At 51.5% G+C, this 102,004-nt stretch overlaps 20 protein-coding genes across 20 annotated transcripts; 8 read left to right on the top strand and 12 right to left on the bottom strand.

Annotated features, from left to right (window-relative positions):
* Positions 1-16,868: 16,868 nt before the first annotated feature.
* On the top strand, positions 16,869-18,694 carry CkaCkLH20_04142 (NADPH oxidase; the record flags this gene model as incomplete). The annotated part of the gene is made up of 4 exons (XM_038886861.1): positions 16,869-16,981; positions 17,033-17,287; positions 17,336-18,564; positions 18,618-18,694. 4 exons carry the CDS (start codon positions 16,869-16,871, stop codon positions 18,692-18,694), a joined length of 1,674 nt encoding a protein of 557 aa, XP_038748111.1.
* Positions 18,695-26,175: 7,481 nt separating this feature from the next.
* CkaCkLH20_04141 (ank-repeat protein mbp1) lies at positions 26,176-28,503 on the bottom strand (the record flags this gene model as incomplete). The annotated part of the gene is made up of 1 exon (XM_038886860.1): positions 26,176-28,503. One exon carries the CDS (start codon positions 28,501-28,503, stop codon positions 26,176-26,178), a length of 2,328 nt encoding a protein of 775 aa, XP_038748110.1.
* Positions 28,504-35,465: 6,962 nt separating this feature from the next.
* On the top strand, positions 35,466-37,338 carry CkaCkLH20_04140 (multicopper oxidase; the record flags this gene model as incomplete). The annotated part of the gene is made up of 4 exons (XM_038886859.1): positions 35,466-35,602; positions 35,655-35,880; positions 35,937-36,056; positions 36,106-37,338. The coding sequence occupies 4 exons, from the start codon at positions 35,466-35,468 to the stop codon at positions 37,336-37,338; spliced, it is 1,716 nt and encodes a 571-aa protein (XP_038748109.1).
* A 506-nt stretch (positions 37,339-37,844) lies between these two features.
* Positions 37,845-38,792, bottom strand: CkaCkLH20_04139 (monosaccharide-p-dolichol utilization; the record flags this gene model as incomplete). The annotated part of the gene is made up of 2 exons (XM_038886858.1): positions 37,845-38,105; positions 38,196-38,792. 2 exons carry the CDS (start codon positions 38,790-38,792, stop codon positions 37,845-37,847), a joined length of 858 nt encoding a protein of 285 aa, XP_038748108.1.
* Positions 38,793-39,280: 488 nt separating this feature from the next.
* CkaCkLH20_04138 (uncharacterized protein) lies at positions 39,281-40,512 on the bottom strand (the record flags this gene model as incomplete). Its single annotated transcript, XM_038886857.1, has 3 exons — positions 39,281-39,538; positions 39,593-40,376; positions 40,436-40,512. The coding sequence occupies 3 exons, from the start codon at positions 40,510-40,512 to the stop codon at positions 39,281-39,283; spliced, it is 1,119 nt and encodes a 372-aa protein (XP_038748107.1).
* Positions 40,513-41,118: 606 nt separating this feature from the next.
* CkaCkLH20_04137 (guanine nucleotide exchange factor synembryn) lies at positions 41,119-42,738 on the bottom strand (the record flags this gene model as incomplete). Its single annotated transcript, XM_038886856.1, has 5 exons — positions 41,119-41,224; positions 41,274-42,388; positions 42,438-42,514; positions 42,566-42,640; positions 42,696-42,738. The coding sequence occupies 5 exons, from the start codon at positions 42,736-42,738 to the stop codon at positions 41,119-41,121; spliced, it is 1,416 nt and encodes a 471-aa protein (XP_038748106.1).
* A 1,324-nt stretch (positions 42,739-44,062) lies between these two features.
* CkaCkLH20_04136 (uncharacterized protein) lies at positions 44,063-49,346 on the top strand (the record flags this gene model as incomplete). The annotated part of the gene is made up of 2 exons (XM_038886855.1): positions 44,063-47,119; positions 47,169-49,346. The coding sequence occupies 2 exons, from the start codon at positions 44,063-44,065 to the stop codon at positions 49,344-49,346; spliced, it is 5,235 nt and encodes a 1,744-aa protein (XP_038748105.1).
* A 775-nt stretch (positions 49,347-50,121) lies between these two features.
* On the bottom strand, positions 50,122-51,130 carry CkaCkLH20_04135 (uncharacterized protein; the record flags this gene model as incomplete). Its single annotated transcript, XM_038886854.1, has 2 exons — positions 50,122-50,499; positions 50,558-51,130. The coding sequence occupies 2 exons, from the start codon at positions 51,128-51,130 to the stop codon at positions 50,122-50,124; spliced, it is 951 nt and encodes a 316-aa protein (XP_038748104.1).
* Positions 51,131-52,881: 1,751 nt separating this feature from the next.
* On the bottom strand, positions 52,882-55,850 carry CkaCkLH20_04134 (capsular associated protein; the record flags this gene model as incomplete). Its single annotated transcript, XM_038886853.1, has 3 exons — positions 52,882-55,479; positions 55,530-55,687; positions 55,736-55,850. The coding sequence occupies 3 exons, from the start codon at positions 55,848-55,850 to the stop codon at positions 52,882-52,884; spliced, it is 2,871 nt and encodes a 956-aa protein (XP_038748103.1).
* An 846-nt stretch (positions 55,851-56,696) lies between these two features.
* On the top strand, positions 56,697-58,132 carry CkaCkLH20_04133 (dhhc zinc finger membrane protein; the record flags this gene model as incomplete). Its single annotated transcript, XM_038886852.1, has 2 exons — positions 56,697-57,072; positions 57,153-58,132. The coding sequence occupies 2 exons, from the start codon at positions 56,697-56,699 to the stop codon at positions 58,130-58,132; spliced, it is 1,356 nt and encodes a 451-aa protein (XP_038748102.1).
* A 417-nt stretch (positions 58,133-58,549) lies between these two features.
* Positions 58,550-65,437, bottom strand: CkaCkLH20_04132 (uncharacterized protein; the record flags this gene model as incomplete). The annotated part of the gene is made up of 4 exons (XM_038886851.1): positions 58,550-58,890; positions 58,939-62,260; positions 63,500-65,289; positions 65,368-65,437. 4 exons carry the CDS (start codon positions 65,435-65,437, stop codon positions 58,550-58,552), a joined length of 5,523 nt encoding a protein of 1,840 aa, XP_038748101.1.
* Positions 65,438-66,432: 995 nt separating this feature from the next.
* Positions 66,433-68,566, bottom strand: CkaCkLH20_04131 (uncharacterized protein; the record flags this gene model as incomplete). The annotated part of the gene is made up of 9 exons (XM_038886850.1): positions 66,433-66,547; positions 66,607-66,852; positions 66,911-67,041; positions 67,106-67,689; positions 67,754-67,820; positions 67,870-67,931; positions 67,989-68,132; positions 68,186-68,331; positions 68,385-68,566. 9 exons carry the CDS (start codon positions 68,564-68,566, stop codon positions 66,433-66,435), a joined length of 1,677 nt encoding a protein of 558 aa, XP_038748100.1.
* A 2,139-nt stretch (positions 68,567-70,705) lies between these two features.
* CkaCkLH20_04130 (uncharacterized protein) lies at positions 70,706-73,604 on the bottom strand (the record flags this gene model as incomplete). Its single annotated transcript, XM_038886849.1, has 3 exons — positions 70,706-71,232; positions 71,447-73,424; positions 73,479-73,604. 3 exons carry the CDS (start codon positions 73,602-73,604, stop codon positions 70,706-70,708), a joined length of 2,631 nt encoding a protein of 876 aa, XP_038748099.1.
* A 3,925-nt stretch (positions 73,605-77,529) lies between these two features.
* CkaCkLH20_04129 (uncharacterized protein) lies at positions 77,530-78,954 on the top strand (the record flags this gene model as incomplete). Its single annotated transcript, XM_038886848.1, has 1 exon — positions 77,530-78,954. The coding sequence occupies one exon, from the start codon at positions 77,530-77,532 to the stop codon at positions 78,952-78,954; it is 1,425 nt and encodes a 474-aa protein (XP_038748098.1).
* Positions 78,955-79,636: 682 nt separating this feature from the next.
* Positions 79,637-84,095, top strand: CkaCkLH20_04128 (uncharacterized protein; the record flags this gene model as incomplete). Its single annotated transcript, XM_038886847.1, has 3 exons — positions 79,637-80,501; positions 83,558-83,625; positions 83,703-84,095. 3 exons carry the CDS (start codon positions 79,637-79,639, stop codon positions 84,093-84,095), a joined length of 1,326 nt encoding a protein of 441 aa, XP_038748097.1.
* Positions 84,096-85,468: 1,373 nt separating this feature from the next.
* CkaCkLH20_04127 (trichothecene c-8 hydroxylase cytochrome p450 monooxygenase) lies at positions 85,469-87,259 on the top strand (the record flags this gene model as incomplete). The annotated part of the gene is made up of 5 exons (XM_038886846.1): positions 85,469-85,837; positions 85,908-86,010; positions 86,077-86,145; positions 86,206-86,784; positions 86,841-87,259. 5 exons carry the CDS (start codon positions 85,469-85,471, stop codon positions 87,257-87,259), a joined length of 1,539 nt encoding a protein of 512 aa, XP_038748096.1.
* A 213-nt stretch (positions 87,260-87,472) lies between these two features.
* CkaCkLH20_04126 (amino acid transporter) lies at positions 87,473-89,740 on the bottom strand (the record flags this gene model as incomplete). The annotated part of the gene is made up of 9 exons (XM_038886845.1): positions 87,473-88,012; positions 88,064-88,186; positions 88,241-88,584; positions 88,633-88,753; positions 88,816-88,850; positions 88,915-89,105; positions 89,157-89,187; positions 89,357-89,401; positions 89,674-89,740. 9 exons carry the CDS (start codon positions 89,738-89,740, stop codon positions 87,473-87,475), a joined length of 1,497 nt encoding a protein of 498 aa, XP_038748095.1.
* Positions 89,741-90,671: 931 nt separating this feature from the next.
* Positions 90,672-96,264, top strand: CkaCkLH20_04125 (Aromatic prenyltransferase, DMATS type; the record flags this gene model as incomplete). The annotated part of the gene is made up of 11 exons (XM_038886844.1): positions 90,672-90,852; positions 90,910-91,060; positions 91,116-91,297; positions 91,371-91,477; positions 91,528-91,638; positions 91,687-92,082; positions 92,177-92,330; positions 93,099-93,658; positions 94,737-94,916; positions 94,972-95,513; positions 95,658-96,264. The coding sequence occupies 11 exons, from the start codon at positions 90,672-90,674 to the stop codon at positions 96,262-96,264; spliced, it is 3,171 nt and encodes a 1,056-aa protein (XP_038748094.1).
* A 711-nt stretch (positions 96,265-96,975) lies between these two features.
* On the bottom strand, positions 96,976-98,979 carry CkaCkLH20_04124 (putative fad binding domain protein; the record flags this gene model as incomplete). The annotated part of the gene is made up of 5 exons (XM_038886843.1): positions 96,976-97,264; positions 97,365-97,744; positions 97,831-98,234; positions 98,321-98,696; positions 98,779-98,979. The coding sequence occupies 5 exons, from the start codon at positions 98,977-98,979 to the stop codon at positions 96,976-96,978; spliced, it is 1,650 nt and encodes a 549-aa protein (XP_038748093.1).
* A 625-nt stretch (positions 98,980-99,604) lies between these two features.
* On the bottom strand, positions 99,605-101,351 carry CkaCkLH20_04123 (FAD-binding domain-containing protein; the record flags this gene model as incomplete). The annotated part of the gene is made up of 4 exons (XM_038886842.1): positions 99,605-100,246; positions 100,345-100,730; positions 100,808-101,024; positions 101,109-101,351. 4 exons carry the CDS (start codon positions 101,349-101,351, stop codon positions 99,605-99,607), a joined length of 1,488 nt encoding a protein of 495 aa, XP_038748092.1.
* Positions 101,352-102,004: the final 653 nt, after the last annotated feature.

The following is a 102,004-nucleotide window of genomic DNA, read 5'->3' as shown; positions in this document are numbered from 1 at the left end:
TAAGATCTTTATATTCTATAATAACCTTAAGGATAAAGTTAAAGATAAAATCATTAAGGTTAATAGACCTAAAGACTTCCTCTAGTATACTAAGCTTACTATTAAGATTAATAACTAACTATATAAGTAATATAAAGAGAAAGGCAAATAATAATAACCTATTAACTCTAGCTATAAATACTAATAGCAGCCTAGATACTATAATAACAATTAACATAATAAACGCAATAGCACTACCTATAGACACTATAGTAGACCTATAGATCTCAGCGCAGCCTAGTATAATAATAATAATAAGGGTAATAGCTAGAAGAAGAATATTAAGTACTATAACTATAATAAGAATAGATACCTTATAAAAGAATATAGAGCACCTAAAAAAGAACGCTTCTAGCTAATACCTAAGAAAAGATAAGTTAGTACTACTACTAAGGTAATCCCTTATAAACAACTTAGTTAGACTACCTACTTTAATAATAACTATAGAGTTTACTTAGACTCTAAGGAACATATAGGATAATACCCTAAGAACCCTAGTAGAATGGGATATAATACCACTAGAGTAAAGAATATTAATAGACCCCTAAATTAATAAACTATTACTATAGGATATAGAAGTAATAGCAAACTTAAGCGTAAGGTTTAAAAATAACTTAATAGCCTCCTAGAATATAGGGCCCTTAAAGAAAACGGATAGTTTAAGACGTCTAAATATATTAGCCTTAAATAAGAACCAACCTATAACTTAGATAAGCCTCACAACGTTATATAACAACGTACTTAGATAGTAGCTATCTATAGGCATAAACCTAGCATTAATAACACTAGCTCTAAAGAGGACTCTAACAATAAAACCACTAGGGCTAATAAACGCCTTTAGTACTAGAAAATCAATCCCATAAAGGATAAATAGACACTTAAATTCTTTAGCACCTCAGGAGAATAGCATAACAGAAACTACAAACCAGAGTTTAAGCTAGATAACTACCCATATTTATATATAGAAAGCAACCACTACTAATACCTCTACTAGCTACAGTACTTCTTTAATAACTATAAGGAACATCTTAGAGATAAGCATATATATCAATTCTACCCTAAAAGGTACAACTAAGAACCCATCAAGAAGGTCTATTAAATCAACTAAATATATAGATAGGAACTTAAGCTATTTAATAGATAAATTATAACCTTTAGACTAAGCTAAGAATACCCTATAAGATGCCTCTATAATACTAATATAAGCTAGTAAGATTACTAATAAGATAAATATATAATCTATAGAGAAAATAAAGCTAAAGCATAGCAACTCAGCTAGAATAGAGCAACCCCCCCTATAGTAAAGTATAAGGAGAGCTAGCTCTAGAAAGCATAACGCAAAGGGAAACAGATTACCTACTATAGAGATAACTAGTTAAAAAACTAGGATTGCCTACTAAAACCAAGGGACAACAACAGGCAGATAAGATAAGGTCCCTATATAGTACAACTAGGGCACACCCAGCTTAACAATATAAGCATATCTAAGTTTAGATATAACTTAATAGAAGACTAGCTACTATAATAATAGACAGTAGAGCCTAAGGAAACTTCATATCGCCACAAATAGTAAATAAATAAAAAATAACCTAGAAGAAGAAAGCAGTAAAAGACTACTATAAACTTAGTACCGTTAAAGGAGAATAAGTCCAGTACGGTAGAGGACGCATTATAGTAGAGACAGCGCACCTCCCTATACAGATCTATAGCCAGAATAAGCAACTAAACTTCAATATTATAGAGATAGGAGATAAGTATAATATCATCCTTAGAAGACTATAGTTATATAATAGCAACCCATAGATAGATTAGAGAACCAGCTAACTCCATTAGGACCAGGATTTAGTCACTAAGCAGCAACCTAGAAGAGGTGCCTCAAACGAATCTTTCAGAACTCCTAAAGCAAAGAGATTTTTAGCATACCTATAAATTAAGGATATAAACGCTAGGACGTTATCAGCAATAGATATTAATAAGGAAGATTAACTTCTATCTATCCTAAAAAAATACTAGTAATACTAAAAGTTATTTACTAAAGAACTTAAAATAGGACTACTAAAATATAGCAACTATAACTATAAGATACCCCTAAGAGAAGGGAAGGAGCCTAAATTGGAAGTAATCTATAGACTCAATCAGAAGGAAATAGAAGCGCTTAACGCTTACCTTAAAGAAAACCTATAGAAGGGATATATCAGACCCTCTACGTCACTAATAGGATATCTAATCCTATTTATACCTAAGAAAAACAGTAAACTATAACTCTACATTAATTACTAAAAACTCAATAACATCATAATTAAGAACTACTACCTACTACTACTCATCTTAGAGCTCTAAGATCTACTATATAGAGCCTAGTGGTTTATAGTACTTAACTTAAAAGGAGCCTATAACCTAATATATATAAAATCAGGTAAAGAATAGAAAATAGCGTTTTAAACGCGCTATAGACATTATAAGTACTTAATAATACCCTTTAGACTTACTAATATACCTATAACATTCTAGATAATAATCAATTATATCTTATAAGAATACCTAGATATATTTATTATAGTTTATCTTAATAATATACTAATCTTCTCTAAAACACTAGAAGACCATAAGAAGCACGTACACTAAGTGCTATAGAAACTATAAGAAGCCAAACTCCTGGTGGAACCAGAAAAGAGCAAATTCCACGCGCAAGAAGTCGAATTCCTAGGCTTTACTATAGCCCCTAGAATCCTCAAGATATCAAAAGACAAAATCACAGCAGTATAAGACTAGCTAACGCTACAGAACGTCAAAGACGTATAATCCTTTATTAGATATATAAACTACTACTAACAATTCCTAGAAGGATACTTAGATAAGAATAACCCTCTCATAAGGCTCTTAAAGAAAGATACCCTATAGCAATAGGAAGAAGAGCAAGAATAAGCCTTCAATAAGATCAAGCAATAAGTTATATTAGAACCTATACTTATTATACCTAACCCTAAGAAACCATTCAAAGTTAAGACTAACTCCTTAGACTATACTATAGGAGGACAGCTAGGCTAATGAGATAACAAAGGATAGCTATACCTATATGCCTTCTTCTCATATAAGCTATATAGCCTAAAACTTAACTACTAAATTTATAATAAGGAACTTATAGTAATTATTAAAGCATTTAAGGAATAGAGACCTTAACTATTAGGAATAAAGTATAAAGTTAAGGTCTATACTAATTATAAGAATCTTACCCACTTTACTACGTTAAAAAAACTTAATAAATAATAGATTAGATAGTCTAAATTCCTCTTAGAATTTAACTTTAAAATTATCTACTAGAAAGGCAAAGAAAACAGAAGAGCAGACGCTCTCAGCAGGAGACCAGACCACAAAGTCCAGGTACCTAAGGAAACCCAAGTTATCCTCAAAAAGGATAAGGAAGGAGACCTTATGCCAGCAGTTAGACTCTTAATGATAGCTAGAAGAGATAGTACCAGTACAACTGGAAGAATGTCTCCTGAAGCCATTAGGGAGGTATACTCTATACCTGCACATGGCCACTAAGGCGTAACTAAGACATAGAAACGCATCAGACAACACTATAACAAAACGGCTACACAACAAGAAGTATCTTTAGCAATTAGGGACTATAAGGTCTACGCAAAAAGCAAACCTAGCCGATACTAGCCTTATAGTAAGATATAGCCGCTCCTAGTGCCACAAACCGCATAGGAATCTATCTCATTAGACTTTATTACTAAGTTACCTAAGTCCTAAGAACTAATAACTAAGGTCTACTATAATAGCGTCCTAGTTATTATTAATAGACTTATAAAGTACTTATACTTCATCCTATATATAGAGTCTAGCACTATAGAAGACCTTACCTATAAGTTTCTATAAGTAATTATTAGCTAATATAGAACGCTAAAGGAAATTATATCTAATAGAGATAAGTTATTTACTTCCAAGTTTTAGAGATTACTAATCTTATAGCTTAGATCTAACTATAAGATATCTACCGCTTTTCATCTATAAACTAATAGCTAGATAGAACAAATCAATTAGATCATAGAGACCTATCTACACTACTATATTAACTACTAATAAGATAATTAGGTTTAACTACTACCTATAGCCTAGTTCGCCTACAACAGCGCAGTAGGAGAAAGTACAAAAGAATCACCATTCTATCTGAACTATAGATTTAACCCAACAGCCTATAGAGAACCACAACAAGGCCCAGCAGCTCTAAAAGCTATAGTAGATATCAATAAACTTAAGGAAATCCAGCAAGAGCTACCTAGAGAACTCAAATTTATATATAAATAAATACGTAAATACGCCAATACCTTAAGAGTTGAGGGACTAACTCTATAGGAGGGAGATAGTATATACCTTCTCTACTAAAATATTAAAATAAAACAACTAAGCAATAAGTTAGACTTTAAGAAACTTAGACCTTTTAAGATCATAAAGAAGGTATCTAACGTTAACTTTAAACTTATACTACTAGATACTATAAAGTATCATTTAGTCTTTTATATTTCACTTCTCAAAAAAGCACTAGTAGGTTCACATATAGAAGACTACATTATTATAGAACCACTAGAACTAGAATATAAAGTCAAACAAATCATTAACCACCACAAAAACAACAGAAACACAGAATACCTCATTAAATAGAAGGGGTATAAATATAAAGACAACTCATAGGAACCCATTAAGAACCTCCAGCACTCCCAGCAGCTGCTACAGGAGTATCACTAAGCAAGGGACCTAAGTCTACAAACTCCTCCCCAATCCCAAACTCAGTCTAGGAAGGGTTATTCTTAATACCTCTAGCCTAAAGATCCTCCACAACGTATCGCTTATAAGCATCCAATATAGGAAGAACGTTATTAGCCTCCTCAAGTTCCTATATCCCCTAAATAAACGTCTCTATATAACGCTCCTTAATTAACTTCTAAATTATATAAATATAAGCTAAATAACTAGCTATATTAGCTACCTCTAATTATACTTAAATAAGCTTCTTATAGAGCACTAATAGAGCATTACTAGCCTGCTCCTCCTTTTCCTCCCACTCTTAATGCTAGTTACTAAGACGCTTTACTATAATAAGTTAGAAGTAGCCTATAAAGAAAGATATAATAGGACTTATAGCTTAATATAATAACTAGTCTATTATAAGGACGCTTTAAATTCTTATACCTATAATAGACCTTTAAACCCTCTACTATATAATAAGGACGCTTTGCCCAGAAATAGTAAGTATAGGGCATAACGTTAGAAGAACTAAAGCACTTAAATACGTCGTTATAAGTAGAATAAAGAATAGATTTTAAATCTTTTAATTTTTAAATATAACCTAATATAGTATTAGCATTATAGAGATTAAGAAGCATAATTAACGCCTCCCCAACCTAAGAGATACTACCTACTTATATTAGTCTAAGGGACTAAACCTTTAAAGAGGGGACCTAATATTATAACCTATTAGGTATAACTAATAAAGGACGCCCTACTAGGATACTAAGTAGTTATAATAATATATTTATATATAGGATCACGGGAATACATAAGGATCCCTTAGGAATAGAAGAACTATAGTATAGGTTACATAACAATAAGATAAAAGATTAGATCTATATAATTAAGATATAGCATCTATATTCCAGAAAGATAGAAGCTATATGCCAAGGATACGGGAGCTATATAGGGCATATATAGCACCCAGCAATAGGACTACCTAGGACCTATATATAGGATAGACTTAAGCCCACTTAAGGACAAACTTCCATAGCTCTTCAGCAATCAACCTTATGATTCTCACCTAAGACTTTTAGCTATACCTAAGTGACAATTACTCTATAACTCTTATTGAGGACTTAACTAATCACTAAGCCCTTTAAAGACCTATAATTACTCAATTAGACCTATAGAACGACAAATAACTATTACTATTATTATTGCCTAACTTACTATTAATATAAACCCCACTATCAGTTAGCTGGCCGTAATAAGTCTATCCTATATATAAGTCCTTTTCCTAATATATGCTCTTTATACCTTAGGTTAAGCTAGATTATTCTAATTGAGAATAATTATTTAGCCCCTAAGTCTATCTAGATTATTTTGATCCTAAATGATCCTTATCTTATCGTTACGTGACTTACACTATAGTTCTTCCCTTCTGAGGATCCCTGACCGTCCTTATGTTACTGGGTTATATATGTCTACGTTAGCCGCTGAGAGCCTGGCGGGGTTGTGTTGGTAGCTAAGCCCAACGGGTTGTAACATCTAGCTTTAATAACTATTAAGTAAACTTAATACTACCTTTAAGGTTATAGTAACTATAATCTTTAGTAATAACTAAGGAGCTCTAGCGTTAATAAAAAACCCCTAATTCTATAGCTATAATAAGTATATCTATATATAATAGTACTATTATTATAAACTATATAAATATAGTAAAATAGACTTCTATTTTAAGCCTATATATAAATAGATTGCTAATAGGCTTATAAAGGCTTTACCCTAAGCTTTATTTATAATATTTTAAGATAAACTAAGCCTCTAGAGATAACTATAATAAGAGATAGTAGGAGATACTTAAAGTAGTAAGAGATAAAGCTACTTAAATTACTAGCTAACTAGAAATAGAATTTATAGCTAAATAAGGCCTATTATAACCTTATAAGCTTATAGAAAACTTTAACTAATTATAACTTCTCTCTTATTAACTTAATATAGTTATACTTTATACTATTTAAACTATCTTAATTAGCTCTATATAACTATATTAATAGCTACAAGATTTATATATATTAAAGCTAAAATATTAATAAAAACTAATTTACTTATTTAGAGCGCTCTATTTAAGCTTCTAGAGGACCCCTTTACTACTATAGACTACTTAACTATTACTCTTAAGGCCCTATAATAGCCTAATAGGCTATATATCTACTCTAATATTATTTTATTCTAAACTAAATAGGTTAAAAGGTTTTAAATTAACTCTATAGTAGATATTAAACTCTACTACTTTATTAATAACTTTATATAATCCCTAAAGAATAATAAGAACTACTAAGTTAGACTATTTAATAGACCCTAATAGAACTAAGTTAGTATAGGAAATAACTAAAAGAAGGAGCCTTAATATACCTTTAGTACTATAGTAGTATTTAATAGTACTAGAGGTAAGTACTTATTTATATATAATAATAATACTAAATAAAATATTATAAAGAATAACTATATTAATATAATTTTTAAGGCTTATAATAAAACCTCTATAATTAACTCTATATATACTATAAGTTAGTAATAGTATAGTACTTAACTAATTATTAATATATTAATACTAATAAGTACTTTATCTTAACCTTAAGATAAGTATAATAGTAGTTACTTATAGATAATAAGAGGATTAAGAAATAGGACCCTTATATAATAAGATATATTTAGTTAACTAAATAAGAAACTATAAAGTACTCTTTTTCTATTACTACTTTATCCTATAAGGTTTCTAATAGAAGAGGGTTTAATAAGGCCTAATAAACTTAATATACTTAAGATAGGTTAAGGGTAATAGAGATAGCTATATAGGCTTAAGTAGGAGTATTATAGTATATACTATAGTAGCTAGAGACCTAATAGGAGTAGAGTAGTATAGCTATCCCTAGATATATATAGAGGGCGTTATACCTACCTCTTATAGCCCTAAGGAAGTTAAGCAATATACTTATAAGTTTATATATACCTATTATTAATAATCTCTAAGTCTCTATACTAGGTCTAAAGTATTTGAAGCGAAAGACATTGGAATGGCCTTGGATGTCCTAGAAACTGCCCCTTTCTTGTCCTGAGAGAGCAGCGTCTGGGTTCCTCTTACTCCAGTCGGATATACCAGCACGCTTAAGTCAAAGTTGCCGCTTTCTGTCCACCAAGACTTCTGGGCGCCAAGCCCAATGAGGACTTCCATAAAGCAATCCGTGAGCCAATCAAAAATTGCGCAGCACTCTGCGATATAACGCTCAGCCACGGTGCTATTGTCATCAAGAGCTCGTCTGAGGTCGTTACTCCCGCTGTCAGGTTCGTTGGCCAATGCCTGTGTACCTCGGAAGACAGCATCACGATGGATGTTGAGGCTCGTTCTGATGTTTTTGGGCAGATCATGAACGAGAACCTTCAGCTTTGTTGACACCTTTGCAAGGCAGGCCAAAACGATCACTTGCCAGTAGTCGTTTGCTCTTCCCAAGATAGCCAGATGAGCCAGAGTTGCCGTGATCTGGTCAACCAGATGGTAGTACTGCTCTATCACGGCCTCATCCAGACAGGGAACATCTGTTGGAGGTTCATGCTCATGTTTCGAAGCTTGCTCTAGATGTTTTGTAGCTCGCTCTTGATCTTCCGTATATTGGTCTTGATGTTTCGTAGGTTGCTGTTGATGTTCTGTAGGTTGTTCTTGATGTTCCGTAGCTTGGTGTGCTTCAAAATTTTGCTTCGCTTGATCTTGATAGATCACACTTGTGTTATAATACCGAACCCGGTCCCGGCTTTCACCTTGTGGCCCTACTCTCAGACCTGGGAGCAAAACAGACGAATCCCCGCCAGCCAAACGACCGAGAGTCACGTAGCTTCGTTTTGCGACCATTGGATTTCGGCCAGCCAGACTCGGAAGGGCATCGTCATCGACGATAAATACTTCTAGACTGTACGCAACTTGGTCGGCCACTTCTCGCAATTTTTCGAATGCTTCTCCGTTGGCTGAAGAATGCAGAAGGCTATTCTCTGCAATCTCTAGGTCAGGGCGAAGCATCGCCGTCGTACCATTCGACGTTATCTCGATCACTCGTTCCACTTCAAGCTCCCACAGTTTTTTCTGAGTAAGCGGCGTAACTCCGTATGATAAGAGACTGCCGAACTCAGGTAATTGGGTCTTGGGCAGGTCGCGCGAAGGGTTTGCTGCATGAGGGTTGCTGTCGTTGGTATCCAAAGAAGTCGACGGTGAACAGTGACGCATAACACGATCCTTGTCAACCCGATGATGCAGCCGGGCAGTTGTCGGAATAGAGGTTGGCTTGATCGATTGATCAAGGCAATGAGTCGGCTGACCTAATGGAAAGACACGTCGCCTTGCTTTTCCCGCCATCGTTGCGGTGTCCAGCGTGTGGGCTAAGTCTTGAGCCGAACGCAATGGAGTCAAAACCCAGGAAGCTCGCTAAGACATGAGGTTTCGGGAGGCATAAACATCAGAACATGAAGACGAAGATTTCACCTCAACCCCGCAGTTAGTGCTTACTGCAAGATTATCCCTCAACACTTGGCATGCAGCCGAGGTTCTTCATCGTATTCGTCTACTCACGCAGACGTAATGGCTGCGTGGGGGACAGGCCAACATGATAACCTATCAAATATGCGCTTTCAGTTCGCTTATGTACGACAAATTGTTGGCAACGCTTCTTTCCATTTCGGCTACATGATTGAAAACTCACACGACACATCGTTTCAGCAAAACGAGAGACATAGTGCAAATTTCAACGAGCGGTTTTTCTATTATGGCATCAAAAACGCATTTGCAAAACTTCACAGCCTTGCGTGTGCGAGGATTGGCCTCGCGTGGTCCAGACCGAACGACGAGTCGCATCTCGGAACGGGCTCCAGACTCAGCCTTGGACGATCTAGACAACCAGCCGCAGAGCCATGGCAGTTCGGAATCTCGTCAAGACTTCCGTACCTCCATTCCCCGCCGCAACTCAATACTCGGAAATCGAAACAACGAAAAACATACACCGAAAGCCCGGCATGCCGAGGCCGCAGTTCAGCGCTTCAGGTCCAAAGCAAATCTCTTCGTTCATGGCCGTGAAACAAAGACGCTGATTGAAGACGTGGCCTCTCAGATGGACCTTCTGCTGTTGGACTCTTCTGTCTCGCCATTCGTGGAGAGAAGAGAAGAATTGCCGTTCTTATTCCAATATCCCTACTTTCCTCTTCTCCTTGTCCGATACAAGTTGGATAGCTTGGTTGAAAGCGGCTGTCAGTCTCGGGATCTCAAACACGATCTCTTAACATCTGTTCTTCCGCAAGTTCTCGGACAAGAATACACCCATGCTGTAGGAACCAAAACAAGACTGTTGGCCCATGGGTACGTTAGATTCGACGAGCTCCCAAACTTGTTTCTACCAGGGGAGCTAGTTTACACGAAAGACCCGACACCTTTCGAAAACACGTGGCTCGAACAATGTTGGAAGGTTGAGTCGTATAGTTATGACATCTTTGCAGGTCGTCGAGAACTTACTCTTCGAGGTTTCTATTGGGCATGGGATGCATCGGACTCATGCATGAATATTGCATCGGAAGAAATGTCGATCGTTGCATTCGATGGAGAGAAACAAATATCTATTGACACTTTAGGAGTTGTGCCTTTTTCTTATTTATCGAGTTCAGAGAAAAGAAATGTGGATGAACGAATGATCGCACGCGGCAAGAAATACTTCCAGCTTTTTGTATCAACTGCGAGTGTTTGGGACTATGAAGGCCCTGCTCTGAGAAAGTCCATAGCAGGAGAATTTCTAGACGAGCAAAGATCTGATACTAAACGCAGCCGCAACCGGTGGCAGCGATGTAATGACTTGGTAAGAAACATCTTCTTGTTTGATAATTCAGCCGCTTCTTGCTTACATTGACCATTCACTTTTTCTCAGATCAAAGAAAGAGTCCTGGTGGACCCGTTCTTGAAGCAAGAATACTGGGGCGCGTTTTCTTACAACTTACGCATGAAAATGTCAAATTCGGTCTCGAACGAGACTTACATGCTGCTCTCGGGCCGCTTGACAGTTGAATGCCTACCGGAGCTCAAGACAGTTTTCATCTTTGTCGATGGTTTGAAGCCTGTGTCTTGGAATGACGCCGAACCCCAACAGGCAGACTTGCTTATTTCTGAGAAGATCATCAGTCTGGTTAACGATTCTACGAGTACGGATCGGAATTCGAATCAACTCCCGAGAACAGAAACAAGGCAATCAGAAGGTCTTATACTCACAGTACGAGCTCAGTCTTTTGACAATGCGTACTCTCTCATAGGTGAGGACCTCGTTGTCTTTCACAAGATCTGTTCATATGTACGTCGATGCTTACTTTGACTTCCGTGGCAGAAAGTCTCGCTGGAAGAATGGAGCGGCCTTGCATTCGTATAGACTTTTTTGATGTAATGGACGAATTTGCGGATCGACATCTATCCTTTCTCGACTTTCTGCGGCTGGCAGTGCGCATAAAAGCAGTCATTTGCTTGCAGAACTTTGCCACTCTGGTGGCTGAGAGATCTTTTGATGCTATCATGATATGGCCCAGAATGAATGGTGAGATCTGATGTTTCTGAAAGTTGGCCTGGCAGTGCTTGAAGAAGATACTGACTAATCGGTTGATAGAGCTCATGCGGGCCATCAGAGCGTTCCCTGGAGTTAGTTTCTTTGTTTTGAAGGAAACGGATGCTTTGAGCGAAGACTTCGAGCGTCTGGGAATTCATCACCTATGGGTCGACGGACAGCGGATGCGGTCAGGAGAATGGGGCTCTGAATCGGATTAGGTTGGGAAGACATGAGTACGGAAAGCATGAGCGGTCTTGGAGAATAAGTGACTCTTGCTACAATTGATTTTGAGTCCTTCCTAAGTGATCATTGCTGTCACGTATACAGAGGGGCCCCGCTTCCGGGTGCCTACCTCTAGACTTCCCCTAGGCCCTGGGGCTAGCAGAACCCTCCCCAGACACATCACAGAACAAGAGACACTTCCACACTTGAGCTTAGCTTGCGAGGCAGCCCATTGACCATTACTCACTGATTCCATCAATTAGAGGGAGGCCTACCGGCCCTGATAATTGCATGAAAATCTTCGCAGACTTCAAGTTCAGATGGCTCAGAACGGGTACGCTTTTGCTTTCTAGCCGTCATGGCTGACCGGCTTGGTAACCCCTGAATACCAAGTACAGCATTCAACATCACATCATTCCAAGGGAAGAATGGGCATAAAGTGATATGAAGTACAGAAGGTGGTGACTTATGTGGCAGTATTTCACACAAGTCGGGCCACATAACTCCGGCTTTCGACGCAGCGGAACGTTGGCACATCCGTTCAAATAGCGTTAGCAGCATAGTTAATCATGAGTTGAGATGAACACAGGCAACATTAAAACGCATATCCGCGTAAGCTGCACAGAAGGCTAACCATGAAGCTGGTATTTCGGGTGAGAGATCATAGGGCTTTCGCAACTCAACCCTTTCGGGGTTAGAGGAGACACGATTCAAGACCCAGAACATGCAAGGTGGCAGCCTGGAACGTCTGAGATGAGAGGTTCACCCAAAGAAATCGAGAAATCTACGACGCAGAAAGACAGCTTAAGCTGGTCACAAGCTGCTGCAGGCACACGGATCCTGTGCAGCTGATATCACGGACGGCCAAGAATAGTCAGACGTGCTGCGAGTTCATGCATGGTTATTGAATATGGGCGCTCGAGGAATCACGGGTTTGAGAAGTTCGGCTCCGCGAGCTCGCTTCTTCGTCGAGGAGGAATAATCGCCCGAAGGCAACGCTGACGGTGAGTCGGGGGAGACTCCTTTTGCGGGGAGGCCTAGCTCATCATCTCGGGTGGGTGAATTGGCTTCTGCCCATGGCTGATGTCTAGGGTCTGAGCGTGCTCGGAAAGGGGGACTCACTGTGACCCGAGCTGAAATTTGACGTTTGACGGGTGATGGGATATCTTGCTCACTTGGGCACGAGCTCCCTCCTCATGGCTTTCTCCCTTCAGGCTGCTCTGGACCCCGTGTGATATCTGGTCTGAACTTGAATCTAGAATTAGCGCGGTGAGCAATTTGGCTCGCGATGAACGCTTCCTTGGCTGAGTTCCTGGCAAACGGGGGCTTGCGACATGATTCAGATGGCAGTCCCGATGCTACGGATGGGAGATGGATCGTGATGGAAACCCCCTCGTTTGAACCCCCCTTTTGTCGATCGAAGGCGACGTTTAGGTTTGACGCCGAGATCGAAAACTCAATTTGATTCAACGTCGTCGAGGGAAACGAGACGTCGAGCCGGCGACTATCACACGGGGGCTTGAAGGCGAGGCCGGTAAGTGCCGTTGGTGATGGTGATAGCGCGAGTGAACCCCCGGTCCGGGAAGGAAGCTTAAAGGGAGGCAGCTTGGCATGAAGAAAGCTTGGCGTGAAATGTGGAGACCGGAGGCTGACTTGCGTGTCTCCAAGTGTCTGTGTGAGTGACGATCACGCAGGTGGGTAAGGTTGGTGCCTCATGCGGGCATAACAGCCGTTTTGAGTGCGGAGACCCGTGCCAATGTTTTGGCGCTGGCCGTTTCACCAGGATGTGGCATAAGGTCCTGAGCGATGGGAGATTTTGCAACGATTGAGAGGCGTAAAACAGTTTGGTGGGCTCTTGGCGCAGCGGGCGCAAGTAACAGGACCGGCCGGGGGATTCGGGCGAGGCTGGCTGATGGACGTCACCGTGTCTGGACCACGTCTGGTGAAGGGTTTTGGCTGGCATTGCTGACGGGCTTGGAGCGGCGATGATACTAGAGGCGGAACCAGCAGGACTGGGGTTCGAGTCAATACGAGTCTATTGCCGAGGCGGTAAGGACTGAGTGAGCAAAGGAGTCGAGTCGAGTATTGTGCCGAGTATCCGAAACGGCAAGGGCGGTGGACTGGATTGGATAGGAGAGGAGTCGGTCGTGTGGTCGAGTCGAGTCCGGTGTGGGTGGCTCGAGGGGAACGAGAACGAGGCAAGACTTCAGCCTCGCTGGAAGAGGAACGTTGAGCCAAGAAGTAGGTGGACTGATCATTCAAATAAAAGAGCGAGAATGCTTGAAGTCTTTAAGCTTGAGCCGGGGAGAAAAATAGGGTTGATTAGGGATTCATCGTAGGATGAATCAAAGACAGGTGATCTGTAAACATTATCGTACGAGTCTGACGTTGAGGAACACATGGATGGGCTCATCGAAGGGCGTCTTTGCTGGGTGGTCTGGTCGACTGAGACCCTGAGAAGAGAGAGCGGCATGGGAAAGGCAACGGTGCAGCGAAAGGAGGCGACACCATTGGGCGACGGCGGCACATGGCTTAGACTTGCCGCTCGTGCCAGACAGCCAGGGGGCAAGACGGCTCCCCTGCGAACCTTGCTCGGGCGACAGGCGGGCTTGGATGAATCGAGATAGGCTGACAGGCGTTGTTGAAAGGAGGGTGAAGTGGAAGTTTGACGTGAGGGTTGGCAAAAAGCTCTAGGGTTTCACAACCAGGATGAAGAGTGGATGAGGAGGCTCGCAAGCTCGAAATTGGTGTCGTTGCTGGGATGACAAGTTTGGAGATTTGCGGGTGATGCACGGGCCAAGGCCACCCAAGGAGGAAAAAGGAAGGGACGACCCCTGGCTGGTGTTCCTGCCTGTGCCGCTGGCCTGCTGGATGATGGCCGTCAGTACGTATCTTTAGTGGATCACACGTGTAACCGATGTCCCCTGCGACCAGGCGAAAAAGAGACTAGCGGGAGTGTGGGGGTGACCCCTGTGGCTCCCTCATTCTTAATTTTCTTTCCGTGACTTTCCCGCTTCTGTCTTTCCTCAACAAGCCTGTCAGACACCAGGGAAGCACGTTCTGGATGGAAATGAGGAAAGGGTTCCCCAGATCCGGGCAGTCAAACCTTTTTTTTTTTTTCGATAGGTACCTTATGATGGGAGGGAGACGGCGTTGTTCTGGAATCTGGAGGCATCCAAACAACTGTCACGAGAGTCATGGCAACAAGCTACGTCGAACGACACTGGGGATGGCCTGTGGACGATGGTTCTGGTGATGAAAGCTCTAATGCTGTGTGGCCAATGATATTCGTACACCGACATTCACAGCTCAAAATCATTGGAGACTGGCTTGGCTTCGTATGATTTTCCAAGCTTCGAATCGATGATTCTCTGCGTCCTGGGCACATGCTAGGCATCTGGGCATCTGGGCACTTCGATATCGGTCGCTGGGCATCTGAAGATTAGTGGTCGTCGGTCACAATTAGCTACAATTATAGCAGCCGAATGCCACTATCGACACGCTACATCTGCATGAGATTGCACTAATTCGAGCCTGCCCTTGCCTTGGGATGCAGTAGGCCCGTCACATTGGTGCCCCTCTACAGTGAGTTCCCCGCTGCGCCCGCTGTAAGATATTGCCCTCTCAGCGAATCCTGTGTCACTATGGCCCAACCACCGCAGCTTCCCGTCCTGCACGCCTCACCTTTTTTGCTCTTTCCCTCAGTGCTGTAAGCGCCCGGCAGCATGGACCCGGCCGAAACAGGTCTGGCGCCCGAGTTCCAAAATTAAATCTGGCCACTCAGACGTCGTCTTTCTTGATTCCCATCACTTTAGACCTGTCCACTTCTCGATCCATCCGTCCAGCCCGGCGGCAAGAACAGCATGACACGACGTCGCCTGGCCGTCTGCAGACCGCAACCTGCATGGCGGTATCTGGATGGATATGAGGACGTCAACATGTCTTCCCGATCGAATACCCTTTCTTCCTCTTTCTTTGTTTTCCCCTTTCTACCCAACAGATCGGTAACCCTACCCTGTCTCTACGGAGCTACCCTTTCTTTGCGCGGAAAACGTCAACGATTGCATACGAATTACGAATACCAACAGCATTTTAGAGAGAAATCAATCCTTGCTCGTCGCATCCTTCGCAAGTTCGCATAGCGCTTTTTTCCCCATCCATCCGCCTTTTCGCAGCAAAAAAGCCCCCCTCCCCTGTTGCAACCGAAACGTCAAGATAGCCTCGGAGCCCCTCGTCAAAGCGCCTCTAACAGAAGTCGTCTCAACTCCGCCCACCTGCTGTCGCACTTGGCCCTGCCGTCTGATCAGTCTCGCCTCTCGGATCGGACTGATACAGCTCACCCCCAACTGCGAAACCCCTCCAACGTCTGATCTACCGAATCGTCCAGTCCACCATAATCGACCCCTGTCCCGTTCGCCGCCGCCGCGCCACCGAATCAGCCTCTCAGGAAAGAATTGCAGACGAACAGCACCTTGCCAGCCCGCCCGTTGACGAGGTTTCATGGACACCTGACATCCGAAAGATTAGTCCCGACACCGTCCACCCCATTCCGCACCACCTACCGCACCACCATCAAGCCTCCACCACCACCACAGTCGCCGGATCGAATTCTATCCTTCCGCCCTCGACAAGCTCCCCCGTCGCGCCCTGGGTAGCCCTGCTCCTTTGCCAAAGAACCGATTTCTTCCCGGCGAGACCCCTGTCAAAAATCGTCCTCGAGCACGCCAAGTCCAGAGACAGCCGTTCCATCTCGACTGCCGTCCGACTCGCCTCTTTATGACTTTCCCCCCACCCGCCGAAAGCTTCGTCTCGTCTTCCTCCACCTCTCTTCTCTCACCCTCATTTTTCTCTTCTTCTCCGTCGCATCTCGGTCACGTCGAAGAGTCAAGCCGATTTCTCGAGCCCTTCCGACTAACGAGATCCTTTCTTTCCTTCGCTGCTGGCTCAGATCACTCTTTTTAAAATTCCATAATCCAACTTGTTGGGCTGGAGTCCTATTTCGCTTCTTTTGTTCGTCACGCGCGCCGCTTTTGGGTATTATAAGAGACGTTTTAATTCGGGGAATCCAAGGAGAAAGAGATTGGGAATCAGATCTGGTCAGGGTTTATTGGGATTCGCCTCGACGCCCTCGTTCGACTACCTCACGAACCGTCCCGCCCTCGAGGTCCGAGCCTGCCAACTCGTCAGTATTGTCGCAGGTCGACACCCTAATAAGTTCACGAAAAGGAGGGAAATCGAAATCACGCCAACATGTCGGGCGATTTGACCTTTGGGACCTTGGTCAAGAAGCAGTTTACTGCTCAGAAGCTGCTGTTTCACTTCCTCTTCTGGACCTTTCACTTCGGCATTTTCGCCTATGGATGGTGAGAACCTCGCGCTGTACAGATGTTGACATGATATCTAACCCATCGCAGGTGGAAGCAAGCAGCCGATGTAAGATTGGCGGGTCTCAACACTCTGCAGTACTCCGTTTGGATCTCTAGAGGTGCTGGTCTGGTTCTCAGTGTCGATGGCATGCTCATCCTCCTCCCGGTTTGCCGAACGGTCATGCGATGGATTCGACCCAAGGTCCGCTTCCTGCCTCTCGACGAGAACCTTTGGCTTCACAGACAATTGGCCTACTCCATGCTTCTGTTCACCATTCTGCACACCTCTGCCCACTACATCAAGTAAGTCGCTCGGCATCATTCTGTCTTGTCATTTACTAAACATCAAAGCTTCTTCAACGTCGAGGTTACCCAAATCAGACCTGTGACTGCCATCCAGATTCACTACGCTCAGGCTGGTGGTGTCACTGGACATGTCATGCTTCTCTGCATGCTTCTGATGTACACCACTGCTCACTCCCGCATTCGTCAGCAGTCGTTCGAGACCTTCTGGTACACTCACCACCTGTTCATCCCGTTCTTCCTCGGACTTTACACCCACACCGTCGGCTGCTTCGTGCGTGACACCGCCGAGTCGTACTCGCCATTCGCTGGAAAGGACTACTGGGACCACTGCATCGGTTACCTCGGTTGGCGATGGGAGCTCTGGTCAGGAGCTTTCTACCTTATGGAGCGTACTTACCGTGAGATTCGCGCCCGCCGTCTCACAAAGATTACCCGTGTCGTCCGCCACCCGTACGACGTCGTCGAGCTCCAGTTCAACAAGCCTTCTTTCAAGTACAAGGCCGGCCAGTGGCTCTTCCTGCAGGTGCCTTCCCTCTCTAACTACCAGTGGCACCCGTTCACCATCACTTCTTGCCCCTTCGACCCCTACGTCTCTGTCCACGTCCGCCAGGTCGGTGACTTCACCCGCGCTCTCGGTGACGCAGTCGGTGCTGGAAGTGCTCAGGCCAAGCTTTACGATGGCGTCGACCCCATGGGAATGTACGAGGTTGCTCTTCAGAACGGCCAGCAAATGCCCGACCTCCGCATCGACGGACCCTACGGAGCTCCCGCCGAGGACGTGTTCGAGAACGAAATCGCCGTTCTCATTGGTACCGGTATCGGTGTTACTCCTTGGGCTTCGATTCTGAAGAACATCTGGCACATGCGCAACGGCCCGAACCCTCCGACCCGTCTTCGCCGTGTCGAGTTCATCTGGGTTTGCAAGGACACCGGTTCCTTCGAATGGTTCCAGACCCTGCTTTCGTCTCTCGAGTCTCAGTCTGAGGAGGCAGCTCGTCTGCCCGGCAGCAACGGTGTCGAGTTCTTGAAGATCCACTCCTACCTCACCCAGAAGCTGGATATGGACACGACACAGAACATTGTTCTCAACTCCGTTGGATCCCAGCATGACCCCCTGACCGAGCTCAAGTCCCGTACGAACTTCGGCAGACCCAACTTCTCCAAGCTCTTTGCAACCATGCGCGACGGCATTCTGGACAGAACCTACCTCAACGGTCTGGAAGGCAGCATGCGCACAACTGTCGGTGTTTACTTCTGTGGTCCTTCAGTAGCTGGTAAGTTTTTCCGTCTCTTGTTTCCGATGAACTATTACTAACAGATTGGCCAGCTCGCGATATCAAGAAGGCTTGCAACGAAGCGACCGTCAGGGAAGTCAACTTCCGTTTCTGGAAGGAGCACTTCTAAACGCATATGTCCGCCTATCAACAAAAACCAAAAAAATTAAAAGGGTTTCGGCCTCTATGTTGTGTTCTGTATATGTAGGAGGAGTTTACGCCAGAAGACGACATCTATAGAGCTTCCAGGAGCTCTCAACTACGAAGGCGACGGTGTCGCGCCAAGAGGAGGAGGACTCGGCTGAATGACTTGGACTACAAGCGGGAAGGCGTTGGCTGGAAATGCATTCAAGAAACCCACCCAGCGATGTGCATCATCTTACATCTTTTTGCCGCCGTCCGGCCCTCAATACCGCAGGGCCAGATGGATGGCGGGCAATGTTCTTTCACATATATAAGCCCATATATATCGTTTTCAGCTATGGCAACTGGTTCATCCCCAGCAAATCTCATTTCTCGTATGATCTAGCAAGATAGGCTATGTGACACGATTTTGCAGACACTGCATGCATATGTTTTACGCTCACTAGGGCATGTCTGCACGCCAGGTGCAATTCCCACGATGGGACGGTCCATACACTTTGCGAAGTTTTGGAAATGAACGACACCGTGATGAACGACTAGGCGCAGCGAACCACTGTCAAGACAGATGACACGAACTTCGACCGAACAGCGAGCGCGACCGGGGCCCGTGTGGTTCCCAAGATTGCTGACACACACTCGTCATGCGCAAGGAACATGCCGAGAAGCGAAAAGTCGCAGCGAAGCATGAAAGCGACAGGGACTCCGGAACTACGGTACAGGGCGGGAGAAGAAGAAGAAGAAGAAGGGCGCGCGGCAGGCGATCCGCCGAAGTGGTACCGTCCCGTCGCCCCGGACATCTCCCGGCCGAGTCATCCCGGCCCAAGGCCACACGCCGCTGACTCAGTCCATTCATTCTAGACCTCAGCGTTCGACGCGGATGATGATGTTCTTGGGTGATGACGCATTGCTTATTCGGTGGCCTCTGCGATCCAGGAGCAGTGAGGACAGCGACTTGGCTCTGACGATCGGGTGGAGTCGTAGGGGTCGTCGTGTGTGTGTGTGTGGTGGGGATCTTGTGTCAAACGGTTGGCGTTTGGGGGCTGGATTGTGAACATGCGTTGTCGTCGTGTGCCGTGCGGCGGAGACGGCCGAAGGATTTCTTTCGGTGGAGGGTGAGTGGTTCGGGTGGTTAGATGGGATTAGTTTTTCTGGTGACATGTTCTTATTTTTGGAGGTGTGGTTGTTGTTTTTTTTTGGTTCGGATGGGTGTGGAAGGTTTTGGATTTTGAGGGGGGGGGGATCATGAGAGATGGGATGATTTCGAGGAAGAACTTGGATGGTGCGCTTGGTATGTGATCTTGAACTCGACACCATTCGTCCTAGTGTAGCCTACCTGACTTGTTGATATGTGAGTGAATATGAGTTGGTTATCCTGGTTTTCCGGTTGCCGTAGTAAGAACGAACTCCCCGCGGAACTCGCGATGGTGGGCGGGTGGAGATTGGGTGTGTTTTGTATGAACGGCAGGAGAGGAAGGCCCGGCCAGAGAGATTGGTTGATGACGAAATATTGGGTTTTGAGGCCGATGGGATGAATAAGATGTGAGCAGGACATGAGTTGTGTGTCGCGAGTCGGTCGTGGTGGATGACGTTCGTGTGGGATGGTCTTTGAGTCAGCGGAAACGGGATGTGCGGGATGAGACTCCATCATCGGACGCCTTCCGAGGAGGATCTGCTGGCCGATGCCGACGATGGGGTTTCGGCAACTGGGAAACGTGGTGTGTGAAAGTTATTTGTTTTGGGGCTGGAGTCCGCTTGCTGATGTCTTAAGGCTCAGGGTTGTCATTTCGAGGATTCTTCTTTCTTTTATTTCATACTTTTAGAAAGATTTGGGATGATTTGAGGAGTTGCTTATGTGTGTATCCTGCATCCTGCGTTCGTCCCATTCTCGAAACCCATTGTGGAGGGAGATTTAGGTTTAGAGTTTGAGATTGTTGAGTTGATGATGAGATGAAGTTGTCGTTTGAGGGGATATGGACTGAGGAAGTTTGGTCCTTCTGATATGTCCTTCCAGAGAAAGCCAACTTTATCACATGAGTTTGTAGTATGTGATGGGTAACACGCATCGTTACTTGTGTTGGCCCAACGGTTTTCCGTTTCATATCGCTCAGAATAATGTATATTTGTGACGCGCTTAGACATTTATCCATTCTATTCGTCAATTACGAAAACAAAACTCAAGGGGTGCTATTACCCACGCCATCCAATTCAAACCCCACAACTACGAGGACGGCGTTACTGTCTACGCAGCGAGTTACCCGCGGAGCGTTCCCCAGAACCGGGAAGCCTCTACCCGTCTGCATATTCAATTGCCTCTTCGACTTCTTGTCGATGTTTTGAGCAAATATGCATAGTACCACCGCTCCCGTTCAGGATGCAACCACCGCTCCCGGTCTGACGATTACAGGAAAGCATGTTATAGAAGACACGCCGAGTATCAAGGTCTTCTCTTTGCTTTGACGTGATTCGAACGCCTTGTTCCTCCATCTCCGTTGCCATGTGCCAGTCAAGTCTGATCAAAGACTCATAGAGCATGTCTTCATCATGTGACATAAGACAGTTGAGTTCGTATAACCGGTCTTTAAGATCGTTCGGTAGCCATGAAGATGGTAGACTGTAAGCCAAGTCCGTGAGAGACCTTGTGTGGTGGTACCAGTATTTCGTGGGCCAAGTTTTGTCGTCCAATAGAACCCTCAGTGCTTCCTCGTTCTGCTTTATGATTGCATGTCGTACACAGGAGCTTATATACTGCAAACACCACCGTTCTTTCGATTCATACGATGTCACTAGCCAATGCAATATGGTGACCGACCATTGCCCGCCTATGTCTATAGCACTGTGACAAGCCCTTTCACACAGGACCCAATGTCCTGGATCTTTCGCGCCGGGCTGTCCCCATAGTCGGGAGATCTCTTTGCAATCGGTTTGAAATCTGGCCAATGCTTGCTGATCCAATCCTGCTTTTTCAAGCTGGGCATGAAGTCGAAAGAAGGAAGCGTAGACGTTATCGCCGGGGTTGCCGTTTTCACGTGATCTAAGCGCGAAGCAAATAAGATAATGGGAACCACTATGAATCTCTGATGGGTTGTGGCAGGTCGAGTGAGAAGATGTTAGTGAGCTGAAAGAAGAATCCATGGTGAGCCGTGAGAATAATGAGTTGTCTCTCATTGATAGCTCCGCAACGATGTCAACGAGACGATTATGGCCTTCTTGAGACTGTGTCGGAGATGTTTTCACAGACCGCCTTCTTGCTTGCAGAAGATCTTCAAGCAGCAAGCTATCCAAGGGCATCTGCCAATCTATCATGTGGGCAGCAACCTTTGCGGCTAAGGCAAAGTTTTCAACCACTTGAGCGTAGGCAATGACCTTGTGTAAAGCAAGCCAACGACGGCCTCTGGGCTCAGAATCAAGATTTTGTTCTGACAGAAACTTTGTTCGTTTGGCTGTGACGTTTGGGTCTGCGGAAGCATACCCGATGTTTGTTAATCCAAGTGGTTGCCACGTTGGGTCCACCCAAGGCGCGTACTCGGCAAAGAGGTCCATTTCGCGCCAGATATCCCACGTGCTCGACGACTCTTCAATATCCTTGGTATGGTGGATCCAATTCTGTATTGCGTACGGTAAAAATGGATAGTCGTGCGTGTTGTCAGATGTTGCATAATGCAATAGCCCCTCCAAAGACTGGTTTTGTGTAGATTTCGTTTTTGTCTTACCAAGTGGCTTTTTGATAAACCGCGATGCGTGTTCGCCGGAATGGTTTCCAATCAGCGTCGTCAGGGTTTGGTCAACAATTCCGTAAGGTATTGCCTCCAATTCCAGTTGAATGCTCTGAGACGTTTTGCTAAGTGCTCTTTGAAAATCGTTGAAATGAAGATAGGTCAAGCATATCTCGCCGATGTGATGATCGCAATGCTTTGAAGTCAACGAGAAGCCATCTGGCTTTTCCGTATGATCCAGAAGATAAGTCCGGATCGAGTGGTGACTGAAATGAACCGTCTGGGTTCCTTCTTCCAGTTGAACAAGATTTTCGCACCACGTAAGAATATGTTGAATTCCTTTCATCCGCTGGTTCTCTTTAGAATCAGGTTGGTTGGGTTGTATCAGAAGCACCTCCGCAATCTGATCTGAGGTCAAAGGATTGCGGGCAGCTACTGTCCACTTGAAAATGGACTGCACAATCTCGGCATTTCCTTTCTGTTTGATTCGCTGGAGGACTCGGTTGAAGGTCTCGGGAAGATTCCGAGGGATATTGCCGAGGGCTTCGCGAATTTGTTCATCGCTCCGTCTGGTACATATGTCTTCGATGGTCAGGAATACCCATAGAAACCTGGCCAGTTAGTTATTCTGCATTCGTGAGAGCTAATGGAGACTGAAACTCACATCCCGTCGCCGCCAGAACTGATTGCTTCCAAAATCTCATCAATAAGACATCGATCCCTTAAACCCCAGTCTTCTTCCTGCTTTTCTCTCAAGATCTCTCGAGCGTAGCAAAGCAGATCCCGGTCCGTATCTTCAGAACCTACGATGAGACGTGATACGACGAGACGTGATGCAGGCGACAGTAAGCGGTTGATTCGCTCCGCAACACTGTCTCTGGCTGAGATCAGAACCTTGATCTTGTGACCTTCAGCCTTTTGCAGTAGCCTCGCGATGATGTTGAGAATGGAGCGCTGATCTTGTGGGCTGCATTCGTCCAGGCCATCCAAGATGATGAAACGGCTTTCAACGAGTTTCGTCTTTGGAATTAAAAGATCAAGGAGAGTCTCATGTTTAAAAGCCGAACTCTCGCTCTTTTCCACGAAATCAAGCAATACTTTGTTGACCGACTGATGAGCTAGGGCTTGGCGAACGATAGAGCGAAGGATTGTGTCGGGATTCTGACTGTCTATGTCGTCGAAACGAATGAAAAAGAAGGAAATGGATGCTCGAGCCGTCTTCTTTCTCTTTATATAGTCGATAACGTTTGCGCTTCTCGCCCATTAGCACCAAAAACTCCTAATCGGACACAGCAGGCAGCTCCTTACGTGAGGATGGTTTTCCCGGAACCAACTGCAACTTGTCAGTACTTGTTGCACGGCACAGCTCTGCAGACAAGTTGAGCGTCAAACAAACTCACTTTTTCCAGAAAAATACAAAACGGCGTTTTGCTCATCAGAAAACCATTTCTGGAATTTTTGTGTCTCGAAAACCCACTCAGCTGTGCCCTTGTGGCGCTTTGATCTAGCATTTTTGTATGCTGTTTCGTACGAGTATGAAGACATTTTGTTGAGCAATGACTTCCATTTTTGAGCTATATAAGAGTATCTTTAGTTCGAGCATTCTGACTGAAGTATAGCATTATGAAAGCTCACCGCTTGCAAGTGACTTGTGACGCTTTCCCAGACGTGACAAGTTCTTTGCAGCCTTTAAGGATTGTTGAAGAAGGCTTTTGTTGGTCTTCTCTTGCTCAACTTGGCTCCACCGATCGTATTGTGCCTTGGCAAGAGTGACTGCATCCTTGACTCGTTTTGCAGTGACTCTAATGTCATCAACAGCGGGGCGGATTTTGGATTCAAACGACTGTGTTAAAGCTGCTAAGGCTTTCTGTGTCCCTGTTTTGGGGTCAGCTTCTTTCCTCACTTGTGAGTAGAATAATGATAGCAAGCAAGCATACAGGGGAGGTGAGTGATGCCGATAATTTGGGTACAGCATGAAACGACTGCGAGATGAAACTGGCATATAGATGTCTTCAACCCATATGAGTCTGGGAAAAGACTCTCATATTCTGTGAAGTGTGGTATGAGATGGTCGAAGCCATGAAGAAGATCCGTGAACTTATGGAAGTATGAGGTGAAGTTGATCAAGACCTGCGTAATTTAGCTAGTGTCCCATAGTCATAGGGTGTCACGTACCATAAAGGTCAACTTCAAAGAACCCCAGATCAAAGCTGCGATCTCTGGATTCGAAGAGACATAGGTGTCGACTACTTGCCCAAAGATCTGAACGGTTTGCAGAAGAGAACATAGCTTAGAAGCCGCAACTCTGCCTCTGCGGACGGGATCCAGCTCATCCAACTCAAGCGTGAATTTGAATGCGGCGTCAGCATCATTCAAGCCTGACTTTTGCTCGTTCAGACGTTTGCGCTCTTCATCTGTAAGGTTTGCTCCGAATTGCGCCAGAGCAATTTCTAGGCTGGCAGTTGCACCAGACTTGCTCCTTGGACTTGGCGATCGTCTAGCGAGGGAGGCGCCCGATGAGCTCGGTAGAGAGAGACTCATTTTCGACCGATGATCTCCAATAGAGAATCTTGAAGTTGGAGAGATTCCATGTCCGGGCGCTCAGTTCCCCCCGAAAAAATACTGCCCTCCCACACGCTGTGCTTCTACGACATGCAGTCATCAATCTCCACCAATCTTCGCAGCGCTTCCAGGACCCATGCAAGTAACATGGCATGTGACCGTAGCTGACAGAGTATGCTGTGCGACGTGTAGTGCACTTGCGATTGGACAGCCTGATGCGGAAGCACTTGTCCGAGCTGCATCTCTGCGATGTGTCGCCGTCTGATGGACCGCAACGAATGGACAGCCCAGTCGGGCAAAAGCGACACCCACAGGCGCAGACGCCCTGGTTGCCTGGTTGCCTTGTGGACCGCAACTGGCCAGCCTGTTGTAGTGTATCAGGTGACATTCTGCGCATCTCGGCTGCTGCAAATATTCACCTCAACTTCCAAAAGATTTGATCGAAGAGGAGCACACGAGCTAAGGTAAGTTTTTGGAAGGCTTCTCATTTTTTCCCTTTTCCCGTAACTGCGTACATCGATCTGCTCAGCATTCAGACCTCGATATCTAGTCTTGCGATGAGGCATTGATGCCTCTTCACTGCGCAGTGTCGTCTCACCAGAATGAACCCTCTTGGAGAATCTTTCTCTAACCAAGTTGAGCGCTACTCATAGCCCCGGCTATGTTTATAAACGTCTAAGAGGCTGTACAGGTACGAACAATCTCGCCTCCAACTGACATCCGCACAGGAGCATGGTCTTCAAGATGTTACTCGGCCTGATGTGTTTCATCCAGGTCTTCGTCAGATTCGGGTATCGGGAATCCCATCCTTGAATAGAACATGAGAGCAAGTTCGCTTTGCTTCCATTTCCCTTCATTGAAACTATCCTCCTCATCGCCCCCTTCCTCCGATTTCAGGAGAGGCCCAACCTTTGCCATGGTTGTTGATGTGAACAGTGCACCAAGCTGGTACATCATCGAGGACCCCACGACCGGATCTCCAGCATATGCTTGCAAGATGTGCATCGCCGTAAAAGCTGGCATTTGAATGTCGTCAACCTTCGCCGTGCTGGCTACCCGGCCAAGAATTTTCTCTATGAAAGGTAGAGAATAGTGCCTGACGTGCTTCATGAGGTGGTAACACTGGCTGTGAACCATGAGCAGTGGGAAGGCGATTTGATAGGTCTCCTCGTTCAAAACTTCGCCAAGACGGCTAATAAGTGTCGAGTGCGTGCTTAAAAGGATCAGGGGCCCCATCTGATTCCTTGCCCTTTTTTCTGTCTGCCTTCTTTCCGGTCGAATTCGATTTCCCTTTGTTAGGCTTTCCTTTGAGAACTGTGTCCGGATTATCACTGGCTGCTTCCCGCTTCCCGGTCTCGCCTGTCTCGCGCCTTGATTGGTCGGGGTCCTGGGAGTCCTCCTCGCCCATAGCTTTAGCTATCTCGGCCTCTTTTTTAATCTTCTCAGCTTCGCCTTCAGTGACAATCTTGAGGACATCCTCGGTGGTCCAAGTTTCCGCCCCAGTCAGGCCTTGGTTTACCATGTACCTGTCGACGAAGGCCGTCATGGTAGGCGGTCCCTGAGGGATCAAACGCAGTGGGGCAGCCCTCATGAGCTTATCCGGCCTCAACGGGTTGCCTCGCTTTTTGAGAGGATCCATGAACAGAGAAGCGGAAAAGCCCAACTGAAGCATGAAAGCTTTCGCGTAGCCATCTGGCCCAGTCGAAGGAAATTCCCCTCCCACGTATAAGTCTTTCGCTTCGATCCACCTCATGACTGCGTCCAGATCAGCCCAAGGAGTATCGAGAAAGCCCTCTGCAAATAACGCATTGTATAGGTGATACACCGAGACAATCGAACGGGTCGCATTAGCACCATTGACTGCTGATCTGTACAGAACCATTTGGTACAAGTAAACGCATAGCCCGCACATGATAGGATGCCTTTTGAAAAGGCTGTGCTCTTCCGGCGTGGTCATTAAGGTTATGCTCTTTCCTGACTTGCGGTTCATGAGCTCGCGCTTCTTTGGGAGTATGATATCTTCCATCAACTCTTGAGTTTCCTTGACCACAGCTCTTGTTTTGAAGTCGATCTTGTCCATCTTTTCGAACATGTCGGTTTTTTTGAGGACCGAGAAGTATTTCCCAAACATCTCGAACATCGTGTGGAATGTTCCGAACATATCAAGCATAGCGTCTTCGGCACTGCTGATATCTTCTGTCGCATGATACACGTCGAGCACGATCTGCGACGTGAACACAAGATAGAAGGGGATCTTCCCAGTCTGCAGTGTTTCCTTGAGGCCGCGCAGGAGGTTGTCCTCAACAGGCCAATCCATCTTGATATACTCGGCAATGATCAGAAGATCTTCGAAGATGTGTTTTAAAATGTCGTGATCGTGGGCATAACGCTTGTACTTTTTGCCGGACTCTAGTTGGTCGTTGCGTTGGATGATGGGTCCAATGGGCTTGTTTGTCATGACAGGTAGTAAACCGGCGAGGATGTTGTAGGCGTTTACGTAGCTCCAGGAGCCACTGACATATTTGAGCTCGGCCTCGCCAGGGTTCGGCGACAGGTCGAAAGCCTTCAGTTGTTCTTCATCTTTCAACCAAGTCGCTAACTCGCACGTGAGTACGTGGTGGTTTTTCAAAACCCCATAGAACCCGTTTGGCTGCATCTCCAACTCTGGCATTGCCTCATCAATGATGTGACGGGCCAAGTCAAGCGCTGTATTGGAAGCCACGCCCGCAGCAACCAGCTCGTACTCTTCCATAGCGTACTTCATCCATATTCCCTTGATCGACAGACGGATCTGGACCAGATCTTGGAGTACAAGCCCCAAGAAAAACACGGCATCCCTCTCAGACATAGTGGACTCTGCCTCATAGACAACCTGCGGCCGGGCGACGTCAGGAGCGTTGAGAAATGCTTCCGAGGGCTCATCGATAGACAATCCCTCGAACCTGTTCTTCAGGTTGTCGGACTTTTCGTTACTCGCTTGAGCCGCTTCCGGAGTCATTTGAGGGCGAAGAACTTCGCGGACTTCATCAAGAACACCAACAAAGTGGGCATGAGAGAGATCGCTGTGCAGATTGGTTTTGGATCCATGTGCACTCAGCTTGGCGGTAAACTCGGATCGAACAGCAATGACGCCGTTAAGAGCTGCCACAAAAGAGACAGGGACCTTCGCCTTGGAGGTGGAGATGAATTGCGCGAGCGGAAGAAACTCTTTCACGGCAACGATGTATTTCCTCGGGCCGGCATCCTGAGGCTCGGTTGTCTGGCTTCCTGTCGGGTTTGTTGCACGGTTGGGCTTCTTCTTCTTGCCTCTTCCCTTATTTCCCTTCGGCCGGCGCTCTGAGCTAGCACTTTTAGTGCTGGTGCTGTCCGTGGTGGTGGCATTTTCGGTGACCAAAGTGGTTTCGGAGAGGAGATCCGACGGGTATCCACAGGCTTTCGCAGTTGTCGCGAGCCAGGACGCTACATAATTCGTGTCCTCTTTGTACTGTCGGTAGACACTTTTCAGCGGCCCCGGTATCATGGTGAAGATTCGTCAGGTTGACTCTGTTGAGCCAGAAAGGACTTTCGTTACATCTGCGATGTTGAGAAGTGTATGTGCAGCAACGCGTTGGCCGACAACGCTGCTTGGCCGACGACGGGATACCTAAGGCACCGCGTCGTCAATAATGGATACGTAAGAAGGTTATTCCATATCCGTTCTAGACGCGTTTGTTTCGACCCCTGTAGGATCGATCTCTTGTGCACGATTCATATGTTTAAGCAAACTTTCGACTTACAAACGCTAGGCTCTTGCTGGTGCGACGACAGCAATGTGTCTTCCAGGCAAGCTTTTTCTCGATAATGGATCAGTCACAAAGCCAGTCGACATAAAAATCGTTCCTACGTAGTCTGGGCTTCTGTCGTCGAAAAGCGGTCTTCGCAGATCTAGCACTCGCGCACTGTATGATTCTTCTCCTGCCACAGGTATTTCGCACGGTGCTGTTCGTGGCTGTGGAAGGATGGATGATGAAGCTGCTGCTACACCAAATGAAGCGCAAAAAGCCTGCAAATAACAGCATAGGTTGTCTGCACGGTTTGTTATGGTTACTTGACGGTGGTGTGTGGTTTGCATCCCACTGCGAATTGAGATCGCATGTGGCATAAACCTTAAGAGTGTAGCCAGCCATTCATTCGATTGGGTTACACCTCCAGTCCAGTGCAGAGTTCACGAGAATGTGTTATGAGAGTGCGGAGTTGCTGCCGAACCCAGCCTATTCTTATTCGTATTCCCCTTGCTAGCGGAAAATCTAATTCGATGTTAGCCAGAAAGAATACCTGGGGAAGCGGATAGTCCTTCCGTTCCTCGTGGTCTGCCATGGGCGGATATAACTACCCCAATCTTTACCATGTGATTATTGTGAGAATCCAAAATACGGAGGGATCGCAAACTTATCAGCGATCATGTCTTCGACATCATCACGCTACCTGGGCGGTCTCTCCTTCTCCCAAATATGGCCCCTTCTCTACGAGCGGTCGTAGAAGTCCCAGATACGGCCAACCTTTCGTCATGGGCCATGCCGGCCTGCTTTGTGAGTAATGAAAACATTCAAAGTTGGCGATCGGTCTCTTCTGCTTTGTGTTAGTAGACGTTGTCGCTCCTCGCTGACCCGTCCCACTCCTGATAGGCACCTTGTTTGAGCGAATGGTGTGGTCGTGTTTCGTTGGACTCCACGATAATCAACGACACGAAGTGTATCTGCACTCACACTGTTGAAAATATTTTTGCGGCGATGGCCGATGAATGCCTCGAACAAAGGTCGAGCTGCGGCAGCCCAGACGTTTGGAGTACGTCGCCATATATCCCCTACTTCATCTCTTATTTTACGACTACGGAACCTGCTTTTCACGTTTGGCCGCATACAGGTTGATCTCTTACTGACCTGATCCGATAGCTGGCTTCCGAGTAGTACGTACTTGACTGCATACTCTCTCCCCGGTCTGGGATCGCACCGGCCCTAGTACTTCTGGATTTCTGGCCGGGCGAGGACCACGATGTTGACGTATTCATATCCAGTATTCCGACAAATGCGGCATCGGAAAAGTACCCGAAATGTTCAAAGAGCACCCGAGCTACGTTCCTCATATTGCTGCCGCCATTGCTGTCGAAACAGTCGCAATGGGCCTTCGAATCGCTTGCAAGGTCTATCAATATGTACCTTGGGGACCAGATGGCTTCGTCCTCACAGTAGCCTACGTCAGACCCAAGCCCAAGCACGATCGATGTTTGTAGCTGACGAAATTGCGTTCCAGATGCTCTCCATTGCCCTCCTACCACTTAGTGCAATAAGTATGTTTCCTGACTAGACAACATCACATAGCCGCTCATTTCCTTTGTAACCTGTCGTTCTTTTTGCGTCGGTCGTCCTTGCAGTAATCTATGGTGTTCACATGATGCTAACATCAATGTCAGAAGCACAAGTAGGATCGGTCGCAAACTACTGGACGCTGAATTTCGACAATATTGCCATCTTCACAAAAGTCAATATAGCCTACAACATCCTCTGCGCCGTATCACTTGGTCTAGTCAAGATCTCGGTCGTCGTCTTCTTCCTCCGATTATTCAACACTTGCAGCAAAAGATATCGATTGGTGTTGTGGGGAACCATCATCTTCATAGCCTGTCTAACTTCTTCTTTCGTTTTTGTACAACTTCTTATGTGTAATCGGCTGTCGTGTCTGTGGGAGAATTCTGGAGAACGCTGGCAGGGTTGTAGGTGTACGGATGTCTGGGAGGGCCAGGGAGGTTATCCGGCTGCTAACGCGGCGCTGGATGTCTGGTGTAAGTGCCCACCTTTGCTTCTTGCTTTGATCTTGGTCGTCTTCTCTGTTGATACACTACTGTCTGGCGCTGAGTTATGAGAGCAGGACTGATGTGTTTCGCAGTGATACTTTTGCCGATGAGACAAGTATTCAAGACACACTGGCAGTGGAGGCAGAAGTGGCGTGCGGTGGTCATGTTCTGCCTCGGACTTGTGTACGTGATATCTTATTTTTGGGTTGAAAGATCGCTTCTGGTATAAGTGCAAAACCAATGCTTACAAGCGCTACTAGAACTTTAATGACTGCGATAATGCGAGTCGTGAGTGTGCGCGCACGTTTCACTGTAGAGGGTATTCCACACAAGCCGGATATTTGAGTTTCTTGACCCAGAGACTGACTTCGATAGGCGCCGATCCTCTTGATCTACAGCTTTGGTATGCGTTGGAGTCAGCAACAGCCTTTACTGTGTAAGTAAAATCTCAAGGGTTTTTCTTTTTCATGTCGTCCGTGTCTGCGAATTCCGTACCTGAATACTTGTGGGCTTTAAAATATTGCATGGAACCTCAAGCTAGCGAATAAATGCAGCTTTTGCGGACTTCCTCTTCTCCAACCCATCATGATCTGGCTAACAGCGTTGACAGTGCTTGCGTGCCATACATTCGCCTGATGATGGTTGGCAAGATTGTTCCTTACCTACGTAGTAAAATCGTCGCCTGCTTCTCATCAGGCGAAGAACCGAGCACCTCCCAACGCACCATAATTAGACACACGATGAGTAGGGGTGACATGCAGAGGCCAGGTTCAGTACAAGAGAGCGATCACCAGATGGTGGACACCGGGCGGCTAGCTGCAAAAGAACATGTTCGCCCACACGACATGAACTTAGACGACGAGTCTATGCACCGAAACAGCGGCTCGAACCAAAGCATCGAAGCCTCAGACACCTGTCACCACCCTTCAGGTTGTCGAGATACGAAAGGTCTCGATAAGACTGAGAGGCTTGCCATTCTAGACGCGTCAGAGCCTGAAGCACTGCGGCGGTATGGCTTCGTGGGTAACGCGTCGGACACAAAGCCTAAGCTCGCAAGTTGGGCTGCTGACTTCAAGTACCTCGAAGCATACAGAAGATCCGTTTAATCAAATTCAAGTATCAACTTCCAGTGTCAACATTCTGTAGCCTGGCGCTTCTTGCCAACGACGATGTCGATAGCCATGGCACCAGCCTCCCTTGTGAAAAGCTCGCTGATGGCCAGCCCTGCGAGAGATCCTTCAACTGCTGATCACGTTTCTGGAGCTAATAAATATGGGTTACGTGAAGGCAGCGCACAACTCGCGGTTCACATGTCTCCGCGGGAAGGATTCCTCAGTGGATCAGAGAGCATAGGTAAGAGCTATGAGGGTGCGACAATTAGATCACCGGCTATCAAGGCGCTTAAAACTACAACTTGACTCCGCCAACAAACACGATCTTGGCAGCTGCCTGCGTATCTTGTCTTGGCTCACCAAGCCGGATCTGATCTGGTGCTTGGAAGGCCAAATTACGTCAAACAGGGCTTTTTAGATGCCTAGACTTGACGAGCCATCTGAAAAGCTCCACCTTTTCAATGGAACAGCAATGCCATTCGAGCAAAGTGATGCCGCCAAGCTGGAAAAAGTTCCGTTGGACATTGGCGGCCGAAAACATCCTCGAGCACCCGTTTTATGCCGACCCAAAGAAATAAAGATAGACTGGGCTGGCTGTTGCTGAAACTTCAAGATTTTTTTCTTTGTCAATTACTACCAGCTTAGAGAAGCGGGGATTCGCCAACTGTTGGTCACATACGGCGCGGAAAACAAGCACCAAGTGTTCTTTAATACGTGGCATTGACCGAGTTCAAATACATCAAAACCTCCGAAATCATTTTTCTCAGCGTACCGATCTCAACGAGGGTTGTCGATACTTTGATATACCACTGGTCTGCTTCTTTGTCTTGGAACTTGACGACCTCTATTCAACTCTCCAACCTATACCTGGATGTTCCTCGTATTGTCGTACCTACTGGGGTTCTGCCAGAGAGACATCATGAGTGTATTCATCAGACCGGCTCTGGCTTTGTTATGTGCTTTTACCTTGGTTACAGCGCAGACGTCAAACACCTCGTCCCCCTCGAGTTGTCCTGGGCCGATCATGAACATCAATAACGGCCGCGCCAACTTCAACTCCACCGGTAGCAGACCGATCAAGTTAACGCCAGATCAAGAAGACGAATGGTATCTGTCATACGCTTTGACCGATGTACGCGGCGAGAACATCAATGTCGGGCCTTGGGCTACTATGCAGCGCCTGAGTGTCTATGTCAGCGTTCCGCAATCTCTCATTGGCACTCAACAGGGCAACAATACCAAGTTCTGCATGTACATGATGCCGGGCCAGAACGAGACGGCGACTGACTCTGGGGACGATACTTCGCGGTCCTGCGATGGGGTTCTTAGCGACGAATGTCTTATGGCACTCCGGAATACGCCGCCGCCCACAGGAGATGACTGTCCCCAGGCGGATGCCAGGGATGAGTGTGGTTGGAACACTGTCGTTGGTCGAGGTTCGTGACGTTACCCTAGAAATAGTGTGTTGTTTGCTAATGATGCACTTCTAGCGGCACCGTCCAACTTCTCAGATCCCAGCTGTACTGTTGATAGTATCCCCCACGTTGATCTTCCGAAAGGGTATCGCAGTTACGGCGGCTTCGTTGGAACTGGACTACTTCCGCCCGACTCTGAAAGGGATTCTTTCGAGGTCTATGACCTGCGTGTACGCCAGCCGATCCCCATGTTGATTACCTCACGAGTAGGGAACTCGAGTGAAGGCCACGCTGAGGTGGTTTGCTTAGCTCCCGATAGGATCGTCGACGGCAGTCGGCAACCTGTGGCTGACTTCCCCTCGTTTGCAGTCACGTCATGCAGAACTGGGGAAAGACTTCTCTCGACTTTTCTGGTGGCGGCCTTCACGGCATTGGCGTCCCAGGGAGCATGGTTATGATCCGCGAATGAGAAACTCAATACAGGCTGCTTGAATATATATAGCGTTCTGCGTTGAAGTAAAACATCTAATATTCAACCGTACCCACTTGACATGGCGTGCGAGATCGTCGAGTCCGTTCTTCTAAGTCATATATGCCAATGTCTACTTTCCTCGAAGACTGCCGCCCAGGGCACCGTATCCTTTTGTGCCGAATTATCGGAATTGGCGGATGAGAGAGAGCCTGTTCTGCGTGGTTTTCGTGAGTGCTGGGCGACTAGAGGTGCTCTATTATCTGGGTCTGCTTCAATGCTTTTGGGAACATGAGACTTAATTGAGCAAGGTAGCGATACCTTAGGCCATGGTCCCATTTCAAAGTTGTCATAGAAACCAACTACCTCACTCAGTTCGTCGTTTAATTCACACAATGTTTTCACCAGACCTTTCAGCCTCGAGTCAGGTTTCCGAAATAAAAAAAAAGGCTAGCGTATATCATTTCAGGGGAAACCTGTGAGTCTTTTAGTCCCGGACTTCTTTTGAGAAAGGCTGAGCGCACGGCAAACGCCACAAGCGCCGCCCAGGAAGCCAGTTGGCGATAGCTCGAAAATGAAAGGCGTCCATTGTCGTCAACTTCATGAGCCTTCTTGTCGGGATCGGTGATGGAGAGAATCTCATTGCCATGTCCGGATGATGATGCCCCCAAGATAGAGCACGCCTGTTTTCTTCGCCGAAGAGTACATGCATCTATGAGATGCGGTGTTACCAGATCACACAGCAATAGCCTGCGGTCCATGGTCTGTGGTGTAACACACGTTCCCAGCCGGAGGCTCTTGGCAGTCCATCTCAGAAGGTCGTTGCAGTAGTCTCCTTTTCTGTCAATCCGAAGAGATCAATCCGGGGTCCCAGCTGGACGGGCCAAGAACCGAAGCCCCAGAGCTTTCTCTCTGGGGTTTCCGAGGGTGAAAAGGGCTTCATTGGGCTACGTACTGTCGGGTCGGGGCACCAGATGCCAAGAATGACGGACGCCTGGCCCTGACTTTGTTTTCCTACAAGCATGCAATGGCACTGACTTGGCAGGTACAGAAGCTATTGAGATGCAAGGGCATACGAGGCCCTGGAGGCCTGATGCTTACAGCCGTGGCCTGTTTAGGTTGACCGATGGATGCGTCAACCAGACCTGGCCTCTGCTTGGTCCTCAGCTCAAGCAAAGCACTCTACGCATTCTGGACAGCGAAGTCAAAGTCACATCAAGAACGCGTTGCCTGCCGTGAGCCAGACCTCTTCCGTCCGCCGCAAAGCAGCGCACGGCATCTATCACACCTCCGGCAACCGGGCAACGGAACGGTCTAGAAGTCAAGTGATTTCTACGAAATGCGGTTATTGTGACCGATGGGGGAAAGACGAGAATCCGGACCAGCTGGGCGGGCTCAAGTATGTGCGTTCGGGCTGGTCCCGCCAAGCATGACAAGGCGGCGATAGTCTAGAATATCTCTTGACGCCACTCGGAAGATTCTTAGCTTTGATTTTTCAGAGCATCTACAGCGTTGTTGGAAGTGTTATATAAACCGGCATGCTCTTGAAAGAGACGTCTTGTTTGTCAGATCGTCAGGCAAGTTTCCATCAAATAACCCCATCCTGCTTCTCTCGCTTCCACTCTTCAGACTCTTAGGTCTAGGAAGCTCAACAAGATGTTCTTCCGCACTTCTCACGTCGTGGCCGCCATGGCTCTTTTCGAAGGGTCGTTGGCAAAAGACTGGCTCAGCCCCGAGTACAAGTTCTTCTACCAATTTCCCCTGCCAATTCCTCCAGTCAAGCAGCCGAAATTGTAAGCATCATGCTCTGCAACTGAACGAGACAAGACTAACAACCCGGTGTAGTCAAGTTACAAACCCCGTGACGAACAAGCCGATTGACTACTACGAGATTGATGTCCTGCCGTTCAAGAAGCAGGTCTACCCCGATAGGGGGCCGGCTTCGCTAGTGGGCTACGATGGCATGTCCCCCGGTCCTACCTTCTTGGTTCCCAGGGGCCGGGAAACCGTCGTTAGGTTCACGAATAAGGCGGTGACCCCAAGTGCCGTCCATCTTCACGGCTCATATTCGGTCAGTCCCCTGAAGTGTGCTCTTCACTTCAACGACTTGTGCTAACACGACAACAGCGGGCACCCTGGGACGGATGGGCCGAGGACTTGATCAGGCCGGGTCAGTACAAGGATTACTACTATCCCAACAGCCAAAGCGGCCGCTTCCTCTGGTACCACGACCATGCCGTGGATATCGTAAGTATATACACAAAGCACAACCAACACCCTTCTGACACAGTCGCAGACCGCCGTCAACGCCTACTTCGGACAGGCCGGCGCCTACATCATCCAAGACCCCGCCGAAGACGCCCTCGGCCTCCCGAGGACCTACGGCGTCGACGACATCCCCCTCATGCTGTCCTCAAAGATATACAAACCGGACGGCTCCCTCCTCTCCCCCGCCGGCGAGACCGACAGCCTCTACGGCGACGTCATCCACGTCAACGGCCAGCCCTGGCCCTTCTTCGAGGTTGAGCCCCGGAAGTACCGCCTCCGCTTCCTCAACTCCGCCGTCTCCAGGTCCTTCATCCTCTACTTCCGCCGCCAGACCGGCGCCGCCGAGGACCTGCCCTTCCAGGTGATCGCCTCCGACGCCGGCCTGCTCACCAACCCCGTCAACTCGACCACCCTCACCATGTCCATGGCGGAGCGCTGGGAAATCATCTTCGATTTCTCCCGGTTCGCGGGCCAGAACGTCACCCTGCGCAACCAGGACGACGTAGGCAAGGACAAGGACTACGCCTTCACGAACCAGGTGATGCGCTTCGTCGTCGGGGCGAAAACCACCGCCGTCGACAACACGCTCGTGCCCGCCAAGCTGCGCGACGTGCCCTTCCCGTCCCGCGGCCCAGGCCTTGCCGCCGTCGACAGGAAGTTCGAGTTCCACCGCCAGAACGGCCTCTGGAAGATCAACGGCGTGGGCTTCAGTGATGTGCGCAACCGCATCCTGGCCAAGGTGCCCCTCGGCACCGTTGAGGTTTGGGAGTTCGAGAACTCGGGCGGCGGCTGGACGCACCCGATCCACGTGCACCTCGTCGACTTCCGCATCCTCAGCCGCACCAAGAAGGGCCGCGGCGTGCTCCCATACGAGGCCGCCGGCCTGAAGGACGTGGTGTGGCTCGACGCCGGCGAGACCGTCCGGGTGGAGGCGCACTACGCGCCGTGGGACGGGGTGTACATGTTCCATTGCCACAACCTCATCCACGAGGACCACGAGATGATGGCGGCTTTCAACGTGACGGCTCTTGCTGACTTTGGGTATCACGAAACTTCCTTCGCGGATCCCATGGAATCTCGGTGGAGGGCGGTCCCTGTCAATGTTGCTGCTTTTACTCGCGAGGTCATCACGAAGAAGGTCCAGTTCATGGCGTCGCTGCAGCCGTACAACAATGCTGAAGACGTCTTGCGCAGGCTAGATGCGTACTGGGCTGCTCGAGGCGGCGCGAAGATGAGGAGGGTTAAGCGGGCTGAGCAGTAGGCGACAGGACGGTATACTGACGCCAAGGGCGTGTATGATATGTAAGATACTTTGTACTGACCTTGTATATCTGGCAGTTGTCGGAATGTCCGACCAGCTGGGATGGTGTTCGATTCTTCTGTACAAAGTCACTAGATGCTGGCTTCTTAGAAACTTTCAATTTCAAGACATGGATATCTTCTCCAATACTTTTGGGCATTATTAGTCTGTATGATGAGATGAGAGACCAGGATGGGCAGTCTTGTCAATTGAGCTCTCAGACTTGAGGGAGAAGGATCATCACAAGCCAATTTGTAGTTTTTGTGGCAGGCCTCTCAGAGCTCTTTGTGATCTTCTCCTGGGTCGGTGTTTATCATGCTCCATGGGAACTCACAGGGGGATATCCCTCAGGCACACTAAGCAAAGAGAAAGCCTTTTGAAATGTGCTTACTGTATTACGAAATTAACAGTATGGTATCTATCCCGACCCGCCAAAACTTGGCCATCCCATGCACAACGCATCCCGCTCAACCGCGGCGGCGCGTGGTAGGCGCCTTGGTCTTGGGCGTCGCAGTCGAATAACCGGAAGAGATGGGGCTGGCCTCAATGGGGACCTTCTGCTTGCCCTTGGCCTTGGCGGACGGAGCGTTCCAGTAGTAGGCCATCTGCGACGCAAGAACGGCGTTGAGGAGGAAGCCGGCGATGAAGTTGTAGAGGATGAGCTTGTCGTCGACCTCCTGGATGGTGGTGAAGATGCGGGAGAGGGAACCGAGGAGGTAGTTGAAGACCTGCGGGAGAGCAAACACAATTAGCTTGGGTCCTCGGAAAAGAGAGGTTTCTTCTGCGAGAGAAGAAGCAGAGAAAAAAAAAACACTTACGGCAAAAGCGCTGAGCTGTCCAGTACCGCCCTCAGACCAAATCGCAAGGATCTGAGGCACCTTGCTAGCAACGCTCAATACGCCGGCGCCGGCCTGCAGGTATCCCAGCTTCTGCATGTCGACAAGACCACCGCTGAACAGCGTCGCGACGGCCACGGCCAGCGCCGTCACGAACACGGCGGCCAGGCCCGCGCGACCGGTGTAGTTGAGGACGAGGACGGTGATGATGACGTTCTGGCCCATGATGAGCGCCGTCTCGCCGTAGGTGCTGAAGGGGAACTGGTTGCGGTAGTTGTAGGCCAGCGAGATGATGTACGAGACGGTCTCGAGGAGGTAGGAGAGGACGGAGATGCCCTCGCCCGACTGCGACGATGTGAGCTTGCGGATCTGCGGGAGCTTGACGATGCTCGAGACGCCGACGATGCCCAGGCCAATGCCCTTGGAGAGGCCAAGCTTGATGCATTCCGTGTCCTCGACATTGATGTCCAGGAGGAGGGACTTGTAGCAGTGCTCGCCGATGATGGAGACGCCGAGGTCACGGATCGGGGCCGGGAGGTTGTGGGTGACGGGCTGGAGGGCGGAGCGGAGGGCGTCCATTATTGCAGTTGTTGGAGATTCTCTGCCGACGTGGCTGCAATGACGAAGGGATTCTCGAGAATCGCGGCGGTTCGATATACGCGCCAGGGATTTTGCGCCAGGAGTTTGTAGGTGGGTAGGTGAGTCGCGGAAAAGATTGTTGAGATGACGTCCACACGATACGACACGTCGACGGAAGGGTTGAGGTCACTGAGAAACCCTGAAAGAGACGTAAGAGCGCAGCCAATTGGATCAGTCGGAGAATTTTGTGGGGAGCTAACGTCAAGCTGTGAAGCAAGCCAGACGGCAAAAAAAAAATCTAGGTACACCACCAACTTTGCCCATCGCCAGTCCCACCCATGTCTTTTGCTTCGGCGATAACAAAGAAGCCTGCCTGCCAAGATACCAATATTTCCCGAGTGTCCACCACGCAAGCCTAAACTGAGAATACTTCTGAGAACGCCAAAACCAATGCGATGTGAAGGATCCAAACCGATGCCTGCTGCTGTCTACTTAGCTGACTTAGCATGCTTGTCATGGAAGGCCTTCAGCAATTTGGCGCAGTTGAGGTTCTTCTTAGGTTCCCAAGAGTTCATTTTGGAGGGGTAACCCTTCCACTTGACCATGTACAACTGTTCCTTCGTCTTGTTATTGATCTTGGTGTCCACGATCTGCTCCACTTCGTACTCAGTAGTCGAAGCTGGTTCGCGGCCCTTGTTAGAGGTCTTTCTGACCCGGCCGACACCTCTGCCGTGAGTGGTAGGGGGCTAGTAAATTTGTTAGTTGAATGTTTGCGTTATTACCGGATGGGGGCTCTGTACCTTTTTGTCATCGTCGCCCTTCTTGCCCAATGAACGCAGCGATCGTCCCGACTCTGCGGTTCCGCGTCCATTAGCTTCCAAGATCCTGAGACGGGCAGAGATGCGATGTAGCTTGCCCTTTGCGTTGTCCTTAGCAGACTGCTCGGACGAAGTGGGATCCTGCGTCTTGGGAGGACGGCCGCGTCTGCGGCCCTGAGCGATGGTCTTGTTGACATTCCCGTCCTCAGTCTTCCTAGGACGTCCGCGTCTAGGAGCCGCCTTGAGCTCCTGCTCTACCACCTCCCTGCTCGCCGGATCATCTGTCTCAGAGCCAGACTCTGGGGCTGGGGACTTTTGGGTCGTGCCCATCGGGGCAGGACGCTGAGCGCTGGTCGTAACGGAGGTCCTGGTAGACTTCCTAGCTCTCGCGGTGCCCCTGGTCTTCCGAGGCATGGCCGTGGGAGACTCCGGTGAGGTACGAAAAGTAACGCGCACCTTCTCTTTAGGCTGAGAATCGGCCGAAGAGGCAACTGAGTGATCTTTCGGGCTATTATCGGCGATCCTCGCTTTCTTCGGGGTCGGGAAGTTTCCCATTCTGGGGTGGGCCGACTTGCGCTTGCCTTTGGAGTCAGCGCGTCTCGAAGAATGCGTGTCTTCCATCAGGGGAATGCCGCCGGCGGGACTGGAGACAATGTCAGATTTGATGATGGGAATCTCTTCTTCATCTTCATCATCGTCCGTAGAGCTGATCGCGTCGTTCATGGCACTCTCAGTAGTGTCGCCGCCGTCGTCCTGTTTGATGGCGCTGTTGATTTCTTAGTACGAAGAATGGAATGGCACTGAACGATAGTGGCAGGCACTCACAACGAAGCTGCCTCGGCGGCAAGGTCTTCTTCGGTCATCTCGACCTCTCGGCCCTTAAATACCGTAGGTGCCGACATTGTCCAGCTGTGATGGTTGCGATGGCTTGCCCGATGTGGTGGCCGGGGCGAGAAGAAGTTGTAGAGGGTACCTTAAGCTAAGGTAGGCAGATGAGGTAGGCTGGGCCCAGTTTGCTCGATGTGCTGAGCGAAAGAGGTGTTGTGTGAGGCTTGTTTTATCTCGGTCAAGTTGTGAAAGGCGCCAGGACCGGGCTGGTTGGGGTGAAGAAAGAAAAGAGGCAAGGCTTGTAGCGGAGTGAAAGAACCTTTTATAGAGACCTGGGCAGTCGGATCGAGGCGGCCTCAAGCATTCATCATTTTAGGAAGGAATAAAAAGATGATGGCGCCTTCCTCATTAAGCAATGCGCATTGGCAGAAAAGCTTGCAGAGGACGAGCAGTCGTGGGTTTATAAAATGCCTAAAGATGGAAGGAACCGGTAGAGGTGGGAGGCACTTGCCTTCTCAGAGGATGACAAGCCTTGTTACTTGATCGACCAAGGAGTGCGTCAATGGAAGCCGCTGGATGAAAGAGAAATGGCAGAACTTCACTCTGGAGCAGATGATTTTGTGTGTGTGAAACGAGGTCGTGTATTTCTCTCCACCGCCTCCTCTTCCTGCCCAGCAATATCAATCCAGCTCCTCCACTCTGTTTTCTCCCAACTCGTCAAACCGCCCCGATCTCACAGCTTGTTCGACAGGATTCTGAATGTCCACGATTCCCGTCTTCTTCAATCTACTTGGTGTTAGCATACGACATCATCACCACGAAGCGGCCAGCTTACCTCTCGAAAAGCACGAATAGCCTCTCGGCCTCCCTCTCCTTCTCTTCCTCCGTCATCTCGGGGAGTTCGACGTCTTTCTCCATATCCACAAATTGACCCGTGATGGGATTGACAGGCCGCTGGGCATCGCCGGCGCCAGACCCTCCGGCGGCGTTTGCGGGCATGGGGATGTTGTTCTGGAACAGGAAGCCTGACGCGTGCCCGTAGCCAACGTTCTCGACGAACTTTGACGCATCCCTATCCGACATGTCGAAGAGGAGGTGCGAGATGGCATCTCGAAGCGAAGGAGTCATGGGGTTGGTGGAGTTGTGCAGCAACCGCGAGGGGAGAGAAGTGCCGCGGCCGAGGACCTCTTCTCTGTCTTCTTCCCTCGGGAGAAGAGACGCTCGAATATACGTCTTCACCTCATCTGGGGCGCCCTCATGCAACGGAAGCAAGACCCCAATGACAGGCGTGACCAACACCTCCAACTCGCTATCGGGGTACACCTGCAGAGAGGCATCCAACAGCTGGATCAGTCTCTCGGCTACCTTCTTGGGCTCATCCTTGGGGTACAGGAATGGGCGAACGCCCTCATCATCTAGCTTCAGGTTGAGAAGTGCATTGATGAGAGAGTTGAATGGGGGGTCCAGAGGTTTACTGCGGGAGAAGTCCTGCTTCCAAAGCAGCGCAATGATATGAGGTATACCACCCGCAAATGCCGGGGCTTCAGAGGGGCAAAACTTGGTTAGGTTGAATAATAATCGAAGGATTTCGTTCATTGCCATGTCTTCCATTGGGTCGACAGGAGCTTTACTCTGGCCGTCAGTCAACAGCCCGGCATGCTTCGACAGCCTCTGCGCAATTGTCTCCGCAATGCCGTGCTTCTGAATGAGGGCCACCATGTCAATATTGGTGTTGTAGGTCGTGAGAAAGAGGACCCTGGAAACGAGAAACTCGTCATCGAAGCTGTCATTCTTCAGCTTCTTGCATGCCTTTTCTTCATAGCCCAGGTTGACAAATATTTGGCGGGTGTTGGGGTTCAGGAGCATGGCGTTCGCCAGGACTCTCAGAGCACCCCTTGAGGTTGAGTCCGAAGAGCCGTCAAAGGCATGCTTCGTCAAGATTTTGATACCCTTGAAGATGTTAGCTCGGGCATGGGAAAGAAGCGAGAAAAGAGTTGACCTCTGACGTAAAGATAGGGTCAGCATTTCTGGGATCGCGCCCATAGATCTTGAGTTCTTCGAGGATGGCATCTCGTTCTACGCAAGTCAGCGACGTATTCAAGGGCAAGATGCCGGAACAGGTCTTACGCTGTTGTTCAAGATGGGCTTTCTCCAAGTCTTCGCCAAGTCGGTTGATAATACTGGTAACGGCATCGAGCTTTGCTGCGCAGCAGTTAAACATCAATCCGCCACGCCGGGATGGGCTGTGATGACATACCCTGGCCAGTCAAATTGGCCTGCGGGAGGATCGGTTGGGACATGGCGCGGCGTGCAGGAGCGGACTCGGGGCCGGCCTCGGTAGCGGATACGACGGCGGAACCGGCGGTAGGATGTCGTATTTGCGGTTGGCTTTGTTTGGCAAGCTTTCAGTTCTCTCCACTTAGCATTTTCTCCAAGGTATCATTGCCATACAGAACGAGCCAGGACTTGACGATGTACCCGGGACCTGGAATCTGCCTACCTTATGAGACAGAAGAGACAAGTTTTGAGAAGTCTGAGTCGTGGAGCAAACCGTTGTGCAACCGTACAATTCGGTGCGCAGGTGGAGGAGGTTGCCCGAGATATCGACTCCAGGTGGCTTGGTGTTCTAGAACGCAATGATTGGAGCTAGGTCCGATGCGGGATGAAGCTCAATTCATACACCAGCCGTCACAGGTATTGTCCGAACAAGCGTCTTGGAGATCTGATATGAGCTTTGGATTTTGAGGTTGGGACTTCGGATGCAGTCTGCAGACTAAAGCTCAGTTAGGACCAGAAAATCGTCTTCTGAGCGTGAAAGGGGGACGTGGAATGCACCACGGGACCACACGCTACAGCTGGCCCACTGAAGTGAAGTGATGGCCCGGAGGTTGAGGTCGGCTGTGTTACACAAACGAGGGGCGCCACTGTAGCTGGCTGCCGGGCAGTTGACGTGAGCGACAGCCCACATACCACCTGGGCTGCTCTGATGTCTGGGCGTTAGGGGTTCTGCTGTCGCATTATGTCAGCATCATTAACGCTGTTGCCACGGCATTTGACTGGCTCATGCGAATTCGCAGATGGAGATTCCACCCATTCCACAGCCCCACTCCGTCCGCCCAGCCCCTGGGCAACCAGGCAACTAAGCGACCGGGGTACACGTTCAGCACGGGCCACATCTTTAAGTGGTTTTCGCGCTCTACTCGCGTTTTTACGTGCATCGTGGTTCGTGCCTAAGCAGCAATACTCAAGCCCCCCAGCCAATTAATCCAGCCCATCCACTTTGAGATCGCGGAACGGAGCTGGTCCTGCAAAAAGTGCCTTCTATCCGCGCTCCATAATCTTTCCGTACACGGCTTCTCTCAGCTAGTCCATTTCTCCTCCTGCTCCCCCAATCTCCATACTCTCGTTGTCGTTGGATACCGCCCTCATCGCCGTCATTCTTTGCTGCACGGATTGCTTTACACGTTCTGGTATCTTTGCATTTGGTCCCTTTGATCCATCACTCCTTTCCTCTCTGCTGGCTGGAGTCCCACGTACATATGCGCCAGACGAGATAGAGAAGAGAAAGAGACACAGTTGGTGTCCGGTGTCCCATCACCTCCAACAAAAACCCTCCTCGCAATCATGGGATCCGTCGAAGTTGTATCGAGCCGACTCGAGTCGTTACCTCCGCGACCACCGACACCACCCCGCGAGACTGGACCTGCTGTTGATGCTGCCCCCAAGCATTTCCTTGTCCTGCCTCCTTCCTCCGATCCTCGATCGAGTCTGCATACACCGCCGAATGTGCACTCGCCCCTCTCCGGTGCCGATTCGACGAACCAGAGTGTACGAAGGGCAAGGAAACGCGTAGGCTTCTCTGCAAAGGCACAGTACAACGAGGCACCCATCTACGCCGGCCCCGACTCGATACACAGGCGGTCGCCGCTGTTGGCATCGTCGCCATCTTCAACCCTACCCAAGCCTGTGAAGGGTATCCTGAAGCAGACTTCTTCGCCGAGCCCTTTGAACAACAGCATCCAAGCAGACACCTTGGTGACGCTGGCGAACGTTTCAGACATGTTGGAATCGACAGTGAAGCAGCTGGCTGGCGCCGACAGGAATTCGAAGCGGGATGCATACTCGACCTTGGTCATGACGTTGAAGACGTCCAACAATCTCCCCGATCGCATTGCACTGCAGAGCAAGATGGGACTCTTCGTGCAGTTCATACAAAGGGACATCACATCCAAGAACCCCACCACGGGCGGCCTCGACGTCCCCCTCGTAGATAACGCCCTCTCACTCCTCGCTACTTTCTTTCACTTCCCCGCCATTGCCTCGACGATACCCAGCGATTTCGGCGTTTTCTTTATCGACCACTGCATCCGATCTTTCGAGGACCCTTTGACACCAAAGGACGTTGCTCGGCACCTTATGCACTCTGTTGCTACTCAGGACTTCTCTGCGAAGGTCATGACCTCTGACCGCGTCCGTCGTCTGGTCGCCGCACTGCGCAACATCGAAGATCACATAACCGGCAAGAGCATTGTCATGTCGAGAATCATGATCTACCGGAGGCTGGTCCAGCAGACCAAACAACTGATGGTAGTCCATTCCGACTGGCTCAACGATCTCCTGACCGACATGTTGAGCACCATCAAGGATTTGCGGTCTGCAGCAATCTCTCTCGGCCTCGAAGCTGCGTACACATTCGGAAGGGAGAAGTCGCTGTCGCGAAAGGTGATGGAGCTGTTCGATGCGTCCATTGAAGAGATGAAGTTCGCAGAGCATTATCACCGAAAGCTCTTTGCTATGGCCAAGGACAGGGAGGATAGACAGCTGACTGCGGCTGTTCCCAAGATCTGGAGCGTCATCATCCTCTTCCTGCGCTGCCCGCTCGACCGTTGGCAGTTCTTCAACCAGTGGCTGCAACTAATCCAAGTATGCTTCAACAACAACGAGCACCCGCAGACGAAACAAGAGGCCAACTTTGCATGGAACCGCTTCGTCTGGTCTATACACACCGATGGCCAGTCTTTTGTGAAGCTACTTCCCACGTTATACCAACCGCTCGGCAGCCAGATCAAGTCAAAGTACACCAGCAAGACCACGCGAGAGGTTGTGTTTGGCAGTCTATGCAACCTGCTTTACTACACATTCAGGCCCGGCACGAACCCGAATCTTATTGATACCTACTGGGATGCATGCGTGAAGCCTATCACCATACCGCCAAAAATACAGCCGCGAAACCCCGATAGTGTGGACGAACACATGCGACAGGCAACTCAGGTGCTCATCGGATTATTCGACTCTCAAACTCATCGCATTTGGAGGGAAGAACGAATCAGGGAGACAACCCTCGCCCGACCCGACGAGCTGCCTTCCATCGACCCGAAGTGGCTTCGGCGTAATGCCGCGAACGTTTTCCAGGTCATGGACCCCATCATGGACCGGCATTTTCTCGAATTAGCGGACAAGGAAAGTCAGGTGCATCGATTATGGCGGACTTTGGTTGCAGCTGTTGCCTCTGCGGCGTCCAAAGAGATCAAAGTATCTGCTGACACCACGGCCTTCATCTCGCAAATGTACGGCCTCCTGATGAAGCATTGGGAGATTGGCCTCAGCGAAATGAAGGAACCCGACTCAGAGACAGCAGCTCGGTTTCTGGGAAGCGCACGCGAGCTCATCACCGTCACGGTAGAAGCTCTAGGCCTCTTACCGTTCACCGAAAAGATGATTTCCCTCGGACGTCTCAATACCTTCACACCTGTCTCGACTCCTTCCCACAAGCCTGGAAAGAATTCTGGAGATGCTAGGACACCTCTCCATCATCTTTTCGGTCTGGTTTCGCGACTTCCCCCAGGTATTCCCGACAATGAGGACTTTCTAGAGTTCTTCCGCGCAGTCTTCACACCATTCTTCACGTCGAAAACACCAAAAGCTCGTTCAGATCTCGCTCAGGAATTGCTATCAGTGCCTCCTAGCTGGTCGCCTGCGATCGCTCACATTCCTTACGCACCATGGGTATTTGCGTCTGAGTGCTTGGCCGCCACTTTCAATATGTCACAGAGCAGCGTCCAAACGGTGAGCTCGACCGGCGAACCCATTCTTGGCCACGAGTACCGCGCGATAACACGACTTCTTGAGAAGGGATGGAAGGAAACAACGAATTTGCCTTGGCAGCACTGGTGCTCTCTCTTTACGCTGCTATCCAACAGATCCGGCGAGGAGGCTGGCGAGGCCGGGCGGGCTCTCGGGGCGATCGAGCCACTTGCGAAGGTTATCCGCGAAACCGTCCCCGCAGATCGTGCTGTGCCAGTTTCTTCAAAAACAGTCATGGCGGCAGCGGAGCTGCTCTCCGTTGCTAACCAACCTGTCGACCGACAAGCTGTCGAAGCTGCCCGACGACGATTGTGGGGCACAGCTGTCACCGGTTCGAGGTCGTCGTCCTTTGACCCTTTTGACAACCTATACAGGCTGACCGCTGATTTACTGGAGCGCCTCTATGAAGCCGGCGAACGCGGCAGCCTCGACGATTCAGTCAGTGGTTTCATCAGGGAAATCAGCGGATTCCTCTCCCGATGCAGACCAGAGCTGGTCACGAGAACAGTGGCTAACTTAGAAACCGGTCTTGCCATGTGGATTCGTGACTCGCAGGGCATCCTCAAGACCAGCCAGAGCCCTGCGCCGTCAGAAGCTGTAAGTGACTATCCTCATGTCGTGTATTCAATTTGTTGACTTTGTACAGGTCAAGACACTATGGGACACCATTTGCAGGATCATCTTCTCTGGCAACAAGCCCGAGGAAATTCAACTCGACGTCTTTGGGGATCTGCTCTGCGCCGCCTTTGAAAGCAAGCACCGTCACATTGTCAACTCGGTCTCAGAGGCATGGAATCGCATTTACGAAAACGCCGAAAGTGTCCAATACCCTGAGCATCTCAAGGGAGTTCTTCTTTCTGTGCAACCCATGGTGGACATTATTTTGCCGGGTCTGGAAACTACCAGCGTGGTCTCATCAGAGCAAAACCGCTCCTTTGTGGAATCCCAGGATGATATCGACATGCTCAGCGTTCAATCGACTCGCTCGTCTCGCAAGAAGCTTCGATCTACCCCCATCCAGTCATCTCCCCTCAGCTCGATTAAGCAATCGTCTGTAAAACGACAGGCCAATAACGTGTCTAAGAGGACGCGTGGTAAGACTCGCGCCCCGACCGCCCGATTAAGGCACGACGACTCCCAGATTCAATTCGCACCCATCGAGAAATCGCCACTGAACCCAAATGCGAATGCAGAGTCTCAGGTCCTTACTGAACGTCAGAAGGAGATTCGAGAAAGGCAGAAGGATACGTCGGTCATGTTCCCCGAGATGCGCTCCAGTCCTGCGCCCCAGCCCAAAGAAGCGGCGCCTACCAAGTCTGACGTCGTGGTTGAGAAGGGTCCCGAAACTCCCAAGGACGTTACGCCTTCGCGCAGTCAGAGATATGAAGACTACGTCACTTCGACCCCGACCCCTAGACGGGGCCAAGCACTTGCCATGGCCGAGAACGATCAGGACATGACGGACCCGCCATCGTCGCCTCCCGAGCCTCGCCCCTTCCCTCTGCTCACCCAAATCAAGTCACGGTCTAGTAGCCGCAGTGAACTTGAGGATTGGCATTTTAGCTCGTCGCCCGTTGCTGGCTCTCCTTCGGCCGAAGCTGCGACACCAACCGACGAACCTACCGAGCTCGACATTTCGAATCAAGACGTTCCCCAGGAAGAGACCAGATCGGCCAGCCCAGACCTGTCGGCTGCAGTTGATGATTCCTTCCAGATGATTCCTTCCAGCGCCGTTGAACCTGAGCTTCCGCCCTCTGTCTTCGAGACCGCAAAAGAGGCTCAAGAGCCTGGACAGGACGCCGGTCTCGCTGACGAGCTGGATAATACCCCGTCCACTCCTCGGAACACTCGCACGATTGATGAGCCCGGATCTGGAACTGAGGTCTTCGTTGATGCGCCGTCCAGTCCGGCGCCTAACGTCAAGACCCGTTCCGCCTCTCGGAACGCCGCCAACCGATCTTTCGAAATGAGCGACGGCGACGAAAACAGCATGCTTCGACTTGTGGTGGAGCTCGACCGTAGGCGGTGCGACCTCCCGATCAACGACTACCCAGCTGTCTCGCCTCCCAAAGCTAACAAAACCCCCAGAAGCGCCAAGAAGGAGAAGTCCGACGTGCTTGACTGCATCACCGTCGGCGGTGACGATGACGATGACGAGGAGGAAGAGGAAGAAGACGAGCCAGCAGAGCTTGCCCTGTCCCAGCCCGAGACCCGTTCGCGGAAGATAAAGTCTCGCTCGCCCGCAGAGCCTGCTACCCCTGCAAACAACTCTGCCGCTTCTTCTCCAGACAAGTCAGGAAAGAAGCGTAAGAGAGGCGCCTCCAAGTACGACACGCGTCGCAAGAAGCGACGCTCCGTCGATAACGCCGAGGAAGTCGCATCCTCGCAGCCCGAGGCGTCACGGAGGTCCTCTCGTCTCGAGGGACACTCTCAGGAGATCCAGTCTGCGCCGCCCGACACCCCCTCGCGCCGCTCCACTGGGTCGAGAAGCGACGACTACGAAGCCGAAGTCCAGTCCCAGGTGGTCTCCGAGCTGCAAGAGGCCGACATCCGCGACAGCCAGTCCCAAGACCAACCCGAGGACGAGCCGCTGGCGCCCGCCTTCCAAGACTCCATGGACGTCGACACTACCGTTCAGCCCGAACCTCAGCCCGCGGTCGAAGAAGCATCCGCCCGAGACGTCGACATGCTCGACACCCTCGGCAGCGTCCTCGCCGAACTCCGCTCCGCGAAGCTCACCCGCGACGAGGTTCACAGGATGGAGGACGTGCTCATGGACATCAAGCGCGAGCTCTACGCCGCCGAGGCGCGCGGAAGAGCTTAGACTTCTTCGTTTTTGCCCTTATCTTCTCGTTTTAATGATTATCTTTTTTTCTTTTTTTTCTTCCGAGTCCACGCGAGGACATGTCAATACTCCAGACACACACACACACACACAACAAAACACCAATCACGCATCATTCATCACGACGAGAGGCTTACCTGTCTTGGCATTACCGGCGCACTGGGTATCGTTTTTGGAGAGAGAGAGAGGGGAGGGGGTGTGGATGGGGAAACGAGTTCTTCTTTTCTCGATTGTACGAATTGGGCTCAGGAAATCATGGCATGAATTAGTTGCAGAGTGGAGAGAAGGAAGGTCATCATCATTTGTATCAAAAAGAAATTGTCGCGAGCCATGAGGCACCTGCGGTTTTCGAAAGCGGGGGCCGGCGGTTGTGCGATGAACCCACCCCTCCATCACCCAGGATAATGAACCAAGAAGAGAAAAAGAAAATAATCATGACTTTTTTAAAGAAGATCTTCCTGTCGAAAGAACACGAACTATGGGGGGTTGTGATGGCGTGGGCCGTTTCATTCGTGATTTTATTGCAAAAAAGGGTAGTAAATATCCCGGGCCTGCTTTCCCTTCACGCCTGCTTATTTCATGATAACTTTGGGGGGTGTTTGTTTCCTCGTCCACAGACACAGGTATGGCCGTCTAAATACCCCTCGTCTAACTAGCATATTTTACATAAATATCGAGTGTCCCGAGACGATTTTCAAGTTGTATATTCCCCCATCCGCATTGATCTTCCTCACCCTCTCACGTGCCGTCAAACTCAGTGCGCAGTAATGACCTGGGCACCCTCAAACGCATCGCCGGGCTCCAGCTTCTGGAAGCCCTTGACGGAGCCGGGCTCGATGCAGAGCATGTTCTTGTAGCCGTCCTTGGGAGCGAAGTCGGCGATGCCCTGCGCCTTCTCGACCCAGGGGTTCCAGACGACGACGTTTTCGAGGTTGTCGCGGACGACGGAGAAGACGGTCTCGCCGTCCTCGAGGACTGTGACGGGGGTCTTGGGGCCCGCTGTCGGAGTGTAGATGCGGTCCGTCTCGGACTCGATGGTGATGTCGCCGGACTGCGTCTTGTCGGCGCCCGAGTCGACCTTGTCGGTGTAGGGGGCGCCGTCGAGGCCTTGGACCTTGACTTTTGTGATGTCCTGTGGTTCGTGAGGTTAGCTTGGGAACGGTTTGTGATTGGGACGGGGGATGACGTACGCCCACGCGCAGGTAGGTGTGCATGAGGACCTGGCAATCAAAGGCCTCCTCGCCCTCGTTGGTGATGACGATCGACGTGGACAGGTTCTCGCGGTCGAGGGTGACGCTGTAGATGGCGCCGAACTTGTAACCCCACTTGTTCTTGGTCTCGTCGTCGAGGTTGGCCGTGGAGAGGCCGAAGTCGAGCTTGACGGAGGAGGTGTCGGAGCCCTCGCTGGTGGACTTGCCGAGGAACTCCCAGCGGGAGGAGCGGGCGAAGCCGTGCTGGGAGAGCTTGGCGGTGGGCGGGTGCGCGTCGGAGGGGGGGCCGAAGACGGGGAAGACGAGGGGGATGCCGCCGCGGACGGGCTTGGAGCCGTCGAAGACGGTGGACTCGGACAGCCAGAGGCGGTCGCGGCCGGAGGCGTCTTTCCAGGAGAGGATGGTGGCGCCGTGGAGGAGGATCTCGAGGGACTCGCCGGTGGGCAGGGTCGCGTTGACGCGGGAGTTTGAGTGGGTGATGTTGACGACGGCTTGCGGGGGCAGGCCGGGCGTGGTGGCCAGGGCGGTGGGTTTGTTTGGGCGGTCGACCATTTTTGCGAATTTTTGTGTGTTGATTAGGGTGGTAGTGTGTGAGGAGAGGTATGTGGTGAGGTTAGGTTGAGGTTGTGAGGTGTGGAATGATGAGATGGATAATGGTAGGTACTCTCGCACGCGCGCGGGGTATTTTCGGCGGAGCTTTGCTGGAAACAGAAGGACTGAGAGAGAGCGCTTTCTGCGGAGATTCGAGGAGTGGGCAGACGGGAGGGAGAGAGGCAGAAGGGATTGAGACGAAAGGTTGTAGACGGAGGGAAGAAGGCAGCGTTTGGATGGGACGTTAGAGAGGTGTGTGATGTAGCAGTCGAGTTCGGATATGGTGGATGGATGGGTATGTAAGCAACACCTCTCTCTCTCACCTCTCTCACTCTCGCAAAGAGCAAGCCAAGGCGAAGGGACGGGAAGGGTGAGGTCAATCGTTAAGGTGCTGTGAGGTGTGTCTGCTGGGCGAAAAATGGCGGGGTAAAGTGACATTGGGCCATGTGTTTGGAGGGGGAGGGGCCAACGGCCAGGAGCTTACCTTAACGTGGCCTGGCCCTTCTTTTCGGCAGGCCAGCTTAAGGCAACCCGTCCCTTGGTTCCGCTCATCGGGCAGGCACACCCCTAGCAGAGGTACCGCCGGGCCACGTAGCGCTCCACCTGTCACCATGCGGAAAGGTACTTCGATCCCGAGTCTCCCGAGCAGAGAGAAACGTCAAACAGGAGGCAGGAGGTGCGTCAGGAGCTTAGGGGGGTTTTAAGGTAGACCTTAGCTGCGACCGCGCGGGATCTTCGCATTCGAGCCAGGCACTGTTATGTCCTACCTAAGAACGAACCCACGCGGTCGGGAATCATTCGCAGGCCTCTTTGTCTAGGTCTTCTGAGGCGGTCAATGCCAGGCTGCCTCCCGTCCTATTCACGGTTCCTGAGCATCGGCCTGAACATCAGGTATCGAGGCCACCCACACCCGAAAGAGAATTTCCCACTCTATTCCCGCCTGTCACTCTGAAACAGCTTCATCCTCAACTACCTCCCGAACGACTCACCCCTGTTGGTCGTCAGAGGCTGGCGGCCTGGCAGCCTGGTATTCGACCTAGAGCTGCCTCGGAACTTAGGTGCACCACCTATTGTTCACGGGATAAGGTAGTCCACCTATCCAGGGGCTCCGTCCAGGCGAGGTTGTTTCCTTTCCTGGGTCTGCATCAGGGCTCAAGAATAACCGAGGCAGACGACTAAGAAGTATCCGTAGGCCTTGTGTTCATCCTATTATTGTGTCTTAGGGAGGACAATCGAAAGTGGACGGCCCCTCGGCGCGGTATCATGCGCAGCCGGTGCCGGCCCCGGCCAGAAACGACCCCACTTTGCCCGGCCCAAGATACCGCTTTCGTTCTCGCCGTCATAGAGCCGCATATCAACCGGGTAAATCGTCTTCATGTGCTGGGTTGCCCCTTGTGGTGCGCCAGGGGTAGCGGAATCGAAGATCGTATTGTAAATCAAACCGATGAGAGGCGTCAGCGGGTGTTGGACGAGTCCGAGGTTGTTGCCGTTTCGTGGTGGCGCAAGCTGTGTTAGGTATAGATTCTGCGTGATTCGATGAGGCCGACTCGAATCTCCAACCTCCGATCCTGGTGATAGGAGCTGGTCCTCGTGGAACTTGCCAACCCACTCGACTCGTGATCTGAGCAACAAGGGATGAACACACGAGAACATCACTTTTATACATCTACAAGAACCACAAACCATTTTTACGAAAAATAACACCTGACCGCCTATGACTTTTCGAGCCGGAACCCGATGCTCTCCCGGTCGTCCCTCACGACCCGGCCCCACTCCAGCAGCAACCGGAACAGATAGATCTCCATGTCCTCCCTCCGCAGCGCCTGATCCGCCCACCTCTTGCCCTGCGTCGCGATCCACTCCCCGTCCTCCCACCGCGACTCCGTCTCCACCTCCCGCCCGTTGACCTTGCCCCGGCCCTTGAGCCCGACGAAGTACGCCAGCGTGCTGTGCAGCGCGTGGTACCGCAGGTCCACCGGCACGAAGTGCAGCCACGGCACGATGCGCTCCGAGTACCACTCCCCAAAGACGGACGTCAGGAACGGCACGCTGCCGGAGGACCGGATCGTCCTCAGGAGGTCCCGCGGCGGCGCCGAGTCCTCGTCGAGGAGGAAGACGTAGCGGTGCTCGAGGGGGTCCAGGCCGTCGTCGGGCCTCAGGCCGAGCTCGGCGCGCGCGACGTCGCACGCCGGGCCGTCGCACTCGTAATTCGAGATGCCGATGTTGAACGGCAGCAGCGCGTTGGCCTCGGTGGCGCGGACGGGCTCGTAGGCGAAGTAGTTCTTCTGCGCGGGCGCGACGAGCATCATCGTGACGTCGTCCGCCGCCGTCGCGTTATTGACGAGGTGCACGAGCCGGTTCTTGTGGCTCCCGCGCAGCGCCTCGTCGCTGATGGGCTGGTCGCCGATGGTCCCGCGCCAGTAGAGCTCGTCCTTGCGCTGGCGGAATGGCTTGTTGAGGTCGGGGCCTTCCTCGACGAGGGGCACCAAGGGGATGAGGATGTCGTTGAAGCCGTCGGCCTTGGACCTGCCGAAGACGGGGATGAGTTCCGGCACCGGGTCGATCTTGGGAGGGGACATGTGGAAGCTGTGCAGGCGTGTGAGGTCTTGTTGATCGCAGAGGGCTTTCGACTCGGCCCAGCTCCAGATGAACTGGTTGTCTGAGTGGAATTTAACGCATGAGGAGCAGAAGTCGCGGACGTTCCAGTGTAGACCCGATCTCCCTGGACTGTCAGCCGGGCAGACCGAGGCCTCTAGCTCTCGGAAGGCTTTCGTGGAGGCGTATGCCATTGCGTTTGTCGGCGGCATGGGGGGCTCCACGCCCATAGCGAGCTCTGGTGGTTTGTTCTCGTCCATGACTGCCGGTTGTGCCTCCTGTTTCTGTCCCTCTGCCGCGTTCTGCCCTGGTGCGGCACCCTCGGCCGGTGGGGGCTGCGCAGCCGCTCCACCAACCGCCTCCTCGGAACGTGTTGACAAGAGCTTGAACTTCTTGGCGGAATTCCTCCCAGCCTTGGTATATCTAGTCAGATCAGACCACGGGGTAAGAACCCGAGGCTGGTCGGCCAAGTTGATCGGAATCTTCATGTCCGACAAGTGCTCCGCAAATCCGTCCATCATGTTGATCACTTCGTCGAGCATCTTCTTGTTCTCGTCGTCCCACATATAGTTATGAATAGCCTTCTTGTCCTGGACCGTAATCACCGCAATGCGCGGCATAGTCGGGATCTTCTCGTCGCACGCCTTCCGGATAGTCTCGGGCTTGACGCCCCAGAACGGGAGGATGTCGCTCTCCATCTGCTCGAAGTGATCGATGATGACAGATTTGCGGTCTTTGGCATACTGGTACCATTTGTCGAAATTGGGTGGCGGAGCGCGTCCGTAATGCCTTTCTTGGTACACCTGTACGGCGGTCCGGAGGTTGTCGCTGGTGGAGGCTTGACGGAGCCAACGGTCTCCCGTGACTCTGGCATTGTAGACCTCCCTTTCGAGTGGGTGGCCTTTGACCGTGTCCGGTTTGATGAGACCGTACGTTGACATTCCGACGAGGAATAGAGGGAGAAGAAGGACGATGACTACTCTCTTGATAAAGAACACGGACCGAATATTGGCGGTGTAGAGCAGGAAGCTGAAGCCCCAGGCGATGAAGTAGAGGGGTATGATGGCGCCGAACTTTGAAGTGATCTGCCACCTTCCGATGTGCATGACGTTTTGGTATGCCGCGGACATCCCCGACACGAAGGTGATTATGCCCGCCGGCATGGACGGGCTCGTCTCGCAAACAAGGATAGTCAGCGACGCTATTAGCACGGTAAAGGTGACGCTGTCGATGAAGATGTCGAAGAAGTAGAGCGAGTCGAGGCCCTTGATGGACACCGGGTATCCCTCGGCCGAAGAGATGAAAGGGGATGCGAGAATCTGGAAGACCTTGATGAAAACACCCGTCAGGGCTTGGATCACGCCCAGCGTCCTCAGCCGCAGCTTCGTCGTCTTGGTCCACGAGAGCACCCGGTGGAGGATGATGGCGATGGCGGCGTCCAAGAAGAGACCCAGGAGCTGGAGAGCCAGAGTCAAGACGCGGCTGTCCAGGAGAGAGGAGCAGAAGAAGGTCGAAGGCGGCTCTGAGTCGACGGCGAGGAAGGTTCCGTAGCTGAGAACCAGGGCGCTCAGGAGCATCGGGACATGAGCACCGTTGAGCCATATCAGGATGTCATCCGTGAGGGTATCCCAGGGTTGTGCTTCTTTGGGAGGAGGCAGTGCAGGTCTTCGACAGTAGTAGATGTCGTAAAACACTAAGAGAGTGCACAGGAGAGACTGTCACACGGTCAGTATAGGCTCTCAGTGGCGTCACTCAAAAGACTTACCTGAATTCCGGGAGTGGAGCACTGCAACTGCGCCGTAACACGATGGAAAACCTCCAAGCGGAAGAATATCAGGAACACGAGCAACGGCACAAAGTACCGCCGCGGCCTCGCCGGGATAGACGGCTCGAACGTCCCCTTCGACGCCACCTTGCTCTCATCTACCGGCCGTCAGTCTCATACTCAGCCTGAAGAACACGACAGCTTACCGAATCTGCCATCGGCACCGGGGAGCCATTTCGCCAGATAGCTCGCGCCCCACGTCAATCCTCCCGATATCACAAAGATGAGAATGGAAGATAACCTCGGCCACTCTGCCCGCAGACGTCAGCTTGTCGAGTCTCAACTGCGAAGCGATGCTCAGAAACGAACCAACCAAGGAATGTCGTTCAAAATTATATGAAATCCACAGAAACGACACAACAGCACTATATAAAAAAAGAGGTTAGTTGATATGAACGAACCAAGGAGCAGGCTAGTAACGGGTTCTTCCTACCAAAGCGCCGTGAGATGCACATGGACATCGCGTGCCATGGCGAGGGGGGGAAAAAGGGGTCTCCTTAAGCCTCCGCCAAGACCATTAGCTGAAGAGACTTCTCGTAAACAACCAAAGCAAAACGAAATGTCATGGGTCAATTGAAATGGACAATATCCGAACGTTCCATCGGAATACCACCGCCGTTTTTTTTCTTTGTAAGACCAGTAAAGCCAAATTCAGAGATGGAACACGGAGCACTGTTCACGTCCCAGGCACCTGAACGGGATCCAGGGGGTGGCCCGGACGGGAGGGACGTCTTTCTTACATAAGCCAATCTAATTCAATGAGGCCCCCCCTTGCCTCCCATCCCAAAAACTGCGTAAGACGCGTGCTCCGCCACCCCTGAACCGCGTCGAGCTTCCAGGTTGCCTTCTGCCTGGAGCGACGTTTCGTTATCCACCCAAGAGCCAGGACAGGACCCCTACCCCTCCGCCTCCTCCGTCTCCGTACCGTACCGCACCGGCACCACCGGCCGCCGTTTCCGTTTCCATCGTGGGCTGACATCACACTCCCCATCTCACGACAAAGAAACCAAACAATACCTTCGATTCCCAAATCCCCTTTTCGAATCCCTCTACCATTTCTCCCCTCCCCCATCGTCTCTTCAACATCCCCATGGCGCCGCAACAAAAATGGCAGACCTCAACGACTCCCCACTCGTCAAGCGCCTCGCCGTCCCGGGCGTCTGCCTCCTGATCGCCTTCCTCGGATACTCCTCCCAGGTCCTCTTCCACCTCGCCGACGACTCCCTGCCCCCCGGCCGCCTGTCCCCGACCGAGTCCTACGTCTTCAACGCCTTGCTCCTCTGCCTGTGGTACACCTACTACAAGTCCTGCACCGTCGACCCCGGCCGCTACGCCTTTCCCGACGAGGTCATCGAGGTCCCCGAGCCCGACGACGACGAGTACGGCCTCCTGCGCCGCTGGTGCAAGAAGTGCTCCGCCCCGAAACCGCCGCGCGCACACCACTGCCGCTCGTGCGGCAGGTGCGTCGTGAAGATGGATCACCGTAAGGAAGACCCGCGCTTCAAATTTTAGAAAAGAATAGTGCCATAGAACTCGTAGACTGACTTCGCGGCTGCCCGAAAGATTGCCCCTGGACCTCGAACTGCGTCTCGATGCGGACCTTCCCGCACTTCGTCCGCTTCCTCCTCTACACGAACCTCTCCCTCTGGGCCCTCGCCCGCCTCCTCTTCCTCCGCTTCGCCGACCTCTGGGCCAACCGCGCCCTGCCCTCCTACCTGGGCCCTTCCCTCCCCGCCCTCGTCCACCTGACGCTGCTCTCCCTCGTCTGCTTCTTCACCTCCCTCGCCCTCTTCATCCTCTTCTTCTCCACCCTCCGCGGCTGGGTCCTGAACGAGACCATGATCGAGGGCTGGGAGCTCGACCGCCACACGGCCCTCTGCGAGCGCTCCTCCGGGCGCAACGGGCACAATAACGATGGCGACTTCTGGTCCGTCACGGGGCCCGACGGGAGGAAGCTGCGGCTGGAGAAGGTCGAGTTCCCCTACGACGTCGGCATCTTCGACAACCTCGCGCAGGCCATGGGCACGCGCAACGTCCTGATGTGGTTCTTCCCCTTCGCGGGCAACCCGGAGATCGGCGAGGGCGGGAGGGGCGTCGGCTGGGAGTGGCCCGAGAACGGGCTGAACCGGAAGGAGGGCATGTGGCCGCCGCCGGACCCGGACAAGATGCGCCGGGGGCTCGGCGGGTGGCCCGGCGCTGCTGCGAGGGGCGCGGAGGGCATCAGGGTGCCGCGGTACGCGAGCAAGGAGGAGGAGTTGGAGGCGTTCAAGTCGAGGCAGGATGCCGACAGGAGGCGGTGGCAGGGGGAGAGGTCGAGGCTGATGGCGGAGCTGGAGGAGGAGGATTACGACGTCATTTCCGATGAGTCTGACGGTGGCTATGAGCGAGGTGCCGACGGCGAACCGGGGTGGACGAACGCTGATGGTGAAAGGCTACAAGACTACGGGGTCGACGAGGACGAGGACATGACTGATGACGAAGACGTCCCTCTCGCCGAGCTGTTACGCCGGAGAAAGGTCCTGAGCAAGGACGGGGAGGCATAAACACCACATATAAAAAGAAGTAAAACATAGAAAGCGAAATCTTTTGTGGGATAGTTCCCAAGTTTCTATACTAATCCTCGCCTAAAACCAACACAAATGGGGGCATCCAAAGAGGGCTCGCGCATGCCATGAATCCCTTTGACTCCCAATTCTACCAAACAATAAAAAGAGGCACACAAGAGGCAGGACCAATCCTCCCTTCCGCCCGGGGTCGCCCTGATCCTGTATGCTGAAAGAACTCGAAACAAAATGTTTGTGTGATCATGAACCGCTTGCCACTCTAGACGCAATCCACATTCTTCTTTCCGCCAATCAGTCCAAAGAGTAGTCTTGTCGTGCGATCACGAAGCATCAATCCAGGGTCCTGATCTAGAAGAACCCGCCGTTGTCGTCCCTGACATCCCACACGAAGCTCGACTACCAGTCATCGTCATCATCCTTCTTCTGCATCGCGTTCTTCCTGGCGAGCAGCGCGTCCGCCAAGCTGTTGCCCAGGCTGGGCGTCGGGGTGTTGCTGCGGCTGTCGGAGCCGTTGGATCCGTTCAAGCTAAGACCGGAATCGCGGGCGGGAGCCACAGCAGGCTTACGTCCAGCGGCAGGACGCTTCACGGGAGGCTGAGGAGGGGTGGGCTTGCCGCGCGCGCCGTTGGGAGGGGGCGGAGGGGGGCGAGGAGCGACCACGGGGGGAGGCGCCTGCTCCTCGACGTAGGCAGCAGGAATCCAGGCCTGGCCTTGAGCGTTCTTGGCGAGCCACCAGCCTGTATCGATTAGCTTTCAAGTCCAGATTGAAGTGAATGGGGGCTTACCGTTATTCTCCTTCTGGACGATCTCCACCATATCGCCAGTGCGAATCGTGAGCTCGTTCTCTCTCTGGCCGGCAAAGTCGTAGAGCACCTTAGCCATGACCTTGTTCGGCGCGGGCGGTGCGGCGGGAGGAGGGGGAGGAGGCATTCTCGTTGCGGCAGCTGGCTTCGTGTGCGTGGGGATGGATGTAGTAGAAGCGGCGGCAGCTTGTTGTTGACGTCCGAAAGGTCCCGTCTTCGCTGAGCTGACGGCAGCGGGCGGTTGAGGAGTAATCGAAGGTCCGGTCTTTGCAGACGAGGCACCTGGGCGTGGCTGGGGCCGGCTGTTTGTGATACGAGATGGCCTGCCGTTGGGACCACCCGGCTTGATGAGCTTACCACGAGTGATGGGTTTCGGTGGAACTGGCTTGCCCTTTGGTGTCGGTTTGGAAACAGATGAGGGAGGCTCGCCAGGTTGGGTGTGTACAGCTCCACTCTTGTAGAAGTCGACAGGCTGCTGCGAGTCTTTGAGGACCTTCACAGTCTGCATCTTGCCGGGCTTCTTTGCATACTCAATCACTTCGCCAATCTTGAGATTAAAGCCACCAGGCATAACGCGCTGCATCTGCGTGAACAGTTCAGTCTTCAGCACACAGTTCAGCAAAGGATCAGCCTCCTGCGGTGATCCCACACCCAGGGAGAACCAATCATCTCGGGCGGTCGATGCTCCAATGAACTTGATCGCGCCCAAAGGCATCGATCTCTCAACGGATATCTGAGGCTGACCATTGACCAGCATTTGGGCAACAATGTAGAATTTGCTGTTGGTGACGACAAGGATTCTGGGGCTGGGCTTGCTGGATCTGCCAAACTTGGCCTCCAGAATCTCACCACGGCAAGAGAATATAGCATTCTCATTGCCTCCGATACCGATTGCGTTTCTGATTTGAGAACCAGGTCCGGCAGATGCGTTGATACCAAGGTAGTCTCCCAGGAATCTGCGAGATCCAAGCAGACTGTATCTGCGTCTCTCTTTGCGGTTCTGGAGGACTCTGTGGCCCTGGTCACGAAGCTGCAGGAACTCGGCTCCGGTTCTCTTCTTACGCCAGAACCGTTGGATGCGAGTAGCAGACTCCGCGCGGTAGGCCAGGTAAGCTCGCCACATGCGCTGGATACGAGTGGCCATGTTGTGCCAGTATCGGTCTCTCATGTGCTCGAGCGCAAACAGAGTCTCAGGCGACTTGATGAAGGCCTTGGTGGTACCCATTTGCCACTCCTCCTTGGGTATACTGGTGTCCTTGAGAATCTGCTTGGTTGCCTCCTGATATGATCCCGACCAAGTGTACTCGCCTGCATACGACGTAGCGGGCGAAAGCAGGAAGAAGCGATCCACAAACTTCTCGAATGTCTGTCTGTAGGCGAAGCCGGCTCGACGAATACGAACGTTTTCTTGGAGACCGAGGTACTTGATCTGATGCAGAACGTTGGGGACATTGTACTCAGAAGCCGACTTGTTCTCGTTGGGCTTGATCGTTCGGATGTACGATGGCTGGCACTTCATCAAAGTCTCGACGAGGGCGTTGGCGGAAGCTCTGATACGATCACCGGCGGTGGGCGGTTGTTTGCGGTTATCCTGATCGACCTGGTTCGGGAACAAAGTGTGGACGAAACGGTTGCCGCTGCCCTGGAAGAGGTTAAGGAGACCCTTCAAGAGCAAGTCCTTGTTCTTGTCCGTAATTCCATCAACTGTGTAAGACACATCACCAGCATAGTGCTTGATGATGAAGTTGCCTTGGCGTGGTGTCAAATGAGGGTTCGACATGCCACTGATGCTCTGCATGAAAGTGCGGTCAGAAGCGGCGGGGTCTGCGTGGGCCGTCTTGGTGGCATCCTTCATGGCGGATAAAACACCAGGAGGCCGAACCGACTCAATCAAGTCGCACACGATCTTGTTGTCGAAGTACTTAATAGGTGTCCACTGAATCTGTTCGCGTGCGTATTCGTCTTGTTCGGCCTTGAGCGTCAGCTGAATGAAGATCTGCTGCAGCTTCTCATTGACGTAGTTGATGCAAAGCTGCTCGAAGCTGTTCTTGTCGAAGATCTCGAAACCGTAGATATCGAGAATACCGATGTTGTTGTTCGTCGCCTGCTTCGCTTTCAGGGACTTGTTGACGCGCTCGACGATCCAGTCGAAGAGGTTGCTGTAGATGGCCTTGGAGAGAGCATCCCGGGTCGCAATAGCCTGAGCGACGTTCGTGGGGGACTCGATGACTTCTCCGTTTCGAGGGGTGAGGATACGGATGGTGATGGCCTTGATCAACTGGTCCGGGGTCACCTCCAAAAGGTAGGCCAGGAAGTCAACTACGGACTGGTCGCTAACGGCGGCGTATCCATCCTGACCCTCGTGGAACTGGATGTTGCCTGCCCACAAGATCGCAGACAGCATACGGAAGATCTCGTCCTGCTCGGCTTGGCTGAGGCCAATAACCTTCATAGCCTGCAGCGTGTCGTTGTACTCGGCCAAATCGTCGATACCGTCGACCTCGAGACACTTCGACCTGCTAGTGTAAACGTACGTCTCGGGTGTTTGGATGCCGAATTGCTGTCGGTAGGTTTGAGATGCGCCCTTGGTGAACTGGTAGAAGATGTGGAAGTTTCGCTCGTTGGTGATCTGGCCGACGACTCGGGACTTTTCGAGGAGGTAGTTGGTGATGTCGGCACCGACGGGCTCGCCCTGCGCATTAAAGTGAATCTGCAGGTACTTGCCGAAGCGCGATGAGTTGTTGTTCCTCAGCGTCTTTGCGTTTCCGAAGGATTCCAGCAAAGGATTGGTAGCCAGCACCATGTCCTTGATCTGTCCGATGTCGCCCGAGTCTCCTCCCGACACGTTGGCGATGTACTGCATAATACGCTTGGCCGCCTCGGTCTTGCCAGCACCCGACTCTCCGGAGATGATGACACACTGGTTATCGTTGTAGGCCTTCATGTTGTAGTACGCGGATTCGGCAATAGCGAACACGTGCGGGGGCATCTCGAGACGATTCTTGCCCTTGTAACTGTCGAGGACCTGGTCGGTGTAGATGCCCAGGTCCCGGAAGGGGTTGACGGACACCAGCACATGGCCAATGTAGGTATAGATCTCGGCGCCCTCGAATCGCTTCTTGAGATTGTCGTTAATGGCTTCGTTGGACACCTTACTGAGTAACGTAAGATCCGAAACGCCAATCTCTTTCTTCTTGGTGACCTCGTAGGTGGCCTTCTTGGGCTTGCCGCCGCCGCCCGCCGCTCCGGACGGGCCGGCAGGGCCTGTCCTCGCGGACTTGTCCTTGGGACGTCGTGAGATACCCTAGAGATGACACGCGCGCCGGTCAGTTCTGATTGTTGTGGTGGGGGATTCGGGGGGGTTCGCAGCCGGAGGTGGGAGGAAGGGTGCGCGCGGGGCATGAAGCAACGGAGGCGTCTCACCATGCTGGGCAGTTCTCAATGAGGGGATGCCGGTATCTCTGTTTGGTTGCGCGCAAGAAAATCTATCGTGTATTTGCGCTGGAGGATGAAAGAGCGAAAAAATTGCTTTTTTGCTGAGTGAGAGACTAGAAAGAAGGCGCACCAGAAAGTGACGTTGCGGTGCGGTGCGGACGGAGGGATTACGCAGGTGTAGTGTGGCTGGTTCTTGCCCGAGATCCCCAAATCCAGACGTTGCACCGTGGCCGACGGTCTGCCTCTGGTGGTGCCTGACGACACACCTAAGCCTCCACTGAGGTGTCCTGAGTGGAGGGAGACGTGGAGGGGCTCAGTCAGCCAATGACCGCCCGAGGTTCTCCCGGGGGATGCACAGCCTCAGCCCGGAGAATCGTTGGCGCCTGGTTCCGCGTAATGCTCACGATGCTTTAGCGCTCCTTTAGCGACGGTCCACTCTTCATCAATGCCCCTGTCCATCCCGCTTCTTCTGCGTCTGCGGGAGATTTTCTTGGAACTTCAGGCCAAAAAAAGATTTCTCCCCGTTGGCGGTCGCTGCCTTGAGCATCGGGCTCTGAGGTCATAGCTTCTTTCCCGCCTCTGGTGGTGTTGGGCTTTGCGACAAAAGGATAATCTCCATCACAACCCGTCTCTCAGTCTCATGTGTATCAAAGGTCAATTTAAGGTCTGCCCATGGTTCGTCCCAGAGACAGCGCTTGATATTATTGGAATGTTTCATGCGTCAAACTCGTCGAGTGCCAAAGTCGACCCCCTAGGCCGACCGCGGCCTGTCCCGCCGCCGCTGCGCGTCCCGACCTGTGACCTTGAGGGTGTTCACGGAATTATGCCAACGACCGATTGGTTCAAATCTTGGCAATATTGGCATAATTGATCGTGGCCGTCCAAGAAGGCGGTGACAGATTTCTCTAGGTGTTTTGAGTCCTTCGCTCCATTTAATTGCTATCTGTGAGCCCTGATCGCTGCTGCTGCTGTTGCTGCTTTGCTATTTCATTTTATATATCGCTTCGATTATTTTATCCTCATGCGACTGCTGTCGCATTGGTCTTTGCCCGGACCAAGGCATACATCGCTCATTTCAGCCCCGAAGCCCAAGACCCAGGCCCCTCACGAAGTGGACGTCATTAGCTTGGCGCTCGAGAGCCAACCTCATCCTCTCACTGTATGCCTTCTCTGCCTCGTCAACCCTCGCTTCCTCCTCCGATAGCTGCCTATCTTCCTCAAAATCATCTGCCTGGGACCCTGGCTTACTCGAGAAGCTGACGAGGCCTAATTTCTCGCCGGTCCAGAACAAGATATCGTCATCATTTACGTTGTCCACTCCGGTGCGCGTCTGCGTCGACAGAATCTTCCGGGCGAGATCATCTGAGCCTGGCATTGAAGCAAACAGAGATGGCCTTTCAGCGACCTCGCTGTGGCCGATCTTGTGGCGCCGTACCTCGGTGAAACCGTCGCGTTCGAACCACTTCAACAAACCCGAACCATCCGAGAATACGATTCGGGTGCCTTGGTTAGTCACCGACAGGATTTTAGACTGCGACGACGTCTGCCGGTTCTTCATTGTTGAGTTCTGCATCAGAGCCGCCGATGAATCGCCCTGAGGTGGACGCAAGCCGTAAAGTTCCAACGACCCCTTGGTGTTGTACTCGCCCGCCGCGATCAGTGTCCGACCTCCTTCCTTCTGCTTCGAGTCCATCACTTGCTCCACCGACAAATCCCCCTTCCGGCGTATTTCGCTGTCCATTGTTGAGAACGGGTACGGCAAAGACGCGAGACTCGACAACCGAGCGCCTGAATGGATGGACCCCATAATCGAAGGGAATTTGCGTCGGTCGTAATGGAGAATATTGGAGAAGCGCCCTGCTACGTAAATATCGTCGGCGAAAGAGTACTCGTCATTCGCATTGGGCAGATGCAAGATGCTCAGAGGTGTAGGCTGCGACAGAGGCGCGTACGGCGGCAACGGATCCGACTCGAAGTAGTCGCTCGTCCTGGTAACCCCGTTTGCGGGATCAACGGCCAGAACGTCTATTTTCTCGATGATGTCTCTCGGCGTCCTCACCCGCGCTCTGTAGTCGAAGAGGTGAATACCCAGTGACGTTCCTACGGTCAACGGCAAGCCGGGGGCGGCCCCAGAGAGGGCTGTAATGGACCATTCGAACGATTGCTCGGAGACGACGTCTAACCTGTTGAGATCCACCTCGCGAAGGTGTCCTTGGACAGCGACGAACGCCTTGCCGGAAAAGTTGTCCACGGTGATGCTCTCCGTCACGCCGGTGTCGATCTTACGCGATCTCCCCATGGTCTGAGGTCCGTCCAGATAGAGCACGCCATCACCGCTCTTCGCCACCATTGCCCCCTTGCGCCCGCGACTCCCCTTCACGTCCCAGAGACACATGGATCCATCGTCCAGCGGGGACACAGCCAGCAACTCGTTGCTTCCTTGATTCGGACTGTAAAGCGCCATGCCCCGGACGTCCAGCGTATCCTCTTCGTTTCCGTCCCGGATCCTCGGTTGCTGCAACCAACTCGTCACCACCGGCGCGTACCGTTGTATGTATTCGTTATACCAGAAAACCGGCTCGGTCGGGAACGAGGGATCCCAGTTCGCCATGTCTCTATACCTCTGCATCTTGCGCTGCTCCCCGGTCTCCTCATCGTAGAAGTGAGGGGGTGGTTCTGTACCACCGTTTTCCTGGCTCAGATGTACGGCGGCACTCAGGAGGGGTTCGTCAATAACGTCGTCGTCGAAGGTGCGGGAAAGACGGCGGCGTCGCTGAATGGACTCTAGGAACGGCGAGTGGTCAAAGGTCCTCGACCTCCAGTGGTTGTTGTCGAGCGAGATCTTCTGCAGCTTTCGACAGACGAGCTGCAGTCCGGGAAAGTCATAGGGCTCCAGGACTGAGGGGCAGCAAACGACGGGAGCTTGTCAGCTGCAAATCCGGGGTACAGGGCCAAGACGGCAACGGCGGGACTCACAGGACAGGACGCGCAGCAGTATCTCGTCCGGTAGCTCGTCGAGCTTTATCGGAGAGGCACGCGACGCCATTGTGGGTGGGCGTTTTTGGGGGAAGAGAGAGTACGGAGACTCTGCGATTATACTTCTGGCTGCGGTGGGTTTCGGGGTGGCAGAGGGGAGCCCGGACGGGAATCATGGAGAAGGGTCGAAGGGTCGAAGGATGATCCTATTGTTATCGTTATCGGGATTGTCAGTGCCCTAGCTATCTTGGGCCTAGTGCAGATCCGGGGGTGGACCGGGAAGAAACGCCTGGACTCTTTAAGGTGGGCTGAGCCTGTCAAAGCTCCAGTTGTTTGGTTGGGTGTTGTGTTTGGTCAGACCCGACTCGCTTGCCCGCTTCCACGGCACATGTCAGACTGCTGCCTCCTGTGTGTTGTTGTTTGGTGCTGCTGGTCGTACAGACGGGAGCTTCTTCGGAATGCTCGTCCATGGCGGCCGGAAATTTCTTGATTCAAATAGCGGGAGCGGTGAGTCTCCCCGTTGAGTCCTGAAACACCATAACAGCCACGTCCATCCAGATAACGACCTGGGCAAGGTACACAGCCTGGAACCGCAAACCACTCCTGCCCGGTTCTTGAGAGCCACTGCAACCACCGAAGGCTTGGCAGCCAGCCGATGCCGCATTCCCGCCGTACCCCCACAGCCTGCCTCGCACCACCTTGATATTTCTGCCCCGTTGGGCTGCAATTGATGCAAAAGCACTGGTACTATTACACGACCGATGCTCGTCTGGCATCACCGGACTGAGCATCTTTCTCATTAGGCGGCCGGTTTCATCCGTGAGGTTCTCAAATGGTAGGCCCTCCTGCACAAGCAGAAGGCAACTTTTTGATGGCTAAAGCCAGCCAATGTCACAGGCGAAATCGAAAACAATGGTTGACTTGATTGATGGTTTACAAGAGGACTATATTCTACAAAACTTGAAAAGAAGGACAGGTTTATATGCATTGAGAGGAAGTTCTCGACAGTTGGCAGACATCCTTCTCAATTGCGTTCTCTGGACACCTGAGCCATGCCTCTGCTGCTCAACAAGTGGCTTGGCTGTGGACAAACTCCTGGGCAGTGAAGGAAGGATACATGAATCCAGACACGCTGATAAGATCAGTAACATTTCCCGCCGGACCATGCGACGGAAGGAAGCTGTGATCATGTCAGTAATATTCGATTCAAAAGTTCCAGAAAGACAGGCGCCAACTCACTGTGCATTGCCGGGCACTTTGCTTCTCGCAAGAGACGCGAGGAGCTCTTGGACCGCGGCGTGATCGAAGGTTTCAATGAAGGCCAGATTCCCGTGGTCCGCGTCGAACACGGCCGTAGAGCTCGTCTCGGTAGGACACGCTGGGAGAATGAGGGCGTAGCCGTGATCCACGGCGTGCACAGTCGCCTCCATATCGACGAGCGCCAGCTGGACTTTGCTGTCCTTGAGTACTAGGGATCCGCCGCGTCTTTGATCCCGTCGTGTCAGCTCGCGTTTTTGTCGGCGAAGACGATGTGGAAACATACTGGTAGGTGACGATTTGGTCTTGAGGAACAGTCGTGTAATAGCTTGCGGCGTGTTCGGGGACGATGAGCTTGGCGCCTTGCGCGACGTAGTCTACTACGCCGAAAGCGTGATCGTGATGGTGGTGTGTAGGCTATCAGGAGTGAGTATGTCAGTTGTCTGATGATGATGGATATGAGGGAGCCGTGGCGACGAACCCAGACGTGGGTGATGTTCTTCCCAAGAGTGGCCTGGGCCCATTCAATCACGAGTCTACTCTGATGCGGCGGCGCATCCAACACGATGACCGACCCGTCCTCGAGCTCAACGATAGCTTGTCTCATACCCAAGTCACCTCCGGGACTGATGGTCCAGAGTCCGGGCAAGTCTTCGAAGGGCCGGGAGGCCGCGGCTGCAATCGTCTCCGAAGTTCCCGTGTACGCTCCCGGCCAAAGGAACCCGGCGGCCGTTTCACCGATCTCGGCAAAGCTGTACTGCGGATCGCGGACGGGTACGCCAGACTCGGGAACTGGGCTGTTGCCGGGAACCGCAAAGAAGTCCTCGGTAAGCCCGCCGTTGATATCGATCTGATCGGCGCGATAGTCTCCAGTGAGGTGCTTGCCATTGTAGATGGTCTTGAACCGCTGCGGTATCTGCACGCCGTTGACTTCGGTGTAGTCGTGGACCAAAAGATCATGAGTGGAAGCGCCGAAGAAAGGGTGGTCTTCATAGGACCGTATGATGTAGGGAAGGTTGGTCACGGGGTCGAAGAGCACCGTGAGATTGAGAGCATTATCATGAACTGGGTTGAAGGTTAGCGAGTGTTTGTTGTAAAGCTGTTGAGGCCAAGGCCGTGTGTAACATACCGCCCGCAAGTTCAACACCCGCACCGGTGACTCCATCTTGTCCGATGAAGTTGTTGTTTAATCGGATCTGTTCAGTTAATAACCGAATGATGAGAAGTCCTAATGCGAGACGGTACCTTGGCAAGAAGGAGAGGATCCCATTTGTACGCCTCGCTGATGAGGTAGGATGCAAGTAATCCTAGAGAAGACGGAGATCAGGTTTACGAGCAACCCAGTATCAGGTGTAGACTCTTACCGTCAAGGTAGCCCTGAGGCTCGCCGGCAGGATTGTACAAATTGTAGCTACCTCTGGTAACGGCTGCGAAGCCGTTAGCGCCGCCACCGACAACGATGGAGAAGTCCATGGGAGCGAGGTTCGCGCGTCCGAATGTCCAACCGGCTAGCAAAGATCAGCTTACACAACGATCATCAGGTACATCGAGAACCTCATACGTCCAAGCGAAGCAACCTTGTCGATGCGTTGCTGGATTTGTTCTTGGCCGTAAGAAAAGGACACATTTTGTCGACCAGCAGTCACCGCCGCATTGTCGACGCCAGATACCGATATGGCCAACATCAAAGTTCTCTCTCGGAGGATTCTAGTCTTCGTCAGAGAGCATACAACATGTGACATCAACGAAGCTGGACTTACGTTTCACCAACGTAGGTCAGACTCTGGATGGACGAGATGGCTTCGTTGCCACCGAGAGCTTCTATGCCGAGGTCGAGCAATGCTGAGGGATCTTGCGTGGTGCCATTCTGCCGGACCGGTAGACGATGGCCCAACGCCGATCCGACAACTGCCAGGAGATGTAAGCTTAAACGAGTGGACATGTTTGAGATGTCTTAAAGAACGGATGAACCATGGGAAGCTGTTTCGTAAAGGCGACAGCGTTTAGTTATAGAAGATTTACTCCTGCTGTACATGGTTCTCGGGCTATCCGGACTTGTCGGCATACGGTCTGCAACTCCTGAACATCCTCACGCGTCACTCAGGCTTGGCTGGATGAAGCGATTTCCAAGCCTGCGACGTACTAATCTGCGAGGAAAGGCGTAGCATCTCAATTACGATGCATGGTCTTGGATGACAGTGATGCTACGAGGGCCAAATTACCCAGATGCCCCTGTAATAGCTAAATAGAGTGCCCAGACGGGTCACTCCGGGGTATCGACGGAGAGACGCAGCCGCGCGGGAACGCTCGTCGAGAGAAAGCGCCGTAGGCAGCCCAAGCCCGGATTAACATTCAAGGACATGGCAATATTCAAAATCGTGCTCCGTCGGGACGGCTTAAGTCCAGTCTAGGTCCGAACGCATTCTCGGCTGGAGCCAGCGAAGTACCGGAGATAATGTGAAATTGTGCTAACCGACCCCATACAACCAGATTGCAACAATATAGCGCTTTACCTGCGATCCGTGTTCATTTTCTTATCTCGCAGTTGGGGAAGCTTGTGTTCAAGTCCGGCGTGAGAAGACTTGGTCGGGAAAACGCATGCGACATGAGGTTCTCGGCCTCAACAAAACGAGCACCTACCCGACTTCGCGCTTCGTGCGTCGAATCAATGGCATCAGACAAGTATATTATATCTGACCGTTGGGGGTCTTCCTAATGCTCTCCCAACTTGAACTCTTTCTCAACATGTGTTTGGAGATTTTCCGACAATATGGCAAAGCTATTTGCATTCGCAGTGTCCATCATGATACAACTGGGTGAAGCCCAAGTCCGGATGGTATCTGATCTAAAGCGAGCGCCGCTGTCCCTCCCCGTACCTCTCTTATCCCATAAACATATAAATTATCTTCTCTTCGCTAGTCCAGCCGGCCGGGAGATCCCAAGCTATTCACACTCACCAAGCTCTGGGGCCCATCTTTCGGTATCTCGCCATGCGAGGCAAATGTCGAAGCAGAGAAACGCGCTTCGCTCGATTACACTTGTGCACTCAATAGATGTTCTGCCTGGTACGACGTGCCTTCTTCTAGTGCAATACCCGAAGCACCAACCCAAGCCGTACGGACCTGAGTTCTCGGTGTTCTCTTACCTCTTGGGTTGAGGTGATTGTGGGCGCGGGCGATCATCTCTCTGCTGTCTTGCGATGATCGAGCCTGAATACAACACAAACAGCACTCTTTTTGTCCTTTTTCCAGCCACCAAAGTTGGAAATAACACAACATCTTCAGACAAAGACCGAAGGAATGATGAACAATGGGCCGTGTAACGCCAATGTTGAAGCTGCAAGCATTATTCAGCGGGTACGATGGACCCAAATCAGACTCCAGGAAAGTGCGACGAAGCGTCGGATCAAAACATGAAGCGGCAGGAACGGCAACGGCAAGAGGGCAGGAGATGGTATTTTACGCAGGGGAATTTTGCTGGGAGATATAAAATGGCAATATCAACAGTGATGATGAGAATCTTCAAGACGAAGGGTGGGCCTGTGACAAACTGGCTCGGAATGGCAATACCGTTTCCATGTACGGGACTTCCCATCTCAAATTGTCAATCACCAAGTATCGAGTGGACGTCGCCCCAGGGACCACCAGCGCGCCTATGCCTGCCCGCGTCGTCTTCGTTGTTCTCTAGCGACTGATCATCACAAACGAATACATCAAAGATCACGAGATAAAAGACGAGGCATTGTGTGGTTAAAAACGATCAATTGTGAGGGCGAACCGGCCCCTTTTCTTAATAAAAGGCCGCAGCCCAAGACGGAACCAAACCACCACCGAACCAAACCACCAGTCAAACCGGGTATGCCCTTAGGCAGGGACCCCTCCCCCCTCCCCCCGACTCCCAAACTCCAAAGTATTCATCGTAATCGTGATCGTCGGCGCACCTTCGTCACTCGGTGACGTCTCGCCGTTTCTCGTCGTCCTCGTCCTCGTATCTTCGCTGCCCATATTAGAATACTCTCAAAACAGAGCAGAGAGAGTGGTACTTACTTAATCCAACAGCGAAACACAAAAAGAAAGAAAGCTTAGGCCCGCGTGGCGGCCGTGGTGATCAGGCCCACGACCACCGCGATGCCCCAGAGGGCACAGCCCCCCAGGAGCATCATCCGCAGGTTGCGGCGTTGGTTGTATGAGAGGCCAGAGCACTCTCCGTGAGTGATGGCCGAGAGGACTCGGTCTCCGTGCCAGGTGAGGATGGCCCAGCCCACCATGGGCAGAAGGAGTGTTGCTGCCATGACCGCGACGTAGTAGGCCCTCTGGCGACGCTGCGCCATTAGAGAGAGCGCAGCGTCACCAGCCGTCGCGGCCATGTCGGCCAACTCCGAGTCGGTGCCCCGACCACCAGCGTTGCGGACAGCCTGGAAGGCTTCGTACCGCGGTGCCACCTCGGTTGAGACGAGGTGAGGTGACACCGGGCGGCTGTCCCGCTGGCTGGTGGCCAGGGAGCTGGCGGCGGAGGCCCTGGGGGTGTTGACGCCCCAGTTCCGGCTGGCCGCGGTCGAGGCCCGAGGGCGCGCCGCCAGCTCGGTTGCCGGTCTTTGGAAAGGGTTTTCTGGATGAGAGTCACCAGGAAGTTCTTCCCAAACACCTTTTCGAGTACACGAACATGAAATGACTAGTTGCGAGGAGGAAATTGGAACGGTGAAATTTTGGAGTAGTGAGGTTTTGGATTTGGAGGAGAAAAAGAAATTTGTGTGGGAGGGTTTGGGTTTTTATAATGAGAGGAATGGAGGAAGGAAGGGCATGAGAGAAGAGCGGGTACTTACCAGGTGTCCAGACACTGCGGCAGTCAAAGTTTGGGTTGTTAATCCTGCTGAAAAGCGAACGCGCTGAGTCCTTTCGCAAGGATGGGCGGGTGAGAAAGTGGCTGCTGTCTTGAATGGAAGAAGAACGGAAGCCAGTTGAAGTCATACGGCCGGACAAAGTCTGATCCTCAATGCCGCTCGCGCGTCGCACAGCCTGGATCCTTGCTGCGTCTTCTCGGGCGACCAAGGGGAAGGGAAATCTGGTAAGCCTTCCATTGCCATCCAGAATCTGTGCAGCGCCGGAGGGAGACATAGGTCCAAGCTCGATCTCTTCAAATTGGTTCTGTCTCTGATTGCGATAGAAGACCGGAGAAGGGGGCCCTATGGGAGTTGGGAGATCGGCCATCGGAGGGAAGGGGACAGTTGGCGAGGGAACAGTCGGCGAGGCCACAGGTGTAGACTTAGCCATTTCCCACCAAGCAGTGGTAGTGGAAGGAGGGCGGCGACCTTGGTACTGGGCTTGCTGTCGAATAAGAAGTGCATCGGAGACATTGGCAATGCTGCTTCCTGTCATGACCCGGCCCATGGCTCCAGTAGGGAACTCCTCGCGGTCATCAGTGACGGTACGCCAGTCTTCATCCCCATCCAATCGAGTTCTCTCATCTGCTGTCGATGCCATCGTGGCCATGTGGGTATTGTCGATGGTGTCATATGGCTGAGTCTCTCGCATGTTGGTCTCATCATTTCCAGTGTATGGGTTGGGAACAGGGACCTTGACGCCAGAGGTGGTGACCTTCCAAGATGGTTGGATTGCTGGAGCATGGTAGAATCCCTCTTGCTGGGGCTTGCCATTCTTGTAAGGTGAACCGTGAAGACCACTGTTGCTGGTGTGCGAGGGGCGAGTACGGCCAACAATGAGACCACTGGAAGGCTGACTGATTCCGGTAGCGCAGTGCAGAGCACGAGAGACATCTTTCTCAGCGAGTGGGCGCAAGAAAAACTTCTTGGAGTCTGGCTGGACCTGTTCAAAGTTCACCTCTGATTCCTGGGTGGAAGAAGCTGCGGCTGAGAAAGCGTGAAAGGGGTTCAGTCGGCTAGAGGAGGCCTTTCCTTTGTCTTGATCAATGAATTGATCCTCTGAGACTTCAGAAATGTCGCCATCATAGCTCGACTCAGTCTTTGTCTCATCCTTGGTGGATGACATAGGCATGCTGGGGTCGTCAGGCGTAGGGTTGGCGCCATTTTCAAAGCTGATAGGGTATTGAGTGCTGTTCTGGCCAGACACGTGGGTGGTGTTGAAGTAGTCAGTCGCTTGCTGCTTCTTGGTGACATCGTCGAAGTGAGACTGAGTTGCGTGCTGAGAGGGATCTTGGGAGCTTGCTGCAACCGGAGGGAGAAGGGTGGGAAGTGACGCCAGAATGGGGGAAGACTCGGGATCAAGCTTGACATGGTTGGGGACGAAGTCATCATCAGAGACACCCGGGCTGTAGGCTGCACCATCTTCAGGATAGAAAGAAGAAGCATCGGGATAGTTGTCCATGGCATGCTGACTGGCGAAAGGATCATATTCGGGATCGACCTCATAGCTCTTGCTCTTCGAGTCTTGTAAGGAAGACACTGAGGTGTCGAGGAAAGCATGCTCGTCCTCAGAACCACAGATGGAGACAGAAGCCTGACGGCCATAGTTGGTAGTCTTGCTCTGCGACTCGACCGCAGATTGCGACGAACGGCTCGTAATCTTGGTGTCGTGGGCAGCCTGATTGATGACTGATGAATGCTCATGGTCCTGAGACTTCGCCTTATCCTCAAGTTCTCTGGAGCTGTTGGAGAGGTTGGGGTCGTTGAGGATCTTCTCGACTTGCTCAGGGGTCAATGGCTCCTCATTTCCTAGATCCGCCTCAAAAGGCAGCTTTGGAGTAGGAGGCGCGATGTTCCGATGAGCCTCATTGAAGGAAGTGTAGATCGAACGATTGGGGGTGAGCGATCGCTTGGAAGGACGCTGGGACAAGTTAGTACTTGGAGCTCCATGATAAATCAAGTTGAAAGACAATACCTCTTTGGCGCTCTGCTTGTCCGTCATCTTGAAAGCAGCAGACCTTGCAGTCGGGATAGAGTAGAATGGAATTTGGGCGTTCCGTCTGGTGTGAAGTTGGTGCGGCAGATGTAACCAGACAAACAGTGTCTTGCACGTCGGATGAGGAGCTTCAAAGATGAAATATGCTCTTGGACGAAGTGCTCTTGGATAAAAAGTCTCGGGGCAAAGAAGAGATGAAAAAAAGAGCTGATGAAAGTGTGCTCAAAAGAATGCGCAGTAAATGCCGAGCCAAGTGCTTTTTGGGGTCCAAAAGGATGCTCAAGAAGGTGATTTTTTGGGACCAAAGTGCGCGCAAGAGAAGCAATGCTAAGAATGCGTTTTCGAGAATGAGATGTTGTGAATAGGAAGCCTGAAAAGAATCCCAAAGGCGATTTCTCACAGCCTCGCGCTGATTGTGTGATGGTGAAGGGGGGAGAAGATAATTGCAAGCGTGTGTGGAGGGGAGAAAGTGTGAAGAAGATGAGGGCAAGAAAAAAAAAGGTTGAGTGGGAGAGTTGTGGGAGGAAAGAACTCAGCGGCAGAGAAGGAGGGGTGGTCGTCCGTCAGTTGTTGTTCTTGCCTTCAAAGGAGGAAGGAGCCTCAACATCAGGGCAAGGCTAGAGATATGCCCTGAGGTGGTGATGCTGGGCGCTGGACCTCAGCCTGGCTTCAGTGCCCGGCTTTACCGAGCTTACAGTTTGGGTCTGGTACTCCTAAAGGGGAAAGGCGTGGCATTGTTGTTGAAAGGCATCTTGATATTTTACAACGTCTGCCCGAGGACTTACACCAGAACTGGGCGAAGACCTGGGTGTTGTCGTCGTCCAGGACCAATCAGCTCTCGGCCTTTTGTGACTCCATGTCCCATGCCGCGGGCCCTTAGCTAAGATTTGAAAAGGCAGAGACTCCATGTGTTGATGTAAATGAAGCATACGAAGTCAGAGTGCGGTGTGCTAAATCCAGACTTGGTGTGGGCCGTCGTCAGTGCGGACGACCTGAGGTGGAGGGGACCGAGGTGGGACCCAGAAGCATATTGCAACGACATCGTGCCAGAGATATCGCGGAATCTATCTGATTTCGTTGAATCACACAGGAAGACGTCTGACGATATGCCAAGGTCTGCACGTGGGAAAACACCTCCACAGCGTCCGCGACAAGGACTTCATGGCTTGATCTGACCAAAGTTGTGTACAAATAAACCGAAGACGGAATCATGGCCAGCCTCGAGCGGTGTTAATCTGTGTATTTGTGTATGACGAGTGTTGGAGGTTTCTGAATAGTTACATAATCCGTGGGCCCTTCTTCACATTAGGTATTCAAGATCGAAGGTTGGGAACAATGTCTTTGAGCTCGTACCAACACAAGTCTCGCCATCTGTCTGTAAAATTACGTATTGAACCAAAGAAACACTCTCATATAAATAATAAAAAATTAAATCTCGAGAAATAAATTTTCTGAAAAATTGATGCTCCGTTGCGATAGCAACTTTCTCAGGAAAGAACGACATGACGTTGGAAAGGGAAGGAACGACGGACCAACCACCGGTTGACTAAGCGGGAGTCTAGGCCCAAAGAAAGTTAGCGCAGATCCCGTGGAGATAGGCGATAAGAAATTTGCGATAACAGCCCCGGCTTGATGGGGCCCTGTCCTCCTCCACATTTTGACATGGCAGACCCTGGACCAACTTCCGGCTCGTTTCTCTCCATCCGTGTGTCGGCACCTTCGAACCGGACACTCTTAGCACCGCCTTGATCTTGGCGACGACGAGACCATCTCAGCATTTACGACGATTAAAGCGCCATTGACAATTCAGGGTCCATGATGGATAAGGGTCCCGTAAGTGCCTCCCGGCGGTAGCGTCTGTCCCGAGCCTTTCCTCCATCTCCATAGGTCTCCAGATGGATGATTTCTGATCTTGGCCGTGGCAAGTGAAGCGATAGTTGTGCCACTATTTGCATCCCCCGAAACTAAGATCTTCATTTGAGGCTGGTTAATCGTCTTTGGCTTAGCCAAGTATTCGCAGAACTCAGCCAGCTTTCGATAGCGAAGCTGCTAGCCTGTTGCCGATCTGCGACACACGAAACAAGGCTCATAATCGTAGATGATCTCGGTACGGCATCATCGCAGAGCAACCTCCAAGTTCCCCCACATCTACCGAGAGGGGAAGTCGGGACAGAGACCTCGATGGAGTGTCATCGAAGAGTTGACGAAGCTCGCGCATTACGGAGTCAAGCAGATAAAGTTCGACCTGCCCGCAGTCCGTGCTCTTAGACCTCATCCGAGCATGACGGACCGAAGATTGACAGACGCAAGCACTCTACGTGTTGCGGGCCTCACAAGACATCTCTCCGGACAGCTGGGAATACCTCCATCAACTCAATGGGGTCTCAACCTCTGGACACCAGCTACAAGTTGGGGACGAACAGGCAACATCCTGAACAGCACCCCGCCGAGACAGCAAAGATCGGCGCCGTCTGGGAATCCTGGGACCCAGTCTTGACCAAGACAGGGCGAAAAGCATTGTTTCGTCGGCGAGTGTCACCACTGCAGCAGTAAATGCCGCTGTCAATCAACTGGATCCTCTGGACGCATCAACACCATCATGCGGACATTTTGAATGCATTGCAAACACAGCATGGGAAGGCATCGTATGGCGCAGTGCAGCAGCCATGGGCGGACTTGTGTATCGTATCGTTGGCCCTGGACTCGACGGGGTGCAGGAGTCAGCTTCCTGGTCGACGTCGTCACGTCGTCCTCGGTCTTGTTTTGCATCGGAGCACGTTCCGTGGGTCTCGTCTCCGAGTCCGCCAGCGAAAGTCAGCAAAGGATTTGACTGAGCTGGGATGAGACGGAAGTTGGCTTTTTCTGGTGGTTGGCAGTCTAATCTCCAATCTCCAGAGTGATGGAAAGCCTCGAAAAAAGGAGGCGACCAGAGACGACGATGTGCGCGGGTGAGGCAACCAATGAGAATACGGATACTGGGTCGCGCAGCCAATGGCGGGCAGCACGAGTCCAGCCCCCCGTTGCCGAATCCAACCCTCGCCTCCCGCCCACCTCTTCCCAGTGTTTCTTCCCCACCGCCCTCGCCATTGGATGTCCATGTCTCGATTCCTCCGCCCGCGAAACTCGAGAAGTCCATCCGGCAGACCATCGAATTGGGGCGGACTCGTGATCCCGATCCTTGGATGGCCGCGATGGACGATGGTGGAAGCACAAGAAGGGGGCTGTCGAGCTGACGGTCTTCAAGTGTGTGAGACTGCATTGAACACCACGTCTCCTGCGTTATGAGCATCTCGCAGACAATTGAGGCGTGCAATTGCAGCACGCCAGAGGCCCTGCAAGGTTAGCAGCAACAGGAGCGTAGGTTCGTCGAGTTCCATCTCCCAACATCAAGCGGCACTGGCGACGCCACGTTCCTTGCACCGGTCGGCGGATGAGAGGGATGGCAAGCCGCAGCGATGGACCTCGCACTAAATCTGCGATGCGCAACGCCGCACACGCACGCATATCCGCCTTAGCTCCTGCACACCGCTCGTACGACGGCTCAGTGTCGTCCACCCAAACCACAAACCACCCCCAAACGTCGTCCCGCTGGTTGGGATTCTGCATTGGAGCGCCAGCCAAGGGGGCCTAGACGGGCCATGCAACGCTGTACGGCCCCGAGCTGGGTCGTCCCATGCAGCTGTTGTTCTCCAGAGAACAGCAGAGTCCATTTCCTAGAGGACCATTCGCCTCACTCGATTACTCGAAACCGTTGTCTTTGTTTCGTTTTCTCTGGCATGGTTCTCCCGAGTTATCCATTCCACGTTAGTTGCCGTCCGCAGCCATTGGATGCCGGCGCCGGTCTTCCCTTCTCCACCGGTCACTCAATGCGATTTCCGGGCGCACATGACACCAGGGTGCTCTGTTGCCCGTATTTCACCTTGAGCCCCCCGGCTTGCCAACCCCTTCCTCACCCCGATCCTCCGAAATTTGCCCTTTCCCATCCTTTTTCACCTTTTCACACCCATTTGCAATCTTCCAAGAATGTTCAATGGCGTTTTGGGTGGTAGGAGGGGAGGCCAGGCCACTGTCCCGGGGCGAGGACAACGCCCTCTGCCCCGACCTCTACGTTATGGGTGGCAAACGACGGGTCAATCACCTCGATGAGTACGACTTCTACGGCTACGACGACCACCACGACCAATTCCCACCAAAGAGGCCGCGGCTGTCATATATCGCACCGGACACGGACCCCGGCTGTTCTTCTCGGGGGTCAATCCCCGTGCAAAACCTGTCTTTTCTGGTGATCCGAGAGCAAACATCGCCAACACCTCCGACGCCCGAATCCGCTGAACCCGATGTCAGCCCATCACCTATGGAACGGACCGCTTCCGGCTTATCGATATCATCCGACACCAGCATTTACAGATTGGAAGACGACGGGGACATGAGACTTTTGGACGACAATGCGGCTGCTCGAATGGTCGAGGATCGTTTGCAACTCAATCGACGTCGGACCAAAGACACCCAACACGAGAGAATCCTCAGGTCTTTGATCAAGCCCCGGTCTCGGGAGGCCGAATTCTCCATCGACAACGCGGCTTTGGAGAGCATCTTCTCTGCCGCCAACGAAATATTCTTTCACAACTGTCTTTCTCAGCGCGTGACGTGGGACTGGTCTCATGCATCCAGCGCCCAGTACAATGATCACATCATCGGCACCACAGCTCTTCGACGCTCTAAGATGGGCGGTTATGAGACGCTCATTGTTCTGTCGAATCCAATCTTGAAGGACAAGAAGTACAATCGACGGCTTCTCATTTCGACCTTTTTACACGAGCTTATTCACAGCTATCTCTTCATCAAATGCGGGATCAAGGCTCGACACTGCGGCGGACACACAGCGGGGTTCCGAAGGATTGCTGAACTCATTGACCTCTGGGCAGGCTCGGACAACCTGCACCTCCGCGATATGGAAGCTGATTTGAACCACTTCCGTGAGGACGACAGTCAGCTTTTGGGGGATCGTTGTGCTTTTGCAGATGCGTCATCTCGGGCCATTTTCCCCAGCGTCCAAGAGTACCTCATCCCTCATCACCACATACACTACGATCACCGCCCCTACGACTATGACCGATCACAGCTTCACCCCCAGGATCGATGGGATTATTACATCAATGACCACCGGGAGTGCTTCCCTGTCAGCAGGGGTAGCAGTCCCACCTCAACCGTTCCCACGACAAGTACTGAGGGGGATTTCGATGGAGTGGAGCCTTTGGAGGAAGGCGAGATTCGCGAGCTACGTGGTCGTCGCCTCTTCCTTTCCGACGGCTATGCCTCCAGCAGACATTCCTCTACTCACAATGAACGACATTATGACTCAAACGACGGGCGATGGACCCGTACCGATGATCGACGGGAGGCTGTCATCGTGAACTACGGCGGCAGCCCGAGCTCCATCATCACCATACGTTAGGGGATGCCGGAACGTATCAGTGGCATCGCCAAATTTTGTACACTTATTTTTCCTTGTCTCATCATACTCAGCGCGACGACGGTGTTGAGTTTGAAAAGCATACCAGCATGGCGACGGTGTTATCATTGGTTTCGGGGGCGGTCTTCACGGCGGAACCTACTCGGGTGCATCATCACGGATCAACGGCGGCGGACGGCGGACGGAATATTACTTTGTAATCCCCTTTTAACACCTCATCTTAGACTCCCTCCTTCGCAAGCCTCACAGGGCCCTCTACATATTACCACATCACCAAATAAACTACACAGCCAGTGATTCATCACTGTCCACGACAACGCCCCACCAAATACCAGTCGTAACTTCCACCGCCTTCGTGTCAAGCCATACCATTCCACCACAAAGTAACATCTTTTGAAGGCCGCCGGCAAGGTCGAGGGTGCTGACTACAGCCAAAGATCGAGCCCTCACCTTGAAACCACGCACCTTCCTCAGGAACCTTGGGGCACCGACGGGTAAGAGGACGGACGGGCCTGCGCAACGACGTTTGGCAGGTATGCCACGTGCACCAAAGCGCAACCACAGAAAGGCACGACATGATTTGAACAAAATCAACGTCCCAGTAAAACGACATCCAGAAATGAACAGCAGAAAAAACATCTCACTCGACCGTAGCGATCCAAAGATGACAGAACCAAAACGACCGAAAGCCCTGCCGCCGCGCTGCCAACACCACACCTCGTCACTTTTCCGAGCCAAGAATGAGCATCTGGTACAACCGCACTCATACAACATCAACGACGTCGCCATCACGTTATCAGAAAGCATCACCGGACAGACACAATGGACCGCCCGCGAGAAACCACTCAAAGACACCGTCGCCCGCATCCTCTCCAAGCAGGGCAAAGAGACGAGCCCGAAAGTCGTGACGGCCAGTACCATCTTCTCCCTCATGAAGTCCATCGACGACCTCTGCTTCCTCGGCCTGCTCTTCCCCACGACACACCTCAACCATCCCTCCCACCCCGTCCATCTCGAAGTCGGACAAGCGCGGGGTCGCGTGGGGTGGACCCAGGCGCTACGGACTAGGCCTGGGGGACCACGCGGCGCCGTCAGCACGGGCACTGGCAGCAGCAGCAGCCCGGGCCAGGGTCCGAGCATCCTCATCCGTCTGAGCACGGTCCGCCACCACGGAGACGACGTCGACAACGTGAACCACGACGGCGAGAAGAAGAAGACGAAGAACAAGTCGGAGGCGCTGACGCTCCGGGAGGTCGTCCAGGTCGCGATCCACGAGATGGTCCACGCCTATCTGCTGCTGCTCTCGTGCCGGCACAAGCAGTGCGGCGCGGACTTTGAGCTGATGCACCGCGACGAGGACGGCACCGGTCACGGGCTGGCCTTCGTGGCGCTGCTCAAGGCCGTGCTGGGACAGGTGCAGAGCTGGGCGCCGCAGCTGGGGGAGTTCGGGATGACGGACGAGGCCATCGATCCCTACGAGGACTTCAGCGTCAAGCTGTGGAAGAGGGGCGAGGGGATCGCGGCCAGGAGTAAGGGGCAGAGGGTGTGGTGGCTGGCTGCGAGGCCGTTGTGAGGAGGGTTGGCGGGTGCCTGTACGATTTGATGGATAATGACTCGGGGTTTGTATGATTTCAGGGACGTTTTGGGACGGTATGATTGTTTCGGCGTGAAGGGATTGGGTGTTTGATTAAGGATCGCCGTGGTGTGCGATAGAATCATGATTTGGATCAGGACTGCCGTATCCGCGGAAGATTTGTAGGAGTATCGTCAACACGGGTATCTGTAGCAGGAATATCAAGGGTCTGACTGGGCTCATGGACCGAAACGTCGTGTCGAGACTTGCCAACTTGAGAGGATCGGAGAACATGATCCAACCTTCGTTATCGGAGTGTATTCCGAGCGGCAGCATGATGCTCAGGAAATACAAAATTTTCCACGGCTTATTCCATCCGAGAATAACGTTCTCCTCTGGGGACGACGGAGGCATCTGTCCCCTGGTCGTACTGGACAGATATGGCCTTGTCTCGCACTGGGTCGAAACCGTACTCAAGCCACGATGTATAAAGTTGTGACGTCTGAAAAGAGACAGCCTCACCAGTCATGGGCCCGGAAGCGTCTTTACTTCAAGTTCGCACGGTTCGTGGGTGACCCAGCATCAACAACGTAGTCTTTCTCGTGTAACAGGCGTCAGCAATCGAAATCGAACGGGTGCCATTGTTTCACCTGTATACGCAACGGATGAGGACCGAAAGAAAGGACCAGGAACGATGATTTGTATTCAGCGTGCGGCCGGACTCCAGCCTCCCTGGCCCTCGTGTCCGGGGTCCTTGACTGAAGACATCAACGAAGGTATTCTGGCCTTTGAGGAATCTCACCGCGGTGCAGAAAGCGTTACACTCAGCTTAGAAATCGGGTACAAGTCAAACCCAGGGCTCAGAATTCTGACTTAAATGTAAGGTATTGCACTTACTTTCCATGGCTTCCGAAGCAGCTCACAGTTCTGCCTGTTATAGCGCCTGATGATCCGCTGGTTTACCTGACAGCAACCAGATCATCTGGGGTTATTTAAGCGACCAATTCAAGGGACCAAGTGCTGTACAACACCAGATAGTGTCGTCTCCGGCATTGGCATCCTAGGGTCATCTGAAAGTTGAGTTTCTACGTACCGTTGAAACGAGGCATTGTCCGGCACTTAAGCATTGTGTGTTTATGCCGCAATCTGGGAGCACAAAGAAAGGAGAATAGTCTCTTGGGTATCTCGATAGAATAATTTAATAAACGCGGGAAAGTGGCGTAAGATGGACAACAACGAAGAGTAGGTGTAGGTGTTCTTACTCACTTCCCGCGGAAGTGAGTGTGCTGGTATAAAGTTGATGGACGCCGGAATCAATATTTCGGATGGGGCCATGGAGTTTATGGACAAAGTCCGAGTTGACGAGAGCAATCGACGTCGATCCGGATCTGCCCGACCTGGATCTTCTTCAGCCCACTCCACGCCCACAAAGAAAAAGAAATAGGACGGAGACGGATCCCTTTCTATTCGATTGCATCTTCAACTCATTGTTTTATCTCACATCAGAAAATCCAATGCGACGGCTTATTTTACTTGCGACACAGGTATATCGATTCTTGCTGCATCACTCCTCATTTAATCGAATGGTGTGGCTTAATGAAGCTTCGCGGTCACAGGCTTGAGTAAGTACCACTCCCCTCAAACTAAGCAGCGAGCCAATCTGTACACGTTTGTTGCCTGTTGGATAATAGTTCTCAGCGCAGAAGAGTATTAAGAACAGCTTGCGCAAGGTTCCTTGTGGCGTTAGTCGACTGTAAACCATGCAGACGAGTTCAAGGTTGAATATAGCCTGTGGATAGAAAACACATTGAATGGCTAATCCAGAACCCGAACACGTCACAATATTCTTCGAGCAGAGTCCTGTTCTATGGGGAAGACGTCACGTAATAGCTCGAATGCTTTGCGGTTAGACATATTATTCGCTGAGAAAGACCGTCTGAATGCATTCAAAGGTACAACATCGCTGTGCTCAGAGGGCACGCCTTCTTTGATGTCAGCGCCGCCGGTTGGAACGCCGGAAACGGCCCCGCCACCAGCCCCCGTTCCGGATCCGCCAGTCCCACTCGTGCCACCGCACCTCTTCCAAGCCTTTGAATTCCCAGGAAACCCAAACGTACGTAGGATACTCGCTCCCCGAGCATTTTCTCCTTTCCATCGACAGAAACGCGCTTCCTAGTCTTTTTCATCAGCGGCCCCGGGAGCCGCCCAGCCGCCTGCGATAGGTGTTCTGTATTCGGCCTGCAATGAGTTGCAACTCTTGGCTATCAGGCTCAAGCGTCGCGTCCTCATGGCGCTGTTGTTGTCCGGTCTTCCGAGTTGCGCCGTAAGCAGAAACCTCCTTCTCCTCAGTGGGCTGTTTGTTCTACTGACGACGTTCTCTCCCAGGTGCCATGCATCAATGAGAGCTTGAGCTTGACGGTATGCGATCCTAGAAACCTCACTATCGCATGCCTATGTCAAGATCAAGGGTTTCAGCACGCCTTTGGGGGCTGTGTGTTGGGACATTGTGATGTGTTTGATTCATTGAGTCAGTCCCCTGCGCTGTTTCCTTCCTGGTTTCTTTCTCTTCCATCCATTGTTCCTATTCTCCTATCTCTCGAACGTGCAGTCATACACAATCATGACCAAATCATGATCAGAGGCTGACATTAATACTGCTAGCTGCCAAAAATGTAACCCTCAATCATTGCGGCGTTCTTCCTCGCTACAACACGGGAGACTTGGAAGCGGCGCTGTTCGTCTCGATCATAACCCTCGTCGTTTTCATTGCCCGGTTCATATCAAAGAGTGCAAAGTTGACTCCATGGGGAGCTGACGATTTCACTATTGTGATCGGATTCGTACGTGACAGTCCAACGTCTCCTTCAAACGAAGACCATGTATGCTGAGCTAACTGGACGCCGCCAGGCGTGCGCGATTACCTTCGCCGTCGCCAAGTTTAACTGCAGGTCCGCCACGATTCCCCAAGCTCTTCTCCACGATAGATCATGACAGGATCGCTGATGTTCATAGGGTCTTACTTCGAAATCGGAGTGGACTTCTGGACGTTGAGTTATGATGAGATCGTCAGGTTTAGTCAGGTAAAGATCACAGCACGAAGACTCGAATCGAGGGTCCAGCGCCAGATAACCAACAGAAACTAACATATTCTGTCCAGACTTTCTATGCATTCGCCATGGTATACATCCTCGCGGTCGCCAGTTTCAAAGCAACCATGCTATTCTTCTACCAAAGAGTCTTCGGCGCCTTTAACTCTACATTCACCGCAGTTTTATGGGGCACACAAGTGTTCAACCTGCTCGCCTTCATCGCCTTCTTCTTAGCGACACTGTTCCAATGCCGACCCATCAGTTTCGTATGGTACGGCTGGGACGGTCATCACGAGGGGGCTTGTCTCGATGTTCACGCGATCATGTTATCGCACGGCGCTGTGAATGTCGCCCTAGACTTTTGGATGCTCGTCTTGCCTGCGACGCAAGTGCTTCGGCTCAACTTGAGAAAGAGGCAGAAGGCTGAGATTCTAGCCATGTTTGGCATCGGGATTTTGTAAGTTCTCCGAAATGCTGATGTGAATCCAGACCCATACCCGCCCATCTGCCAATCTGCCATCATCATCCTGACTGGAAGCTGACGGAGATCTCTATGTAGAATTACGGCGGTCAGCACGATCCGGCTCGTAATCGTGTGGGGTCTGAGTTTTCAAAATCCTACCTGTAAGTCTGCGACCACCCCGAGATATTCTTTTCGACGAAAGAATAGAGTCTCGCTGACTGATGTGTCCATACAGACGATACTTATTACGGCCACTTGTGGAGTTTTGTCGAAATCTCTGTTAGCGTAGTTATTTCTTGTCTTCCACCTACGCGACAGCTGCTACGCCATCTTATACCCAAGTTTCTGCGAGCAGTCGGACTGAAGGCATCGGATACCCATGTCCGAGAGGAGCCTGGAGAATCGGGCAGGGCTGTACTCTACACAGGGACGTATGATGGCCACGAAAGTGAGAGTCCCACGAGTGCGGAGGGCTTCGTGACACCACGTCGTTGAGATTATACCAGTAGGTAGCGTCGTCGGTATGGAATACAAAAATCATACCAGTCTGTAAGGTCATGATCTCTTACGCCTTTTCATCGGCCACGAAGTAATGATTGACCACTCATGATCTCTCTGCCGATCTCCAGGTCTTCAGCATGCCCCGAAGACTGGGCGCTTTGCATGATAACCTTGAAATTTGGGTGCATGTCGTTGCGGACAGTCATTTGGTTCCTTTTTCTGACCAAACAAGGCAGTGGCTGAAATACACATATCATAAACATGTTGCATATACAGAGTATCAATGACGAAGACTTCTACCAAGCGGCGTTGAGCTTATTTGCTCTGGGACACCCTGACTCAAGCTAGCGGACGGAGTCACGGGAATTTTGAATCGTAACCGATCGGAAAAGGAACCCGTCCCCAGGTTCATCTGAGTTATCCCACCGGCCTGGTGGAACATGCAAGATGAACCAGTTCATATGCAAGCAACTTGATTGGGCATCGGACCCTGCCAAGGGCAGATCTGACTTCACGAAGAATACCATGTCGTTCGCGTTACACTGTTGGACAAACGGACTAACGAGGGAGTCCGAGTCCGTTTATTTTTGCGAAATACCACGGGTTTCCCACTCTCAACCACATACAGTTTGCGTTTTTTACAGTTACAGGACAACCTTGCCAGAGCCTCAACTACGCACCTCCCGAAACCACGTGATCATGGTCGATGAGCTACCCATGCGGCAGATGGATCCGTTACACACTCGACCTCTTTGGATATAAAGTCTATTGATCATGCAGTATCTCAGGAGCCGTTTTCAATCGACATCTCTAGAGCAATCAAGATCTTGAGACTTCTGTTCGCACTCGACATCATCCTCTGCGGCAATCATGGAAACTATCTCCAAAAACGTCACGATGCCTGAATTGGCGCCACCCGAGTTCAACTATGCAGTCTACCAGTTGCCAACGCTGGTGGCGGTCGTTCTGGTCCTCATAGCGTCGATCTTTCTTCGCCGCGACGGCGCTGTCAGCTTGCCAATTGCGAACCCAAAGAAGATGTTCGAACTCACATCATCGCGGCCCATATTCGAGTTTGCAATGGCAGGCCGCGAAACTCTTGCGTCCGCCAGGGAGAAGTTCGGACCTAAACCTTTCCGAGTGCACACTGACATGGGAACCTTCATCATCCTTCGGCCAGAGCACGGCGACGAGATCCGAAGTGATCCGCGATTCAGCGTCGACGAGCCTATCATCGAGGTGAGCCTATCTACGTCAACAGATTATTGACTTTCTCCCATGGCCTATATTGATCGATTTCGGTGCCTAGCTGTTCCAAGCAAAATATCGCGGGTTCGAACCTTTCATGGAAGGAGCTCTGCCGACGAAACCACTGCAGAACGTTGTGAAACTCAAGATCACAAAGTCATTGGGTAAGTTGCATAAATCTCCCAAATTTCGATCATAGAGCAGTAACTGATATCCGAGGGGTCTCTCAGCCAAGGTTACAAAGCCGCTTTCCGAGGAATGTGCAGCTGCGCTTCAGGCGTTTGTCGGTGAACCACAAGGTAGAAAGACAGCAATCCTGAAAAGCCATCCGCAAGTGTATCACTGACAGCAGATCTCAGGCTGGCATGATGTTGTTCTTATGGATTTGATCACTCGCCTGATCTCCAAAATGTCTGCTCGCATCTTCGCTGGCCCAACCCTGAGCAAGAATGAGCGCTGGATCGATCTCGTTGTCAACTACGGCGACAACAGTATTCAGGGTATGCGGAAGCTTCGCCTATGGCCCAGTTTCCTCAAGCCCTTCGCCGTCAACTTTATTCCGGAGTGCAAGAACCTCCAGGCTCAAGTGAAGGAGGCATGGGACCTCGTCGCCGGTGAGATCGAGGCGAGACGCGCCAAGAACGACGGAACCGAGTACAATGACGCTGTTCACTGGTTCGAAGAATTGGCTGGCGGAGACCGGTACAACTTCGGCGCATCGCAGCTCATGCTTGCCGTTGTCTCGATCGGCACGACATCGGACCTCATCGCGCAGACGTTGGTCGATATTCTTCGCCACCCGGAGTTGATACAACCTCTGCGGGAAGAGATCATTGCTTGTATCTCGGAAGGCGGCTGGCAGAAGACGTCCTTGTACAACATGAAGCTTCTGGATAGCGTTCTCAACGAGAGCCAGCGTCTTAAGCCCAACCAGATTGGTAAGCCTGTTGTTTTGAACCCACTCCTTTGCACGTAACTGATTTGCACTTCGCAGCGTCGATGTTCCGACAAGCTCTCGAGACTGTGACTTTGTCCGACGGCACCAAGGTACCGAAGGGTCACAAAGTCGCCGTGTCAACTGAGCGAATGAGGGATCCGGCATTCTACGAAAACCCAGAGACATTTGATGGTTATCGTTTCCTTCGCATGCGCGACACGTCTCAGGCAGCTGCTAGTCAGCTCGTAACGACGAGCGTCAACCACCTGGGCTTTGGTCACGGCGAGCATGGATGTCCTGGGCGGTTCTTTGCTGCTAGTGAGGCCAAGATTGTCATTTCTCACATTCTTCTGAAGTATGATTTGCAACTGGACAGCAACGTCCAGCCTCAACTGCGGAAGTTTGGTTTCGCGGAGGAGGCTGACCCGAAGTTGAAGATCTCGATGAAGAGACGTAAGGAGGAGATTCCTTTGTAATTCAGATGATCATTAGTCGTTTTACTTTCAGGGAAAGTCATGTGTTTGAAGTTTATGGTTTTCAAAGATGGATTGTATGTAGTTCGCTAGAAGCCTGTAAGAGGTTATCTTTGTGGCATTCCAACTTCTGTGAGCCATGAAATCTAACCTTCAGGCGCAATTAGGTCTATATGTAGGAGTCTTGGTATGAATACTACTATATCTTGCCGCCCATTAGTGCTCGACCAGAGGTCTTTCACCAGCGTCCAGAGTCTCTTGAATACGCTGAGAGGGCAGCCACTGCTCAGCCGGGATGAACCACCATGACAGAAGCGCGAATATTGTGACGATGGCCATAATGACGGGGGCGTAGTTGAGCGTCGAAGCCTCAACAGGAAAGGCGTACGGGGAAAACAGCACTGCCACAACCCAACCGTTCCAGAAAACCGCAATCACCTGGAACGGTTTAGACCATTTTCCGAGACTCCATGCCGGCTTCGGAAACGTTTTCGGAGTCAGGAAAAGGCGACCGAGGCAGATAAGTCCGTATGCTGCCGCTGAAGGCACGCCTGCAGCCGAGACCAGGGAAGTAAATGCCACGGAAGATGGCAGAATTGTGCAAGTGATGATAGAAGCTACACCCCAGACGACATAGATCGCGTTCCTGGGTTGGCCATCTTCAACCTTGGAAACCCAAGGTGAAAATGGCAGAACGCCGTCACGGGCGACCGCGAAGACCAGACGCGAAGCGGCAAGGACAGCAATGGCGGTATTCTGGAACGATTAGCTGAATTTCTCCCCCAAAAACATCGCGTTAATACTTACAAACCACAATGCAACAATGCAAATGATGTTCATGAAGATGTGTGCTCTCTGCCCCAAGATGACTGCATATAGCGGCACAAAAGGCTGAGCACCCCCGTATGAGAATAGGGTCTCTGCGTCTGGCTGTGATCATAGGCGTTAGCAGTGTTCAAGCTTCAGACCAGATCTTTCACGTACCACGCAGAACAGGAAGAGGATGACAACGATGAAGCCACCAATGCCACTGGTGACAGTGCTCCAGAAAATACCCTGAGCCGCCGCAACACTGGCGTTCTTGGTCTCCTCTGCAACATGACCAGAAGCGTCGAAACCTATCAGAATACCCGCAGTTGCAAGATACGAAAGGCACCAATTCCACGCATCAGGGGCGCCAGTCCCGTTGTATGTTGAGAGAAAAGCGTCATGGGCTGAGCGGAATCCGATCGTGTTCTTTGTCGCAATGGGCAACCAAATCATGTTGAGAACAAAGTCCAGCAAGACGAACGAGGTTGATAAATAGAAGATCCACTTGAAATATCGAGCTGGAGAGCTGTTAGCAGCGACAATTGCTTCGATTCGGTGCAACTCACGAGGCAGAAGGTTCCAAAGGGCTGCCAATGCCAGGAGAACCTCCGTTGCGACCCACTGCACAGCTCGAAACTTGATGCTCGAGCTATCGGAAGGAAAGTCTAAGTTGAAAACTGCAATTTCCTGTATGGTGGCGTCAGACTCAGAAACCAGGCTTGCCAGGTTGAAAAGGGTATCATTCTTACCGAGAGCATATAGTTGACTGCTGATTGCGTGTTGCCTAAGAATGTTTTAGTACCTACACCATCGGGGACGGGGAGGATATGTTGCCATTGAAGACATACTGGCACAAAATGTTGTCCACGCAGTGGTACTCCACCATGCCACCACAAAGCCCAAGAGTCTTCCATAACGAGGTCCGCCTGCCTCAGCCGCCCATAAGTAAATGGAGCCGGCGAGCGGGAGAGAAGAGCATATTTCAGCGATGACCGCCGCTGTGATGAAGGTGAAAACACATGTCACAACGAAACTCGTCCTGTTCAGGTTTTAGTCGTTGGTCACACAGAAGAAACAACTCGTGCCATACCAATACGCCAAGGGCCCGCCAGCCGCGATTCCTGTGCTTATGTTAGTGAGGTGACGACGGAGTAATATGCGTGACAAGTAAGAGACGTTAATCGATCGGCACACCAGAGGCATAAGGGACAGAAACAGAAACGTTGTCATGTTGTTTGTTTGGTTCAGAGTTATGAGGGCGTCTTCATTAAGAAAACCAACAGCACGTACCGGTTGAGAATGTGACACGGACGCCGCCAATAAAGTAGAGAGCAGCTGCAAGTTGTTAGATAAACTTGATCTCGGTGTTCTTTTCAACAGGCTCCTTGCCGAAAGTTGTCGCGAAGTTATGGAAAACGTTGAAAGTTCTGTGAAGAACCTGCGGAAGTCAGAAATTTAATCCCGACCAAGCAACAATTAGAAGTTCATCATCTACCGGCTTGTAGCCCAAATTTTCCTGTAGTTCTTCTGATCAGCTGAAGTTCCGACCCATCCGTTGCTCTGCGTTAAGAGACATACCAAGATTCGCGAGTCTTTGCTCGATTCACCTTCAACATCGCTGCTGGAAACACCCGCATCCTTGTTGACCGTTCCGTATTCGCGCTGCGCAGTCATCTTGGCGTTGCGACTCAGAGTTTGATGTTGGTCCAAATCGGGCGAATAGCGGGTGTTTGGGAGGAAAACAAGCAATTGGAAATGCCCGCATATTATTGCAGGTCCGTCAGATGACCCGAAAACTCGTCAGGTGGGACGGAAATACTCGGCTTTTTAGTGAGGAAGGAAATCTTCCAATAGCGGGAATTTTGACTCGCGTGATGTGGGACTAGATGACGGCATCGGCGATTACTACAAAACGGCTTTAGCAGCATGCGCAACTAACGGTCTTTAATGGATGTTAGTGGAATGAAGGATACTGACTGGTTGCCAAATGAGTTAGAAATTTGGCTACTAAATTACTGTTTGTCGAGCTTTGCATTTCTTTCTTCATTTTAGAGAGCGTAATGCAGTATTTACGCCCATAGTCAAGCCTTCTCGATCAGTAGTGAACCTTCAAAAGCTGCAAGTCTCAGTTGTAAGAGCGGAGCTTTCACTGGTGATACACTGCAACAACAACTTGTCCCGATCGGACGTATCACGACATGTCAGGTTCCGCGTATCACAAGTTCGGCTATGCGGGAAGAGTTCCTATCAGGGGTACATGGCAAGGTTTTTAAAAAAGGAGCCAATCACGCAATCGGCGGAAGCAATACGCAAGGAGAGCGGTCAACCATTTCGATTCGTTGATGAGACCGGTAGTTGGTTGCACCAACTTGGCCAAGATGAGCGACTGATCAAATTCTCCGAATACCTCGGCTGAGCCTCATAATTCTCACTTGCATTTTCACCAACTCACTCTAGGGTGTACAGCACTCTGCTTCTTCCACGATATTGCAGCTCTATGGCGAACTTTGCTTCCCTCAGCAAGATGGATTTGCTTATGGTCTCTTGTTTAGTTCTTATTTTTCTGACGGCTTGGATCATTTTCAAGGTAACGTTTGGTCCATCTATGATCTTCAGAACAATAAGCGTTAATTTGTCAAAGGCTCTGGCGAGAGCTCACGCCTCGGCGTTATCCCACATACCGAATGCTGCCTGGGGAGCACCTTACTCAAGGCTGCTATGGGCATTTTATCAGGAGTACAAAGGCAACATTACCATCAAACTTCCCGAGCTTCACGAGCGCCTAGGTTAGTTTGCTGAATGATTGGGTTGAAAGACCATAATAGCTGACTCACACGGTGAAGGCCCTCTCATACGCATAGGGCCCAATGAAGTCTCGTTTTACTCAATGGATATCTATGATGCAGTGCACAAGGTTAACAGTGGTTATGTCAAAGATCCACGTAATTATGGCGAGTTTGTGCAGGATGGACATCCCGCCCTATTCTCCATCACGTATGAAGCGCCATCGCCATGTTATAATCCAATTCCAGTCGCTAATGCCAGGTAGAGATCCGGAAGAGCATTCGAAACGGCGAAGAATTCTTGGCCAGCTCTACAGTCGTAGCAAGATCGGGAATCTCGAAGATCTCATGCTTATTCACGTGAATAACTTTGTTCAAATCCTTTTCCAGAAGTTTGGTGCCTTCGACATAGGCCCGGCATGCCGAGCTCTTGAGGCCGACATTATTTGTACGACATTCGAAAAGCTCGCAACTGCAAAGCGAATTTTACATGATTTTGAGACAGTTGCTGATATAAGTAGCGGACTTCTCCTTTGGGGAGGCGCTCGGCGCCATAAATGCATGGTCACGGGACGAAGAGTTAGCGATTGTGTCGAAGAATGACAAGAAGGCAACGTTGATGCCTCTGGTGAGCCATACCAACCTCATCCATAGAAGCGCCACATTGAGACCATGCAGCTTATGAACTTTCCAACGCTGTACGAGCTATGGTGCTCAGTCGAAGACGCCGCTAGTCGATTGACAGGATCCAAAGTCTCTTATCGACAAGGTCTTGAGCAATATGATCAGGTAGGTAACTCCATGAGATGTGTCTGTCATTTGCTTACAAGAGTTTAGTGGACTTATGATGCTTGGACTCGCAACAAACTCAGTGAAAAGCCAGTGACCTCCGAATTTCCGAATCTGATTCGGGTCATGGTCGCAGCGGGAGTGCCTTCACAAACGGCGCTGTCTGAAGCTAAAGAGAACTTAGGACCAGGCACTGATACAACTTCCGCTTCCTTAGCGCACACTCTTTACGCCCTCTCGAAGAACCCTGTATTCCAACAAGAGCTGTACGAAGACCTCTATCAGCAGGGATTTCCTACCGACCTGACGTCCCTGGAAAACATCCCACGGCTGAAAGCTTGCGTCAAAGAAGGAATCCGCTGGGCTGGTGCGGCGTCCGCTATGCTACCCCGTGTTGTCCCTAAAGGGGGTGTAGAACTGAACCGCAAATACATACCGGAAGGGGTAAGTTTTCTATGCTCTTTGTTCCTTATGTCTGTTCGCTTCATTCTTACTTGTTTCTTCCACAAGAGACATTTTTGACAATGACTTGTGATAGACTGTTTTGACGTCATCGCCTATCTGGTATCTGCGAGACAAAGACGTCTACCCGAACCCTGACTTATTCGACCCCTATCGCTGGATCGACGAGAGCGGCGACTTCATCAAGGAAGACGCCCTTCGCGACAGATTTTACACTCCCTTTTCTAAAGGTATTTCATGAATCAATTGATGAAATCGTTTTGTTGCGACTCTACTAACTGCTCTCCGTCTGATTAGGCGCAAATATCTGCATTGGTTCTCAGTAAGCTATCAACATTTTCTATTGGATCAACGCTTGAATAACGTCAGTCTAAAATAGCTTCTCTTATTATGAGCTGTATTTGAGCTTAGCCAAGATTATCGAGAACTTTGAAGTCGTGGATGAGGATGGATTCATAGGGCAGTCATATGGTCGTGACTGGAAACATGTCAAGCTTCCAGCGCGGAAGGAATGGGTCGCTTCTGTACCGACCCATTCTCTTCTCATCAAAGCTCTACCACGAAGGCTTGCCTGAGAACCTACGTCTTGTCGCATCGTACATATCTGTTCTTGATGTTGCTGGAAACAGTTGGTGTTGGAGATTGGGCAACGGATAGTGATGGCTGACTGTAGACATCATGTTTGAGTCAATCCCAATCACCCATAGAAACCCATGGAGTATTATCGTGATGGCCTTTGAAACATAGGACGGCAAAAATAGGAGATACAGTACGTTCTTTGTAGTAAATTTGAAACTACAGAAAATGTTGATCCTCTTCTACGATAAAATCTCCGTGGCTGCTCAAACATTTGGGGCCGGGGCAAGCCTTCTTTACTCGCATCATACGGACATGTACGTCTACTTCAGGGGCTAAGGAACCCGCAGCCGTAACATCACACCCAAAACCTCCAGCAACAAAAGTACTCATCTCATCGGTGACGGAATAGCATCCAAAAGACCGAATGTTGAAGACCATGGACAAGATTCGCACTTGCGGTTTCCATCGAAACATCATTGATTCTTCTGGGCTTCCCCTGGAAGTCGGCGCGTATGCTGTTCACGACTTGGTATTCGCGGTCAAGGACGGTGTGCACGACTGGTCTGAAGACGGAGAGTCGGCACTTGCACGTGCCCAAAAGAAACTGAAATTCGCCATCATCGAGGGCTTGGACACAGCCTACGACAGCAAGAATATCGATCATTACAGGAGAGTATGTGATACTGCGGTATGGATTGACCAAATCTTTTTCGGCTGGCAGCTCACGCACCCCGGAAGACGAGGGCACTCGGACTTGGAGATCACCATCGAACACAGTAATCCGCGCTGCGAGGGCTCTTGGAGCTTCTCCTCTGTTGCCTTGGTGCGCCAGAGCAGGAATGTGAGGGCCCGTTCTCGCATCGAGATCGATTCGCACGACCACGACCCGTGGACAATCTCTGAAGTCATTGCCTTTCTCATCCACGAAATGGCACACGTGTACCTGGACCTATTCTCCTGCCGCGGAGGTCTTTGCAGCGTGTTAAAAGGCTGTACGGAGAAGTGTTTTCAGAAACCTGGGGTTCATGGACTTCATGTCCATCGCGTAATCGCGGACGTGGTGGGAGAAATTCGATCTTGGGCACCGAACATGGAAGCAATGCAGAATTTCGGACTAGGGGGGACTGTTTACTGCACTCACCACGTCCAGGAGTCATGGCCGAGTGTATGGACACAGTTTATGCACTTGTTCAGTTGAGGAGGATGTCGGTCAAGTTGCTGTTGGATAGCATTATGACCCCTGGATTGTAGTATTCATTCGCAGTGTCCTATTCACCAAAATCCATTACGTTTCATTGACATTACCAGTCTCCTTCAACTTGTGTAAAACAGGTTCGTTGGTCGTTCAGAGTGTCCTTCAGACAAGCCTAGCTGCCTAACCCATCAGGTACCTTCATGTTGAATACCGAGTCAGCCAGGAGATCCACGGACGCGATCCACGGTTATCGCTTTAAGCTTTTATCTACTATAAAAGCGTATAATTAACTACCAAATTCAGCAGTATTAAGACTTAATAGGGTTAAAAAAATATAGACATACTCTGTAAGGTACTTATACACATAGAGAACTTAGTAATCAGATTCCTTATAAGCATGTTTTTGACACCCTAGGAACTGCACTCCCATTGTGCTGCTGGCTGATCAGCGTCCCCGATCTTCCAGTAGAATACCACGCTAGCTTCCCCGATACCCGCAGTCGGGATTCCTTCGGGGATCTCACAACGTAAACCCGTCGGGTGGCTTGCCGGACTGCAGCGGGCTGACCTGAATAGGTACGTATTACTTTATGGGTCTGAAAGTAACTGCTCGCAGCTTGCGCCGCCCTTGCTGTTACACGATAGTGGCCGACGAAATGGCCGTGGACTTGACGATGCTGTACGAATACCATCACCAGAAGTAGATATAAGGCCTATAGGGACCTGGTAGGACACGTCGCAACGACATGTTGTCTAAGGCCATCCTCGAAGAATCTATCCATCCTCATTCCCGTTCAGCCCCTCCATTCTTCTGGCAACTTTGATTCTTCGGTGCAACATGGCTGAAGTCACCATGACCAAGGACCGAAAGCATGCCACAACGGCCTGGAAGGCCCTCGCGCAGGAATGCCTGCCCAGCCGCGGTCGCGATTTGGATCACTGGTGGAACATTACCGGATTTCATCTCGCAAACCTCATCGACGGGGCCGGCTATTCCACCGAGAGGCAATACCAAGCTCTCTTGTTCCATTACCACAACATCGTGAGTACCTGCAATGCATTTCTGTCTGCAAACCATCCAACCAACCATCCCATAGGTACCGTACTTTGGACCTGCGCCTGACCAGTATGGAAACGTGCCTTGGAAGTCAATCATGTCCACAGACGGTTCACCCATCGAATATTCCTGGAAGTGGAGTACGAAACCTGAAGGCCAGCCCGAGATCCGCTACTCCATGGAGGCGATCGGAGAACTCTCCGGCTCCTCCATCGACCCGTTGAACCAGCACCGCGGGCGTGAGCTCATGCAGCATCTGGCCACCGTGGTGCCGACCGCGAATTTCGATTGGGCTCATCACTTCTTGGCCCACCTCTTCGATCATGACGCAGCCAAGTACCACCGAGAGAATCAAGAGGGAGGGGTGCCTCCGCGCGGAACCCTTGGCCATGGCATTGAGTACGGCCCTTCGGGCATCAGCATCAAGACGTACTTCTCCTCTCGCCGGCTGGGTTCTCGTGGCCACGCGAGCTTCGAGCAATGGGACGAAGCCATACGCTGCTTGGACCCGAACAACGCCAACCGCGATGCGTTACTGGAGTTCCTCAAGGAAAACTCGGAAGGAAAGCTCCTGACACCGTTGTAAGTGCCATCCCAAATCCCTCAAGCACAAAAGAACGAGCACGAGGGTTCGGGACCAGATATGATGGATTCTCGCGGTTCCGTCGCGGCTCATTTTTCTTCATGCTCCCTGCCGTGACGATGCAAGGCTAATAGTAGCAACAGCACACTCGCTCCCGATGGTGCGGCGGCGGACAAGGCGCGCCTGAAGTTGTACTTCACCTCGCCGAACACTAGTTTTACTTCCGTGCGCGAGATACTCACGATTGGCGGCACCATCAAGGTCTCCGAGGAGTCGTTGGAAGAGCTACGATCGCTGATCACGGCTGTTCTCTCGCTCCCAGACGACTACGCCGAAGACGAGGCCATCCCCAGCAAGCCCTGGACGCCGCCGGCCAAGGAGATCTTCGCCGACCAGCCTGCCCTCCTGGGCGGCTACTGCTACTACTTTGACATCCCGCCGGGCCGCTCCAAGACTCCCGACATCAGATTCTACTTGCCTGTCCGCCAGTACGGTCCGGATGACGGCAGTATCGCGAACAGTGTTGCAACTTGGATGAAGTCCCGCGGCCGGGGCGCCTACGCCAGCAAATTTCTTCGAATGATGGAAAGCTTTGCTGAACATCGCAAGCTGGATGAGGGCAAGGGCTTGCAGACCTACATTGGATGCATGATCAAGAAGAATGGCGATCTGGATGTCACGTCTTATTTTGGGCCGGAGGCGTACCATCCCAGTCGTTTCGCAACTCGCAACGGAATGAATGGTCACTAGGTCCATCCTCCACTGCCTATTTCAATTCTGAGTTACTCTATCTATCAATAAAGACTGGAACTTTTTCCAAGGTGATATCTCATGCTTTAAACTGTGACCAGGCTCCGGCATGCACGTTAAGTATGCGTTTGCAAAAGCTTCATGTTCATTAACGCGGACACCTTCACTTCATGCTAACGTGTACTCGTTGGGTATGGCGAGCAAAGCAAACAAGGGTGGTTGCATTGTATTGCGGAGAGAATTGCCTTTTTGAGTTTTCTCTCTCTTTTTTTTTTTTTTTTTGGTTTTTTTGGCATTCCTTTCACTTCATACTGCTGCGATATCACATTAAGAGCCTCTACGCCCGTCTTCGCGGGCTACATGCTTGGAATTCCAGGGGAATCAGCTTGTTTGTAGTCGAGGGGCTTCAGCAGCACATCGGCCGGACACTGGGTTCCTGACGACTACCACGATTTACCGCGATATACCTTAACGCAGTTCTTTTGTGCACGGCAGGTACCTCGGATCAGTTTCAACTGCAGGCTAACATGATTACAATGGCAATGTTAAGTATGTCGTGGCTATTAGAGAACTAGTTTAGTGTTGAGTGTGTTTTATTCAGACGCCAAAAAGCAGCAAAGCTTTCAGATTCGTTCTGCAAGTAAACAGACGTTCACGCGGAACGGTACTCTCCAAAATATGTGACATTCTTGGTGCCTCCGTTATGATCTTTTACTCGCCGTTCTTCTCGGGGTACTCCATGGGTAGCGGGTTGTTGTATGCGAATGCGTTCAGGGGATCCCACTTCTTCTTCAATGCCGCCAGGCGCGGCAGCTTGTCTCTGCCATAGATCTGCTCGACTGTCTCGTCACTATGTGCATAGCTCACAAAAACGGACAGATCCGGATATCCCGATGTTTGGGAGAAATCGTTCCGAAGCTCACGGCCGAGCTTGTTCGAAGCCTCAGCCAAGACCTCGCCGCGGTCGGGGTTCGAGCTCGGCCAGGTGAACACGAGGAGGCTGTGAGAACGACGTCAGCAGTCTTCAAGGGGAGTGGTAGAGGGGGACCTCAGATGAAGGTTCTAAGAAAGCGAGGGAGAATGTATGGAAAGGAACTGACAAGTTTCCCTTGGCGTCCCTCCACGGGTACGCGGTGGCCTCGTCCGGCACTGCCAATGCCGCCTGATTTGGCCAAGTTTCCAACGCTATGGCGCTACCGCGGGCTTCGGGGTATTCTCTGAAGAAAGTCCTCATCTTCTCAAAGACGGACTGGTAAGTCGCGGCATGGAGTTGTCGGACGTTCACACCGTAAACGCTGCGGTCCGCGGCGGTCTGACAGAACGCGGCATCCAACATACCGAAACCTTGCGACGCCGTTATTTCGGACCACGGCACCGTCCTCAATAGTGAAGGGGACGGCTGCAGCTCGAGGACCTGTTGCATCGCTGCGCGTCCTTCGGACTCCGGGCCCATAAAGACCCAATTGGTCATGATCTGAGCCTTGATTGGAGGTCAGCTGAGGCTTAGAATAGGAATACGCCGCTTGCTGTGTTCGACAGCGGCGGTGGGAGGGCGGGAGCACATACATCATCATCGCCCTCGCTGTACATGATTATGGAATATACTGCAAGGTTTGCCGGCATAGAATCGTTGAACGACTCTAGTATCTTAAAGTACTCGGCGGTCTTTGCGGCCGGAAACACCATGTCGGCCATCAAAACATGGCCTTGGTCGCTGTCGGTGTCGGTGGCAAGTCGTTGCAGCTTGTAAGTAGCCGATGTGACGACTCCAAAGTTTGCACCCGCGCCGCGGATGGCCCAGAACAGATCTGGATGTGAATTTTCAGACACGTTCAACAAACGGCCGTCCGCTGTAACAAGCCGTACGGACAGCAACGCGTCGATGACCAGGCCGAAGCGGCCAGAGTAGCGCCCGATGCCCCCTCCGAGCGTAACACCGACAACTCCTGGACAGGAGCATATACCAGTCTCTGTTTGAGATGTAAGTTAGCACCTAATGAGAAACGTTCCACATGTAGATTTGCGTCGTGGGGGCGTGATAAGCGGTGAAACTCACGCATCTGGAAGCCGGCGTCGAACACGGAATCGAGCACCTGGCTCCAACGCACACCTCCTCCGACCGTCAAGATCCCAGCCGACTCGTCCACCCCCACTTCATTGAGAGCACTCAGATCAATCGCGAGACCGTTTCGAAGTCGCCCGAGGCTGGTTGTGTAGCCGTGACGACCACCGGTTGCCAGGAAAGGCACTTGGTGCTTCGCTGCCAGCAAGACCTTTGGTAAACTTGTCAACACTCTGCTCGGCATTCCGAATTCTGTAGTACCACGACTACCGGTGAATCTACAGACCGTCTTGACCACATCGTCTTCGGTGGCCGGGCTGATAGCTGCGGAATATGTGGGCGCGTCAAACGTGTTCCATCGATCCGTCATCTGGACCGTACATGTATGTATTAGCAAAAGCCCTCACCACCATCTCGCCAGCAACCCAAGTCTCGACTTCTCATATGGGAACGGTTATGCGCACCTCTGAAAACCCTTCTTGGCCCTGGATTTGGACGGTTGTACCATTACACCACTGATTACCTTTGTCAAGCAGTATGTCGCGGAGCTCGGGAGACTTCCATGTCCACGTCGGCACTTGAGGCTGCAACGACAGCCACAAGTAGATCAGACATGGGACCAATCCAACATAAAGAAGACGAAAATCCGACATTTCGAAATGTGGAGACGTTGGCCCTTGAAATGTGACGAAGTCAACGATAGCTTGTTGATGATGTCCTGGAGGCGGCACCATCTATGTTTTTTTTAAAAGCGAGGACTGCCTATGGACTGTAAGCGCTACTGCTCCTCATCAAGACGCAATAGGCTTACACACAAGCACTCTGAACGATCAGGCAAGATGAGATCTGCGACCGTTCTCTAGCACTAGGCACTTATTGGTGGTTCGGAAATGCGTCGTACGGTATGCAACGCCGAATGCCCGATGTGGCGGGCTTGGCAACGGGCCAGGGGTAGCATCCCTCGGAACACGACGTCCAGATACTTTCTGTTAGTAGAATATAATGTAGTAGGGGATATAAGGCATCGTTTCTGTAAGTATACGGACTAGTGAATTCGTTTTCCTAACAACTTGAAAACTAGGATTGATCTTGTCGAATCTCGTGTGTGATATTGGCTGTCTTCGACTAGGTTCTAGACTAAAGGAATTTCGCAAAGATATTATAAAGCAGAAAGTAAGTCTCAGCAGTTAAGATCTTAGCTGCTAAAAAGCATCGGTCTATTATTCCCCCACCCCCCTGCCTCCCTCCCCTCCCCCTCTCACTCCCGGCCCTGTTGAATCAAGGGTACTTGGTAGGCAGCGGGTTGCTGAAACCAAAGACCTGCTTGGGGTCCCATTTCTTCTTGGTCTCTGCGAGGCGCTTGAGCTTGTTGGCGCCGTAGATCTGCTCGAGAGTCTCGTTGCCGCTCGCGTAGTTGACGTAGACGGCGAGGTCGTCATAGCCCGAGGTGGCCACGAAGTCCCGGCGCAGATCCTCGGCGAGCGCGATGGCGGCGGCCTCACCCTCGCCGTTGGACCAGGTCAGCTCGAACATCATGTAGGCGATGGAGTCGCGCCACGGGTAGGCCGTGGCGTCGGCGGGCACGGCGCGCATGGCGTCGCTGTTGAAGATCTCGAGCTCGACCGTCGTCCCGAGCGCGCCGGGGTCCTGCACCGACTCGTAGAAGGCCGTCGTCTTGGCGAACATGGTGCGCATGGTGTCCGCGTCCAGACGCTTCGTGTTGGCCGACAGCTGCGTCCACGGGATCGGGCTGGATTGGCACCACCCCTGGTCGGCGCCGAAGCCGGCGGTTCCGACAAGCGACTTCCACGGCACCACTTTCTTCTCGGACCGGACCGGGTTCAGCGCGAAGACCGGGGCCATGAGCTCAAGTCCCTTCTCTTCGGGTCCGGTGTAGACCCAGTTGGCGAGGATTTGGGGCTGGAGGAGAAAATGGTTGTTAGCCGAAGCAGGAAATGGTTGTGGCACGTCGAGTTCGGGAATAGGCACAAAGCTTAGGCATGCGCCGATGTACTCACCTGCTTGAGGGTCGCGTTCCACATGACAAACTGAATGGTGGCGAGCTCAGGCGGCATGTTCTCCAGGGTGTGAAGAATGTCAAAGTAAGAGCCGTTGGCAGAAGCCGGGATGATGAAGTCGACATTCAGAATCTTGTTGTTGTTGGGCACTTTCTGGACTTTGAACGTAGCCGAGGTGACGATACCGAAGTTGGCGCCGGCACCGCGGATAGCCCAGAAGAGGTCCGAGTTCTTTTTCGCCGAGACCTCGACTACCTCTCCCTTGGCCGTGACGATACGGGCGGAGACGAGAGCATCGATAACGAGACCAAACATGCCTTGATACCGTCCTACACCGGCGCCCAGCCCGGCACCTAGCATACCAGGGCAGGATCCGGAGCCAGTTTCTGGTTGGGGAGTCAGTACATGTGTCTCGTGGTAAGATGGGCCCGGCTTGGGCGGGGGATAGAGGATGTAAACTCACGTATCATGAAGCCGGCCTTGTCAAGCGGGTCGTAAACCTCGCCGAACCTCACGCCAGCTCCCACGGTCACCGTCGCAGCCTTCTTATCAACGGTGACAGACTTCAAAAGGCTTAAGTCGATGGACCAGCCGTTCTTGAGGGACCGGAACGAGTACGCGATTCCGTGACGTCCGCCCTGGGCCAGGAATCCAATCTTGTTCTTGGTTGCGAGCTTGACCTGTTGGGACAGCCATGATATTAGCGTTCGCTCGTTCATGCGGTCTCTTCGTCTTGATGTCTGATGCAAGGGTTCCCAACTTACAGCTTTCGCGACGTCCTCTTCAGTGGCCGGCGTGATGCCAGCGATGAAGGTCGGCTCCGAGTAGGAGGACCACCGGTCGGTTGCGTTCGTGAACTCTGGCGTGTTCGGGAACGAGATGATGGTGTTTTTGTTCCATTTGTTCTTGCGGTCGAGGAGGATATTGCTAGACACGTCGCGGGGGGTGACTATGGCCACGGCAGATTCGATGCCGAGCAAGACACCGAGTACAACGGAAAGTCTCATGATGAAGGTGTGGGAATTCAAAGATTGTCGAAAAGGTCTTTCCAAGTCTTCTATCAAGCTCCGGATGCTCAGTCAAGCTGGAATGATGATTTCCTGGTGGTCTGTCAAACACGAAGAAGCCGTCGACGACACGCTCATTTTATACTTGCCCGTGTCTCTCTCCATCGCGCCCCTCGACGGCCGCTTAGGACGGCATCGTCAGATTCTTTGGGGTCCGAACGCTCCGTGGATCCTGATTCAATAGTTTGAGCTGGCTTTGCTCAGTCCATCAGCCCATCACCGCCACATCGTTGCCTACGGTCTAGGCAGATTTCCTTCTTCGCGAGGACGGCGTGATGGGTCAGGTTCGGTGCGGTAGCCCTCCCTGACAGGCGCCACCACCAACGTGAAGTCAGCACCCGATCGTTTTCGTGATATCGTCTTTGGCGCCGCCGCCGCCGCGTAAGGGAGCGAGCATCCATACAAGCCTCGTAGATACCCAGGTGGAGTGGCAGCCTGATGGTGGCACGATTCATTGATCCTCCGTCGGATGAGTGTGATGTCTGGGGGCGGAGGATTGCGCCCTGTGATTGTGTACGTTGGGCGAAGTCGAATTTCCCATGATCGAGGCGATGAGGCACGGTAGAGAACTTTGGAATCGACTAGCTGAAAGG

Source organism: Colletotrichum karsti (genome assembly GCF_011947395.1).
Source record: "Colletotrichum karsti strain CkLH20 chromosome Unknown Scaffold10, whole genome shotgun sequence".
Taxonomy (NCBI): Eukaryota; Fungi; Ascomycota; class Sordariomycetes; order Glomerellales; family Glomerellaceae; genus Colletotrichum; species Colletotrichum karsti.
This window is presented reverse-complemented; position numbering and strand designations above follow the sequence as displayed.